Raw genomic sequence first — 144,179 nt, 5'->3', positions numbered from 1 at the left:
ATTCAAAACAACAACAACATCATTACTTTTACGTTGCATGTTTACGTTCGACAGTTCTTCATGATTAATTTTCTAATGTTGAGAAGACATGCCTAAATGAGTCAAAATATTCTCCTTTCTCATCTTGACTAAAGTAAATACAGATCCAGTGGCTATCAGATTTATAAGTGATATCCTCATTGGCGATATACAGTTGTTTTTCTGTAAACACTCCTCCAAACTTATCTTGTGTGGGTATCAAATACATTTCTAGAGTGTTCATAACTTCTTGGATATCAATTATTATGTTTCTAGATTGATTAATTTCTAAAATTGACTGGGAATCTGCATAGGAAGAACATTTATAATGTTGAGTAAGACACCACTTAAATGAGTTTTAATTCGTAAATTTCCCTGTTTCGCAAACTTAAACTGGGAATCTCTAGCAGGAAGGTCGGGTGTCGGATCATTGACAAAATATGTATGTTCTCTGGAGTATTTATCGTACTCTAACTTCCTTGATCTTAAAACTGCCTTCCCATTGCACTAAATAATGTTTCAAAGTTTCGTATATACATTTCAGCATAAAATTCTGGTGGTAAAAGTCGAGTAAGAATTTGTTTTCCATCCAAAATGATTGCCACAAAATTGATACTGTAATATTTGAAATGCTCTGGGTTTTATGCTTTGGCATATTTAAGGTTGTGTGGGCCAAGGGGATAATCATTTTTGTAGACCGTACATCCCATGTAACCTTACATAGAATAAAATTACTAATGGGCTACCATAACGACCATGGGCCCTGGATCTGAACCCCCTTCTGGACACTTAATACAGTACTGTTTTGTTTTTCAAAATTTGTTAAATGCATGTTATCAATATAGCATAGATAATAAGACGCTCAGGTAGTTGACTTAAAACGCTTTATCAATAGATGCTTGTAGGTTTCCATGAGAAATTGGAAAGGATTTGCACACTATATTTCAGAGAATATTTAGCTTTTCCTTTTTAAAACGCTTTAACACGTAACAGAACAGCTGATGGTCTGATATTAGCTTTTCTAACGAAAATAGAAAGATTTTGTAGTACGAATGTAAATTCTGATTCATTATTTGAAATAATACAAAATTAATCTTTATTTTGTACATTCCATAGTTTTCAAATTACACCATTAGACAAGAATCTGTTTTGCAAAACGATATCTGAATGTAGACGACTGGTTATATCGACTGTTTGACTATCACTTGTATCTATGTATCTGTCTAATACCATCATTTTCATCATCATTAAAACTGAAATAATCAAACTATCATCCATGTCTTTTGATAACATTAGCAATGTAAAATGGCTTTTCTTAGCTTCTCCATTATAGTTCGGTAAAGTTGTTACCTAGGTCCTACGCAGATAAATATTTTGAAACGAAAAAAGTGAGTTTGTCATTCAAATGTAGATCCGCTTGAGAAAATAGAGGATGAAGAATGAAACGGAGAGTAACAGAATTAGCTTTGTCATTTTTATTTATGCTAGTGTCATCTGATTTGATTATCCGTGCCTTTACATGAAGATATGATTCCACAGAATCGAAATATTTTTCTCCTGAACCTGATATAGAAAAATACTTCGATTCATCCTCTGTCAAGCACTAAAACAAAGGTCAATATTTGGTCCACTTACCCTAATTAATCATATTTCTCATGAGAGGGAGAAAAAATTAGTCAAGCTCAAACTTTGTACAGTAACAGGACTTTCCGAGTGGTAGAGGGTCATGGTTATTTGCCAAAAAAAGTTTGAAATCGATTATCCTCATCTATCGGTGTTAGCGAGTTTGTACAAGATATCTTTCTTCTTTTTATTATATATTGTTATCTGTTTAACATATCGAGGCTGGTTCTGAGCTTCTTCTTTGTTTAGAAACGGGTCCAAAAATTAAGTATTATAAAAGGTAAAAAATAAATCAAACTAAAATAATGTCCAAAATTCAGATAAAAGATCTAAATGGAACTACCAAGGACAGTGACCCATAAAAAGTTAAAACACAAGGAAGTTGGACAGAGCCAATGACACTCCAACGTCAGAGATAAACTTTCAGAAAAGACATGTCGAAAATGATATCAACACTTACGGTCATAACGATGGCACAACAGTAAAACGTGGGCTATTGTGATTTGAGTGTCACAAAGGCCAAACATTGGTGGATCAGTCCCAAATAAAAGAAATTAATGAGTTAAAAACTCTGACCAATGCATAGCCTAGTTATGACAACTTTTTCCTTCTTATCCTTACGGAAACAAGACAGTCAAAGAACAACATAAGGTTTGATCTGAAAACGTTTGTTATGATGTTGCTCATTTCAAATTGACCGTCAACTGACGCGAAGCCGAGCCTTCAGTAGAGAACAGAAGTCCATATGTGGGATATATATAGCTGTGATAGTATTAGAGCCGCATTATCAGAAAGCTTATTCTCGCAGATACTGACGTGACCAGGTATCCAGAAAAACTGGATAGAAATAGAATATAAAGAAAAATGAGCCAGTCGTTTTAGGATATCGACGATGACAGGGTAATAACTAATACTAAGTGATTCCAGAGCCAGTAGAGAGCCAAGAGAGTCAGTGTATATACTACAACTGGCATACTGCATAGCTTGTATGTGATCCAGGGCAAGAGGAATGACACACAACTGGGCAGTATACACAAAAACTGTAGAGGGGATCCTCTAAGCAACCACCAAGTCACACTAAACCGTGACAGATCCCAGAGTCACTTTATTTTAAATCATTTGTATAAATTGGAATGGAAGAATGGTTTGAAAAATGTTTGGCAAAGAGAAGATGGTTCTTTCAATCAGGAGTATCTCAATTCCTCAGATGACTCACGAAAACGTTACAGGTAGGAATAGTAATAAGCCATGGTGGAATGGGGTGATCAGTGGAGAGAGCAACATCATCTTATGACAACCCAACTCAGCCAGTAGCACCTGGATACGAAGGCCAAAGGGGAAAATGACGAATCGTCTATTCTGAAAGATCTTAGCTCGATGAGGAAGGAAGACACAACACCAGGTGGAATACTGTAGAAAGGATCGAAGTTGAATGGCATATTGCAAAAAAGTTGCAAATGGAGAACGTGAAAAGGGGTTTGTGGGACTCAGTGTACATACTCTGGACTGGAGAAGTGCAGAAAGCCAAAAACCCCAGGAGGTGATGAGATCCATCATCCTCAAGGTTGAGGTCTTGGCAAAACCATAGACCAGATACTCGTAGTCCAGTTTAGAGTGAGTGAGGGGACAATAGATCATGAGCAGAGAACATTGATCAATTCTCAAAGAGGTGGAAGAGAGGACATGGAAGATGTTCAGTGCCCTCACACACTTGACGGATGACTGCTTGATATGAAGAATGAAGGTCAGCTTACGGCTAAAAATAAGTCCAAAGAACTTTATCTCAGGGACCATGAGAAGAACAACATTACGGAGACAGAGCAAGAGATCAGGGAGCAAATGTGCATGTAAGTAGTTTTAGAAAAAGAAAAGACAATATTCTTTATTGTGGTTCACTTGAACAAGCAACTGAGAGTAGTCTGAAGCTGCCACTAAATAGACATAATGTTTGACGACCGACATAAGATATGGCAGTTGTCGCCATAGAGCCAATTTGCAACAGCAGGAGGACATTGAGTAGTAATGGCAGTAACCTTGATACTGAAAAGTGTGACATTCAAGACTCCAAGTGCTTGTGTAAAAGAATGGGAAAGTGTCTAGCTCACACAAACTTGAAATTGTTCGTCCAGTAAGCATTTCTGAATGAAAATACATAAATGGCCATGTAACGTGTAGAAGTGGAGGTCCTGCAAACTTTTATACCTTCATGTACAGTCATAAACTTTCTCAAATTCAAAGAACACGGAAACAATATTTGTGGTGTTAATGGAACCCACAATGGGTGAACATGAGGAGGTTGTTTGATTCCAGGAATCAAATAAGACGAGCATTGGCCACTCTCTCTAAAATCTTACAGAGATAGCTAGTCTAAGCTATTTGATGATAGTTAGAAAGAATCTAAGAAAGAGAGGATAATGGTCCAGTGCCATGTATCAGGAAAAACATTCTCATGCCAGATAAAATTAAAAACTATCTAGTAATATAGGCAGGAGAGAGATAGTGCAGCGCCTCATAGTGAACATCATCAGGTCTGTTCATTGTACTGTGAGACTGATGAAGAGCAAGCCTGATAAGTAAGAGGCGATTGCCAAAACGGTAGGAAAATAAACAGAAGTGCTATATGCACAAGAACTCTTGCTGATAGTATTGGTGGTGCTCTGGACGTAAGCAACCTTCAGGCCATTGGATAGCAAGATGGAAAGGGGTTGGGAAGTATACTTCCTACTGATCTTCTGAATCTTTTTCCCAGATGATTTTGGTACTGGAAGTAGAATACGAGTAGATGCTGGTTGTGAAGTTAATCCAAGCTTCCTTTTGGCTTTGCTGTCTAATCTGACATGTATAGGCACGGGTTAACTTGAAAACAATGTAGTTAGAAACAGTGGGATACCGTTACAGGTATCCTAAGCCCATTTTGAAACCCCTACTTCTTCTTGCAGGAAAGATTCCACTATAGACGAAGATGCTATTGAAAACATATTGATGCCATAGGAATAGATTGAGAAGCTGCCTGGATGACATAGTTAGTCACTGCTACCACACAGTGGCAGACAGACAACGGCAAGATCAAGTTATAAAAGAGCAGTGAAAGAGGGTCAGTTGGTGTGGTCCAACTTCCATCGAGACCTGCTGATTGGGCGATATCGACCATGGCCATTCTCCCTCAAGATGATATGAAAATTACCACTGTCCCGTGGGTTACTGTCATCCCTTCTAGAAAAGTGAGGGGTAACAGAAAGAAAAATCAATTGTAGTACTTGTTCTTATACTTATTTTCATGCAATTGGTCAGTAGGTGCACGAAAATAAGTATAAGAACCAGTATTGAAGAAAGAAATATTGTGGTCCAAAATATCATCAATATCAGCACCACCCAGAGGGAATTGTGTTCATTAAAGTATTCCAGGATTAAAAAGAGAGCCAGTATGAGTATCAAGGTCTGGGTGATTATAAGTCTCTCAAGAATTGCACAACCAAAGGAAACACGGATGTCCTCAAAGCGTGTATCGAATGGCAAGGACAAGGTAGGCACTTGCTGTTTGACAAGCATTGTTATCTCTCTATGTACTCGTCCATCACACAACCTGTCATTTGAACAAAAACGGCTGAAATGTAAATGTATCAGCAGGTTTCAGAAATGTTTCCTTTAAGGAAAGACATACAAAATGATAGGAATAAATCAAGGCCTTAATGTCATCCAGATTATAATGGAAACCTCAACAGTTCCACTTTATCAAAGTATCCATTTTTATATATGTGGAGGAGGAATGTGTGGAAAACCCTTCAATTTCCGATCACGTCGGTTTTCTTTATTAAAAAGAGGTCTATCGATCTCCATGGATTTTGCCCTTGGTCGAGTGAGCAGGTCTTTGTCAGCAGATGTAGATTCCAACGACTGAGAGTGTGAACGAATATATATAGTCATTTTACATCTCGGAGCCAAAGAAGGTATATCTGAGCAGATGCCAAAACCCAAAGCCACTGGAAGGAATGGTGGTAACAGAAAGAGGAGTAGATGTGGATTTGTGAAACCACTTATCCACAGAAGAAAAAAGGTTCCTTACATGAGTTGAGAATTACTTTGTTGGAAGCAAGGAGAGATCTGTCTTCCCTCCCACATCAGCAGTGGAATTTAGTGTAATAGCATATATCCGATATGGAGTTGTTGACAATAAGTTCCAAGTCTCAAGGTAATAAATTTTGTTAATCATTGTTAAATGCTGTATCTCTTTCTCCTTCATCCACCTAGGGCAAGGAAAAAGTAAGTAGGATGGGAGCTACTACAATTAACACAGTGAGAGTCTAGTTCACACTCGTAGGAGTCATGGTCTTTGCCACCACTACAAGCACACGTGAAAGAACCATAACATGATGCTGACACTGGAAACACCTGAAAGGATTGGGAATATATGGCCGTACCTTATAGTTCAGATAACCCGTCGTGACAGCAACATGTTCAAAATTAAAACATTGTTGAGCAAAATAATTCTGTTGTTCTAAGTGGAGATATTCTTCACTGAAGAAATTCCTTGGGTAGAGAAATCATCGAAGATCTCTTAATTTGGTATATTCTTCAAATCGCTTTCAACAATAACTCCTTGTGAGGAATTCAAAGTAGCATGGGAAGTAACTTCGATGGGTATATTCTCAATAGTCTTCGAATTGACGAGAAGTTCACTGTGTTTTGGGGTGGATGTTTCCACCAAAATATCTCCAGAATGTATCTTCTTGACTAACTTTGGAGAGCTAGCAAGCCCCTATAATCCCTTCTGAATAAAAATGGGAGACATTTGCCCTAAATATTTTTCTGATAACGGTTGCAGTATGAGGAATTGAGGAACACGTGTAGAAGAAGGCGGAGACTGTTATTCAGAGTCTTCAAGACGTGGCCGTTTACTGATGATTTGTATTTTAATATTTTATTTTTATTTAGATTTGGGGTATCAATAGTGAATGATCCCATCCACCATGAAGTCCTACGAATTTATTAGATGAATTTTTGATATCTTTATTTTGGAGAAAACATGAATGGATATTTAAAACAAATGATTTTCATCCTACGCATCTTATTTCAAAACAATGATAAAGATCTGGCAAATGTTTCTTTCTATAAATAATAACAAAACATTTTCTTAAGCTGGTAAAACTTTTCACATGAAGATATCCTTTGTTTCTCTGTCGATCCACAAATTCTGTTACAATCAGCGCAAAATATGGGTTGACCTTTTGTAGATTCGTTACCGTAACAAATATTACAATAGCCTGAATAATAATGTGTATTTAAATGTTAATTTCTTGTCGCAACCAAATCAATAAAACTACCCTAAGGAAACCCTTCATTGGTGTGATAATGTCAAAATGATTATCATGATGCTACAGAAAAATCGTTCAGGGAATGACGACCTTTATATGTTACACGGTTCAACTTGTCTGAAAAAAATATGTCTATTTGAATGTTTAGATTACGTTCAAGTTTTGTTAATTATTCTATTCCACAAAGTCCTTCTGGAACATTGGAAAAGCATTTAAGTCCTGAGTCATACATGCAAGGACGTTTAACAGATACCTGTAAAAGATAGAAAAATAATAAGTATCTGTACACGTGTATTGACAAAACATATTAGTTAATATAATCATGTAAACAATATGAAAGCAACTTGCACTGTTAGATATGCAAATATATAAATTCGTACAAGCATTAATAATTTACGCCTTCCTCGTTAGATGTACGTTTGACACCTTGGAAAGTTTGTATGTTATTAGTCCTTTCATCATTGGGTGTCTCTAAAAGAAAGAAGTAAATGTAATCATTTATTTTTTTTACAAGTATAGAAAATCATATTAATCAATTTCATTTTGTAGATGATATGAAAGCAGCTTATAGTGTTCAGAGCTTCAACAGTTAGAGACTGCGGAAGGAAGTAAATTCTGCCAAACTGCAGGAACGCATTTCTTGTACATTTATCAATATCAAAATAGTTTTTGTAGCACTACTTGTTTCATTTAGTGCGAGAATATGCGTAGAACAGATAATAGTTGCTCGCGTAATTATTGCTAGAAGAACTATAAGATACCATAACTGAATTATTATTGTGCTCAAACTGATTTGTAGACTGATATGACTGTAATTTATACAAAGACCAGTGAACCAGATTTGACTGCTTGCAGCATATTGTGAAAGATAGTTGGTCAACTAAAGATTAAGTTTCAATCATTGGTTATATGGTTTTGAATTACCTCAATTTAAGAATCAACGTGTTCTACTGTCACGTGATATTTAAATATTATGTCTATTATATTTCATCTGATATGTAGCAACACTGATTTGTAAGTGATGATTTGTATAATTTCTAAGTGAAACAATAATATAATTTACCCTTAACATTGTTTAGAAATCTATATTTATTTTCAAAATTATGAAAAAATTTCATTTTCTGACTCTGAAACATCAAAATATGATCATCAAGGAACATAACATAGGATCAGAAATAATAAAATTAGACTTTAAAAAAGTTAAGTTCTAATGTAATCAAACTAACTTTCACAAAACCGTGAGTTAAATAATGCATTTAAGGGAGTTCTGTGTATAAAACGTATGAAAGTAATGAAGAACGCGAAGTTCAAATGATAAACGATCTGTTATAACTGACTAGTGTATACGAAATGCTTTTTGTTGTAAAGTATAATTTATAAAGTTGAAATACAAGAACTGCACACTTTATGAACTAAATTCATTTATATGTGAAATTGTATATTGGTGAACTAATAAGTCTTATTGTTATCAAATGATTTTGAAAGTTGAAAAAGATAAAGAAATATATATACACATACATATATGGATGTGTGTCTTACAAAACATTCTAATTAGAAAACGTCTTGGCGTTTATTTTCAATGTTATTGACTTATATTGTACCAGTTTTAAAAAGCAACTGGTTGCTTGACCATGAAACTTCTGTAGTACATTCAGTAATCCATCTTACGATAAACATTTAGACTACCAGCGGACTTGATTCTAGATCATATAGATTGTATTAAGTCAGGTCAGACAGACAGGCGAAAAAGTGACCTCAGGCAGAAGTTTTCTTTCAATATCTATTGCAGAAGAAAGTTTATTTATATATCTGTACTGTGTTGTTTACATCTGTACGAATGTGTTTTAATAGAAATTATTCAATATTATGCCTAAAGTTTTAATCCACAAGAAACAAGATATGTAAAGAATTTTCCACAGAAAGGTAAAACTAATATTTCCACAATAGTTATATAGATATTTAAAATCTAAACTTTAGTGAAATAAATACATACATTAACTTATAAAGCTAAACATGAGATTTCATGGTGAATATATGTTATACAATACATTAATTATAGAAATGCAAACTATAAAACAAGCGAATTAGCAATAACATTAAGTGTTCTACACATAAGATGTCAGAATATGTAATAAGTATGTCATTCGAGTTAAATACAGAAACAAAACCGTATAACTAAATAATTAGTGGAATATTTTATACATAAAGTGACGGATAATTGTAAAAGTATGTAAAGTAAATTATTGGGCATAATATTTGTCTTGTTAAAATTGATAGTGTGACAAAGATTGATATATGTAACAATGTTACATAACAGTTTGTTTGTAAAAAGCAAAACAGCAGACATGTTAAAATCCTACAGGGGCCTGGCATAACCAAGTAGTAAGGCGCTCGATTCATAATCAGAGGGTCGCTGGTTTGAATCCCTGTCACACCAAATATGCTCGCCCTTCCAGCCGTGATGGCGATATAATATGACACTCTATTCCACTATTCTCTAGCAAAAAAGTAGCACAAGAGTCGACGGTGGGTGGCGATGGCTAGCTGTCTTTCCTCTAGCCATACACTGATGAATTATGGACGTCTAATGCAGATAGCCCTCGTGTAGCTTTTTGCGAAATTCAACAAACAAGTAAACAAACAATATCCTAAAGAACTACAGAAACACTGTATGCCTAAGTAACAATTTCCTAAGTAAAACCTTATAATAATAACACCATTCACTCATTGAAGCACTGTTAGTCTTCGTAAAACACATGTAACACGTACGTGAGAACTATAAAGTAGCTTTCAAAATATATAAAATGAAAATTTTGTCAAGAACTACTTTACTGTTATACACAATAGAGCGACTAAAAATCGTAGTTACATGGGTAGAGGAATAGTATAAGAGTAGACAGTCTTGAACAAATGATTTTATTATTGTTTTATTCTAATGACATTTTCTACATGCATGAAGTAGTTATTGAGTAAATACCCAGTAGTAACATGAAAAAGTAGCATATGGTCAGACAAACTTGTACAAGTTGTTATTCTGGTCTGTATAAGTTGTTTTGAGCATTTTTCTGTTAAAACATAACACCTGTTTTGTATAACAGAATGTGCTTTTGGAATAATATCTTTTCACAACAAATTAATACTTGTTCTCTACACTTGATGTAAAGTTATGCTTCATCGTGTGCCAGAAGTTATAGAGAGTCAAATTGTTGGACTGTCAGAAAAGGTATAAAGCAAATGGACATTGCCAGAACAGTAGGGTACACCTAGTTTATTCAGTAAAAATTGTTCAGGCAATTCCATTGCTAGACATAAATAAAAACCTACTGCTCGAGGTGATCATGTTTTGATTAGGTTAATGCATCAAGGTCAAAAGATATTTTGCAACATTTTACAATAGGAATGACATGATTACATTCGTTCCAGGGCATCTAGAGTAGTGAATAGGAGACTAGACAAACAAAGATATTTTACAAGAAAGATTGTCTGAAATCCAATATTAACTTTATGACTACTACGTTATATCCCCCAGTGGCTCAGCGGTATGTCTGCGGACTTATAACGCTAAAAACTGGGTTGCGATACCCGTGACGTGCAGAACACAGATAACCCATTGAGTAGCTTTGTGCTTAGTTCCAACCAACAACAACGAGATCCTTACATTTTAGTGACCTAACGTTCGCGGTTGTCATATTTCATTTCAAAAAAAAAACTAGAAAATGAAATTGTTTGAGATTTGATAAATATTTATAGTTTCAGAAAAATAAAATACTTAGTTTTGTTTTTTCTATTATTTATAATAAAAGAAAATATTTTCAATGTAATTATTTGAACTCTGAATCGTTCATCAGTAAAGAGATTTTCATGTTGTGTACAAAAATAATATTTATTATCTTACAGCTTTTGTATTTCATTTGTATAATAATATCGAGAATATTCTTAAAGAATATTGCAAGTTTTTAAGGTAAATGCTTATATTTTCAATTTCTGCACTATTTCACTAACTCTAGCTGTTATCATTAATTGCAATGCAATGAAATGTTTAAAATCAAGGAATTGAAATATGTACTTACCTTCATAAAATAGTCTTCAAATATCTTCTTTAGATCATTTCACTAATACTTTAATTTGAATGTTTAATTTTCCTTTCCTGTTTTTTTATCAATGATTATTAATGTCAACACATCAAAGAGTATCCATAGATGTTGGAAAGATATGAATGACAGAGATATTTTAGTATCTGGCAAAATTGTTTCAAAAGTGCCTGGTAATGTAAGCAGTATAGAGTAAAGCGATGCTTTGTATATTTTGTAAAAATTATTAAACCTTTTAAATATGGACTTTAAAATACAAAACGTAAACTAAAATATAAATGTGAAACCCAAAGGTAATTTGCGTGTCTATCAAACTAAAAAGTAGTCATTTGCTAGAGACACTGATCTCAAAAATGCATAAGTGCAGTTATCATTTTATTTTAAAAATAATTTATCATTTATATTTCCTTCTAGATTGAAAAGATTGAGCAAGAAGTCTATTCTTATTCGTGGATATAGCTATGCCATTCAAGTCTAGAAAACTGTTGCTTAGCAATAAATTATTTTGAAATGTAGGCGTGACGCTTATCAAAAAAAGTAATAAGTTAATTTTCAGAATGAGTCAGCCTCTATAAAATAAAACTAAAGTTTAGACTTAAACTTTGTACTCGTGGAAGCTCGTCTAGATTGTCATAAAGGTACTGGGACAAACCCTAACAGTGCCATCAGCAATTAAATCTAAGCTACCTTAACTTCACATATACCAGATGACAATAAACTCCAGTTCTATTTATTTGTTTCAGAGATTTCTTCTGCAACAGAAAAATAACTTGGATAACATAAACATTGAATTATAATATATTTGATAATGCTATGTTATTAAAATAATTGATGGTAAATTGGTTTAATTGACTGTAATTTGACTTCGTGACATGCACAGAAAGGCATTTAAAGATTGTACTAACTGCTGTCACACTATCTCTTTCAGTCAAATGAAGTAAATTTTCAAGCATTGTTGAACGTTCGAGAATCTCACCTAATTGGTATAAAAGCTAGCCGACTGTATTCTTCACACGTAAGTTTTTTCTGATGAAGCTATGCAATGGCTTCGTATAAATACTAACGTCTGAAGTTAATTTACTAAAGTTTGTAATGTTTGTAATCTATAAATGTTCCTAATTAACTTATATAGTTTCCAGATTAATAAACTTTAATCACAATTATAGTTTCCGAGGCTTATAGTGTACTAACTGTAGCTGACCAACAATATCTTATTTCTGTCTCCTGGCTTGCGTGTCTTGCAATAGCTAGCTTTTATGCTTATTAGGCGAGATTCTCAAACGTTCAACAACATTTAAAGATACACTAGTGTTTTCGTGAAACATATATTATTCATTCTTACTCTCGAGAATTTTCTACAAATTTAGACAACAAAGAGACTTGCGCAATACATATCCAACAATATACGTTACATACATCAAACTGAAACAAACATAGATATTAAAATAAATTTATAACAGTGAATCCATTACAATGTCAACTTACAGTTAGGATTCTGTCGACATGTCATTTTCCTTAGATGATTCTTTCTCTGGCTTCTTAAAGCTTATGATAAAATTACTTGCCTGAAGAACAGATAAGAAAATATTGCCTTCATCACAGGAGGCAGTGCAGTATATGTTTAGGCAGCTACCCATTATAGTGAAAAAACTGCTGTTCATATTATCTGGAAGATTTCAATGGCGCTTCCTACAGGCGTCATATGGAGATGATATTTATGCCAGATGCTAGTGCAAGGTTTGTTAATAACTTTGTGTTCCAGCATGATAATGCCACTGGCCACAGTGGACATACTGTATAGGATTACCTCGACCATGAAGATGTTACAAGATTGCTATGACCTGAAACGTTTTCAGATTGTAATCCCACCGAAAATTGTTGGGTAGAAATGAGTCAGAAAATTGTTAACCACAATATTAAACAAGTTGTGGCATCTTATAGTGACAAGCTGGGATGAAAACACAGTGTATTATATAAATAACTTCATCAACAACAGGCGACATCTTCTTGTGGAGGTTATTAGAATACAAGCAAGACCAATTAAGTATTGGATGTTTAATAGGAACTGGTAATTATCATATATAATTATTTGGTTATATTTTATCATTATATATGTTGTGGTAATAATAAGAATCTTATTTGTTAAAAATATGCATAAATATGCATTTAATCCATAAAGTGAAACTCATGGTACATATTCATAAAGTGAAAAGGTAGGATTGTATCTAAAGTATAGTGTAAAATAACATTTGATGATGTTAACTGCATAATATTTACAACTGTTATCAAGAAAAACCTGTCCTTTTCAGAACAGGTAGGTATAAAAGTTATGCAAATAGAGTAAAATGGTATTCATTAATCGACCATTCTACAAATTATGGTAACATTATCCTTAGTAGCATCATTCACCTATAGAAACATTATACTTAGTAAGACCATTCGCCTACAGAAATACCATCTGTCTTTGTAAAATATACGTAATTAAATATAAGAGAAAATAACGTAGTTGGTAATCACTAGAGATTAAAATAATTTTAATGTTTTAGCTATAAAGCAAAACGGTAATAATTGTGAAAACGATGTTTTGTAACCCCTACAAAATATTAATTTTAAGACTGATGATCATTGTAAAGTTGATAACAGATTGATCTACATCTCCTTTTGGTGGTTTGCTCTTGAATTGTCTGTGCCTTTATCATACCAAATGCACCTTCTTGTGCCACTTCGTAGACTTCATCTCTTCTAGTGCCTACTACATAACAGTTATGTTACCCACAGTTGTTGGCTTAATTTCTATATTGTGTAACAATTTTGTAATCCTCAACTATCAACATAATTTGCACATTACGTAATAACTATATAACCCTCAGATGGCATCCTTTGATCTCTGCTCATCTGGTTACCCCCACTAAGATAACATCCTTTGAATGCCGTCGTAAGTGTTTGATAACTCTTCCAATCTCTCCATAACGATCGAGGGTTCAACCAAACTGAAAATCACATCCAAATGATGATAAACATATCAACGTATATTTTCATAATCAATCACCCATGGAGCATCTTTTGATGGTAATTAACTATGCTAAGAAATTTGAACTTGTTAACTGTGACGGACACTTTTTTTATTTCAAGATGGTTCCTATGCTTTATCCTATGTGTGAGAATTTATTTCTCATTAATTTATTATGTTATAGAGATCTGCAATGAATCGGAACATTTGCATTGTGTTGGATGTTGTGTCGTTTCCCGATAGTTTTACTTAAATATTTTTCGTATGCCTGCAAGACGGAAGTTTATCATTTTTCTACTTGTGTATATATGCACCACTTGACTCAATGAGGGTCATCCACTTGTTAGGATATTAACTTTTATATTAAGTGATCTCTCATGCTATGGGATTTTAATGTTAGGTTAATTATATCATTTTACATGTTATGCATTAATTTACGGTTAGACTGTATATGTTTTCAATTATTTCGTTCATGTTTAGGCCTAGCTTTCGATTTAATGTTTTGAAAAATTGTCTGTAGTTTGTTTCTTTGTTGTTGTTGTTTTCTGGAAAGTGTTCAGATGTTGCATTTTAAATGCTTACTTATATTTATTATTTATTGGTACATGAGTTTGTAACTTGTGGTTTTCTTTCGAATAGCTCAAAGGTTTTGTTTGGAATAAAGAAGATTACAAATGATAAAACAAATTGATTACTATTATTCTTTGTTGATGATTTAGTTAATTCCCTATAGAGGGTATGAGTGAGCATCGATTGTTCAATTCAATGGTAACAGACCTTCGTCTGGATTGAGATTGGTGCTTAAGTGAAGGATAACTGCTGACATTTCTCATTTTTTTCTTAATCATTTAACGTCAGCTATTTTCATTCACTTTTTTATATTAACTTCTCATAAATTTTCTTTGGAAGTAACTTTTGATTTGTGAAGTTTTTGATCTATCAAATCCCACATCTGCTCAACTGAGTTGAGATCGTGTCTCTGGGGGAGTTATTGCATCATTTAAATGTCTTCAGCAGCTTCATTCTTATCTAAGCAATTTCTATATAGGTTGGATGAGTATCTGAGTTCACTATCTTCTTGCTAGTAGAATTCTTTACCATAAACTGGGTATACCATCATGTATCAGTATCTGATGGTACTTGTGCTGGTCCATTAGTCCATCTATTTTGTAAATGTTACCTACTGCCTCAGCAGAAAAATGTCCAAAACCATCTCATTACCTCCCCCATGCTTCATGGTAGGTGCTATGCATTGAGGTAAGTATGTTTTACCTTTCTTTTGCTTTGAACCATATATTTCTAACGTGGTCTCATCTGTCCATAACACCCTTTTCTTATCATAACTCTCCAGTTTTATACTTTATAGCAAATTTTAGTCTCTTAACAATATCTGGAGATCGTGTGTTTTGTGTGTGTTTTTCTTATAGCAAAGCCACATAGGGCTATCTGCTCAGCCCACCGAGGGGAATCGAACCCCTGATTTTAGTGTTGTAAATTTGGAGACATACCGCTGTACTAGCGGGGAGCCTGGAGATCGAAGTAAAAGGTTTTAAACTGATACACGACCAAATATTCCATTCTCGTTGAATCTTTTTGATACTGTAGATCTGGATACATTTCTGTCATTTGGTATATGGTCATTTACGTTATGTTTGAGGTCAGAGTCAGTCTTCCTTCTCCCAAAGCCTGCCTAAACGAAGATACTTAACATCAGTATAATCGAGTTTAGGTGATCTGTCTCTTATTTCCTTATTTTTACATTCACCTGTCTCGGTCTCACTTGACTAAAATGTACTTGACAATGTTTCAAGTCTACAACAATTTGTGGGAGACCCCAACCAGCATCACGTAAAGCTTTTATGCAAACTCTCAGCTTTACTGACAATTTTCTATGTTTCTGGACCGTGGCATGACAACAAAACTTGATGTATAATGTTAAAATTGTTTTTATGAAGGTTTACTTGTATTGTACTATTAAATTTACTTATTCTAGCATATACCGGTACTCATATGCTAGCTTCTTTCTATATACAGGGTGTTCGGAAAGTCACTGTGCACTTGTATATTTATTGACAGACATGTTTCAATATAGAATACAGGAGGTAAATATGAATGACAATTATAAACAATGTTGAAAGTGAAGGCATCAATACAGGCCTGGATCCTTCTTATTTTGTTTCTAAACATCGCTATCAGTTGCTGGCTTGAAGTATACTGAATAAAATATGATTACCAAAGCTGCACAGTGACTTTCCGAACACTCTGTATTATACCTAATACCATTGTATTACAAAGCTGCACAGTGACTTTCCGAACACCCTGTAATTAGGACACTTCATGAGGTACCATGACAATTATTTCAGACTTTAAATTTGATCAGTATGTTCATTCAAGCTTCTGCTTATGACATGCCCTTGGTACAAGTATATGGGAATTCTTAAGTATGATAAGTATTCTCACCCTGGCTCATTCAATTGTCAACAGGGAGCAGAGAAGTATTACTAGTACTGAAATTTACATTCTATACTGACATGGAAGAATTAGCACTATAAAATGGAAAAAATGACAAAATATTCTCTCGCCTTAACACTTTTGTACAGTGGTATATTTTTGTATACATTAGTTGCTCTTAACTATGGCATTCTTGTCGCTCGTTGATCAAGTACCGCCCAAAATTTATCGTATGACATCCCTCGAGAGTTGTTGTTTACTTAAGGCTATAAAATGGTCAAGGTTAAGATTTCCATAAGTAAAAGCTAGGCTGTAGTATCCGTATTTTATTATAACAAATTAGCTAGAAAGAGCCCAACTATCTGTTGTTCTTGTATTATACTGTGGTTCAATAATGGTAGAGAAAATAAATAGTTTAGATAGAAATAATTCAATAAAAATATGGATACATACTAAAATATGCATAACTTCACGTGAATCAATCTTTTATTCAGTAAAAGTACAAGAAAGGAAGACAAAAGTCAGAGAAATTTAATTCATGCCTTGTGGTTTGAAGTTGCCATAAAAGTAGCCCCCTGTGGCACGGCGGTATGTCTGTAGACTTACAACTTTAGAATACGGATTTTCGTGGTAGACATAGCACAAATAGCCCGTTTTGTTGCTTTGTGGTTAATTACAAACTATAAGAGTACGACAAATCATTTTTGATTCTCTCTCTTTCTCATGCTTTTGACCTTGTGCACCTAACGCAGTTCAACAGTTTTTGTTAAATTATTAGTTATGGATAAACTCGTAAACATGTTCGGCAAGCATTTGGCCTAAAACGTTCGTTACAATATAATCAAATAATGTATCAATCAGTCAAAAACAAAAGTAAATTGATTAATTTTAGCCTATTTTGGACTTGTGATGGAGTCAAGATGTTTGATTTCTTCATTAGTACCGACAAAGGCAGTATAGGAATTGTATAATATGCATAAATTGGGACCTAGAAGTGACTTTTTCGATGGAGGAAGAGGTGTGGTGGTGGTCTACATTATAGTGAACATTCTATGCTACATGGAAAAATGAAATTGATAGCTTTTACATTATACTAGTCTAATTTAAAACCCGATAAAAGTTTTATTGTTTACATATTTTATAGTATTGTTTAGGAATAAAATTGATCCAACACTACTCAGAGAACTGAAGATGTAAAAAGGTAACCAAGTAAACTGAAAATTGTTTCGAAAGTTCTCGGCATGAACCTAAAATTCACTTTACCGTCAGTAAAACTAATTACTGCTAAAATAACGGCCACATGTGATCTAAAACCTTCCAGAACCTATGGATCAAAAACCTGATGCCAACTTTACAAAACAAAAATATAACGTTGAATTATCTCAAACGGTTAGAACCATTTAAAAAAATTTCTTCTTGAACACCAGTTATTATGATACTGAGATAAGACATTTATTTACTCTGCAGTTAATAATACAGAATACTCAATAGTGAATCCATGAAAAAAGAAAGAAATGTTCATCAAAAACGCTAAACAAATTAAAAAAATAGTCTTAATCAATAAAAATATTACCAAAAACTTAAGAACTGATGATAACATCTCTCTTCACAGGTTTACAGAATACCATGACTCAGACAAGTTTAACGCAACTTTTTTTTCGAGAATATTTACAGATTGAGAAGTCGTCTAAAGTTTTAAAATAGCTTTATCCATTAGCAACTGGAGAGGCATATGTTATTAATCAAAAAAGCCTAACTCTTTTTATGTGCAGTTAACAAAATACTATCAATATTCTGTCATCTAACTTTCGCTGTGTTTATCGAGTGTGAGTGCTGTTTACACACTAATATAAAATGCACAATCAATTTTTAAATGTCACGTGAGAGCGTGAAATTGCAGTGAGTTGGCAGTGTCTGTTGGTACAGAACGAGGTTTGCTGAAATAATATTATACAGAAGCCATTCTACTTTAGCTGTTAGCAAATAAAACTGTTAGTATACGCGAAACACATAAAAAGTATAGAACAGTCGATACTTTAAAAACTCAACACTACAATTAATTCTTTTCTTTCAACTATGTCACTAGTTACACATTATCGGTTTGGTTTGTTTTGAATTTCGCGCAAAGCTACACGAGGGCTATCTGCACTAGCCGTCCATAATTTAGCAATGTAAAACTAGAGGGAAGGCAGCTGGTCATCACCACCTACCGCCAACTCTTGGGCTACTCTTTTACTAAAAACTAGTGAGATAGACTATCACATTATATCACCCCCACGGCTGAAAGAGCGAGCATGTTTGGGGTAACGGGGATTCGAATCCTCGAACCTCAGATTACAAGTTGAATGCCTTAACAACCTGGCCATGCTGGGCCTTTGTCGGACATGAACTTCAAACAATTCTTAATAAAAGCAGCACTAAAGAAGTGCTGTCTTAGTTCGATAAGAAGCTAATTTTCTGTGCTGTTTATTTGTCCCTTTAACTACACAATAGATTATTTGTATTTTTGCCCGCCATGTGTATCTAAATCCAATATTTAGTGTGATAAGCTTTCAGACTTACCACTGATCCATAGGGCGTCGTACTGCAATATTTGTTTGTTGTTAAATGCAAAGCTACGAAATAAGCTGTTTATATTGAATCTACCACGAGCATCGAAATCTGATTTTTAGTGGTGTGCTATAATGACTGGAACAGAAATACCTGTTTTACGATTATTTTAATATCATAAATATATATATAAATGTATAGGAGTAAAATACAATGCAAGTTAAAACAAGTTTAATGAATCACTTAGTATGACATAATTCTCTTTGTATCAGAACAGGTTGTTTATAATATCAATACTAGAATTATAGTGATTAAAATAAAGTATAATTAAAAAGGTTATTCTAAATACAGCCACATTTGGATTGTGTGTTCTACCCTCTGGAGATCCATGCTTGATTTTATATATATGTACGTATTTTTATCCAGTTTAAACATCCCACAGTTTATGAGCTAACAGGACTAAACATGTCACATCAATTTAGCAGAAAGTATATTTTAAAACTTAACTTTAGGTTGTGTCATTATACATTCAATATTTCCATCCTAATTTTCGAGCTTGTCGTATAGTATGTTATTATAGGTTCATGGAAATACACAATGTGTATAAAACGAACCTACTACATTAAATAAAAGGACTGTAAAGGACACAATTAAATGTTTTAAAGTTATTTCTTTTACTTCATGTTTTGAGTGTTTTAATACCTTGCCATACGGAATGATAAAACATAGTGAAGAAATAGAAACATTACATCTGTAATGGCAGCACAAGGCCTAGTGGTTAATGTTCTCGAAAATATATCTAAAAGTTCGTGCTTCATTTTGTGACCTTTGCTGGGTTGTTATGAGTGACGTTATCTCCTAATCAGGTAACAGTAACCTAAGAGTTGGGGGGTGGGCTGTTGAGTCGCTCTGGTCTACTGACAAAAGTTTGGAATGGCAATGTTCAAGTAAACCTTTTGTAGATTTGCGCAAAATTCTAAAACACGTGAAGAAACATTCAAGCTCGAACAGTTGCTCTAACATTGATGTAACAGATGTTTAAAAGTAAAGTCGCTCATTTCTCGAACTTCATATCGAATTATTTTCGAACTCACATTTATTATTAGAAGAAGTATCTATTCAATATTCATTACACTTGATATTGGAGATTATAGGAACAGAGAACAGAGCATGAAAGCCAGTTAAGTAGAAATATAGTCCTAAAATATTTTAAATTTTCGAAAAATGAGTTAATTTTTTGTACGTGTTATCAAACAGGCATGAATATTTCAGTTAATGGCCTCATTTGCTTAATTAATGTTGCACATTATTTTGTCTCTCAGATTTCTGTACACTGACTAAAATGAAAAACGTTGTATAGACTAATCTCATCACGTGCTTGAGAAGTCATAGTGATTAGACTTTCTGCTGTTTACAGTGAAAGTCAGAGTGACTGATGAGGGAATGATAGTTCTTAGCTCAACAGGTGTTATAACACAAGAAATGCGAGGATTGTTTTTATTTTACAAAATACACTTATATAAACAAACTTCGTGAAAGATAATTAAATTAAAAATATTTATAATAATTTTGTAATCGTTTCGTACTCGTTACTGACTCAGTATTAACCATTAATATATACATTTGTAGTGATATATACATGAAATATCAATAATTAATAATTCTATGAAATATTCAATAATATTTTTGTAATATTTTCATATGTTGCTGACTCAGTTTATCATCAGTAATATATGCACTTGTAGCAATATTTACAAAAAAATTACTATTAGTAGCTATACCATGATAATTTCACATAATATTTATTTGTTTTTTTGTTTGTTTTAACATTATCTAACTTTTACTTACGTGATCTTCAACATTTAACCCAACATATATATAGTCGCAATACATGCTGCATCCTGGTCAAACATGCTCGCCCTTTCAGCCGTGTAAAGTGACGGTCAATCCCACTATTCATAGCCCAAGAGTTGGCGTTGGGTGGTGATGACTAGCTGCCTTCCTCTAGACTTATACTGCTAAATTAGGGACGGCTAGCGCATATAGCTCTCGAGTAGCTTTGCGCAAAATTCAAAACAAACAAACAAGGTTGCAAAACCTTAAAACTGTGTTTAAACAATTTCAAAAAATACACTGCTGACCAAAATCTTAAGGCCAATGAACATAAAAATTAAAATATGCATTTTACGTTGTTAGACTCACCCACTTATTTGAGTTGAGCTTCGAAAGATGAAAATAAGAAAAGGGAAAATAAAAAAAAACAACTTTTTTAGCATTTAATTGGGAAAATGTGAACGTTATTAAATTAGACTAAATATTAGCTGGTTAAAAGTTTAAGACCATACTGAAACGAAGCGTTAATCGGTAAACACGTAACGAAATTTAGTCATTTGTGTTCAAGCATTAGCTGACATCTCCTGTGTTACATTAGGTAAAAACATGGCAAAGATTAAAAAATTGACAGTTTGAACGTGGCAGAACTGTCGAGCTGCAAAAGCAAGGTCTCTCTCAACGTAACATCGCTGGTGAGATTGGGCGTAGTAAAACCGCTGTTGCAAATTTTTTAAAGACCCTGAGGGATTCGGAACGAAAATTTCAAGTGGTCGGCCCAACAAACATTCGCCGGCGTTGAGCAGGAGGATTCGACGGGTTGTCCGGCAAGACAATAGCCGATCGTCGAACTATATTAAGGCCCTTACGGACGCAGAATGCAGCTCAAGAACAATAAGACGGCATCTACGAGAGAAAGGCTTTAAAAACCGTAAACGTCAACAAAGGTCACGTCTCCTTTCACACCACGAAACAACTCGGTTAAACTTTACTGAGAAGCACCAAACATGGGACGTAGAAAAGTGGACGAAGATTTTGTTCTCTGATGAGAAAAAATTTAACCTGGCTGTTCCAGGTGGCTTCCAACGTTACTGGCACAATAAGGATACCCCACCGGAGATATTTTCTACACGACACAGTGGGCCCTTGCTTGTGTGAAAATGACTGGATCTTTCAGCAGGACAATGCTGCAATCCACAATGCCTGCAGGACAAAGGACTTTTTCATGGCGAATAACGTGATTCTTTTGGACCATCCAGCATGTTCGCCCGAACTGAACCCCATTGAAAATGTTTGTGGGTGGATGGCAAGGGAAGTCTATAGAAATAAACGTCAAATCCAAACAGTGCATGATCTTCGTGAAGCCATTTTAACCACTTGGAATAACATTCCAGCAGCTTTCTGCAAACGCTCATATCTACCATGCCAAAGCGAATGTTTACAGTTATTCGCAATGACGGCCGTGCAAGTCACTACTGAGATCTCTCGTTGGGCATTTTATATACTTCTTTTTGGCATGGTTTTAAACACCATGCTGGGCAAAACCAGCTAGTATTTAGGCTAATTTCATAGTGTTCACATTTTCCCTATTAAATGCTAAAAACGTTTTTTATTTTTATTTTCATCTCTCGAAGCTCTGCTCAAATAAGTGGGTGAGTCTAACAACGCAAAATGCATATTTTTTCTTTATGTTTATTGGCCTTAAGATTTCGGCTAGCAGTATATGTCCAACAGACTACCAAATGCACTCCCATTTTCATTGTAATAAAGGGTAAATATAAAAAGAATTTCGGTTTTATTTTATTCTTCGTCTTGTAGTTGTCTATTCTAAATATTTTAATTCAACTTTAAAAGGTATGTTTTATATGTTAAACCTTCCTGTCTTAAAGACTGTTTTACATGTAAAACCCTCGGTGGACTCAGCAGATAACCCGATGTGGTTTTGCTACATGAAAATACACACACATACATGTACAAACTGATTCGTACAAACTTTTTTTCCTTTTACTGAAAGTGCAGTAAAAATATTTGTTTACTTGGAATTCCGCGTAAAACTACATGAGGGCTATCCGTCCCCACTTTAGCAGTGTAAGACTAGAGGGAAGGCAGCTAGTCATCACCATCCACCGCCAACTCTTGGGCTACTCTTTTACCAGCGAATAGTAGAATTAGCCGTTACATTAGTATGTCTCACAACTGAAAAGGCGATCATATTTGGTGTGACCGGGATTCAAATCTGCGATCCTCAGATTACGAGTTGATCATCCTAACCACCTGGATATGTAGAGCTACAACAATATTTGTACACTTTTGTTGTAGAGCCAATAAAGCATGTGAACTAAAATTGCATAGTATCGAACAGAGAAAACGACATTAAGTATTTATGGTAAAATTTAACGATTGGGTACCACTCGTTGCCTTTAGTAAAAGTTTATACGATCACTAATTATTAATTATAAACTTCATTTTTTTGAGAAACGGTATACAGATCCGAATAAACAGAAAAATAGTGGTTTACTTAAACGTGTATGCGTTTCGTGTTAAAAGTTATCGTTTCACAAAAATCGATTGAGTAGGTTGTGTATGCATTTGTTTTTATAATATTCTCTTGTGACAAAATAAAACCTAAATATACACAGATATACATATATTGTGATAATTAGTTTTCGTTCTGAGATCAGATTTCTAGAATGATAGGCGTATTAAAAACAACAACAGAGAAACACAATTTGATATATTTTGTATTATAATTTTAAATTGAATTTTCCACTTAAAGGTAATATAAGTACTATTAAGTTTATTGCGTTTAACACATAGTAGTTTTGCTTAAAAAGAGAACATCAATTTATTTGCACAAGTCTTAAAGTTATGCCTAATGTTTCTGGTAGAGCAAATCCTGCTTTAAAATACTGTAAGCACAAGGACGTCACCAAATGAGCCTATGCTTCTAAAAATAACGTAGAACGCCACTTGCGTTTGGCGCGTGGAATGTATTCTAATGTTACGTGGTTAGCTGATTGAAGTAGAGAAAAAGTTAAAAAAGAGAGCCGAGAGCATTCTGGGCTTGTTACAAAGATCGCTGAACATACAGAAAATCCAGAAGCTTCTGAGAGGTGGTTTCGTCTTAATCGAGGAGAGAGCAGGCTCCAGGACCGGTAGAAGTTCGTGTATCGGATCAGATTAGATTAATATAGAAGATTGTCTCTAGGATTTGACAAACGTGAAAAAAAGAGAAAAACTAAACGTCAGTTTCAATAATGGCTCCTAAAGGATTTTGGCGACGACCCCTCACACAGATGTACAACCGTAATTATCAATACGGGACTGGCCTGTATTCTGGTACCCTAGAAGACATAGAGAAACGCTATTCCAATTCAGTATCAAGAACTCGTCTGCCGTCTGACCGACTGGACACAGGATTCTCTTCATTTAGGTCATCAATTCTGGGAGTAGGATTGAATGCCCCCGTCGACACTTCCACCTCAGCCATTAGAGGTCGCTCTCCACGTGTGGACTTTGATGCAAGTTCGAGCAACCGTCATCATGCCTTTCACAATAGAGCGTCCGAACCTGACTCGTACGACCTACGGAGAGCTCGATCATTTGGCGACTTCGACACCTTTCGTTCCAGATCTGTAGCCGATGAGTTCCCTACTTCCTATCTTCACTCTGTTCCTCCCTCCTCGTACCATAGAGGATATGACACTGAAGAGGAAGCTGATCTGTCCAAAGCTTACAGGAGGAGGAGGAGAAAGCATCAAGAACTTGCAAGTCTAGAGCGTAATCTTGCGGACACCCTTAATACCCTCACCCTTCACGAACCGGTTTCTAACCTAACAACAAGTTCTAGCCAATGGACGGACAGGTGGTATGTAATGTTATAAGTATTTATAAACTTTCATTAAGAAAACTGTGTGATAAACTAAAAATGTATTTTATGGCCAAGTCTGTTGGCACACTATTGTAAAATATGACTTTCTGACTTGTTTAGAGACAATTTACACATAGCTTTTTTGTTTCTATAGAACCGTTCTCGTTTCCTTTCATTTTTTACAAAATCTTTCATTTCTTATCATTTAAAAAAAAAAAAACATCTGGAGATACTTTAACATGGATTCTAGGTTCATGTGAAATTTATCTTTATAATAAAAATGTCGCATTTATACCATAGAACAGGAGAGTACAGACACACTCTTACAAACACGAGAAAAATAAAGTGGCCAAAACGTGCAGTTTTCTATATCTGAAGTGTAATATTTACTAGCTAATGCTGTGATTCTTTTTAATATTTACTAACTAATGCTGTGATTCTTTTTAATATTTACTAGCTAATGCTGTGATTCTTTTTTATATATAACTATTCTCTATCAAAGAGTAAACAAATGCATTGATACGTTGCTACATTAATTAAAACACACACCAAAATCCTCTAAACAAATTTAATATCACTGTATCAAGGCTTCCTTATGATAAGAATTGCCTACAATTCTACCTTATATAAAATGGGTGGGTAGTTTCTGCACACTTGCGTAAAATTAAATAAAACTTGTTACTCACATTTTACACAAGTAAAGGATGAGAAGTGGATTATGGGTTAAACAATACTTTCTTATTTATAAGACGTACTTAGAGCACAATAAAGATGTTGTTTGTGTTAAATACTCAATAAAGTGAAAGGATAATATATGGGTAAATAAAACAATATCCACTGTTAACTTTAAATATTTTATACGAGAGAATCAGTGAGATGAACATATTTAGTTAACGAAAATAAAGGATAGTATTGATGATGTAGGTTTAGGGAATTTCTGTACGAGGTATAGGAGAAGAATAGTAATAGGCAATTGTGAAATAGCATGACAGAACAACGTATTTTTAACGAGAATAATACACTGGTACAATAGAAGCGTTATATATCGTAAAATGTTTTTGCAACTTTAGCATAATATGCTGTTTGTGATGAAGACTTATGATATAGCAACATCTAGAAGAAAAATATTAAGTATTGTGTTACTTATAATAGATTTATGAGAACTATATTTTACACAATAAAGTACGGATGAAAATAGCTTTGTTGTTGTTGATAGAGATTAATGAGAATGGAGTGTGGCGTATGCACATCAAAATTCGGGTAACAAAAATAACATTTTTTGGCCTACGGAACAACACAAGTAAGATCTTGTTATTGATCTTTTATTAAGAAGTAATGGCTAATCTTGATACTTAAAATTCTAACAGTTATTTATAATGATTATCAATGATTTTAAGTACTTATGGTAAAATTGTAACGATCGAGTGCAAATCGTTGCCGTTATTGAAAGTTTATACGATCACCTAAGCCTAATTATTGTTTAAAAACTTGATTTTATTTGGGAAATGGTATCCAAAATCCAAACAGACATAAAAATAAATGTTTTGTGTTAAAAGTTATCATTTCTCGAGAGTCGATTGAATAGCTTGTGTATGCATTTGGTTTTATAATATTCTCTTGTGACAGAAACAAATACACACACATATACATATATTATGATGAGTGTTCGTTCTGAGATCAAATTTCCGCGATGACAGTTAAATTGCAAATGAAAAACAGTTAGGTTTATTGCATTTAACAAACAATCGTTTTGCTTAAAATGGAAACACTAATTTATTTAACGTACATAGGACTCTTAACGCTAATATGCTTCTTTCTCAACCAGAACTCCTATGAAAAATGCTTTAGACATTATTTATATGCTAGACAAAAGACAGTGACGTAAGTTCACAGGATGCTATACATCATGCATGTTTATTTGTTTAAGAATATCTAAACAAGTCTGCAAAAAGGACTTTCTGCTCATAGCAGTTCCTAATTCTGAACTTATAGACTAGAGGGAAGGCAGCTGTATAACAACATCCACCACCCATTGAGGATTGACCGCTACAGTCATAGTAAACCCACAGTCCCAAAGTGTGAAGCTAGTTTTTTGGGACAAGAAAATCATAAAAGAAGAAAAGAAACAATATGTATAATTTATATGTGTTCTTGTTATTTTGTTGCTCATATTGTAATATAGAAAGCACACCTCATAAAAAAACAAAACTGAGAAAAAAAAGTATGACGTTCAACATTTGTAACAGGTGCGTCATTTCAGTGAGAACACAGTTGTACTATTTATATCATGCCATTTCCTGTTACGGCCTTGCTTGGTTCTGAACGAGTATTAATTCACTTAGCTTTAATCATTGGCTGGAATGTGAAGTGTGGGAGATACCAAGGCCGGAATAAGGGTTTTATTGGCCCTAGGCTTTTCAACTTACAGAGGCCCCCTCAAGACAGAACCTCTACGTGTAATATATTTATAGCCGTAGCTTGAGGCCTCCTAATTAGTGTGAGGCCCTGGGCTTCAGCCCGGTAAGCCAATGCCTTAATCCAGGGGTTGGGAGATACTCATTATGTTACTTTCTTCATCACTATGAAATATGCACAAGTAAATTACTTCATAGTTCTATGTTGTCTGGTGATGTTCCTTGGTTTTTACCTGAAAGACTTCTTACATAGTTTGCTCTTTTCCAGATTCGTTTCAGTATATTTTTAATATGCGGTAACCACGTTAATTTTGAATCGTACGTTAGACCAAGAAATTTAGCAGAAGCAGCAGTCAGTAAAAGTAATCCATTCATGTAGAGCTTTGGTGGATCTTTTTTTCAGCTTATTGAGTCTGCTGAATAATATCACTTGGGTTTTCGGAATATCGATTTTAATTCTGTATTTATGGCAGTATTCTTCGATGTTATTTAGAACTGGTTGTAGGTTCGTTGCTGCAATTGAAGGAGTGGGGGCACTTTTCCAGACTGCTACATCGTCAGCAAACTGTGATGCATAACCTAAATTTAGGTCCACAGAGGCATATTACTCACATACATGATAAATAATATAGGGCTAACAACCCCTCCCTGCGGGACTCTGCTTCGGGTGAAAAGGACCCTGAGTGGGCCTCATTCACATTTACTTTGCACTTTCGGTTTTCCAGAAAGTTGGACAGCCAACGAATAGTTTCCTGGGGTAAAGCCATTTCATGTAATCTATGACGCAAACTATTGTGCCACACTGTGTCAATAGCTTTATCAATATCGAGAAAGCAACCTACAGTGCATTCGTTTTTGTTAAAGCTGTCAGTAATTGATTCTGTAAGTCGAATCAGGTGGTCTGAAGTTTGGCGGTATTTTCGAAATCCGTTTTCAATTTCTGGTAATTTTGAATTTTCTTCTAAGTATACTGAGAGACGATTACTAATTATCCTCTCTAATACTTTGCCAATACAACTGGTTAAGCTAATTGGGCGGTAGTTGTTTGGTTTATTCGCTGGCTTTCCTTCTTTCTGGAAAATTAATATTATTGCTTCCTTCCAAGAAACGGGGATATATCCAGCTGATAATGATAGATTAAATAAAGCTGTTAGGTGTTCATATAATATCTGAGTGCCGTGTTTTAGGAGGATAGCTTGAATACCATCTTCTCCAGAGGCTTTGTTTTTTTGTGTTGTTAATAACAGTTACGACTTCCGTTAAAGTGATATCTTTAATCAGTTGATGAGTGCTCTAGTCTTTTGTTTTCTCTTGGTGTATAATAGTGTTGACTGGAAATATAGGTGTGTAAATGCTTTTGTTGTGATCAATAAAGTTATTAACTGTATTGTAGAAGTATCTGTTCATGATGTGTCTTGAACGTGTTTTCCAGGTGTTTTTTTAATAACTCAGCTTTTTCTATGTTAGTGTACGCTGTTTCTCCATCCAGTTCAAGTGGTGGATATACTGTGTTTGTTGTTCCTGTATCGTAAATTTTTTTAAGTGTGTCCAAAATTGTTTTGGATCAGTTTTGTGATTTAGTTCTGAACAGAAGGTGCCCCAGTTTTCTTGTTTTTGTTGTCGGATTAAATGTCGTATCTTATTCCTTATAGTGTTGATCTGTGTTTTAAGTGTGGGGTTGCGATTTTGTATGTACTGTCTGCGGAGTATACGTCTGTCTTTTATTAAGTGTATTATGTCTTTGTGTGGTTGCCATGAGTGAGTTGTTGTGAAGTGTTTTTGTTTCGGTATAGAGTTGTTGGCTGCATGTTTTAGACACTCAGAGATGATATGACAGTATGCATCTATATCTGATGCGTCCGCGGCAATATGTAGTACTTCGGGAGGTAAGATTTGATTTAAGATAGTTTGAAAAACTGGCCAATTAGCTTTGTTGTAATTCAGTTGATCTTTAACTTTAATTTTGTTTGAGTGGGGGGTGAGATTGAAGATACACCAAACTGGGAGGTGGTCACTGTCCAAATCGTGACCAACATGAAAGTTTACGAATTTGCGACTCATATTAGACGAACACAGGCATAGGTCCAGTATTTCACTGGTGCCGTGTGCGTACGAGATATGTGTCGGTGTTGCATCATTTAATAAAATCATGTTAGATTCATCCAGAAATTGAAAAAGTATATTGCCATTTGCGTTTGTACTTCGACAGTTGAATGCTATATGTTTACTATTTAGATCGCCTGTAATGATTAGATTAGGATTGCTATTATACAATGAATGCAAAAGATTTGCCTCTTAGACTGTACTAGGCGAGCAGTAGATGCTCGCCACAGTAACGTCAGTATGATTATGCGTTTTTATATTGATGACTATAGATTCGTTACGGGGAGGAATGCTAAGTTCCTGAACTATAAGTTCAGTCCTGTACCATAATAAAATACCTCTGTTTGGATCTCTATTATCCTTTCTGTCATGCCTAATAATGGAGTAACCGTTTAATTTGAACCGATGGTAGTTATAGAGGAGAGTTTCACTAATTATAATAACATCTGGTTTTATGGAGTTTGTTGTATCTTCAATCTCATGTTTCTTGGAAGCAAGAGCACCCTGGATATTGATGTGTAGTACTGTAAAATTATCCATGTTTAGTGGAGTTTATGATGGAGGTTAAAATTTGCGGCAGGAATTTATGTATGTTTTTCGATATGATTTTAACTATTATGTCTGTGAGACTGTTGGTATTCGTAGGGTTTGTATATTCTGCCATTATTTCCGAGAAGGTGGAAGTTATGGCAGATGTCAGTGTGGTTTCAATCGTTGTTGGCGTGGTTTGTTGTGCGTCTTGAGGTGGTTTGGGTGATTCGTCTTCACATGGTGATGGTTTTTCCTGTCGGAATGATGAAGTTTTGACCACTGCAGCATAAGTGTTTTTTGTGTAGTTGTGTTTTGTGGTGCTTTAATGGTAGGTATGGGTTCGTTAATTGTTCGTGGTGGTGGCGGCTTGTTCGTGTTGGGATTTTTAATTTCATACAAATGTGTTTTAATGGATTTATATTTTTGGCATCCTTTATAGTTAGCCGTATGTTCCTCCCCACAATTGCAGCGTTTGGGTTTGGGGTTTTGTTTAGTGCATTGTGAAATGTGGTGATTTTCCCCACAACCCACACAACGCGCATGTGCTTGACATGCTGCTGCTACATGTCCAAACCTTTGGCATTGGTAACACTGTGTGACAACCACTGCTGGTGTTTTTGTTTGTTCAACCGTGTACCTTTGGTACCACATAGTGATACCATTATTAATTAACTGTGTTATGTTCTGGCTATTATCTATGACTACTTTGATTAGATTATTGGGTTTTTTAGTGATGTTTCAGATTATTCTGTCCACTGAAATATGTTTTATGTTTAGTGTACTTAACGCATCCTTTATGTCTTCTGTGTCTATTGAATAATGCACACCCCGTATCACAAATAATTTAGGTGTTGGTTTAGCTCCAGGTAAGTGGATTGTAATATGTCCTGTTTTAAATGCGTCTGAAGGCCAAGCTTTCAATAAACTGTTCAAGTCAACGGGTTCCTTTCCTTGAACCAGAACACCGCCTCTAGGCAGACGCTTAATGTTAATAATCGTTGTCGTTGGTTTGCACCTGTATATTTCTTTTGCTAGTTGTGGTTGTTTGAAGCTACCAGGGACTCCTTGGATTACAATGGCGTGCTTCAGTAATTTCGGTGCGAGTTGTGTACGTGTGTCGGGATTGTTGACTTTTGTTTAAGTTGTTTTTTCTGACTACGAGTCTGCACAAGCGTGAAGCCTTCGTCACTTCGTCTTGTTCTGAATGTGTGTGTTGTGGAATATCCATGGTGGGGTTTGAGATACTTAAACTTCTAGTTATTGGCTTATTGTTATCTATTTCCATAGGCTTAGCTACACTATCGTTGAAAGTAAAATATCCTTAACAAGTTTTTTTTTTTTTCTAGTTCTTACAGTAGTATCTTTAGTAGGAGTTAGTTTGGCTTTTAGTTCTTTTTCAGCTATAAACATCAGTGATTTTAATTTTATTGTTACTACTAGTAGTAGTAGCATTTTCTTCATGGAGAAAAGCTACATAAGAAGGAAAAGGAGAAAAAAATATATATATATATATATATATATATATAAATAAAAAAAAATCAAAATGAAAATCAAAAAAAAAAAAATACAGAAAATATATTAAAATTTAAAAAAATTGTTTAAAGGAAAAAAAAAACAACCTTTTCTTGTGCGTCCATGCATGGACTGTGCCCTGAAATGGGCCTGAGTATGGTGTTATACTTTTACTCTGGCCCAAAGCTATAATAAAACAAATCCCTAAACGACAGACGCTATCAACGTTCGGGAGGGAGGAAGAGGTCTAATGTACCTGACCCTCCTGGGTATTTAACATCACTTCCCAAATACCTACTCAGCGAGACTCGACTGGACTCATAGTTCTAACGATAATTTATACAAAGTAGTTTAATCCCGATCGTAAATATAGATGAGTATACACGGAACTTGAACAGCAAGAATTAAATTTAACCCTGCATTGTTTAAACAGAGAGATACATCACAAATTTAATTCATTGACCGTGAAGTCTACAATAATATACATCTTTATAAGTGACAAAAGTAACAACGTTCGTATGCCAAGCTCAAAAGTTAAATTTCGAAATTAGGGAGTTAAGGAACGGCAAGAAAACGCAGTCATCCATCACCTTTGTGATTTGGCTAATGTAGTGAAGCTAGTTTGTAAGTTGAAGGTTAAGTATAACAGAGGTCTGTAAACACAGGTTTAATTTTATCTCTAACTTCTGGACTCTGTTTTATATCGATTTTGTATGGTTCACGTACTCGAATGTAATGTCAAGCCACGATTACAGACTCAACCTATGACGAAAAAATGTTTCGCAGTATGTCCAATTACCTATTGTGTTTCTGTTCAGCTAAGCAGTTTTCTAAACAATATTAAATGCATTTGTCATGCTTAAACTCACACGCTAAGTGTAATATATTTTCTATAAGCTACGTACTGACGGGATAGACTAATTGAGAATACTTAAAATGTAGTATGTATTAAATATATAACACCGACAATAAGTTGTTCGATGGGTGGCTTAGCATATACACTTTTTTTTTTTAATTTTGCACAGAGCTCCACGAGCAGAGCTTAATTTAGCAGTATAAGACTAGAGGGAAGGCAGCTAGTCATCACCACCCACCAACAACTCTTGGGGCTACTCTTTTTACCAACGAATAGTGGGATTGATTGTAACATTATAACGCCCCCACGACTGAAAAGGTGAGCCTGTTTGGTGTGACGGGGATTTCAACCTGCAACCCTCCGATTACAAGTCGAGTGCCTTAACCACATGGCCATACACTTTCGTAATAGTTTATGTTTACGGGTATATTTATATTTGTTTAATGTGTTTAAATTATTTCGTTAAATTAAACTTAACAAATGTGGATGAAATGTAGGTAAGTTTATTTTTAGTTAGTTCAACTTGTCAAATATTTTAGTTTATGAAGTTTATTTTGATGATTATTATCTCGCAGAATTTTTTTTACAACTTACAACACAATACAAAGCTTGGTGAATGTTTATTCTGTTATAACTTTCAGTAATGCATATTGCGGTATAAAACGGATTACGTATATATTAGATCATTACTTAAGTAATGCACGATTTTAGGTTTTAAAAAAAGCGAAATGATTTCAAATGTTTTTAATGTTATTTAATCAACAATGTATGTTCCATTATTGTGAATTACTTCCTGCTAACAATTCACGAGCTTCTGAATGCCACTTCTATAAAATGCTTGGGGTTTGGAGGAAAAGAATGTAGAGAAGGTAGTTTTCACATCTTCATGTGTTCCAAGCTCCATTTCATCAAGGTAGTTCTGCAATCTTCGGAATAGATGACAATCAGATGGTTCAAGGTCTGGAGAATAAGGAGGATGTGGAAGTTTTTCCCAGTTTAGCTCTTTAATCTTTGCAGATGTGATCCTTACTGTATGGGATCGTGCATTATCTTGATGTAATACAACACCTTTATGACTGATCAAAGCAGGCCTCTTCTTTCAGTGCAACATTCAAGCACTCTAACTGTTGACAATAGAAGTCTGATGTAATCGTTACATTGAGTGGCAGCAACTCAAAGTGGATCACACCAACAATATCCCACCAAACGTTTAACAAGACTTTCCTAGAGTGGAGGTCCATTTTGGGCTGTGCTTTAACTAGTTTATCTGCGCGGAGCCATTGTATGGAGCACTTAACATTTTTATAATATATCCATTTTTCATCTCCAGTGACTAACCTGTCCAAAAAGCTAAGATACGTTCACAAGAGCGCAGAGAAGTACAAATGACTACTCTTGCTTTAAGATTGGCTTCTGTCAAATCATGGGGGACCCATTTTCCAAGTTTTGACACTTTTCCAAGCTGTTGCAGATGACGGTGAACTGTTGAATGAATTGAATTAAGCTTCTGTGTTAGTTCTTCAACTGTTACAGCACAATCTTCATAAAGTGCATTCAGCAGCAAGTCATCATTAAACTCAACAGAACGACCTGAACGTGGCGCATCACTTAAGGTGTAGTCACCTTATCTAAGCTTCTGAAGCCACCTTCGACATATTCTTTCATTGAGAGACTCCTCATCATAAACACATTGAGTGTTTCGTGTAATTTGTTCCCCTTTTAAACTCGTAAAGCATTATATGCCTAATGTGCTCCTCAGACACATCCATCTTCATAAGGGTTTATTTGATTAATCATCTGAAAAAGTGGAGTTAGGTTATTTTATTTTATTTGTCTGAACATTTTATACACGTTCTACTACATATTTCAGTCATTAAAGCTTTCTAGAAAGACAGAAATGATGATGAACTTCCTGTATTAAATTTTCGGACATTACTTATGGGATGACCTGATATATGTATATGTACAGAGAGAGAGAGACATTTCTGTATGTAAATTTCTTTCCTTGATACATATGTTTAGTTAAACTTCGTAGATATATTTATATTACACGTTATGTTTGCATGTAAATAAACGGCATTTCAGTTGAATGTTTGAATTCAAAAACTGGTGAGTTGTTATGCAGCTTGCGTTATTGTTATTCGTTGATTAGTTTGTTTTTAGGGCTGTCTTCGCATACTCGTTCCTAATTTTGAACTGAGAGACAAAAACAAACAAACAACAAAAACTACCAGTCATCATTACCTGCAATAACCCTTTGGCTACTCAAATAGTTGGGTTTGACCGTCACACTTATAGCGACTCACGGTCTTAAAGTATGAAACGTGTATGTGGTACAGCAGAATGTAAAACACGAACCCTAGCATTCATATTCAGAGCACAATAAACGCTAGATCGTACCCACCCCTGTGTAGTTAAATCAGTATCCTAACAGTGAGAGATAGTAAACCTCTACTTTGTCACAAGAATGTTGTTATATTCCTATAATCCAAATGTGGACTCTCTTCTTAACCATTAATTATCTCCTCGCGTTACAATTACGACTAGCTGACCTAATTAATGGTTTTGATATTTTATCTTTGTTGCATAATAATCAAATTTAATCTTTATGTAAAAATTTAAGTGAAATAATTAATTTCAATTGGTTAATGCCTTTCTTGCAGTTTTGATATGGTAGGGTGTTTAGTTTCTTGCAACAATGAACACTTATTGAATATTGCATTTTGTTATTTTACGAAGTTTTACAGCACAGACATGATGAATTTGGAAGTGCGTTATTTACTTTTGCTAATTTTGTCATTGTAACATGTGAATATTGAACAGGTTCTCCTGAGAAAGATTATATAAAGAACTTATGTCACTTTACTTTGCTCATACAGTGGTTCCAGTCTTATTACGATATCTGATATTGATTTTTAGCTACAGTGCAATTATCTGTTTGTTCATTAGCTTAGTGTATCTTTGGGTTTTGTTAAGCTTAAAACGTAAATCGGTATTTACACGTGAGCTTCGTTATTAGCGTATTAATAATATGCAACGATTTATTCATTTATATGGCAAACGCTAACACACTTGGCTCATAATAAGCACCATTAAAGAAAAAAAAGACACCTAAAACACCTAACAGTGACTAGCGATATTTCTTTATTTTGTTTACGGTAACTCAGTTTTCATCTAAACTAAGAATAGCAACATACATATGGATACAAATTTAGGAATAACTATTACTGTATGATCTTAATTAATTTTTTAGATAAAATGTAAATTCAATTCTTACTTTCTCATGAAAGGCTGTTACATATGATTTATTTCGGATGCGTTTCCGATTTATCATGTTACGTGTGTTGACGTACGTATTACTATTTCATATAACCATAAATTTGAATTTGATACTACAGATTGATAAAATGTTAATCTGTATTAAATTTTTGTTATTTGCCAACAAGATTGATATACACAATTTTCTTTTTGACACAAATATATTTTAATATACAAACATAAAAACAATAGAGTTTATAATAACGGTTATTACTAATAGTTATTACAAATGCTGGTTTATATAGAACAGATTTACATATTTACAGACAACAGTGAATGTTATATTCAATCTAGAACTGAATATTTTACTGACGATCCAAGTGGACAACAAGCAAATTAATTTTGAATTGATATTTTTTGCACCTCACTTAAACTAACGACATCTTTCTTGGCTAGTCTCACACCGGTTAGAAGTTTACGTCTTACCGAAGAAAATATTTAATTTCCTTATATAAACAACAATGCCCGAAGTAATTTAATGAAGTTGAACATTACATACTGTAGCTGTCCAATAATATTCTTCTCCGTCTCTTGGCTATCTGCATTTTATAAGAGTCACACGATTTCCTCGACGCTTCAACAATATTCTGGTGCGTTTTCGTAAACAAATATTGTTGATTCTTACTTTCAAGAACGTTCTTCAAATTTAGAGAACAAGCGGGACTTGCGCAATATACATCCAAGAATATACGTCACATGCAGAAAATAAAACTATACAGAAACAATCGTAGGCACTAAAATAAATGTACAACGGAAATTCCGTTTCAAGACAATGAACGAAATGTCTCAGAGTACGTAAAACTAATTATACGTGATGAAATAAATTAGAGATCAACAACTGAATAACTGTATGCGTTTCGTAAATAACTATAGTTTCACCTATACAGTGAAACTATAACTTCTTGAGACTCGTATTCAATATTTCCGTAGATGATAGATAACCTAAAATACGTAAGGTCACACAGCTACTTACATTTTATCAATACATCATCGTGCACTGTAGGCATCTAAATTTCTATTACTCATGTATTGATCAACTTTTATCACCTTTTAGCATTTTTTAGAAATTTATAAGTTTTTGGAAGCTGAACGTCCCGTTTACATAATAAAGATGGTTCAGCCAAGAAGGACCTCCACAAAGCCAGACAATTTGTTTGTACCGTTTCTTCTGTTTCCTACAGCTAATGTTTTGCTTCCTATTTCCTCTTGCATAGAATAAGCATGTAGCTCTGCTTGTTTTACATTTTAAGAACCAATTTCAAGATTCTGGTACTAGCAGTGTCAACAGCAGTACACATTCTCGAACTGACATGTACAAATCAAAGTAGACATTCAATGTGAAATGATCACAATCAAAGTTCTCTAACATTTGGCACTAATTATTATTTGGAATTTACAAAAACTCAGAAGGTCAAGTTTCAATAAAAGTTCCACAAACAATAATAATAGCTATTACCTAATAAAAGCTCATTACAATGTTACAATTTTAAAACAGTGTTACCAACAACGTTAGAAAACCTTTTGAACGTTATTGAAGTGAAAGAATTAAACCTTAAGGTGAATTATATCTCTTCACACGCTAGCTATAAAAAAGCCACTTGGGTTATAAATATGAGGGATATAGTCATTTTCTCCTGCAGCTGCAAGACCTTTCTCATGTTTATATAGTGTCAACTCATCTCTGACATATTGGTGAGCAATAGTATTTGTGCATCTACTTACATATTTATCTTTATATTCTTCTGGACACAGAAAAAATAAAAGCAATAAAGCCAAAACTACAATTATTATCATATTACCACTTACCAATTGGTGACAAGGTACACTGATAACTGTAACCTCCTGACTTCTGTGGTTATGTATGAATGACCAGAGCTATTTTTATCTATGTTAAAATTAGCTAGATAGAAATTAATATGAGAAATTAACAAATTATTATTTTTATTATGTTATGTTCACGCATGGCTAAAATGAGACTAATGATAAACAACTCAAACAACTGATTAACAATTTATATCACACAACCAATGAATTAGACTGGAAATGTTATGAAGTGAGTTTTCCTTCACTACATATAGTGCACAACAATTAAAATTCACTCATTAATTTATTTAAGTCTCATTTGCACCAAAGTGAGATATCTACTGTTTAGTGAATTTATTAGCCATAGATTATACTGAAGTGTCGGTGAGAGAGCAAGCAACAACCAATTTCGCAAATTAATTAATCATGACTAGCACGTGTTGATTGCCCTACACTATTTCAAGAAGGGGTCTGGCAATATCATGAATTATTCTCTGCTTTATAAAGCCTAAAACTCTCCAAGACGTCTTTAATTAACACAGATTTCGTTTCGGACAGTACATACAGTACAGTGTCTACACCATCTTTCAGTATCGATACTGAAATACATGAACAATCTCTGACCCAACGGTAGTACTTTTAAATTACGGTGATGTTACTTTTTGAACAGTTTATAGCAATGATAAAAAACTCGCTCTCATATTTTTCACTGGAGGTTATGAGCTTCTGGATTACCACTCTAAAGGTTTGGCTTTAAACTGTTCTGCAAAAGAAGTTCAGAAGAGGTTTTTTATCAGTTATGTATGACAATCACAAGTTCTTGTTGTTTTCATTGCCATTTTACTTATTCATTATTTTGTCAAATCTAACTTTTACAGAAGCGTAATGTTCGTGGATTAAGGCCTTCTACGAATCGACACAACCTAAATGCCTATCCAGAAAGTCTCTGTGGATTTCTATGCTGTTGTCTTGAGTGGTTCTGTACAGTTGAGTTGCTTCTTTCAAAACTTTCGTGTTTCCTTATTCTATAAAGTTTCACCATCCTTGTTCCGAATTTTTATCCATGTACTTTTGGCAGTGCTCAGCAAATACTACAACTTGTTTTGTGAGTAACAATTATACACATGCTCAACACGTAATTACTGGAAACATTGACATTATATAAAATGAAGATTTAATGCTTTTGATTTCGCTAATATCTCAAAATTATCTGCAAACGTACCAGAATTATCTTGATGCAATAATTTAAATGACTAATATAAAATCTGCATTAAAAATTATAATAAATTATAAGAATGGTTTGAACGGGTAAAATCGTAACCAGTGATGGAATAATTGTTTTCTTTTTTTCAAAAATACACCTAGTACTTTCACAGAGATTCTTCAACCGTATACTAAAGAATTTTTAAAGTATTTACATGATAAAACATGACACAACACCAGCAGATGAAGAAGCCAATATTTCTGCTCCTATTTCTAAAAAGTTATATATTATTAAATTTTGTAAAGAACTCAGTTACAAACGTTATTCAGGCAATTCTGTTTATGCGTATGTTGAAATCGATGCGAAGAACATTATACAACACCATAATAAAATTTCAACACAATATACAATTAATACAAATATTTAAAAAATGTAATTAACAAGTTATTATATAGCTGAAGCCAAAAAAGCCATAAAAATATCAATACTAATAAATAAATGTTTAAGTACATCAAAGAAATATTGTAGTATTATAGAAAAAGAGCAGGTATTAATCCACTCATAACTATAAAACAATCCACGGAATGCAAACAAAAGTCAAATTATTTCACAGCTAAAAACATTTAATTTCAGCAACCTTTATACCAAGATTATTTTACATGAAATTAGTGAAAATTTACTTTTGCCATCAATAGACTTTTAACAACGTAGGTAGATATTTATGTAGAGAGTCTGAATGATTATTTCATAACATTAATTATAAAACTATCACTACTTTTCACAAAACGATTTCATACAACTAATAATTTCTTTGTAGTTGTACTATTTGGTTTGCATACATCTTTAACCAAATAGGGGGCAAATCAATGGCTGGTAACTTCAGTACGCAAGCAACTTTTTCTCTTTTCTTTTTTGAACTTGAATATCGATACGTTATATAACTTCTAGAGAAACACTACAATGACGTTTTACAAAACAGTAGAGTATGCAGATAATTTGGCGAGATAACATTACTAAAACTAACAAACTGTCTTTGCACAGTCAATAAAATAACGTTAGGTAAACTACCGTGATTTAAGAATTAGTATTATCAACCAAACATTTCCCTCCAAGGTTTATAATAAAACAAAGTTATAAGTTTCCTATTTTCAGCACAAACATTCCAAATAGAATATGCTATAACTTATACTTCTCACAACTCGTCAGATCTGTTGGAATTTCTTGCAATTTAAACGATTTTATAAAGAGTCAGAACACTTAACACATGAGCATATAAGTATAGGGTTTTCTTTCAACAAATTGCATACAGCAGTTTTTAAAGTTTGTGGTTACTACAATTTATTTTTAACTACATGTATATACCATGTAAATTTTGCGACTTTTATACAATCTTTAATAACTATGTTATGAAAATTGATTTTATAAATTAAAATGACAGTTACAGATTATGCATAACTTTTTTATCCGTGCTTCACATAATCTAACACAAACTGAGTATTCCATCTCTCAGAGTTATCATTTTATTTACCTGTAACATAATAATATCAGTTAATATTGAGTCAGTGGTCTCCATAGTGTAGTTGTTGACTCAACATACATCACATAATTAACATGTTCAATATACAATATAAATAATATTTCTTCATTCTAGACGTATATAATAAGGCCTAAGAATTAACCTGTCACACTCAACTTTATATTATATTGAACAGCACGAAAGTCATACTGAGCCAGTCGTTTACCACGATATGGTAGTTCCCTTAGTACAAATTATATACATTTAATACAGTCATCGTAAAATATAAATAACTTTCTTTATCCTAACATTACACACTCTGACACAAATTAAAGTGTTTATCACACCAGCATGGTTTAAAACTGTACATGTTATTTCTGAATTTCCTCAAGTTGTATATTAAATTCTCTTAACTCATCTCGATTGGAGGATGTGACATTGTATAGCGATTGTATGATATGATATATACAGATACAAATACCACAAAAGAAGTGAAGTTAAAATGATTGACATAGCATAATTTTTGGTGAAGTTGAATATAATAATAAATGTAAGAAGCTAAATGCTTAGGCTTGTTTTGAAGTACGTAAGTCTACGGTGAATAAAATTATTTGTTTTCTGGATTGACCATGTTAATTATGTGATTTGTACATTGATTACGACCACACCGACTCAGCATAAGTTATTCTCCAATTGAGTAAAACAGTAACTTTAAGATGCGGAATGGTTAGGTACCTGTTAATTTATGTAAGAAAAGGATAACGAAAGTTATACATAATCCGTAGGAAATTTGTCAATTCAAAAATTCATTTTTTATAAAATTCTTATTGGAGACTGTATGAAAGTAACGAAATTGCCAAAATGCTCTCTGTAACCTTCTTCAGTCCACTATAGTGCAAGTATACGACCTTACTCTGGCAAGTCTACTTAATGGCCAGTCATGAAAGGGTTAATTTACTTAAGAGTGATGTGATAGCTTCGCATAATTACAAGGGATTTGTGGTATAACATCAAATCTTTGAATAACAGAATGAGGCTGGAGACAATTCCTAAATGGAAATGGCTGTGGCAGCAGAACCGGAGCAGTGATCTTATAAAGTACAAAATAGTGTTGTATGTTTTATCACGTGTACGAGCTATAACTCACGCCCTATAAGAATTTTTATTGTACAATAGAGAAATAACTATCTGCAATAGTGTTATTTGTTAAGCACTTTTGCCACTATGTGTATGGTCGTGAGTTTATTAATAAGGAAGGTTACGTATTAGTAAAATGGATAATGATTTTTTTTTTTTGAGAACAAAAGGGTACAATCGCATTTTGGATCACAACACTGCAATAGTACAATTTTATCTTACACCACCATTCAGGCTGATTGGAATTTTTCTGCATTAGTAAAGTCATTTCATTGCTGAATAATGGTCACTAACATGAACCTTTAAAGATAAATGACACAAAACTGTTGTTACCAGCTGTGTATGATCAAGCAAATGGTTATGAAGAATCAAAAGAGGTTGATATTTCATCCATCTCAAAACATTTCTTTTCTACTCTCAGTGTTTGATATAAAATACTGTAAAAGGAGCTACTAGCATGTATACTTTCTTGCCAATTGGATATTAAACACAAAGCATTTTTTGTTTTGGAATTTCGCACAAAGCTACACAAAGGCTATCTGTGCTAGCCGTCCCTAATTTAGCAGTGTAAGACTAGAGGGAAGGCAGCTAGTCATCACCACCCACCGCCAACTCTTGGGCTACTCTTTTACCAACGGAAAGTGGGATTGACCGTCACATAATACGCCCCCACGGCTGGGAGGGTGAGCATGTTTAGCGCGACGCGGGCGCGAACCCGCGACCCTAGGGTTACGAGTCGCACGCCTTACGCGCTTGGCCATGCCAGGCCTAAACACAAAGCAACACAAATGGCTATCTGTGCTCTGTTCACTACAAGTATCGAAACCCGGTTTCTAGTGGTATAAGTCTGCAGACATACAACCGTGCCAGCAGGTGAGAATTAGTCAAATGTGTAAAATATCAGAATTCTGAATACAATCATAAAGACCAAATTTTCAACCATAATGTAGTGAAAATTTCATTGTTGAATGGGCATTAAATATAAAGGAAAAACAACTGAGAGAAGAAACACGACATGGTTTACTTGTTACACAACTACGTGAAACTTAAAACTATCACACATGAATAAAGATGGTATGGAAACAAGTAACCTCTTTCAATTGTTTGAGGTATGGGAGGGAGTGTTATGCCATCACTAAAACCCACACAAGTGAGATGCTTGATCTATTGTGCAGCTTGCAGTTCCAAAAGTTCTGACATCGTAAGGAATCGAAACACCACATAACACGTGTAACAGGGGTAGAGCTGGCCATTTTAATTGATTATGTATGAGTAGTTCCCCGCTGTTACAGCGGTAAGTCTACAGATTTACAACGCTAAAATCAGGGGTTCGATTCCCCTCGGTGGACTCAGCAGATAGCCCGATGTGGCTTTGCTATAAGAAAGCACACACACACATGTATAAGGAGCAATTACATCGATTAATATCTTATAAATTAATCAATAAATGTCACATAAAATCAACTAATCGAAATTAATTTCCGATTATTAACATTATTCCAACAACCCGTTAATCGAAATTACAAATAACTTTATTTTTAATGAAATAATCAAGGTCTTGAAATTAGTTGTTTCGTACATTTATTACTACTTTATGTTATTCAAACAACAGATTAATCGATATCATGGTTAAATTAATTGTCACGAATATAATCAACTAATCAAAATTAGGGTTTTCGAGTATTCCGAATATTCAAGTAATCGAAATATTACTGTCATATTTGTTTGTTGTTAAACACAAAGTTATATAACAGCCAGGTGGAGAGATAGTTATTGCAAAACTACTAACACTATCTGCCATTGCCACCAGTTATGAACTGTGGTCTAGGGACAAGGCAACCAACTGGTAACACCCTCCATAAATTCTCTGTTTACGTATTAAATAAAATATTTTACTATATCGTTTTTTTTTCACCTTTCACTGTGTTACATTTCTAATTCATAATTACATAACTGTTTTCTTTAATGTATTATAAACAGGCGCGAATCTAACAGAGAAATCCAAGGGGGCGAATTCCATACACTTTTTTTTTTTTCAGAAATTGTTCACTATTAGTTAACGTTGCAGAAACAGGCACATATTTATGAGTGTGGTTCAAGGGGTTAAACCCCAACCTTTCCATCTAGTTTATTACTGTTATTTTTAGAAATCAATATATATATGATAATGATGAGTAAGTAAGCGTGGATTTAGGGGCGTGTTCCAATAGAATTGAAACCCCTTTCGATCCACTTTCAGAGGTTAATAACGGTTATTGAATGTTGTATAATTAAACACAGATCAAGGGTCGTATTCCAAGGAAATCGAAACCTCCTTCTATCGATTTGAGAAATTAATAACGTATTTAATGCTGTATAAATAAGTACAGATCTAGGGTTTCCATACCCTGTTTATTTTCTTCAGAAATAAAAAAACCAAAAAACCCAACAGTATATAAAAAATATTAGTTGCCAGTGCTTTTGCTTGATTGGTCTATTTTTAAAAGTTTTTTTCTAAAGTCAACACAGTTATGGTCTCAATCAGTACCTGAATATTTCTAAACGAATACTGTGATATGAAAGTGAGTTAAACGTCGCTGTAGTAAATTTTCGCGTCTTATGTTTTTCCAGCTACACTAACAATGCGTATGTGTGCGTGTGCTCTCAAACTTTAGTAAATTGAAGGTCTCCAAACTATGCGAAAATTAAGTGCTATGGATGTGTAAGTGATGACATAGAAAAAAGAAAACATACTTTACGTTTACGTTTACTAAAGTATATTAAATGTACTTTCGCAAGATCCCCAAAGTGTTTCAAGAATAAATAAAACCAAACTTAGAGTAGTAATTTTTTCTTAATTCTAGCTTTTCAAGTTCGTGAAGTTGTAGCCTACAGAGTCCATAATTATTGTCGTGAATCGTGGAACGTGCACGTTTTACTTACGTCACGATAGTACAAATTGAAACGTTAAGCATCCCTTATGTGATTGACGTCATTTTAGTGTATAGGCACTTTAGTGACTGACAGTCAATACGCTACTGTATAACGGTGAGATAGTTAAAACAAGTGACCCTGCAAGGCAGCTTTCGGTCCTCTTGCGGAGAAAAATTTATGAAATATAATTATTACTAGTTAACTGCAACTAAAAAAATTTGAAATGTTTGTCTTAAACTATTTTTGTATCAAAACATTAATAGAAATAAAAATATATAAGTTTTGAAATTATTGGATCATAACACATTTGAGTTGCTCATAATAAACTTGTAGATCCCTTCCTTAAAATATCCTTGATCTTATTTGTTTTCAGTAACTGTTTCTAACATAGGTGCTTTATCTAGCAAACTTTCTTATTTCTTTATTACGAACGTCAGTATTGTTTCTCGAATACCATATACTGATGCACGCTTTGAAAAATAATTGTAATTTCAACAAGGAAAGAAGTATTCTACTAACTTACACATGATGTAATACTATAACTGAACTTATTCCTTTTTTAAATATGTTATTGTTAATGTTTTTAGGGTGACAAAGTTTATTATTATATAACTATTTGTTCTTTGAAAATGTCAGAATGTAATATATTTATCTTCATCAAAAGAAGTTCAGTACCCTTAGTAGTAGCAATCTTCTGAAAATTTGAAGGAGGAAGTCTGCGAAATGCTATTAATCATAGTGTTTTCAGATTCTTGCAGGTTTTGTACTACATTTCGTGTATGATACATACATTTTTATGCACATCAGAAGAGAATGAAAAAAACTTACTCCAAAATTGTTATACCTGAATACAAGATTTCATTTACCTTTTTATATATTTTCACCACAGAGTTTTAAGGTATTTTATATGTTAATTATAAGTGTTTAAACAATTTTAAAAAGGATATTTTGTCATGCACTGAAATTTATTTAGTGTAATTCGTAAAAAACTTAATATTTTTTATTTCTGCACAGATACAAAGGGTTTTGCCTATAAACAAAACAGCCTATTTGTAGATTTTTTTATAATTTTTTCTGCACATTCTAAAAGAATAGCTTTCGTTTTCACTGAGAATATATTATATATTTCTAGATTTTTAAAGAGTTTCCACTAGTTTTTCTACCATCCTTCTTGAAACTTTGCTATGGTGCTATATCAAGTGTTTTAATCATTTAGTAACAAAACACAACTTTGAAAACAGGTATAAAGAAAGTTTAAGTAGGATTGGACAGAGTAAAAATTAGACTATTATTTGTTGACAAAGTAAATATTTAGATATAAGACGGTTTCTTTTACAATTTCTATAAACTATCAATTTCTTTCGTTGTGTATTATGAAATCATTTGTCTGTTAAATTATATCGGAGAGCTGCAGAAATTTTCTTCAATGAGTAGATATCAGTTAACTTGATATGAGATGGATAAACTTATACAGTTTAGATATGGGCTGAATGGATAAAAACGAAAATTGTTAATAAGTGAACATGCACACTATAACAAGTAAAGCATGTTTGAAAAAGATTTTTTAAATCATAAAATATAATTTACGATGCAGAAAGATATGTATTAATATATAGTTGGAAGTAAAGAAGTCTCGTGATTGGTAACCGATTGCTTAAAGCTTGATAAAGTTATATTGTTGATGTTTGTTTCTTTGTTTAAATTTACGGTATTTTTACTTTTAAATATATAAATTATATTTTATTTAGGTACAATGTTGTTAAGCATTAGTGTTTCTTTATTATGTTCGCCAAAGAAATAAAACTGTGATCAAATCAGATAAATTTACTATTTATTGAATATGGTAGACGATTACAAAATACTGGAACAAGTAATAATAAAAAAATTGCCAAAATTAAGTATGATTAACATATCTTAAAGTGTACACAAATGGAGAACTTCATTTTTCACAATAGGAATATTTATAAGTAGTGAATGACAAGGCTGTATTATGATGTTTAGTCTTATCAATGCAATGAATAGCGCTTAACACTGCCGCTGTTTAACTGTTATATTGAACCTTCTAAGCAGAATCTGTGTGTATATATCGGACATATACAAAGCTATGTATAGTTTCATATGGTCCAAATTCACATTAATTGAAAAACATTCACATCAGGAGACATGCTTATTTCCGAAGAAAATTACTGAATTACTATTACTGAAAGAAATTTCAGTACTATTGTTTAGTTTTTGAATTTCGCGTAAAGCTACACGAGAGCTATCTGCACTGGCTAGTCATCATAACCCACCGCCAACTCTTGAGCTACTCTTTTACCAACGAAGAGTGGGATTGACCGTCACATTATACGCTCCCACGGCTGAAAAGGCGAGCATGTTTGGTGCGACGGGGATGCGAACTCGCGACCCTCGGATTACGAGTCGCACGCCTTAACCCACCTGGCCATCCCGGGCCCCATACAAACATATAGTTTTAGAAATAGTAAGAAACTTTACTATTTGTAGGTCTGTTATCTTACTTGTATAGTTTAAAATCAACTCGGAAAAACAGACTTCGTCTATTGCAGTCTATTACATAAGAAAGCAGGCAAAATTATCTGGTTTTCTTTTTTTTTAGTTAGATTCCCAGTAGCACAGCAGCATGTCTGCGGACTTACATCACTAGCAACCGAGTTTCGACACCCGTCATGGGCAGAGCACAGATATCCCGTTGTGTAGGTTTGTGCTTAACTACAAACAAACAAATTTTAATAAGAGTTTAAAAACATATTTTCTCTCAAGGTTGTGTAACAAAATGAGTAGAGTTTACCCTAATTCAAAGCTCTGACTTTTCATTTATATTACACATGTACAGATGTCCAAGCAATGTAGTAATATTGAGCACTGGTCACTGCCGCGTCCTAATGGTTAAGACAATGGTCAGGAGCTTTTGTAGTCGCCTACAGGCAAGGCATCAGTGTAAATGATTCTTTATTCCCCATATACTTTATGCAATTGAACTTTTGCTGCAGTGATGCAACTGTGGTCTCTTTGTAATGGCTCTATAATCATCGTTTGTTTTGTTACCGATTTCTTATGTCATTCTGTTGAGTGCTATCTTCATGATATATGAAAACTAGGTAATTCACCTGCAGGAAAAATAGCGCTTAACTGTCTGCATACATCCAAGTAGTGTAGTTTTATTTTAAGAACAGTATGGAATGTCACTGCAATAGCTACTGGAAAATGTACTTTACTGTAATATAATTAAAATCTGGAAACTTGCATTGATAACCTGAAAAATGTCAAGGTGTAATTGGTACTTGGATTTCACCAGTTATCACCTCAAATTGATACTTGCATTGTTGATTTCTCTCAAGATACGTTGACCAGTGATTACATCATTATTTTGCAAATACTGAATTTAGCAAAGATTACCTGTCAAAAAATTCATTCTCATTCTGACTTTTGTGCAGCTTAGACGTCTGAAACTTTTAGTTGACTCATTTTGAAACTTCAGGCTTAAATGTGCTCTTGTCTGTTATTGTGGAAAATATGTTAGACCCTAGTGTGAACTCTAGGATTTGAAGACTACGCTTACAATTAAGTTTTTGGACACAGATTCGTTTGCAATTCCCATATCAATATACACGAGTATTCTCTCTTGGTCACTATCTCCAAAATCATTACATCTCTTGTAGGATAAGGTTAAGAACAAGAAGTTCAAGGAGACGAATGGTAGATCGAATACTGACCTTCCTGATCAATCTAAAGCTGTTACAAAGAAGTCTGTGTCTTCACAATAACCTTTAGCACCTGAATAACGTGACGTTACATTAACTATTCCAGATAGTTCCACCAAAGAGCAGCCATTGAAAGACACAAGACCTTGAAGTATTCTGCTTTCGTGTCTGAAGAATGCCAGGAAAAGCAACACTTTAAAAGTAAAATTTAGGCACATATTTGGAATAATCACGACTTTAAAGCACCAAAAAAGCAGTTCAATAAGATATCAAACAAAGAGACTACCTCAGAACCGTTGAAAATCTTTCAAGAAGGACAATTTGGCAAGATACGTTTAGTCTGTGAACCCCAATAGAGTACTGTTGTTGTCGTGTTCCACACACGTTTTGAGCCTCCACTGATAACCACTACCACTTTAACACTATCGAAATAACTGATTTTAGAAGTTACCAGCAGAGCCCCAACTATCATTATTAAGGAGTAAAATCCGAAAGCAGAGAGACACTGGCGCAACTACTGACAGCTACACACAGTGAAGGTGCGACAGCGTCGAAATTTGCTCTATGGATAGAAAATCGCCGATTGGAAAGGGAGTGACGTTAGTAGAAGACCGTCACCAGACCTGAAGTGCATTCCCTGATTTATAAAAGGTAGTCCACACTTCAAAAGTAATCCAAGAAAAGAAATGGTGTCTTCGATGGCGATTTTTTCAGTCTCAAGCTAAATTTGTTTGTTTGTACTTAAAAGTAAAGATACACAATGGGCTATCTGTGCTATGCCCACCTCGCGTATCAAAACCTTGTTTCTAGTGTTGTTAGTCCGCAATAATACCGCTGTGCTACTGAGGGCATAGCTGTGGGAGGTCTTAGCTGTAAATCTCTCTCTCATTTCTTGTTTTTGTGCTGTGCATGTGTATATAATGTCTCACTAGTTTCATTTTATCTTTATTTTTCTTTGATTTCTCTAAAAATGTATATACATGTATGTATATGTGTGAACGCGCGCGGGTAACACTGATAGTATATATATTTTAAAGTTATTTTTGATTCTGTTTGTGCACTTAATATTTTTTCTACATGTGCATTGTGCATAGTAACCTGAATTTCATGTTTAAAGCTTTTATTTGTAATTAAGTTGGCTAAAGAGTGTTATCCAGTTCCACAGTAGTTTTATAAAAGAGTTTTATTTTAAAGATCTGTAATTTGTATTTTACATTATAAAGGGTTTGCTCTTTTGTTACATATTTAAAAATTACTTAAACTGTGTTTTAAAGAATGTTATATCTATCGTTTATATGTTTAAAAGGCCGTGTTTCACTTGCCCCCCAGTAGCACAGCAATATGTCTGCGGACTTACATCGCTAGAAACCAAGATTTGATACCCATGGGCAGAACACAGATAGCCCACTGTATAACTTTGTGCTTAATGCCAAATAATCAGTCAATCAACCATCTTTACTTCGAATGTAACTTTAATATATGATCTTGCTCTTACAGCGATTGTAGTTTAAGTTAATAATTGTGTGTTGTTTTTATTCCATAATTTTTATATTATTCTTTTTGTTTTCGTGATCAATATTTTACTTTATTAAAAGTTTCACCGCATTGTACGTATTTTAACAATTTTTCTGAACCTTTTCATTTCATCTTTATTTTTGTGTACTTGTTTCGCTTTATTCATCATTTAGAATCTGAGTTATGAGCTTCTTTTAATTTGTAAAAAGTTGCTTTATTTGATTTTCATTTTAAAGTGTGTTAAATGATTTGTGTTGTAGATTTTGTAAATGTTCCAAGTTCTCACTTTATATTATTTTGTATTTCACTGTAAAGGTTTTCATTTACTGATGTATTTTGTATTTTATTCCACTTACATTATAGCTTTTCATTTTAGTCCACTTTTGACTTTAAACGCGTTTTAGTTTATTTGGTTAAATGTTATTTGTTTAGCTAGCTGTATGTGTTATTTAAGGAGTTTCATCATGTATCTTGTGGTTTGTTTAGGGGTCGTTTTGGTTAACTCGTTACCATGTAATGCTGTTGTGCTAAAAATAAAATTAATATTTAAAACAAAATTTAAATGACATTTCAGCAACGTAATGTAGTTAATATCATTACAGCGTGCAAAAAATCCATTGGAACTGGCAACGTAAAGTATAGTGTAATTTTCTTACGATCTGTTCAAATCGCAACTTAATCGGTATTAATTACAAACTAACGTTGGCTTCAGAATCAAGTTCACGACAAGGGGGGCCTGTATTTTAGTAGTTAAATACCACGTGATACATTCTATAGTATTTACTTCCTAGTTACAAAATTCTTAACGTTTTCTAAATTGCAAAATTTTAAATCCGAGCTCCTCGGTGAGTCAGCAGTCGGGTTTCGAAATTCAACCCAGGGTGAAAAATGTTGTTAAAACTTTTCTCGGAACAGTTGCATTGTCTCCCAACTGATCTTGTGTTTGGAGGGATGCCACCTTACAATAGTCAGATGGAACAGAGCTAAATCCACATTTCGGTTCCTTTCTTTTATTGATCGGTTGCAAAGAGAACATGTATTGTGACTTGTGAGTGTAGTTTTGACACTATCAGATTAGCTTCGACTTTTGAGAGATTTACTTCTGCTATGGAAGTTCCGTTCTCGTTTCACTTTATGTCTGTGCCTGCTGCTCTTATACATCTTTTTTTAAATTCAATTTACAAAAAATATTAAGCTTGTTTTACCTTATCTTTCCATTAAAATACAGCTTGTTTTACCTTATCTTTCCATTAAAATACAGTTTGTTTTACCTTATCTTTCCATTAAAATACAGCTTGTTTTATCTTTCCCAGTTTGTTTTACCTTATCTTTCCATTAAAATACAGTTTGTTTTACCTTATCTTTCCATTAAAATACAGCTTGTTTTACCTTATCTTTCCATTAAAATACAGTTTGTTTTACCTTATCTTTCCATTAAAATACAGTTTGTTTTACCTTATCTTTCCATTAAAATACAGCTTGTTTTACCTTATCTTTCCATTAAAATACAGCTTGTTTTACCTTATCTTTCCATTAAAATACAGTTTGTTTTACCTTATCTTTCCATTAAAATACACTTTGTTTTACCTTATCTTTCCATTTACAGCTTGTTTTACCTTATCTTTCCATTAAAATACAGCTTGTTTTACCTTATCTTTCCATTAAAATACAGCTTGTTTTATCTTTCCATTAAATTTTTATCTTTCCATTAAAATACAGCTTGTTTTACCTTATCTTTCCATTAAAATACAGTTTGTTTTACCTTATCTTTCCATTAAAATACAGCTTGTTTTACCTTATCTTTCCATTAAAATACAGTTTGTTTTACCTTATCTTTTCATTAAAATACAGTTTGTTTTACCTTATCTTTCCATTAAAATACAGCTTGTTTTTATCTTTCCATTATCTACCTTATCATTCATTAAAATACAGTTTGTTTTACCTTATCTTTCCATTAAAATACAGCTTGTTTTACCTTATCTTTCCATTAAAATACAGTTTCTTTTTAAAATAGCCTTATCTTTCCATTAAAATACAGTTTGTTTTACCTTTTCATTTATCTTTCCATTAAAATACAGTTTGTTTTATCTTTCCTTATTCCATTAAAAAATTTTACATTATCTTTCCATTAAAATACAGCTTGTTTTACCTTATCTTTCCATTAAAATACAGCTTGTTTTACCTTATCTTTCCATTAAAATACAGTTTGTTTTACCTTATCTTTCCATTAAAATACAGTTTGTTTTACCTTATCTTTCCATTAAAATACAGCTTGTTTTTTATCTTTCCATTAAAATACAGTTTGTTTTACCTTATCTTTCCATTAAAATACAGTTTGTTTTACCTTATCTTTCCATTAAAATACAGCTTGTTTTACCTTATCTTTCCATTAAAATACAGCTTGTTTTACCTTATCTTTCCATTAAAATACAGCTTGTTTTACCTTATCTTTCCATTAAAATACAGTTTGTTTTACCTTATCTTTCCATTAAAATACAGTTTGTTTTACCTTATCTTTCCATTAAAATACAGCTTGTTTTACCTTATCTTTCCATTAAATTTTACCTTATCTTTCCATTAAATTTTACCTTATCTTTCCATTAAAATACAGCTTGTGTTACCTTATCTTTCCATTAAAATACAGCTTGTTTTACTTTATCTTTCCATTAAATTTTACCTTATCTTTCCATTAAAATACAGCTTGTTTTACCTTATCTTTCCATTAAATTTAAAATTTATCTTTCCATTAAATTTTACCTTATCTTTCCATTAAAATACAGCTTGTTTTACCTTATCTTTCCATTAAAATACAGTTTGTTTTACCTTATCTTTCCATTAAAATACAGCTTGTTTTACCTTATCTTTCCATTAAAATACAGTTTGTTTTACCTTATCTTTCCATTAAAATACAGCTTGTTTTATTTTTTATCTTTCCATTAAAATACATCTTTCCATTGTTTTACCTTATCTTTCCATTAAAATACAGTTTGTTTTACCTTATCTTTCCATTAAAATACAGCTTGTTTTACCTTATCTTTCCATTAAAATACAGTTTGTTTTACCTTATCTTTCCATTAAAATACAGTTTGTTTTACCTTATCTTTCCATTAAAATACAGTTTGTTTTACCTTATCTTTCCATTAAAATACAGTTTGTTTTACCTTATCTTTCCATTAAAATACAGTTTGTTTTACCTTATCTTTCCATTAAAATACAGTTTGTTTTACCTTATCTTTCCATTAAAATACAGCTTGTTTTACCTTATCTTTCCATTAAAATACAGCTTGTTTTACCTTATCTTTCCATTAAAATACAGTTTGTTTTACCTTATCTTTCCATTAAAATACAGTTTGTTTTACCTTATCTTTCCATTAAAATACAGTTTGTTTTACCTTATCTTTCCATTAAAATACAGCTTGTTTTACCTTATCTTTCCATTAAAATACAGCTTGTTTTACTTTATCTTTCCATTAAATTTTACCTTATCTTTCCATTAAAATACAGCTTGTTTTACCTTATCTTTCCATTAAAATACAGCTTGTTTTACTTTATCTTTCCATTAAATTTTACCTTATCTTTCCATTAAAATACAGCTTGTTTTACCTTATCTTTCCATTAAATTTTACCTTATCTTTCCATTAAAATACAGCTTGTGTTACCTTATCTTTCCATTAAAATACAGCTTGTTTTACTTTATCTTTTACCTTATCTTTCCATTAAAATACAGCTTGTTTTACCTTATCTTTCCATTAAAATACAGCTTGTTTTACTTTATCTTTCCATTAAAATACAGCTTGTTTTTTACCTTATCTTTCCATTAAAATACAGTTTGTTTTTTTATCTTTCCATTAAAATACAGCTTGTTTTACTTTTATCTTTCCATTAAAATACAGTTTGTTTTACCTTATCTTTCCATTAAAATACAGCTTGTTTTACTTTATCTTTCCATTAAAATACAGTTTGTTTTACCTTATCTTTCCATTAAAATACAGTTTGTTTTACCTTATCTTTCCATTAAAATACAGTTTGTTTTATTTTATCTTTCCATTAAAATACAGTTTGTTTTACCTTATCTTTCCATTAAAATACAGCTTGTTTTACCTTTATCTTTCCATTAAAATACAGCTTGTTTTAAAATACAGCTTGTTTTTTTATCTTTCCATTAAAATACAGCTTGTTTTACCTTATCTTTCCATTAAAATACAGCTTGTTTTACCTTATCTTTCCATTAAAATACAGTTTGTTTTACCTTATCTTTCCATTAAAATACAGTTTGTTTTACCTTATCTTTCCATTAAAATACAGCTTGTTTTACCTTATCTTTCCATTAAAATACAGCTTGTTTTACCTTATCTTTCCATTAAATTTTACCTTATCATTCCATTAAATTTTACCTTATCTTTCCATTAAATTTTACCTTATCTTTCCATTAAAATACAGCTTGTTTTACCTTATCTTTCCATTAAAATACAGCTTGTTTTACCTTATCTTTCCATTAAAATACAGCTTGTTTTACCTTATCTTTCCATTAAAATACAGTTTTTTGTTTTACCTTATCTTTCCATTAAAATACAGTTTTACCTTATCTTTCCATTTTGTTTTACCTTATCTTTCCATTAAAATACAGCTTGTTTTACCTTATCTTTCCATTAAAATACAGTTTGTTTTACCTTATTTTTTAAAATACAGCTTGTTTTACCTTATCTTTCCATTAAAATACAGCTTGTTTTACCTTATCTTTCCATTAAAATACAGCTTGTTTTACCTTATCTTTCCATTAAAATACAGCTTGTTTTACCTTATCTTTCCATTAAAATACAGTTTGTTTTACCTTATCTTTCCATTAAAATACAGCTTGTTTTACCTTATCTTTTTACAGCTTGTTTTACCTTATCTTTCCATTTATCTTATCTTTCCATTAAAATACAGCTTGTTTTACCTTATCTTTCCATTAAAATACAGTTTGTTTTACCTTATCTTTCCATTAAAATACAGCTTGTTTTACCTTATCTTTCCATTAAAATACAGCTTGTTTTACCTTATCTTTCCATTAAAATACAGTTTGTTTTACCTTATCATTTCCATTCCAAAATACAGCTTGTTTTACCTTATCTTTCCATTAAAATACAGTTTGTTTTACCTTATCTTTCCATTAAAATACAGTTTGTTTTACCTTATCTTTCCATTAAAATACAGCTTGTGTTTTATCTTTCCTTATCTTTCCATTAAAATACAGCTTGTTTTACCTTATCTTTCCATTAAAATACAGCTTGTTTTACCTTATCTTTCCATTAAAATACAGCTTGTTTTACCTTATCTTTCCATTAAAATACAGCTTGTTTTACCTTATCTTTCCATTAAAAAAGTTTGTTTTATCTTTCCATTATCTTGTTTTCCATCTTTTAAAATTTTTTTTTTATCTTTCCATTAAAATACAGCTTGTTTTACCTTTCCATTAAAATACAACCTTATCTTTCCATTAAAATACAGCTTGTTTTACCTTATCTTTCCATTAAAATACAGTTTGTTTTACCTTATCTTTCCATTAAAATACAGCTTGTTTTACCTTATCTTTCCATTAAAATACAGCTTGTTTTATCTTATCTTTCCATTAAAATACAGTTTGTTTTACCTTATCTTTCCATTAAAATACAGCTTGTTTTACCTTATCTTTTACAGCTTGTTTTACCTTATCTTTCCATTATCTTTCCATTAAAATACAGCTTGTTTTACCTTATCTTTCCATTAAAATACAGCTTGTTTTAGCTTATCTTTCCATTAAAATACAGCTTGTTTTACCTTATCTTTCCATTAAAATACAGCTTGTTTTACTCCTTATCTTTCCATTAAATTTTACCTTTTCTTATCATTAAAATACAGCTTGTTTTCCATTATCTTTCCATTAAAATACAGCTTGTTTTACCTTATCTTTCCATTAAAATACAGCTTGTTTTACCTTATCTTTCCATTAAAATACAGCTTGTTTTACCTTATCTTTCCATTAAAATACAGCTTGTTTTAACCTTTATCTTTCCATTAAAATACAGTTTGTTTTACCTTATCTTTCCATTTATCTTTCCATTAAAATACAGCTTGTTTTACCTTTTTACAGCTTATCTTTCCATTAAAATACAGTTTGTTTTACCTTATCTTTCCATTAAAATACAGTTTGTTTTTTTATCTTTCCATTAAAATACAGCTTGTTTTACCTTATCTTTCCATTAAAATACAGCTTGTTTTATACCTTATCTCTTTCCATTAAAATACAGTTTGTTTTACAGCTTATCTTTCCATTAAGCTTGTTTTACTTATCTTTGTTAAAATACAGCTTGTTTTACCTTATCTTTTCTTTGTTTTACCTTATCTTTCCATTAAAATACAGCTTGTTTTACCTTTTTATCTTTCCATTAAAATACAGTTTGTTTTACCTTATCTTTCCATTAAAATACAGCTTGTTTTACTTTATCTTTCCATTAAAATACAGCTTGTTTTACCTTATCTTTCCATTAAAATCAGTTTGTTTTCCATTAAAATACAGCTTGTTTTACCTTATCTTTCCATTAAAATACAGTTTGTTTCCCTTATCTTTCCATTAAAATACAGCTTGTTTTATCTTATCTTGTTTATCTTTCCATTAAAATACAGCTTGTTTTACCTTATCTTTCCATTAAAATACTTGTTTTAGTTTCCATTTTACAGCTTACCTTTATCTTTCCATTAAAATACAGCTTGTTTTACCTTATCTTTCCATTAAAATACAGTTTGTTTTACCTTATCTTTCCATTAAAATACAGCTTGTTTTACCTTATCTTTCCATTAAAATACAGCTTGTTTTACCTTATCTTTCCATTAAAATACAGTTTGTTTTACCTTATCTTTCCATTAAAATACAGTTTGTTTTACCTTATCTTTCCATTAAAATACAGTTTGTTTTACCTTATCTTTCCATTATACAGTTTGTTTTCCATTAAAATACAGCTTGTTTTATCTTTCCATTATCTTTCCATTAAAATACAGCTTGTTTTAACCTTATCTTTCCATTAAAATACAGCTTGTTTTGTTTTACCTTGTTTTACCTTATCTTTCCATTAAAATACAGTTTGTTTTACCTTATCTTTCCTTATCTTTCCATTAAAATACAGCTTGTTTTACCTTTATCTTTCCATTAAATTTTACCTTATCTTTCCATTAAAATACAGCTTGTTTTACCTTATCTTTCCATTAAAATACAGCTTGTTTTACTTTATCTTTCCATTAAAATACAGCTTGTTTTACTTTTATCTTTCCATTAAAATACAGCTTGTTTTACTTTTTTATCTTTCCATTAAAATACAGTTTGTTTTAATTTATCTTTCCATTAAAATACAGTTTGTTTTACCTTATCTTTCCATTAAAATACAGTTTGTTTTACCTTATCTTTCCATTAAAATACAGCTTGTTTTACCTTATCTTTCCATTAAAATACAGCTTGTTTTACCTTATCTTTCCATTAAAATACAGCTTGTTTTACCTTATCTTTCCATTAAAATACAGCTTGTTTTTTACCTTATCTTTCCATTAAAATACAGCTTGTTTTACCTTATGTTTCCATTAAAATACAGCTTGTTTTACCTTATCTTTCCATTAAAATACAGCTTGTTTTACCTTATCTTTCCATTAAAATACAGTTTGTTATCTTTCCATTTATCTTTCCATTAAAATACAGTTTGTTTTACCTTATCTTTCCATTAAAATACAGCTTGTTTTACCTTATCTTTCCTTTATCTTTCCATTAAAATACAGTTTGTTTTACCTTATCTTTCCATTAAAATACAGCTTGTTTTAAAATCTTGTTTTATCTTTCCATTAAAATACAGCTTGTTTTATCTTATCTTTCCATTAAAATACAGTTTGTTTTACCTTTATCTTTCCATTAAAATACAGCTTGTTTTACCTTTATCTTTCCATTAAAATACAGTTTGTTTTACCTTTATCTTTCCATTAAAATACAGTTTGTTTTTACCTTATCTTTCCATTAAAATACAGTTTGTTTTACCTTATCTTTCCATTAAAATACAGCTTGTTTTTTATCTTTCCATTAAAATACAGCTTGTTTTACCTTTATCTTTCCATTAAAATACAGCTTGTTTTACTTTATCTTTCCATTAAAATACAGCTTGTTTTTTTTATCTTTCCATTAAAATACAGCTTGTTTTACCTTATCTTTCCATTAAAATACAGTTTGTTTTATCTTTATCTTTCCATTAAAATACAGCTTGTTTTACCTTATCTTTCCATTAAAATACAGCTTGTTTTACCTTATCTTTCCATTAAAATACAGCTTGTTTTACCTTATCTTTCCATTAAAATAACTTTATCTTTCTTATCATTCCAAAATACAGCTTGTTTTACCTTATCTTTCCATTAAAATACAGCTTGTTTTTTATCTTTCCATTATCTTTCCATTAAAATACAGCTTGTTTTACCTTATCTTTCCATTAAAATACATCTTTGTTTTACCTTTATCTTTCCATTAAAATACAGCTTGTTTTTACCTTATCTTTTTACAGCTTGTTTTACCTTATCTTTCCATTAAAATACAGTTTGTTTTTTATCCATTAAAATACAGTTTGTTTTTATCTTTCCATTAAAATACAGCTTGTTTTACCTTATCTTTCCATTAAAATACAGCTTGTTTTACCTTATCTTTCCATTAAAATACAGTTTGTTTTACCTTATCTTTCCATTAAAATACAGCTTGTTTTACCTTATCTTTCCATTTACCTTATCTTTCCATTAAAATACAGCTTGTTTTTATCTTTCCATTATCATTAAAATACCATTATCTTTCCATTAAAATACAGTTTGTTTTACCTTATCTTTCCATTAAAATACAGCTTGTGTTACCTTATCTTTCCATTAAAATACAGCTTGTTTTACTTTATCTTTCCATTAAATTATACCTTATCTTTCCATTAAAATACAGTTTGTTTTACCTTATCTTTCCATTAAAATACAGTTTGTTTTACCTTATCTTTCCATTAAAATACAGCTTGTTTTACCTTATCTTTCCATTAAAATACAGCTTGTTTTACCTTATCTTTCCATTAAAATACAGCTTGTTTTACCTTATCTTTCCATTAAAATACAGCTTGTTTTAATCTTATCTTTCCATTAAAATACAGTTTGTTTTACCTTATCTTTCCATTAAAATACAGTTTGTTTTATCTTTCCATTAAAATACAGCTTGTTTTACCTTTATCTTTCCATTAAATTTATCTTATCTTTCCATTAAAATACAGCTTGTTTTACAGCTTGTTTTATCTTTCCATTAAAATACAGCTTGTTTTACCTTATCTTTCCATTAAAATACAGTTTGTTTTATCTTATCTTTCCATTAAAAACAGTTTGTTTTATCTTATCTTTCCATTAAAATACAGCTTGTTTTATCTTATCTTTCCATTAAAATACAGCTTGTTTTACCTTTATCTTTCCATTAAAATACAGCTTGTTTTATCTTATCTTTCCATTAAAATACAGTTTGTTTTATCTTATCTTTCCATTAAAATACTTTCCATTAAAATACAGTTTGTTTTACCTTATCTTTCCATTAAAATACAGTTTGTTTTAACTTATCTTTCCATTAAAATACAGCTTGTTTTACCTTATCTTTCCATTAAAATACAGTTTGTTTTCTTTCCATTAAAATACAGTTTGTTTTACCTTATCTTTCCATTAAAATACAGTTTGTTTTACCTTATCTTTCCATTAAAATACAGTTTGTTTTACCTTATCTTTCCATTAAAATACAGCTTGTTGTTTTATCTTTCCATTAAAATACAGTTTGTTTTATCTTTCCATTAAAATACAGCTTGTTTTACCTTATCTTTCCATTAAAATACAGCTTGTTTTACCTTATCTTTCCATTAAAAGTTTGTTTTACCTTATCTTTCCATTAAAATACAGCTTGTTTTACCTTATCTTTCCACAGTTTGTTTTACTTTATCTTTCCATTGTTTTACCTTTATCTTTCCATTAAAATACAGCTTGTTTTATCTTTATCTTTCCATTAAAATACATCTTATCTTTCCATTAAAATACAGCTTGTTTTGTTTTATCTTTCCATTAAAATACAGCTTGTTTTACCTTATTTCCATTAAAATACAGCTTGTTTTACCTTATCTTTCCATTAAAATACAGTTTGTTTTATCTTATCTTTCCATTAAAATACAGTTTGTTTTACCTTATCTTTCCATTTTGTTTTATCCTTATCTTTCCATTAAAATACAGTTTGTTTTACTTATCTTTCCATTAAAATACAGTTTGTTTTATTTTATCTTTCCATTAAAATACAGCTTGTTTTACTTTATCTTTCCATTAAAATACAGTTTGTTTTACCTTATCTTTCCATTAAAATACAGTTTGTTTTACCTTATCTTTCCATTAAAATACAGCTTGTTTTACCTTATCTTTCCATTAAAATACAGCTTGTTTTATCTTTATCTTTTTCCATTAAAATACAGCTTGTTTTATTTATCTTTCCATTAAAATACAGCTTGTTTTACCTTATCTTTCCATTAAAATACAGCTTGTTTTATCTTTCCATTAAAATACAGCTTGTTTTACCTTATCTTTCCATTAAAATACAGCTTGTTTACCTTATCTTTCCATTAAAATACAGCTTGTTTTACCTTATCTTTCCATTAAAATACAGCTTGTTTTACTTTATCTTTCCATTAAAATACAGCTTGTTTTACCTTATCTTTCCATTAAAATACAGCTTGTTTTACCTTATCTTTCCATTAAAATGTTTTATCTTTCCATTAAAATACAGCTTGTTTTATCTTATCTTTCCATTAAAATACAGCTTGTTTTACCTTATCTTTCCATTAAAATACAGCTTGTTTTACCTTATCTTTCCATTAAAATACAGTTTGTTTTACATTATCTTTCCATTAAAATACAGCTTGTTTTATCTTATCTTTCCATTAAAATACAGCTTGTTTTACCTTATCTTTCCATTAAAATACAGCTTGTTTTACCTTATCTTTCCATTAAAATACAGCTTGTTTTTTATCTTTCCATTAAAATACAGTTTGTTTTACCCTATCTTTCCATTAAAATACAGCTTGTTTTACCTTATCTTTCCATTAAAATACAGCTTGTTTTAATTTTTATCTTTCCATTAAAATACAGTTTGTTTTACCTTATCTTTCCATTAAAATACAGCTTGTTTTACCTTATCTTTCCATTAAAATACAGTTTGTTTTACCTTATCTTTCCATTAAAATACAGCTTGTTTTACCTTATCTTTCCATTAAAATACAGTTTGTTTTTTATCTTTCCATTATCTTTCCATTAAAATACAGTTTGTTTTACCTTATCTTTCCATTAAAGCTTGTTTTACCTTATCTTTCCATTAAAATACAGCTTGTTTTTTATCTTTCCATTAAAATACAGTTTGTTTTATCTTATCTTTCCATTAAAATACAGTTTGTTTTACCTTATCTTTCCATTAAAATACAGCTTGTTTTACCTTATCTTTCCATTAAAATACAGTTTGTTTTATCTTTATCTTTCCATTAAAATACAGCTTGTTTTACCTTATCTTTCCATTAAAATACAGCTTGTTTTATCTTATCTTTCCATTAAAATACAGTTTGTTTTACCTTTCTTTCCATTAAAATACAGCTTGTTTTACCTTATCTTTCCATTAAAATACAGTTTGTTTTACCTTATCTTTCCATTAAAATACAGCTTGTTTTACCTTATCTTTCCATTAAAATACAGCTTGTTTTATCTTTCCATTAAAATACAGCTTGTTTTATCTTTCCATTAAAATACAGCTTGTTTTACCTTATCTTTCCATTAAAATACAGCTTGTTTTATTTTATCTTTCCATTAAAATACAGCTTGTTTTACCTTATCTTTCCATTAAAATACAGCTTGTTTTACCTTATCTTTCCATTAAAATACCTTGTTTTATCTTATCTTTCCATTAAAATACAGCTTGTTTTACCTTTATCTTTCCATTAAAATACAGCTTGTTTTACCTTATCTTTCCATTAAAATACAGCTTGTTTTACCTTATCTTTCCATTAAAATACAGCTTGTTTTACCTTATCTTTCCATTAAAATACAGCTTGTTTTACCTTATCTTTCCATTAAAATACAGCTTGTTTTACCTTATCTTTCCATTAAAATACAGCTTGTTTTTTATCTTTCCATTAAAATACAGCTTGTTTTACCTTATCTTTCCATTAAAATACAGCTTGTTTTACCTTATCTTTCCATTAAAATACAGCTTGTTTTACCTTATCTTTCCATTAAAATACAGTTTGTTTTATACAGCTTGTTTTACTTTATCTTTCCATTAAAATACAGCTTGTTTTACCTTATCTTTCCATTAAAATACAGCTTGTTTTACCTTATCTTTCCATTAAAATACAGCTTGTTTTACCTTATCTTTCCATTAAAATACAGTTTGTTTTACCTTATCTTTCCATTAAAATACAGTTTGTTTTACCTTATCTTTCCATTAAAATACAGCTTGTTTTACAGTTTGTTTTTATCTTTCCATTAAAATACAGCTTGTTTTAACAGCTTGTTTTATCTTTCCATTAAAATACAGCTTGTTTTACCTTATCTTTCCATTAAAATACAGCTTGTTTTACCTTATCTTTCCATTAAAATACAGCTTGTTTTATCTTTATCTTTCCATTAAAATACAGCTTGTTTTATCTTATCTTTCCATTAAAATACAGCTTGTTTTACCTTATCTTTCCATTAAAATACAGCTTGTTTTTTATCTTTCCATTAAAATACAGCTTGTTTTACCTTATCTTTCCATTAAAATACAGCTTGTTTTAATTTTATCTTTCCATTAAAATACAGCTTGTTTTACCTTATCTTTCCATTAAAATACAGCTTGTTTTATTTTATCTTTCCATTAAAATACAGCTTGTTTTACTTTATCTTTCCATTAAAATACAGCTTGTTTTACCTTATCTTTCCATTAAAATACAGCTTGTTTTACCTTATCTTTCCATTAAAATACAGCTTGTTTTACCAGTTTGTTTTTATCTTTCCATTAAAATACAGCTTGTTTTACCTTATCTTTCCATTAAAATACAGTTTGTTTTACTTATCTTTCCATTAAAATACAGCTTGTTTTATCTTTCCATTAAAATACAGCTTGTTTTACCTTATCTTTCCATTAAAATACAGCTTGTTTTACCTTATCTTTCCATTAAAATACAGTTTGTTTTACCTTATCTTTCCATTAAAATACAGCTTGTTTTACCTTATCTTTCCATTAAAATACAGCTTGTTTTACCTTATCTTTCCATTAAAATACAGTTTGTTTTACCTTATCTTTCCATTAAAATACAGCTTGTTTTACCTTATCTTTCCATTAAAATACAGTTTGTTTTACCTTATCTTTCCATTAAAATACAGCTTGTTTTACCTTATCTTCCATTAAAATACAGCTTGTTTTAACCTTATCTTTCCATTAAAATACAGCTTGTTTTACCTTATCCATTAAAATACAGTTTGTTTTACCTTATCTTTCCATTAAAATACAGCTTGTTTTAACTTATCTTTCCATTAAATTTTACATTATCTTTCCATTAAAATACAGCTTGTTTTACCTTATCTTTCCATTAAAATACAGCTTTTTTTTATCTTTCTATTAAAATATCTTATCCATTAAAATACAGTTTGTTTTACCTTATCTTTCCATTAAAATACAGCTTGTTTTACCTTATCTTTCCATTAAAATTAAAATACAGTTTGTTTTACCTTATCTTTCCATTAAAATACAGTTTGTTTTATTTTATCTTTCCATTATCTTTCCATTAAAATACAGCTTGTTTTACCTTATCTTTCCATTAAAATACAGTTTTACCTTATCTTTCTATTTGTTTGTTTTACCTTATCTTTCCATTAAAATACAGTTTTACCTTTCTTTCCATTTACAGCTTGTTTTACCTTATCTTTCCATTAAAATACAGCTTGTTTTACCTTATCTTTCCATTAAAATACAGCTTGTTTTACCTTATCTTTCCATTAAAATACAGTTTGTTTTACCTTATCTTTCCATTAAAATACAGTTTGTTTTACCTTATCTTTCCATTAAAATACAGCTTGTTTTACCTTATCTTTCCATTAAAATACAGCTTGTTTTACCTTATCTTTCCATTAAAATACAGCTTGTTTTACCTTATCTTTCCATTAAAATACAGCTTGTTTTACCTTATCTTTCCATTAAAATACAGCTTGTTTTACCTTATCTTTCCATTAAAATACAGTTTGTTTTACCTTATCTTTCCATTAAAATACAGCTTGTTTTACCTTATCTTTCCATTAAAATACTTATCTTTCCATTAAAATACAGCTTGTTTTAACCTTATCTTTCCATTAAAATACAGTTTGTTTTACCTTATCTTTCCATTAAAATACAGTTTGTTTTTTATCTTTCTTTTATCTTTCCATTCCATTGAAATACAGCTTGTTTTACCTTATCTTTCCATTAAAATACAGTTTGTTTTACCCTATCTTTCCATTAAAATACAGCTTGTTTTACCTTATCTTTCCATTAAAATACAGCTTGTTTTACCTTATCTTTCCATTAAAATACAGCTTGTTTTACCTTATATTTCCATTAAAATACAGTTTGTTTTACCCCTTCATCGTCTCTATAACGTGATAGTCACAAGTATCACAGTCAACTACTTTTACATTTTATTTCGACACAAAGTATTTTCCTTATTTTAGACTTAACATGCAGTTTAACTCAGGAGACTGAGTAACTGTGAGCTAGATGTACTATTGAATTACCAAAGCAGCACGTACAGCAATTATCCTAGAAAGTTCCAACGACTAACTCTTATAAAAATATTGATAGTTAGATGAGAATTAAATAGTATAACATTCGTCTCTAATGTAACTAGCACCTCACAACGTAAACCAGAAATACTAAAACATGATAGACCTATTAATTGATCTAGGAAAGGTTAAAACTGGTTTATTTGAAAATAATTAGAGAAATGGATAAAAAGAAAAGTAATAACTGTTATTTGTTTGAACAGCACGTAATTAAGAAACTTAACACCTCTTGGTGTTGACTAAACTAGTAATTATATATTTTTAATTACCTGTAAATTACTTTAAGAATTCTAACAATTACACTTTACTCAAATAATACTCTGAATAATTAAAACTCAGAAAATCACAAGATGTATTGCTTGTGTAAACACTATCCTGGTATTTTAACCTAGAAAATTGAAGTATGTAATGTTTTTAACAGTAACCTAGTATTTAAACTGAAACTCAACATGCGCTATGTATCTGTACTAAATAAATTAAACTATAAAACCAAACTCTATCACATTTAAAAAGACACCTTCAAGAAGGAACTAAATAACTGAAGTTCATTTATTAGGAATAAAATTACCTCAGAAGTTCTAAAATACAAAGTAATTAAATTACCAATCCTAAGGATTTTTACCACGGTAATCTAATCAAGACATCTAAAATATCTCCTCTGTACACATAATTTTATTGATTTAAAGAGGGATACTCGTCCATGTTTGTTATATTTACAGTATCCTGTATTTTAGTAGACAAAAAGTTGGGAATTTTATAATGCACTTTTGTTATTAACTAATTTGTTAACACCACTCGTGATAGAATACATTAGTATACGATCTGCAAAGATAGTAGAATGACATTTTATAGAACAATGTAAAAAATTTAAATTGTATTAATGGAATGTATTGATCTTTGTTACTGCTGGACATTTGTGTGTGTAGTTTGATGAAACAAACAATGTAGCAGAAGGATGAACTATCTAAAAGAACACATGTACGTGTCAGCATGAATATTTATTTGTTTAAAAAAAATCCAACAAAATACTTAACTCTAGTTTCTCAGTGAAAGAAAATCAGTGATATAATTTAAGAATATAAACCAGTAGTTGCCAATTTTCTAAACTAAGCTAACACTAAGAATGTTTCTGCTGTTTTGTTTTCTAAGAACACTTAGACGCTCCAGTATATTTATAGAGTGAGGGTTTTCGCATCCCGTGTTTACTTTCATTTGATGTTTTCATACACCAAAGTTAATTATGTACTGAATGAATTTTCTTGAATAGGATCTGGATTGAAAATATTATTTCTCTACTACTGTATAGAACAAATTAGAGATCGCCCTATTTTTATCAAGTATATAAGCTGGCTACGTCCCAAATAAAGCAGACAGTTTGCTGACATTGCATCTTTCTAAGCTTTTCTATATCGGGATTGAAAAATTAGGGTGTTTAGAAACAACGTACGAAGTATGCTTAGTTTGCTTTAGAGATTATTTTACAAAATAAACAGTTAATTTTAAAAATATCATCAGATGAGTTTCGGTTAAAACAGAATAGCTTAAAATACACTTGTTTTTGTGATAAGTTATTGATGTTACTAACTTGTTTATTGCAAAGAACAATAAACATAACGATAGAGTAATAGCTTAAATTCCTACCTTATAATTAATAACAATTAGCAACTTTTCTATCGACAAAAATTTAAACATTTCTGATTTTCAGACTTGTATGAATTTAAGAAGGCAGCGAAACACATGATAAGTTGAGTGATACAATTTTTGAGAGACATGCTTATCAAATTTGACTTACTGGTCTTTAATTTAAATCATTTTAACTATCTATATTTAGTCTTGGCTTGGTGTTTAAAGATTTGATTTACCATTTTGTACACAGACTTGCCTAATTATTCGAGTTTCCTTCGCATACATTCATTTTAAACACATCTAACTCACATTTACGATGATTTAAGCATTAAATAAAACATTTTATTTTCAGCCGCGAATTAGAAACACAAGTGGAGCAATTGACTCAACGTGTTAAAGATGCTGAAACGCGTGTACACACTGATGTCAAAGAGATGAAAAACAAGATGCAAAGCGAGATTACCGAGGTTGGAATGCTGCTAGACGAAGCGATGAAACATAACGAGGAGCAGCAGAAAGTAATCAAGAAACAAGCCAAACGATTAGCAGTAAGAAATGCAGTTATCTTTTTTATAGATTTATCTATCTATCTATCTATATTACTAATAACTAATTCTTCTATTTGTATATTAATTTTTCAACTAGGAGCTTGAATCGCATTACGATGAAGTTAATCGGCATCTACAGGAAGCTAACGAACTTTTAGCTTCTTCTCAGCGCAAATGTCAGACCCTGCAAGTAGAAGTTAACAACTTGAAGCGTGGCATGGATTACGTAAGTCTTTATTCAATGTTCTCTTATACTTCCTCGCGATGAAAAAACTGGTACTTTCATGAGAAATTAATTTTTCTAAGAGTCTTTTTTTGTTTTGAATTTCGCACAAAGCTACTCCATGGCTTTCTGTGCTAGCCGTCCCTAATTTAGCAGTGTAAGACTAGAGGGAAGGCAACTAGTCATCACCACCCACCGCCAACTCTTGGGCTACTCTTTTACCAACGAATAGTGAGATTAACCGTCACATTATAACGCCCCCACGGCTGGAAGGGCGAGCATATTTGGCGCGATGGGGATGCGAACCCGCGACCCTCAGATTACGAGTCGCACGCCTTAACACGCTTGGCTATGCCGGGCCACAATTTTCTAAGAGTGCACTACTTGACAGAACAATAGGTAGTATAGGCAACCCTAATTTAACTATTTTGGCTAACATATTATGTGGAATTTTGTTTTCTTCTAGCAAAACTTTATCGCGTTAATTGCTGTGTCCACCGAGGGGAATAGAACCACTGCTTTTAGTGTTGCAAATTCGAAGATTTACTGCTGTTCTTGAGTAAGACATTCTAGGGAAATTGCAAAAATCTGCAAATATAAGAACTTTTAATCCTACATTAATAACAGGAAGTAGAAAAACGTGATACTCTTATATCCTAGAATAATTCTGATTTACTAAATATATAACCTAATTTTAACCAAAAGTAAAAGTACTGAAGTTTAGAAACACAAAAATGGCATGGTTAAAATACTTCTCAAAAATGTTATTTATTAATGGGATAAGTGATACTTTATTAAAAACACTAATTTTGCTTTGTTTATCACTGTAGCATGCCACTGTTAAGTCCTCTAGCAAATTCCCGTAAATATCAGTTACTCTGCCATGTCATCTGGAGTTTATGAGCTGTTTGCGTGAGTTTCAGCTTACATAGTAAGTTTCTTTGTTTATCTAGAAGAAAGAAAATAAATAATATTTAATATGTTTCAGTATGTACCGATAGTGAAATAAATTATAAATTATGTTTAACCTAAAATGTACAGCCAAGTCTTCCCTCCCAGTTCACTATTACAACATGGACATTACTTTTTCTTGGCAGGTTACAGTAATGTTTCTTGTCTAAATTATCTTGCCAGTGTAGCAATATTTTAAATGCATTTGTTTTTCGTCCAACTAACCATTCTACTTATTTGATTGCTGCAGTCATAATAAAGTAAAAACTCGAAACTAAGAAGTATCTCACTGGGAGATAAAGTTGTATTGCAAAAAAAGTGTAACTTAAAATTTAGCATATTTTGATCATGTTATTATTAATACTCTTTAAGGTAATATGTTCAAAATATTATAGTTTACACTTCTACATTAGGATAGGATTTTTATGAAAAGGAAAGAACAAACCTTCAGAGTGAAGTGGTACTTTCATGTTTCCTGCATATATATACTTTTTAACCATTGCAGAATAATAGAGCTGGCACAAAACAAATTGTATATAAATATAGGTAGTGGAAAAACTATAGAACCTACCGTTTTGCTACTTAGTACACCTGAAAAACCAACAGAACACTGTTACGAAAAAAGGATCATAGGTAGCGCTAGATCGCAGCCTTAATACCTCATTTGATTATCAATTGACATCGTTGGTAATTAGAATTAAATGCAATTTATCAGGCCTAAACTAATCGATCGTTAATACTATTCAATTCTAACACATGACCAAAGAATCGCTCAATATTAGGCAATGCCCGTCGGTGAAGGTATGTTTTATACTGCTATTATCATGTCTTATTTCGCCTGAAGTCTGGTTTTGAAATGAACGAGGGGTACATAGAACGCTTGATGTGACTTACATTCGTACTGATGTGTTATTAAGATGAAATAATGACAAATATTGCATTTCACGGTCATTTTGCAGTGCTATCTGTTGTTTGTATTCCGCACGTTTCTATACTCCAGTTCAACTAGAAAATGTGTGGGTTGTGTATGTCTCTCGCTACCTATATGTCATAACCCTTACTTGTTTTGTATTAACTTTATATTTCATGGTTACTGCTAAAGTGATAACTCTCAATAGAGCACGAGTTTTTGTTAATTAAGAATGTGGTTTTGATATGTAGAATTGCTTCCACTCCTCATACTTTTTTTGTTTAAAATGTATACAAAATATTATTTAAGTATCAAATTACTTTTCTAGAACAAAGTGCCAAAATTTCATTATTGAGACCCGAATGATATTAACTGAGCATATATAATTTTTCTTTTCAGATTTCCAATCAAAGTGAAACTCAGGTTATTCAGTCATGCTTCCAGTGATATTTATAACCATGCAACCTAACACTATTGACGTCACTTATCTCACATGAAGAGTCGACATAAATTAGTTTTTAGAATTTCGTCTGACTTTTCCTTTGTGGAGATGAATTTTCTGCTTCCGCTAAAATTTCATGCATTTTCTGCGATTTCCACTGATTCTGACAGTTTGAAAAATGCCTGTTGTAGTGCTGCGCCAAAGACAAATAAAAGATCCAAACGATATAGGAGTGGTGTCTATAATTTGAGTAATAAATTAATTTTTTTAAACAAACGGTATAGAGTCAACAAAAATATAAGCATACATAAATACGAAAACTAGGAAAAATGGGAACGCAAGGATTTCATATTGCTTGTTTCACTATTTAACTAAAAAACTAATAATTACATCAAATGGCTAAAAAGCCAAGTTAAAATGGAAGAAAATCACTTTTACCTTTGATTGAAGATAATATCAATGAAGAAATCTTAAAAACTAACAAAAATATTGAATATTTTTAAAAGGGAAAAGGCTATCTTATTACTTACAGTAGGTAAAAGTCTATTTATAAAAAGAAGTAAACATTTCCTAATAACAAAGAATTTCAAAAGTACACCTATTTTTACACACGCTAAGGTTTCGTACGAAGAAGCCATAAACACCATCGTTTCTCATAAAAAAAGGAAAAGTACCTTTTTTTTTACAGGAACTACAAATCTTTCATGATTTTTGAAGTAATGAGCTATTTACAACATTTTAAAATAAGCAAAAACATAGCGAGACATAAAATGTAAAAATAACCTAAAATTGTTACCACATAATGTCTTTTGGAATATTTTTGTTTGTTTGTTAAGTTCAATGAGGTACCTGTTATGTTTTTGCGGTACGAGCTCTCAGACTTACCTCTAAGCCATTGAGGGACATTCTTGGAAAAAATTGAAGCTGTTTAACTATTTTGCGAAGTTAAGAACTATCAAAGTTTCTACGAGAAATAATGACTATTTTTATGAAAGTTAAGAAAAAAACGGCCTTTATACTCGAGATAAATATAAAAGAACACTTTATACATGCTATTATAATAAACAAAAAATACCGTCACTCGGGCTTCTTTGAACAGTTTTTGTCATTTCTATTGTGCAACAGTTGAAGCTAAAAGATGTTAGAAACAGTCCTCAATTTTAACATGGGCACTGTTTAGGTCTTTCAAAATAATCCTTTAATGAGAATTTTAACATGTACAAATAGTTATTATTATTTATTTTCTGAATGTTCAAGGTTACTCCCAATCTGTGACACTACAATTTTTGTTCTAAGAAATACTGCGACAATTTTACTGATGTGAGTAGACCAATAGGAAAATATCCTGAAAAGGAAGTTGCTAATTGATTTACTGAACTTGCAGAAGGTAACAGTCCTGTGTTCTACACAAATATGCATTACTTTTATTGCATAGTTTTTCCGCTTCCAACACAAATAAAGATTGTTCTTTATACACTACGCCTGGTTTGTTGGTTTTCCAGCCAGTTTAGCTAAATTCAGATGCATTTTGTAGTTATCCTGATTAACCTCCCTCATCATTACGAACTAGACCTACATGATAATCTTAATTTAACAAAGGTTTACTCCTCAAAAATCGCATCAAAGCCTTTACATGAATATAGAAATGTCCTTCAAATTCCATTCTATTCTTAGAGATACACAGCAAATCCAAAGTGAAATTACAGTTATTAAGCAAATTCAATCCTGTCTCATCTCACAAGATAAATATTCCTTGCAAGTTAAAAAAATACTAAGGTACAACAGACCAAGAAAAGTAGCAGTGACACATACACAATCATATATGTCTAGTAAATTCGCTTTTCCTCAATCATTTTTATACTTTGACAATTATTTATCCACACATTATTTTAATGTAGTAGAAAAGCTAATATTCTCAAATAGCTAGTCTTAAACCTAAAAATAGATAGGAATATACCATATTTCTTCTCTTAGTGATTCACGTAATTTTAAAGCAGAGGAAAAGCATAATGTGTAAATATCGAAAAACAAGTAGCAGTAAAATGTAAGAAATGAAAGGGAAGGAAACATAAGAATATCACATTAGGAAAATTACCAAAGACAAACGTGCTGCGTTGTTTTAACAGAAAATGTTGAACAAACAAAAGAAACTTATGCCGGTATTTTTTTGTTGTCAGCGATCTCACGTTAAGACGAAAATATTGCGATTTTTGTTGAACATTCCAGTAAGCAGCACTTTTCATGATTGTTGAAGCGGTAATCAACCTTTCATTCATGGCATGTGATCTTTCAGCTAAAAAAAAAACTCACACTTGATAGACACGCAATATGATAAACAAATTTAATCTAACACATACACTTGAACAATAACTTCTAGAGTAGAATGAATAGAGAAATATTACTAAAATTACTTATCTTTGCTCTTAGAAGTCTTCAGACCTCTGGTTAGGTTTCCTCATCAGTTATTTGATTATATGATGTTTTAATTAATAGTCCTCTTACTTAATAAACAGGCTAATAGGTAACGTTACAACATTAACTAAGATCACTCATGAGCCAATAATTGACTGTAGCATATACGATGACACATACATCATTCTTATGCATTACCTTTGCGTCTTTTTTAAATGAATAACATCTTAAAAGCCTATATACTCCTACAACTGTACATACAAGTTTATCTTAACATCCCATTAATTGCTTCAGAAGTGTTTTACATGAAGCTGTTTAGTAGTTCCATGTTTACAAGTTGGTCCCGATAAGAAGTCGTTATTGTAAATTATTGTCAATTCCACGAGGTATCTTTTGTGACCTGTCCAATAATTCTATGTTATCAGTTAGTTGCTGTATGTGTTTTATTATAGCAAAGCCATATTGGGCTATCTGCTGAGTCCACTAAGGGGAATCAAACCCCTGATTTTAGCGTTGTAAATCCTAAGACTTGCCACTGTACCAGTGGGGGACAAGTTGCTGTGACACTTCCATCTACTTTGCATTTTCAATTGTTCCATAAGGAGTTTTATGCAGAGCAGCCATGTAGTTTTGTATTTATTACTTTGTCGAATTCCAGATCTTTAAACTGTTCCAAATGGTATTTTATGCGATGCTATCCAACACTTCTGTGGCAATCAGTTGATCTCCATAAAACTACCAGTAATTTAAAATTTTGAACTGCACCACAAGGTTAACCTGAAGGTGCCCCAAGAAGATTGAAATGTTGTTCTTTACTTTAATTAGTTTTAATATCTATACCAGCAATCTTTAGAATCCATTGTTCTACAAGGTCCTTCACCTGAATGCCCCCCGCTAGTACAGCGGTATGTCTCCGGATTTATAACGCTAAAATCAGGGGTTCGATTCCCCTCGGTGGGCTGAGCAGATAGCCTTTGTGACTTTGCTAAAAGAAAACACACACTTCACCTGAAAGTTACCAATAATCTGCACTTATCAAACGATCTTTTGAGAATATCACTTATACTATTCTTTACATATTCCACAAGGTGTTTTATGTGAAGTTGCCCAGTAGTTACGTATTTATCAGTTGGGCCTATGTAAATTCAAGTTTTTCACTCTTCATTCTTCCACAATGGATTTTAAGAAGAGATGTTCAATAATTAGGTACGTTAATCAGTTCATAGTCATTACCATTATTTGCTTAATATTTTCAATGAAGCTGTCTAGTAATACTGTTCATTAATTGGTTCCCTTGCAAATTCTACGTAAAGTTTTAATTTTTAAATATAGGAGCTTTTTGCTTTAAGGCTTCTATCAATTTCATTATTAGTTGATCTTCCTTAGATTTCCTGTTATTTCATATTTTTGACAGATCCACAAAGAGTTTTATCTGAAACTTTTCAGTTTTCCTGCACTTAATGTGTTATCGATGAGAACTCTAGCTATTCCACAGATTTAACTGCTCCATGAGGTGTTTTATGTAAAACTGTACAATAAGTTACAGTAACTCTACATTAATTTCTGTCTTATATGATTTCATTTAATTAAATATTTTCAGCTGTTTCACAAGGTTTTTTATATGAAGCTGTTTAGTAGTTTTATGTTCATCAGTTAATCTCTGCATGAATTTTAGTAACTTCATGTTATCAACTTTCTAAAAGAGCTTTTATATGAACTTGTTCAATGATTCCCCACTTATAAGTTCAATTTAGATAATTTTTGTCATCCCACAATATGATTCATATGAACTTATCAGACAAAAGATGTGCCTGATATTTTAAATGTTATTTTAAATGTTAAGGCATTCCAGAGAGTATATTATACAAAAATTACAGTAAATCCAAGTTGATCGGTTTATATCAATAAAAATTACATTCATTTCATATTTTACCTTATTTCTTAAGATGTTTGATATGAAGCTGCCCAATATTTCTGTGTTTTGAGTTAATCCCCATAAAATAAAAAAAAAGGATATTAACTTTTCAAAAAGGTTTTATGTGTGCTATCTACTAGTTATGTGTTTATCACCATGAGATTTAGTTATATACTTTCTACTGATGCACAAAATATTTTTATGAAACAGTGCAGCAATTTTGTGTTTTGTAGTCTTGTATTTTCAACAGTTCCACAAAGTGTTTTGATGAATCAGTTCACAATTTTCATTTACAAATTGGTTTCTTGAAGCTTCTAGTATAACTTGCATGTTCTGGTAGTTATTTGGTGTTAAGTTGTTCAGTAATTCTGGGTTTATCAATTTAGTCCTGTGTGAACTTATTTTTTACAATCCAGTGTTCCACAATTCTGCATTTATCACTTGGAATCCATGATTCCTCATTATCCCATATTTTCAGCTGCTCCACAGTACATTGGGATAAGATTGTATGTATTTCTAGTTAATAGGATACTCTGAAATCCATACAAAGGTAGAAAGAAAATCTAAAATGGGGAATTCAAAGCACAGACACATCACATGACTCAGAGAAGTGAATAATAAGAATTTAAATATTTCTTTTTTCAAATTAGAAATTTTAGATCATTTATATTTCAAATTTTCTATTATGTTTTGATGACAAGTTTATTGATAAATATTTATAATAAAGGTTGTTTAGTTAAAATTTGAACAAAATTCATTTAAAGGTAGTGGCATGCAAACTATGACCCAGCTGTTTTCACAGAGTTAATTAAGATGCTTGTATTATTGCTGGCAAGAGGAAACATTGACAATACTGATAATTACCCTGGAGACTTTGCATTATCCAAGAATGTAAACATTGTAAAAAGAGGATAATACAAAACTAATAAAAGACAACTAACTTAAAGTCCAGCACAGCAGACCCATGATAAGAAATACACAAATGGTGATAATGAAATTTGTTCAACATTCAACTGCATGATGCTCAGGCAAATTATAAGTCTTAAAATGATTATTCAATCAATCAGAAATAATGTAAAATGTCCTCTATAGCAGGGACAGAATCAATATAGACCAAACACAGATATTCTGGGCATAGAGGAAAAATACAAGAGGACAGGATTCACAGCCTCAGTTGATACTTTCGTATTTAAAGTAATCAGAAGCACCCCCCACCATCTCCACAACTTTCCTACAACTGGGCATTCATGTTAAGAAGACATTAGGGAGGATGAGAAAACTGTTCTACTAGATTGGGTGCTGTAATTCTGTAGAGCATTGATGCAACAGTGTAAACTGTTATAAATGAAATTATCCATGCTAATTACATCAATATTATATTGGAACAACCTCTTGGGATGGTTGATGTTCATGTAATTGATTATATACAACAGAGCAGCATTGTGAATAAACAACATGTTTGTGATAAGGAACTATTTTATCAAATGACCAGAAATACAAGATCTTTTAAACCAGGAAGCAGAAACTTATCAATGTTTGGGGTACCCTGTGGAATTTAATTAAGTTCAGAGGCAGAGCTTTAAATCAACTTCCTTTGCACAGATGTGATTAATCTTTGAAATCGGAGGTCATGACAGCAGTCATTTTTCACTCTCCTAGTGAGACAGGTACATTATTTTTAGTCACTTTTTGTTGTTGTAATAATATTGTGCATGGTGACACTTTTTTATGATTGGGGAGAGAGAGCTTGAGAAATGAGGTTCATTTAGTGTGATTCCATCATTTAGTGAGTCAACTTTTTTTTATCTGTCTTCAGCATTCTTCCTCTTATATTACATTTGTTAATTTTTACTTTCTTTATTGCAGTTTGTTTCATCTGTTGTGACTAATGGATTAAAAAGAGAAACCAAGGTTAATTGCATCACAATTTTTATATCAAAACATACTGGATGAAAGCTTAAGTTATGTATTATAACAGCATATTAATATTTATGTACTTCTTAATTTGATGACACATCAATAAAGTTCATGTAAGGCATACGAAATTACATACAGTTAAGTTAGTTACAAAGTATATCTCTCTTCACTGTTTATTTTGATGTTCTGATTTTAAAAAAAATTTTTAACTTATTGTTGTTCACTGTTAAGCAAAAAGATATAAAATGGATGAGTCATTCTGTGGCAACCATGGTTATCAAAAACCAGTTTGTTTCTGTCTTGGTTATAAAACTACATGTTTAAACAATTAGTTGAGACATTAGTTAGGGTAAGTTGGTAAAGCTAAAGGATCTGACACTATAATTACACCTATATAAATTTTATATTAACAAATGTTTGTGTTGGTAAATAATGAAACAAATTTTATTGTACAAATCCAAAGTTACAAACATTGCAAAACTTCTATATGCTACAATAACAAACTATTATTCATCGTTGTATATAATATCCAATAGGTAAAATGGTGTCTCAGGATCTTTCCTTTGAAAAACAAAAATAAAAAGGTGTTTATATTCCACTGTATTTGAAGATACATGTTTAATTTACATTTACAGTATAGTAGTAAATTAAAGTTATAATTTTTCCTAAACTGAAAATTTATTTCCTTTACATACCTCCTCTCACATAAATAGCTATCCTCATTCAGTGCTGCGTTCTATATATAACAACTTTTTTGGCATGCCACAAGCATTGAGCTCCCACATTCTTTACAATCATCTGATTCAAATGTGTCTCTCATATAAATCATCATGCAATAACCATCCACCAATAAGAGGTTGACACACTCTTGATGGATGTGACTCCCACTATTCAATTCTATCAAACTATAATTTCGAGTTTTGACAGAGAATGGAAGAACTGGCTTTCAGTGGAGAGGAAGGATGGGAAGTGTGTGAAGAGGTAGGTAATTATCACAAATATATTTTCAGTATAGAAAAATCACATCTTCCATTCTGGTACATTACCTCTTCTCACATAAATATCTAGATTCCCACATTGAATAAGTGGAGGGAAAAACAAAGAAGCATTTCTCAAAAGTATCCAAAAAAACCACCTAAAATAATAGATCTTCACAGTATAGAATTATATGTGGGTGACTTGCATCAACATCGGTACCAGGTATATTTTTCGCCAGGTGTGGAATGAGGCAATGCAGACATGGGTGGAAAAAATGAAGGAGCACACAGTTACAGGGAAAATAATGGTGGAATAGGCAACTAAACCACCATATAACATATCTCAATCCCATATAGTACTGGAATATGGGTGAAAGTAAAAGGATATACCCCTACGCATACAGTGGCTAAAACACAACAGACCATACACGAGTCAACTGCATGCAAAACCCAGGCCACTTGAAACTGACTTCCATGTGGGGGTAGGATGAGAATCATACTGTTTAAAAGTCAACTACAATACAGTAACCACAAAGTGACATCCACATAGGAAACAGGGTCATACTGTCTTCACCTCACGTTCAGCAAACAGGAGGGAATCTTGTCACAGAGTGTGATCTAGACAGAAATGAAAAAAAAAGTAAAAACCTATGAAAGAGAAGTGATAAAAGATAACTTACTCAGTCACAGTCTCACTAATACCTGAAGAACGGTAACAAGTGAAATATGATTATTACAAGTTGAAGACAAAGTAATCTGATGCAGACAGTGTGAAATGAATATATGTGGGGTGGTCCACATGTCCAATTGAAGAATATCATCCAGGAGACAACAGACATGAGAAACTAGAGAAAATATAATGTGCCTGATAGGACAAAGCAAAAAAATTAAAATCCAAACTGAAATGGTCAGGGTTGAAGGAGAAAGGTCACACACACCTGATGTCTGCAGAGAAATAAATATGTGAAAATGGGTAACACAGAAGGAAGTCATACAAACAATATAACAACAAAGCACAGTAAGGACATAGTAACCTATACAGATCCAACTTGGGATGCAGGTGAGAAACGAAAGAGTGGAAAATTGGTGAAAAGTAGTTGGTTTGGTGTTTTATGGAGCAATGCAACTAGGCTATCTGCACCAAATGACAGATACACAAATTTAAAAGTAGAATTATTAATATTCATAAAAAGGAATCAAGATAAAATTTAATTTTTGAATTAAAAACTTAAATAGCATTAAATCAAAATTTTAAACCTAGTTTACAGCAGTAAGAAAGAAAGTAAAATAATACAAAGTTTTAAAATGCTTTCTATAGCATAATTTTAATTATTATAACTTGCCAGGATGATTAACAAGTAAGTTCAAACATCAGTGTTAATCACCTGAAGTTAGCCTATCCAGTCCTGGTTTTGAGTTATTTGATGTCATGGCCATTTTCTAATTTTGTATTGAACTAATTTTATTTTAATTCATAAAAAGGAATCATGTTAAAAAACAAGGTCTAACTTATAAATTAAAAACTTAAATACTGTTAAAAAGGCCAATGGTCTGTAAAAAAACTAAAAACATGCAAGGTGGATAGTATCACCATTACCAGTGATACTGTCTAAAGGTAGGAATAAACCTTGGGTAAAAACATGTCTAAAATAGACAATGACAATGTCTATTTTAGACATGTCATTGAGAGTCGTAATGATGGAATGAAAGTAACATGTGAGCTATTGTGATCTGAATGTTACACAGACACATTGGTACATCATTCCCAGATGAGAAAACGATGAGTTAAACTGTGACCAAAGCATTGTCTAGTAAGAACAAATTCCTCTTTCTGATCCTTATGGAAATAAGAAGGCCAAAGTACAATAGAGGGTTTTATCTGGATAAGCTTGTTTTGATGTTACTCACTCTGAGTCAGCTGCCAAATGGCATAGAGCCAAGCCTTGAATACAGGACGACAGTCCATGTATGGAAGAGGCACAGCAGTGATTGCACAGGAGCAGACAAACTCAGTTGCAGGTTTGGGGAGCTTGTTCCTGCAAATACCAATGTGGCCTGGTATCCAGAAGAGCTGGATAGAAGTAGATGTTAAAGAAAAATGGGCCAGTCAGTTTGGAACATCAGCAAGAACATGGTAAGAAGTAATGTGAAGCAAATTCCAGGCCCAGTAGTGAACTAAGTGAGTCAGTATAAACAGTACAGTTTGAGTACTGCTTACTTGCTATGTGATCTAGAGCAAAGAAATGGCATACAGTTCGGCAGTGAATACAGAAACTGTAGAGGGGATTCTGTGCACAACCACCGAACCAGAACAAACCATGAGAGAGCCCACTGAGTCATCTGATTTCAAACCATCCATATAAATGAAAATGAAGGGATGGTTCAAAAGATGTTCAGCAAATAACAGACAGTATTTCCAATCAGGAGTGTCTACTTTTCTCAGATTACATAAAGAAAGGTCACATTTAGAGATGGTAATAAGCCATGGTAGGTTGAGCTGACCAGTAGATACAGCAATGTTATCCAAGGACAAACCCAATTCATCCAACTGCACCTGGATATGAAGGCTAAAAGAAACAACAGTAGATCGTCTGTTCTGAAAAAGCATGGCCCACTGAGGAAGGAAAAGTAACCCCAGATAGGATGCTGTGGCAAGAATTGAAGTTTGGAACCATACAGTAAAGAAAGTTACAAACAGCAGAGGTGTAGAGGAGGTTCATGAGACTGCATACAAGCTCTTGACTGGGGAAGTGCAGAGCTGAGGTCTCTGATGATGAATGGGGTCAATCATCTTCAAGTCTGAGGTCATGACAGAGCCATAGACCAGAGACCCATAGTCTAGTTTTGACTGAATAAGAGCACGATATATTTTTAGCATAGAACATTGATCTGTTTCCCAAGTGGTGGAAGAGAAGACATGGAGGATGTTCAGCGCTCTTATACATTTGACTTGTAGCTGCTTGATATGTGGTATAAAGGTCAGCTTACCATCAAAAATAAGCAAAAGTGCATGGAAATGGTTTTAGAGAATGAAAAGTTAAAACAGCTTGCTGTGGTCCACTTCAGTAAACAATTGAGGACAGTCTGTAGCTGCCACTCAAAACATACCTCATGAGATGTGAAAGTCGTCAATATAGAACCCATTTGCAACAGTAAGAGGGAGTTGTTAAGTGATGGCATTAATCTTTATACTGAAAAGAGTGGCATTCAAAACACAGCCCAAAAGGACTCCAAGTTCCTGTAGGAAAGAACAGGAAAGTGTCAAACCCACACAAACTTGGAATTACCTACCCACTAAAATATTTTAAACAAAAATGGGTAAATTGCCATGTGACCCACATAAGTGGAGGTCTCACAATATGCCATCCCTCCATGTAGTATAAGCTTTCTCAAGGTCAAAGAATAATGATGCAGGATGTTGTCGTTTTAGATAGGCTTCTTTGATTGATGTTTCATGTCAAATCAGGTAGCCTGTGTTGAAGCGCTGCTGTCATCAGGACCTACACACTGTGTCTACAAACAAGACAAGCATTAGCAATCTTCTCCTAGGTCTCACAGAGACAGCTTGTCAAAGCAACTGGATGTTAGTTTGAAGGAAATATGGGATCCTTCCCAGGCTTAGAAATAGGTAGGGCACCATGCATCAGGAAAAACATTTTCCTGCCAGATCCAATTATAAGCTACTAGAAGAATAGCAAGAAAAGCAGAAGAAAGATAGTGCAGCATCTCGTAGTGTATATCATCAGGTCTAACTGACGTACTGCCAGACCAATGAAGGTCTGGCAGTTTAAGTTCCACCAGTGCAAAAGGGGCAATTATAGGCATAGAGACAATCAGCCTGAAAGAAGATGGAGGATAAAACAGAAGTGCTATATACCCGGCAAAGGCTTTCACGGAAAGTACTGGTGATGCTCCGGGCATCAGCTAGTGACTCAGGAGAGCCAGTAAGTCCCTCTAGTCCCTTCTGAATAAAAGAAAACAAAAACATTTCCCCTAAAGGTTTGTCTGTAAGAAAATGTAGTATAAGAAAATGAGGTACAGGTGTTACAGAGGTTGAAGATTGCTGCTCAGAATCTTTAAGACATGGTCGTTTTCCTATGGACAGTTTTTCACTATTTTATTTAATATTTTTATCTGGGGGATTCAAAATAAAGAAAGAATATTTTGATACCCGCTAACCCCATCCACTATGTAGCCTTACAAGAACACTGTAGCAATGGCAGGGTTTCATGAGCAATATACCAAAACACCAGCATCAGATAGTGTCCACAATACCTGTTGAGAAAACATCCAACAATGGCACTCGGTTGATCCTAGCCCAAGTGGATCAGCCGACTGACCCAAGAGGGGCCACCCTAAGGCTGTCCGTCTACAGGAATTCAAGGCCAAAGTGGTGTGTGTTAGGGTTGGACCCCTCAACCACCAGGATCCTTTCCTCACTTTCGTGGATCACCACGCATGGCAAACTCATGGGTGGATGTTTAGATCCCAGAGGAGGTAAATTGAAAGTACAGAACCTTCTCTCTGGGAGGTCCCCTCACCACATACCAGAATCCATACCACAGGGTGAGAAGTAGTAATTATCCTTCTAAGCTGCTAAAGTTTTTGGAAGAAATGATCAATCCAGATAAAGGAAAATATTAGTGGAATGGTATAGATGTAAAACATCAATAGTAAATAAATATAACTAACAAAGTCCACAAGCTAATAGAAGAAGAAAATAAGTCTTAAGAAGGTGAGTAAAAATCAAGTGTGAGGTTCAAACATGGGTCATTGAAAAACACATTACCATCTTGATCCAGAAAGAACCAACAAGATGGAAAGAGTTGGAGATGTAAAAACTTTATAGTACTTGGATGAATAAAGAGTGTAAAATAAGGCAGCCTGAGAACCAATGATCAAGGAGTTAGAAGAAAACATCTGATCAAGCAGCCAAGTGAGGAAGTTCATAAGTGGAACAGTGGATAGAGTGGAAAAACTCCAGATGCAACGATCAACAGTTGAAAACATTTATGTTAATAAACATCCCTAGGGAAAGAGTGAATGGAACAAAGTTGGTGGGACAAACTGGATTTTCTCAAGAGGAATTGGATAAAAAAAAAAAACTTGCTGTAGATATGGAGGATATGAAGGGCTAGATGAAAAGCCAGTGACTGAGGCTGATTTAGAAGGAGTGGAGTAAGAGGAAGATGTAACAGAGAGGAAATCTGATGTAACAGGTGCAGAAACCATTATTGTCAGCTAATATGGATCAATCAAACAAAGTGGTGTGGATGATTGAGATCACCCTGTGAATAAGAAGAATTGGAGGGTAAACATACAGATATTTTTAATCCAATTCTGATTAAACACACTGACAGCTAGACCAAATGAATAAGTAACCAGAGACAAAAATAGATGTAATTGGTACTGAGGGATGTAGCAAGTGCATCTAAGTTAGGAGTACCTCATTGAAGACATAACTGCTAGAAAAATAATGGTTTGGGTATGAAATTTATAAATTACCCTGTGATGAAGAAACCAAAGATAGTGTCTTGACTGATGAGACATTGGGATGTACAGGAAAGCATTTACAAATTCCATCTTTGTCATTCACAAACAAAGAGAAAAATGCCACATGAGAGTGAGAAAAGATTCCATAGTAAATTAAGGTAGAACCAAAAATTAATTGAGGTGGGACAAATCAATAACAGGCCAGCAGTCTCAAGCATCACAGACAGCCTGAAATAAGAACTTGGAGAAAGATGATTAATGTGTATGATGGTCTGCTGAAAGAGACGATCTTGTACTGGCTCATACAGATGTTGACTGGTGGTATGATAATGAGGCACTGGAAAGAAAACAGGTATCAAGAATAATGGAGGAGGGGAAAGAAAAATGGATGACAAGTCCCTTGGATAATAATGAAATAACCCACTAATTTGTGGCAAACATTTGCCAAAGAGGAACAAAATTGGTCAAGTCAGTCCCCACTGCACCACAAACACCAACTAGTAATGTTGATGGTGAGTCCATCTGCATCAAACTATAAAAAAACAAGATGAGGAACCTCTGGAGGTAGGAACAAATAAAGGCTGAGAATGAGTTGGACATGAAACAGTAATAATAGCATGTCTAAATTCAGTATGTGACAAACAATCCACCAAAGAAGAAAGGGTAGTTTGTTGTCACACTGACTCCATACTGGATTCCAGTTTTAGAATTATTACTAAAAATGAATTTATGTAGAAATAGGGCAATATGCAAGTCACAGAGCATAAACAGGCAGTATAAAAAATTAGAACAAGACTGTGTCTCTCCCCAAGAGACCCCAACAACAGAGAAACTAAATGTATAAGGCTAGAGCCAAAGAATAGAAACATGCCAACAAGCCCATCCGAGGAAAACCTACAGAATCTTTATGAACAACTTCAGAAAGAAAATCAATGGTAGATACGTACAACAGCAGATTTCATACAGTAAGACAAAGGTAGCAAAATGGGACATGGATAAACAAACAGGATGAAAAGAGGCTATATCTTCACATGGGTAAAATCGGTTCTAACTATTAAAAATTGAGAAACAGACATGCAGACGGATAGTAGGTCAAAGCCAACTGATCCAAAGTCTGCTATTTATGTGAGAAGATGTGACAAACTGTATGAGAATAAAACTTGTTGCTCAATAATTTTCATTTGAAATAAAGAAATCTTAACAATTATGTAAAACTTATGTTGAAAACTAACACAAAATCATAGTGACTGTACAATTTTTAAAGAACAAGGAAACCCAGATCAGTATAACTAATTTATTCTGTAATAATGTGAAAAGAAATTGTACTTACATCTATTATTAAACAACGAATAAGGAATCAATCCTTTTACCATGCATCTATGTTGTGTAAACAACTCATAGTTAAATACACCTAAATTCACAACTTTCCTACAAAAACCAGTTATATAAGTAACTGTTCAAACCTGAAAAGATAGACTTCTTTTGGGATTAAATATCCTTAAATAACTTCCTTTTTGTAAAGGCAGTACGTCAGCTGAAATAATAGACTTTGGTGTCAGTTCTGGTGGTGTGTTCTGCTGTATATAATATGCTTTCTGAATTACAGCATTCACCTGATACAAGTTTTCATTTTCAAAGAAATCCTGAAATGTTAATATTTACAAATCTGTTGATAACTATGTTAACTTTTTATTATATTTAAAACATTATTGGAGCTGATATATTTCTTATATGAAGCATTTTTTATTAAATATTTCCTAAGTTGGTGTTGCATCATAATAGTTGATTTAAACATCTTTTTTCAAACATTTGTTTAGCTTATTCATTATAAGTGTAGCATCCAAAGCTATCAAATGGAAACAGCATCTTTATTCAACTGTCCTTATAAAATATTATTATAAATTCATTTCATAAATTTTTCTCTAAAATGTTACATCCATTATAATGACCTCTTTTTATCCAATTACTACCATATTTGGAGATAGTACCTGAAACAAACTAGCTTGTAACTATTTGAAAAGTAACAAAACTCAAAAGCTACAAAGATGCCTATTTAATTGGTGATAAATAAATAAAATTACCCTATTTATTGCATACATTCTTAAAAGCTAGAAAAACTTAGAATGATGATAACATTACTTTAACCATGACAGGATAGATACACAAAATCCTTGTGTTTGTGGCCCAGCATGACCAGGTGGGTAATTCACTCAACTTGTAATCCAAGGGTCAACGGTTCAAATCCCCGTCACACCAAACTTACTCGCCCTTTCACCCGTGGGGGCATTATAATGTTACGGTGAATCCCACTATTCGTTGGTAAAAGAGCAGCCCAAGAGTTGGTGGTGGATGATGATGACTAGCTGCCTTTCTTTTAAAACTTTAAGACTAGAGGGAAGACAGCTAGACCTTGTATAACTTTGTGTGAAATTCAAACAAAAAGAAACCTACTGTTTGTTTTAAAATGTCAATGTACAGATAAACAGAGGGCTATCTGTGAATAGTCAGTCTTCATTTGTGACTGATTGGCTAGAAAAAAGGTATCTACTCAACAGCACTAACCACCAACTTCAGGTTTACTTTTATTTGACAGAATAGTAGGATTTAACTGACATTCTTATTGCACCAAAAGTACAAAGCATATTTTTACAGCAATGGTATCCCTCAATTGAAGTTACATTCCAGGCATGTTAACCACATTAAAAACCCTGTTGAAGTCTACAAATATTTATATAATGAATTAATTTCCTTTATATTAAGTAAAAAACCTAAGAAACCCTCATAACTTACACTGACATAGTCCAGATGGATATGAGGATTTAACATTTTACTGAAAATATTGATGAAAAATGATGACAAATACAGAACAGTGCTGCCCTTTTTTGAATATACAATAGAGTAGCTCATTTCCAAGATCAGTTGGTCTCTATGACATCATGAAGATGAAGTATAATAATATAATGATAGTGTGATCATGTGCTAATTATACAAAATCAGTCTTCTATTATAAACTGTAATGAAGCCAAGTACAGTTTTACATAAACTATACTTTACAAAAATTCAATATGAAAATTACATAACTGATTTTAATGTTTTCAGGATAAATAAAGATATTTCCACCTCAGAAACAATGTTGAGGTTAGAAAGTTACATGATACAAATGTTAATATTTTCCTGAATGGAAAATGTATTTCCAATAATACTTACCACTGTTGACACTATAGCTATTTCTTGATCTCCAGGGTTTCCACTCTGCCCATACAAGCATTGAAAATGCTTGTTCTAGTTTTATATACCCCATTTAAATGCCTTAGGTAAACTCTAATTTGCAAATTTCTCCACCAACTTCAAATCACCCTTTATCCAGGTACTGTATATAAGCATCTCATCCTGATATTGCAATCACTTTTATGAGATGCAAAATGAATTTTAGTGGGGAGTTTTGAAAAGATCTTTGTCAGCAGAAGTAAGTATCATTCAGTTTAAGAAAATGTTCACTTTCAGAACATATTTAACATCTGATTAGAATCCCACAATGAGAAGGTGGAGGAGCTCATGTAGGCATGATCCATACAGAAAGCATCTATATAGAAAAGGACTGTAACATGAGAAAAATTGGTACATGAGTGGGAAAACTGTATTACATCCAAATGAGGTACATTCTTCATCTGGATGAATTCCCATATAAAAGGTAGAACAAAATATGAGTAATCATCAGTGTATGTCACCCCCAACCAGATAGCTGAGGTTTCAAAACTTGGAGTTGAAATAAATAGTTATGATACCTATGTACCACTGTGGTGCTTAAGGCTATTGGAATACAATATATCTATCTATCTATATATATTTTGATTGAATCCCAACCTGTAGCTACAGAGTGATACATTTCACACTACCAGAATCACAATAAGAAAGTAAGTATCACCTATTTTAACAAACACTCTTGAAATTACAAAATCATGTATGTTGTACTTAACCAAAGGAACAGAACTCACCTGGTCTGGAATTATGATAATTCATCCTCACTCTCCAACTTTGTGAAGAAGGAGATTTCCCACTTGCTCCTTGAATTACAGAGAGAACATGGAACTTGTGCTCACCCAAGGACCTAAGAAGGACCTGAGGATTATGAGATAGTGAACCACCTTCAATGACAATATACCAAACTGACATTGATTAATGACAAGGGTCATGCACTTCCCAACTGGATAGCTTCAGGTCAAATCTGGACTGGAATTACAAGTAAGCTCTCACAGAAGCTGGTGCCACTCATACTGACATTTGGAAAAAACATCCAGGAACCCTAGTTGGAGGGCCCCCAACTTCACCCTCTCTCCAAGAGTGGAGGAACACAAATGAACACTGTGGAGAAAAATCCTCTATCTGTCACTCCAGCAACTAAAAATAAAGGGTGGTAAAGACTCCCAAGCTCTATTAGTAATAGGGAAACAGTACTTAGGAACAGTACTGTAGAATTTCTACAGGAGGTGTACCAAGTTTCCTACATTTTTAAAAGCAAATCAATCCTGATTTATTTAACCTGAAGATCAACCAGAATGGGCAGGATCCCCCTTTAGCTTTACTTGTGATCATCTGTGAGTGACAGTCTATAATAAAGTAATACCATCCAGTAGGCACATAGATTGCTTTTTTTTGAACACCTCATTTCAACCAAGCCTGTTGTAACCTGTAGTAGTTATAGTAAAAGTAGTTGCTAGTTGAAATAGAGTGGGATCTAGTGAAAAATTAAAGAAACCTTGAAATAAAAGTGTATATGGCTAAGGAAAATACTCACCTCTGGCTTAAGTCTAACAGATATGATTACAATAGCTATAGGGGGTAGTCAGAAACCTTCTGAGAAGTAAATTGCCAGATCATGTAAGTAAGGAAATAGGAAAGTATTAAAAGTAGTCCACATACCAACCCATGCAATGTCTTCCAGACAGCAAGTTAATTGGGTGGCTAATGACAGAGATATGACAAATCTGGCAAGATGTGATACACCAAACATTCTTCTCCTGTAACAATAATCCGTTGTAGATCAAGTGAATAAATTTGTAAAGCTACTTTGGGAGGAAAATAGGAGATAAGTCAAAGGAAATAGAAGGATTGCAATGGATGAACAATCAGTTCCTAGCACCTCAAATTAAGTTAGTAAAAGATACATAACACTTGAGGGCCCTAAGGGAACATAATAAGCAATTAAGACTGAAGCAACCATAAAGGTGAGAAATGGATAGCAATTGGATTGGTGAGAAGGATCTTTCCCCTTCCCTGGTTGCTAGAGTCCTGGGATGAAAAGACTTAGGTTAAAACAAGGCAAATGTAGAATGATAATGAGTTCTATGCACGTAAATTGCAAACAACTCTAATAGATGACATCCATAGGCTAATTAGAACAAAAACTAAAATTTACTATTCTTGTAAGTTATAGTTGTCACAGTAGGAAAAGCTAAAAGTTCAAAAAGATGATGAGACAACACATGTAGAACTGTTAAACCCCAATTCGATAATTGAAAAGGTTGTTTGGGCCAAAGAATGCAAAATGATTTTAGTAGACCTAATAGAACTGGGGATTCAAAAACCATCCAATATTTAGAATACCTAACAATAGTGGATAAGGATGTCTTACATAAAGCCACTGTAGATGAAGCAAGACCCTCCTCAAATACCCAAGATAGAAAATGGGATAAATATTTTTGGATGAAGAGATTTTAAATTCCTTTTAATACACAACTGATAAATATAACATTTCTGTTGATAAATGCTTGTAGTTGGCTGACACAGAGATCTAGTTAAGTATAAAGATTCCTCAGAACTTAAACCCTTATGACAGGAAAAGGATTGCATAATTTCCAAACATGAAAATTGAGTTTCCAGACATCTGAATGGAGAATGTCTGATCAAGATTTTCTCAGCAGCAAATTTCAATATGGAAGAGGTAGAGATGAACACTTCTGTACGTAACTGAAGAAGCAGAAACCACACCTAAGTTATCCAATAAGGTGCAACCACAAGAACTCAATAGGGAGTAGAATGAACCAGTCAGAACCTGGGGCAATAACTAAATTTGGGGAAGGGCAAAAAATCTTAACCTGTCCAGAACTGACTGAATGCATCTACTGCCAGTACTTGAAGATAAGATATGGAGATCAAAACAACTGCAGTTGGAAATTTCAGTAAGTTGCACAGACATCAATCCTTGGAGACCGAAGTGAAAGCAAATCCAATGAAAAACCTTGTGATGTAGCAATTAAATCCATTACTCCTGGAATATGACATGTTAAAGGACTGATATGCTAGGAATGAGCCCAGTAGAAAAGATTAAGGTATGAAACAAAGGTCTTGAAAATGTCTGCCTTCTTAACAAGAATTCTGAGATACAACTGTAGAACTGTCAGAATGTATCATGACATTTTTCCCCCCCTTAAGAGAGACAAACCTCAAATCATTGTCTGATGTGCTGCAAGAAGTTCAAGAATGTATTCTATCCAAGTACCCTGGAACTCTTTACCTTAAAGATAAACCCCCCATTCCTGAAGAGATGCATCTACATACAAATGGATCTCAGGATGAGATGATGGAATGAGTACCCCAATAGTAGTGTTGCTCTGATCCAGCCACCATTCACGATCAATGATGTTGGCTCCTGAGTAATTAGACAGGCTCAAAATGCATGATCCATAGGTTATGCAGTAACCACTGAAAGAACCTTACATGTGCTTGTCCCAAAGAAATGAAAGGCTTAAGAGATGTTCATATCCCCCAAAGAGAGAGAACTGTTGTCACAGTAGGAAAAGGAGACAGAAGTAAAAGCCTGATAGTTCTTTCTATGACTTGAAGCCTGAGAGGGGTTGGTTGGGAATAACTTAAATGAGTATTGAAAAACATTCAAATGGATGAGATATTTCATCAGTAACAAAATAGATTACTCCAATCTGATAAGAAAGTTCACTTTTGTAACTTATGAAAGGAGGATCTGGCAATGTTGTTCTTCTTCTAGTTGATGGGAAGGAGCCAGTTATCCAAATAGTGATGTGCACAGAGGCCCACAGAATGCAGGTGATGAGAAAAACCTTGAACAATTCTGCAGAGAACATAAGGTACAAATGAAAGAGACAAAAACTGTAGCACCTGACTCTTGTGCATGAATTTATTAAACCTTCAGGAAGATTCTGCTATGGGGGTATGGAGATAAGTGTCAGTAACAATGAACTCTGCCATCCAGAATCCTGGTGCAAAATGCCACCATTGTTGGGTGAGAAAAGATTCCACTGTGAAACAAGGAGGATCTAAAATTTGGTTAAGTCAAGAGAAATTGATGATTGGACACCAATTTCCTGTTTTGTTGGATACCACAAATTGACAAGAATAAAGTCCTAAAAGAGTGGGATCAACTCTCTCTACTACCTTTTCACTAACAACTCTCTTATGGCCTGGGAATGAAGTTCTACTCACCAGGAATCTGTTAGAGGTGAAAACACAACAGATTGAGCAGACAATAGTGGATGTCATGTAAATTGAATGACCAGCCCTGAAGCCAAAACATGGAGTGACCATGAATCCCTGGTGAAAGCCATATAATCATGCTCCTACTGTTATTCTGCCCAAGGGATAGTCACCAATGTCACTGTAATTGATTTATCTGAGACAAAGATCATAAAGAATATGGATGAACTCTATTATGGGAAAAACAGATCTGGGAATTGAAGGAGGGAGTCAGGAAATACTACAGGTTAATACTTTCAAATCAGAGCCAGAAAGATGAGATGCCAAAGATAATAAAAACATAAATAAGCAGTAACAATTTGGGATTCTAATGTCTCAGGAACTCCAGCAAATAACACAGGGTGAAGAAAAAAAAGATTCCCATAACTCCATAAGGGCACAAAAAGGTAAACAAGCTTTTTCTAACAAAGTATCTGTACCCAATGAATCCCAACAAGAAACCAGCCAGTAAAGCAAAGAAAGAACAGAAGAAGACAATCTGACTGTGGTATCTGTGAGCAAAATCCCAAACTTATCCTCAACTTGCTAATGGGAATGTTGATAGGTTTCAGATGAAACTCAAGACAGTCACAAGTGTACAATTAACCCAATAAAACTGATATGTTTAAAGTGATCATATACTAGGTACACTAGACAAAAAATTCACTGATGTTGGTGGAGAAACTTGCAAATTAGAATGTGCCCAAGGCATTCAAATGGAGTATGAGACTGGAGCAAGCATTCTCAATGTCTTGATAGGCAAAGAGTGGAAACTTTGGAGATCAAGAAATAGCTATAGTATCAGCAGATAGCATGCTTTGTTAATTGTCAAACTTAGGCTTAACAGTGTTAACAACAGGCTACTGGTACTTAATAGTATCGAGTGTTTAACAAATAATACAATAGTCAACTCTACTTGAGAGGTAAAGCATTCCCAATTTGTTAGATGTGATAGGTGCAACAAATTGGATTTATTTGGGAACTCTGAAAATGTACTTTTAAGGAAGTTAATAGTGAGGATGTTCAATTTATATGTAGTTTGCAAGTTGGAGAACAAATTGGAAGCTATTCTGATTAAAGTTGATGAAATAGATAAAGAGAAGTATTAACTGTTAGAAATGACAGCAGAACTTCAGGAGGAGCTTTAGCTGTTAAGACCAAAGGAAGTATCAACTAAGATTAACAATGATATTCAAGAAGTTAGAAAGAGTAATATTAGAGATAAAAGTAAAGAACTTAATTGTAAAGACACTATTCTACTGAGTAACAGATTTCAGCCCTTGACTTATGTAGATGAGGAACTACTGGAAGAAGGGAAAGCAAAAGGAACAGAGAAGAATAAGTATTATGAATATAAAAATGTTATAGTTAAAGTTGATTCCTTGACACAGCATGTAGAAAGAATAACCTGTGTAATGTATAGGGAGAAAAGATTTAAGGTTATGATACTTTGGGGTACAGGTGGAACACATAATTGACAGACCATGAGATATAATAATGGAGACTGGCAATGATGCACTCTTTGTAAGGCATATAGGGGCTAATGATATATGAAAGAGCAAGTCAGAGGAGCTAATAAGAAGTGGAAGAGGTTGATAAAAACCATAAATTAATTGTGTTAGAGATACTGCCAAGAAATAATTATGAGGAAGAAAGTTTAAGTAGGTCATATAAGCTAAATGCTAAGTTGAAATTAATACATAAGGATGAGCAGATTAGCTGGTTGGACTTATGGGATTAGTTCAGAGGAGAAAACTACCTGGAAATGATGGTTTAAACTTTTGTAGAACACAGTCTGGCATGTTCACAAGAACTATTAATGCAGTTGTACAGGAAGTTTTAAACTAGGACTAGATAGTAGTGAAGGCAAATAAACTACATAAAACAAAGCTGAGATGTAGAGAAAATCAGTATAAAGTAGTTATAAGAACAGGCATAATTGGTACTATTGTAATGTTAAAACCACAAGAAATAAAATGGATGACTTTATGGCAATGTAAAAATAGAAGATTTTGATACGATGGGAATCACTGTAACATAGTTAAATAGAGGTGTTAATGAGTTGATAATGAAGGAGAAAGGTTTCTAGAAACCTTTTAACATGGATTTGTTCATCAATTAACAAAGGAACCTACAAGAAATAATGCTATTTTAGATATATTGTTAACTTCTAATACAGAAATAGTTGAGAGGATGGAAACTGGGGAGCACCTTGGAACATTGATCATTGCTGTACTAGGTTTGATGTTTTGCTGCATATGGAAATCAGAAAAAATGTTGTGATTTCAAACAAGAACTTTCTGTTGTGAATTGTGCAGCTGAGTTACTTGGAGACAATGAGCACATGTATAAAATTAAAAAAAAAATTGTCTTCAAGAAATATATTCCTTACAAAAATAAAAGGATAGCTGCAATTAAAAAAACATCAAAAAACAAGTTGGGTCACAAAGGGTATGGGAAATAAAACTATAAAAACACATCACAAATGTAAGATATTTAAATTTACTAGTATTATAGAAGATTACAGAAGATCAAGAAAGTTGGTCAAACATGAAGTTAGAATATCCAGAAGGATGTATGAAACAATTTGACTGAAAACACAAATATTAACAGGAAGCATTTTTTAAGTACATTAGGGGTAAACAAAATGTTAGAATGGAGATAGGATCCTTGAGAGATGACAAAGGAAAGCTTGTATCTGATACTTAAGAAATGGTTAGGTTATTAAGTTCTGCTCGTTGAGCCTTTATTAATGAAGATTTAGGCAGTATTTCTTATCTTGAAAAACTGATAGTTGAAAACAAGATTAAACAAGACAACTGCATAGCTTCTGAGCTTAGTAAAATAAAACTTAGAAGTTTAAAAAACAAGAAAGTTCCTGGGCCAAATAATATTTTCTTGAGCATTTTAAAAGAGGTCAAGGATTGGATATGTGAGCCACTTGCCACAACTTCTTGCAAATCCTTTAATAGTGGACAAAATCCAACAGATTGGAAGTTAGCTTATGTCACTCCTATCTTCAAGAGAGGTAACAGAGGTTGTACCATGTACCAGTAGTTAGAAACCTATTAGTCTTATATCAGTTGTGAGAAAGTTTTGGAAAGTCTGGTAAAAGATACTTTTTGCAAAATTATTCAAAAAATTGAGAATTTTATTAGATAGTTAACATGGATTTACTAAGGAAGAATCCTGCCTTATATTACTTATGTTACTTGATATGTAGATTTGGTGACTTGAATTTTCAGAAAGCTTTTGACAAAGTGCCACATAAAAGGCTTGTAAAACATTTTTCTATAGGAGTGGTATTAAGTTAACTAACAGGATAGAAGAGTGACTTAATGGAAGAAACCAGAGGGTTGTTAGAAATGAAGATTAGTCAAACTGGATTAATGTTGCAAGTGGTGTACCTAAGGGCTCAGTCATGAGACCACTGCTTTTTTCATTTACATTAATAACAGAGATGAAGGAAAAGTCAATAAATTACTTAAATTTGCTGACGATAAAGATTTTAAGTGTTGACTGCTGAGAAGTGAATGTTGCTCCTTTGTATAATGATTAAGGTCATTTAATGAGTTGGGCAAATAAATGGTAAATGGGTTTAAATTAAGATAAATGTAAGATATTGCATGTGGATTATCATAATTGGAATTATAAGTATAATTTGGATGAGAATAACCTGTGTTATGAATGAAAAAGGATTTTGGTGTAATGGTTAATGAGTATCTTAAGCCATCCAAGCAGTGTGCTGTTGGTAGTGGTAGAACAAACAGAATTTTAGGTTGTATCTCTGGAAATATTAAATACATCTCTAAAGAGGTTACAGTTTCATTGTATATGTCACTAATTAGGCCACATTTGGAGTATTGTGTTCAGTCTTGGACTCCCTACCTTACTTGGCAAAGGCACTGGATTATTGGAATTGATTCAGGAAAAGATTACTAAAATGGTAACTTGGATGGAGGTTTTGTCATATCAGGAGAGATTAAGACCCTTAAAACTGTTTTGTTTTCAGGAGATCTGATCAAAGTGTTTATGATTGTAAAAGGAATTGATAATATTGATACATCCACATTTTTCGTACTTGACAGTGAGAATTACAGGACTAGGGGATGCAAATATACATTTAGGCAAGGTAGAAACAATCTTCAGTTAAGAAAATTTTATTTTTTAAATAGGATAGTAGTTTACCTATGAAATGGGTTGCACTCAGATGCTGTGGAGGCAGTAAATTTGAGTGAGTTTAAAAGAAAGCTTGATAGATATATAAATGGTGAGGGCTGACTAATTTTTTTAATAGTAGTTTTTGAGGATGGGACAACTGAGATGAATCAATAGGTCCTTTTTTGTTCTTAAACATATTATATTATATTGCCACTTATATCATATTATAGATAGAGGATGCATTGAAGTTGGTGAAGTTGAAATTAAAATTTGCCTGAGACATTCAAGTGGGGTAAAAAAGACTGGGGTAAGCATTCTCAATACTTATATGAGCAAACAGTAGAAAACCTGGAGATTGAGAAATAGCTATAGTGTCCGTAGATGGAAAGTATGTTTTAGAAAACATTAATCTGGTAAAAACTAGTGGAAAGTTGCATTTTCAAAGAAAATTTCAACATTTACTAAGAATGAATAAGTAGAATTAATCTATTCCTGGACAAATATTGAAAGCTATAGACCAATGTAAAAGAACTTACTTTGATCTGGTCAGAATGAGTAAGGACACTTAGCCTCTTCCTCTCTACAATATTCAAAGCTACAGACAAATATAACAGGAAACATGGTGGATTGGAAAAAATGTGATCCCATAATTGCAACCACTGATCCTTTTCCATAATCTCAGAAAACATTGTGTAAAGCAGAGGCCAGATGTAAACCTGATTCACATACAGAAAAACAAAATTAATTTCTCACCATTAATCTTCTTGACAGGTGTTATTTCAGCAAAGATATTATCCCATTCTTTTATTGACATAAATAAATATTGATTAAATATCTGTAAGAGGAACATGCTAAATTCTGAATATATATATTATATATATATATATATAATATTAAAATACAAATTATACACATCTCCTAACCTGCTTTTAATCAAATTCCAGTTAGTATAAAAGAAACATTCGAATTAGACTAATAATTTTATACTGTAAACACACCCAAAACTGTGATTATGAGCAATGCCCCAGATGAGTGAACAGGAAAGCAGTCTCTCCTCTATCATTAAAATCCACAATAACTGGCTCATATGACCAAAGAACAGGTCCTCCTCAAGACTTCTTTTAAGATAGAAGCAGATTAATATTTAAAATGTGTGATAAAAATTAGTTAGTAATTATAACCATCTAATAATGAAAAAAAAGTATCTAATGAATAATTAAACATGGGTAATTGTATAGGCTACTAACCATAAAAATGAGTAATATCTGATTGCCACAATCTTGTTGTAAGTACTTAAACTCAGAATAAATATTATACTAAGGAAATTAACTAGTTTATAGTAATTTAAAACTAACAGCCATTCTTTCTTATTTCATAAAAATATCTTTCTGTACAATACCTCTCCAGTAATTCCATGCCTGACATAATGGAGTAGGAGATCTTTGTCATGGTAAGCTAAAACATTCTCAGCTACATTTAGTATATTGATAGGAGGATAAGGAAGAAAGAGACACCAATCTTCACACCAGTTACCTGCATTATAGTATAATATTACACTTATGGAAGAATAACAACAATACTTGTTTCAGGAAATACAACAAAACACTGCAATTTGGGTCAGTAATACTAACACACATTACATGCAGTATAGTACAGTATTACAACTTTTAGGTAAAAAACATTAACTTTCAATAATAACAGCTCTGGATCAGAAGTAAATTACCCGTGAAATCACCATCAATGACACCAATGATGAAACGTTTATCAGAACATGCTTATGTCTTGAGAAAATATTTTATAAATGTATATTTCTTGAAGAAATTTATTTTTAGGATTAAAAACAGGTACTCATCTCCAAGATACTGAAACACTTTTCTAGCTGAGTTTGAATTCAAGCAGCCAGCAAAAATTTCCAGCTGTCCTTTACCAAATGAACAACATGCATCACTCAGAGGAAATATTTCACTCTTCTACACAACTTATTGCACAAGCATCAGGGGATATATTACACAAGTTCTGTTTTCCTGCTATAAATTAGATTTCATTACAAGTTGTAGTCATAATAAAATTTTGTTTGCAGTGAGGTGGAAAGGATGGTTGTACCTAACTGAAATTCATTTTAATTCTAGAAGTGTAAAAACAAAATCAAAGATTTATCTCTAAAATACTGAAAGCCAGAATATTCACATTGCAAAAGAAGTGAGAACCAATTCACATGAAAAGAAACCAAAAATATAAAAGTTGAAGCTCCAGGTCAGAAAGACAATTTTTCAAAATTTGAGTGCATACTGTAATGACCTCTACTCCATATATTACTCACACATATACACACACAAAATACTTTTTTTATTTTAACTAATGTTTCACTTTTGTGGCTTCATCAGGATTAATATATGCAACTGTTTGATACAGTATTCATTAAATTATAAAATTATTTTTACTGTTCTATTTCTAAAGTCAGCTGCAACACGAATCTAACAACATATAGGTTCTTCTATTAATATACTTCTAATGCTAACTATAATGCTATACTTGTATATGATATAACAGTTATAAAAATAAAGAGAACTACTATATGTTTTATAAGTAGCTAAAAAGAACACACAAATGGAAAATAGAAGCTGCTAAGAAACAATAATAAATGCAAAAGATAAAGTTTACTAGCAATGTTAAAAACAAATTGCAAGACTTTATGATACTCCAGAATACACAAGGATTAAACTGTAAGTAATAGTGTCAAGTATATTACTATGATGTTTTGTTTTTGGAATGGAATTATGGTAGTTTAGTTAAATGTACCATCCATTGTCTTTGTTCATTTTTGTATTTCTTTTTGTTAATGAATATAGCTTTTATATATTCCCTCTCTCTTTAAAATATTTTTATTGTAAGATAAAAACTTTAAATGGGTTTTAGTTTTCTGATTTTGAGGTTCCATGTTTGTATAGAAAGTGTTCTACTGGAGCACTTTTGTGTTGGTCATACATATAAAACACACATGCATTCAGAGATGCATGTACAAAGATCTTCATTTAAATGTATCTCAGGTCAGCTGGTATGGGTATTAACACTTTTACCAAATTAAAGCAGAGAACAACATTTGAACCTTCTAAGGTCATATTTGGGTTAATCTTTGATAAAGCATAAGATGCATACTTTGTGAAAAATTAAAATTACAAGACTGGAATATGGTAATCAAATGAAGTTGACCATCAAAATTTTTTCTAATTTTTACAAATATTCAAGAAGTTTTTTGAACAATGTTTCAATTGTGGGCAACTGCCCTAATCTTTTCTTCATATGAATTGAATCATTATATTTTTTGTTTTGTGTTGACACAAAATTGCTTTTTCATATACACTTGTCTTTTAAATTTTCCAATCATTTTTAAAACATTTTAGTCTTTTGTATTTGACTAAAATATGTGTTTGACAATTGTTTCATTGAAATAGAACCATTTCTCTCTAATCAGATGTCAATTTTGTGCAATAAAGTGCCAAACTTTTTCAACAACATGTAATTTCTCATCTTGGAAAATACAAGCTATAATTAACAAATTACCTAATTAGATTTGGAAACAAACATTCTTTTGAAATAATTTTTCTGACATAATTAAATTATCACTTTAAAAGAAACAAACCTAAAATTGCAAACAAAAAACTTTCAAGATGTCTTAAAAAAAATAAAAAAAAAAAAAAAAAAAAGGTAGATTATATCAAAAATATTTGGGTGAGATATTGTCTTTTTTTCCAAAGCCTGTTAAGACATTGTCCATATCCTGTAGCTGAAGGCTGCACCAACAGCTGAAAGCCAAAAGCTTGCAGGAATAAAATAAAGTTAAATTTATTAAGAAACATTCTAGAGTTTCTTAACATATAATTACATCAGTTAGGGAAACAGTACACTCACAGCACATCTCCAAAAACTAATGTAGCTTTGAAACCAGTTCTCTGCAACTACATTTATAAAACAAATCAAAATTTTCAATACAGCTATTTACTGCTGGAGATAAAATGTAGTACTACAAATGGTGTAATTAGTATTACTCTGCAGAAACAAAGTATCCCACAACTGTACTGTATATGAAACCTAATTTTATTTAATAAACAAAAAAATGTAAATAAATGTAGCATAATGGATTTTCAATTAAAAATGCATAAACTTACAGAGGAAAGTGGCCACCATCTCAAAACAAACAAGTAGGTCTGAATGAAAGAGTTTCACAAAAGGAAAAACCAGATAGGGCAGAAAGGTCACTTCAGCTAGAAGAGGGCTCCAATTGACAAGTAGGGAGAGAGTTCTAAATCGATTCAAAACTGAAGTTATAATTTTTTTCAAAACACTGAGAAATGTTGCAGTACAAATAACTAAAAAATTTGCAAATAATGATTTATAAGCATGATGATGCAACTTTTTTTTTTTGGTGGTGGTGGGGGGGGGGCTTGACCAGATTTCTTGATGTATGTGAAACTATTCCCAAATAGTTGTAGTACATACTTACAAAAAGTTACTAAGTAGAGGGGGAAGGGTGGATCCAATTTCTAACCATTATTTTGTTTATAAAACTGGTCTTCATACTTAAAATGAGTCTTTATCATGCAGTATTTATATTGAAAGACACAAGATCTCTTCTTCATTTAATTGGAAGTCTGTGGTTTTATGTACAAAGTTTAGATATTTTAAGAGAATAATGGTTAGCTTCAAGCAGAGAATTTAATTTATTGATTAAGAATTTAGAAATGTTTTGTACTAGTGACCATATGCTGGACATTATAGGCCTGATAGGAATATTACCTTTCTGAATTTTGGGAAAAGCATAAAAAAAAAGGGGAATTAATGCTGTCAGAAAAACATGTAGGTTCAAGAAGTCTTAACATAAAATAAAAATCCTAGAGCCAAAGTGATTTTGAAAGATGGATTTTTCTTCTTCACGGGGTAAACTGGGAATGATATTGTAACTAAATGAGTGATGTCGCGAGCATCACTTGAGCTTCCCAAAATACTTTTATACATTTTTTAATGTACTGTTGTTAAGTATGTCTCATTTCCAATACAATATGGTTGGAAATAAGAATGTTATTTTAAAAGTTGTTAGAGATATTTTGCTTTACAAATGAACAATAAAAACTATACTTAAGTGTTAAAATAAAATAAAGGTTATACAGGGAAATTAACCATAAAAAGAAATGTTAAGCAGACCAATTTCTAAAGACAGGCATGGAATATTGTCACAAATAAACAGTAAATATATGTGAAAAGACTATGGATAAAAATAGAGTTTACAAAAAATTTCTGACAAGAACAAACCAATGACCAAAGATCACTAATTGAAGGATCTACATTTATTCCACAAGATTGAACAGTATTCAAATTGGAAATCCAAGAAGCTTCTTTTTTCTATTGATCAACTTTACTTCTAAAGTTGGTTTCAATGTTGACGAGAGTAATGTTATCAATAGAATGATTGGGTTTGTTATGTTGAGCAACAGAAACACCTTTTTTCTTGGTGTTAACAGAAGACTTATAATTGTTGAACTTTTCTGTGAGAGTCATTTGGATATGTCCTACATGCTGGCAATTGCATTTTTACACTGTATAATGTAAATGGTATTTTGTGATATGCAAATAATTGCTTCAAAAATTTTAAAGTTTCACTGGTTATGTTTGTAAGAAAAAGAGCCAGTGGTTTTTTATAAATTTAAAGGTTTGACAACAAGCTTTATTACATAGATGGCAACCATTATTTGATGGGGTGTAAATCACTTCTGTAATTCACTAAGTCCTGAAGTTACTGTTGCCTGCTTTTGGAAAACAGACCCTCGTTCAAACAAAGTGCAATTCACTATTTCCTAAAGTCTCCTTTTGGAAAAAGTCCTAAAATAATTTTTCTGATATAGAAAAAAAATCAGTTATTTGGTGCAATATAACTCACTTTTGAGTGAACAAGGGTATCTTTATTTATTTTGCATATTATAATATCTATTTTTACCTCTAACTTTTTTACATATTCTTACTATTTATTTATGCTAATTTTCCATGCCTGTCTTTAGAAATTTATCTACTTAACATTTCTTTTTCAGTCAGTTTGTTTCACTTCAACAACACTTAAGTATAATATTTCTTGACCATTTGTAATGCGAAATGTCTCACACACATTTTTAAATAACTCTCTCATTTTCAGCTGTGTTGTACCATAAATGAGGCACACTTGATAATAGTACACTGAAAAATATACAAAAAACAGATCTTGGAAGTCCAGGTGACCTTAATGATGTCACTGATGTTAGTGCAATTTCCATACTTCTAACTGATAACTACAGACAGGCCTCCTAAGAAAACTGTGCCATGTAGTTTAGTGTTAAAAACGCCTGTAGCATAAACCAAGTACAACATATTTTTCACTTATCCTGGAGAAAGTTGCACTAGTTATGGCTTAGTTGCTTTTCTGTTATCATGAATAAACTGGCACTAGCTATAACTTACTTGCTTTTAATTATCTTGAAGAAACCTGCAGTAATTACAGTCAACTTTTTTTCTATTTATTTTGAAGAAACTCTCATCATCTACAAGTAACGTATTTTAATCATGAAAATGATCAAGATGTATCTCAGGACAGCTTGTGTGGGTATTAACACATTTACTAATAATACCCATTCAGTTACACCATCTCCAGTTAATCCCCAAAGAAAAAAGGTCCACCTTTGGAAAGTGCTTATGAGTATAGGGGTTTTATAGGGGAGATAAAATAAATTATTTTTGTTAGTAGTTAAAACAGGGCAACCTTTAACTATTTTATTAATGTTCATAGAAATTTTGCTGGTATGGTCACCTTTGAGCAAGAAATAAAATCAGTCTTTAGTAAGGTGCAGACCCTTAAATGTATTTTATCTACAACTGATTCTGTTGCATCTCCTTTTACACATCTTCTAATTATATCTTAATTCTTTCAATGTGGTGACTTCACTGCTGTTAATCTTGAGTTTTAGGTTTATGTCCTAATATGTTGAAAGTTTAAAGTGTGTTAATTCAATTTTTTCTATTTCATTGAGATTCAAAGTTAAATGATTAATGTTTGATTCTGTGGTAGCAAAACTTGGTTCCACAGGTATAGTTCTAGGTTTAAGTTGAAACCTGAATTTAACACAGAAACCTGATTATCAGTTCATGGCTCACTCAAGAAACTTCAGATAGAAAAATGAAGGTCAGCAGGTTGGAAGATTTTCACCTATTCTTTCTGGTGTTTTATACAAGAAACTTGTTTGAATTGGTTCTTTTTTCTTCTGCACTGCTGACTGATCTAAGTTGATGCCAGTTGATGCAGTCTAGGCTATTTCAATCTTCAGGGGTTCACTTCTTAGCAAGTTATAGATATTTTAGGTATAACTGGACTTCTAACTTCAAAATGTTTATGCAGATGTCCATTGTGGTGGCTCTTAAAACTGTAACTTTTTTTTAATCACAGTTTCAACTTGTTAACACGTTGTGCAACACTTTATATGAATAAAATTGGGGATTATTTTTGAACACTTACAGTTTAGCAGAAGCTAAAAATGTTCTAGGTTCTATCACTATATTATTCTGAGTATAGTAAATGCTTATAAATCATTGTTTGTCAATTAATTATTACATCATCACAACATACTATAAGCTTCCATACCTTAGTAAAAACTGACACTGTTACATGTTTCATATATCAAAGGTCTCACTCTAATGAATAATAAACATAATATAATATTTTATTTTATATTTCAGTACTTCTATAGCTTTTGAAAGGAAATAAAACCGAAAAGTAAATGTACATGAAATAGGGTAAGTTTCCTAGCAAATATATAAACATAGCCATATTCTTGTAAGTAATTATTAGAACTTTTTCATACAATACTAACATTTCTTTCCAACAAAATATTAAAACTGACTGTTGTATATTTGCAGAGAACATGTATGGTAGTTGGTAAAAAGATGACTGTTCAAACAAGCCAACTACCCAATTAAATGTTATTCTACAAAATCATTTAAAAAATATTGTAAAAACAGCAAAAACTGTGCTTTAGCCTAAGTTATAATTATATGTAGCATAAAGATCACAACATTGCTAAGAAAACGTGCATTACACTAATATATTATAAGTTAGGTAACAGATATGCTCTAATTTGAACTCCTATTATGTATAGATACTGCATAGTAAAGGTAAGAGTTTGTGGTAATTACAGCAAATACAAATTAAGAGAAACTCACTGTACATAACATCAAAATCTTACAATAAATTTACACTACTATCCAGGAAAAGTAATCTAGTAAAACATGATAACAAACATACTTATAAGATAAACTTTCAACTATGCATAACAAAAAAATCATACACTTCACTTTTCTTTAAAGATTCATTTATATTGTAAGTCACAATATTTAAAATAAATATATTCCATTGTAACAAAATAATATGAATTTAAGATTTATCTCATAAGCTGTATTATTTAAAACAAAGGTGCCCAAACTGTGATTCAAAGCATTATAATCTTTATAAGATAATTATTTTTCTTGTTCATTAACTTACAACATTAAGTACTTATACTCATTTATTATACAAGATAGACTTCATTAATTTATAACTTATATGTTTATTTCAGATCTATTATGTATTTTGCTTTTGACTAAAGTTAATTATTAATATGTTTTAAGCTTAACTTGTACTGCACACAACTTCTAAAGTTTTTCTAATCCCATTTAAGAAATGCATACTAGGAATTTTATGATATCAGTAAATATGCATTATGCTCAACTATTAAGACTTACTATGCATACCATCAGAAATTTATAAAATGTTTTTCTTCCTCTGCTGTTCAAAAATTCAGATAAAATAATATTATATTCTGATACACCAAATTTTATCATACGAAAAAAATGTTTCAACTGCTCAACAAAAACCACCTCTGATAACATCCAGTATATCAATGTAGCACATGCAATGGCTCTATATAGTATACACAGAATAGTATTCAGATGCATTGCACAAACTATGAATACCTGTGGAAAGCTCTACGAAGGACACCACTTGGTACTGGATACTGTTGATCTAGTGATAAAAATGCTTTATGATGACCTTGAATTGACAACATTTTAAAGACATCTCGATTTCTTGGTATTTGCAATAACAACTGCCAAATCTTCAACCTACAAAAAACAATGAGGTTGTCTGATACAGGTCTATAAAATGTAAAACTTATTTATATGAAAAACAGCTAAAACTCTCAACTGATCCTACTAATAATTAACTTGCTTATAACAAAAACAATTCATACTTCTAACTGATACTATAACCAACCAATGTTTAAAATTATACAAAACATGTTTAAAGACATAATAACATATCAAAAATAGCTCAAACTTCCAATTCTATTAAAACTAAGATTTACATTGTATAAAACATATTCAAACAACTGATATTTAATTGATTCTGTTACAACTTAAATGTTCAAAATTTATAAAATACTAAGAGCTCAAATTTCTAATTCTATTATTAGTTAATGTGTAAATTGTATAATGCAGTGTTAAAACAGCTGATCAAATGTAAAAATAATCACATTTCAAGAATACCTTTGAATAAACTAGAGTACAAATTGTAATAAGATGTTCAAACAGCTAATTAAATCTCAAAAACAGCTCACACTTCTAATCCTGTTCCTAACTAATAGTTAAATGTTATGAAACATGTTCAAAGAGATCAATCTAGATGAGCAGAAGGGATGAAAAGCAGCAGAGAGACAAAAAAACAGGAAGAGATATAGATGGAAGGTTCACAAGGTCAAGGAACAGAAATGGATCCATAAAGTTGGGATAGACAAGAGGCCAATAAACAAACAAAGAACCCCTTGAGCAGCCTCAGCCATAGTTTGTGGGGGAAGGGAGGTCAGACGAAGTTGCCAAGATATCATTAGGTAAGACAAATGATAGAGAAAAAAAAAAGTGCCACATCTCAAAATGCCCCAACAATATAGAAACCAAGGAAGTAGGAATAAGGCAAAAGACAAAACCCTGGTCAAGGTAACAGAAGAGAAATGACTTAGTTCCCAGTCATGGTGTAGAATTTCATATCGAAGATGAAGAGAAGATAAGTAATGAAAGAAATGGTAAGACAGGAAAAATGAACACTAGTGTATTACAGGAAACAGGGGTTCAGTTACTCAAGTGGTTAAAAGAAATTCCTGAAATTAAGAATCCAAGAAGGGAAATGGGGAAATAGCCACAAGCAATGACAGAAGACTCCTTGAATCAAAGAAAAAAAAGGCATTTTAGAAGGAGAACGAAAATAATACAAAAATATATTGACATGGGCTCATTTGTCTTGAGGAGGAAAAAATCTTCAAGTGCTAATCACATTACAAACAGATAAAATTTCTATATGGTTCCATGTATATAACATGCTCAAAAGAGTTAAAAAGATGTTGAAAACAGCCCACACTTCTGATTCTGTTACTAATTAATGTTTAGTTACACCCTTCCATGACAAAAATGATAATGGAAAGCAGTATAGGGAGGAGTTAAAAAGTTAAGATGCTTGGTTAGACATGCAGATTTGATAGTGAAAGCACAGATTTGTTAAAAGCAGTTCCTATACTCTGTTTGTCAGCACAATTTAGAGAGTCTGAGGTGTGCTCTCCAGAAAATTAATATAATTTCCAGGTGTTATACAAGTCAAATATATAAAAGTGCCAAATCCTCTGATGGATTCCCATAGTTATACTATTGGACATATTTTCAATTTGACATACTGTGTTATCTTTTTGCCACCAAACTTTAGAGATACAGGTAAGTTTAATTTTGTGCAACCCAGCCTTCACTTTGAAATTAGGCAGGAAAAATGACAATGAAAGTGCAAAGGATTGGTGAAAAGTATGAAAAAAAAGGTATCTATAAAGTATATAATTCCAGTGTAGGAAAATATTAACTTGCAATATGATTATTTACCTTCAAGAAGTGGAAGGATTGGTGTAAAATTAGCTAATGAAGCACCCTTCAATAGTGTCCAAAGAGCATCCATGGAGAAAGCACTTGTGGGAGGACTGCATCACATCTGAACCAAATATATTCTTTGCTTAGGTGGATTCAACATATTTGGTGTTACAATCAAAGGGCAGAACAAGGTAACAATTTCAAATCTCTAAGGAAGACGTATATTTGTAGGCACATCAGACATCAGGTAGAAGGCTAAACCAAGTCGAGACTAGTGGCACCTAGAGGAACTCAAGCACTCCCTGACAGGAGGAGGGTCTCCTGTAATTCACCTCAGAATGAAGAAACAGTAGAGAAGAGGAGCCTCTATTTCTAGAACCTAAACCATCAGGTGTACAAATCCAGCACAATCTGCAACAACAAACCTAAATAATATACATCCAGATAAAGTCAGGAAGTTCTAACTGCAATGTAAAGGGTCAATTCAAATCCAAAACCAATTGCCATTGGAATATAATGATATAACATCCAGCCCACAGTAAGAAAGCCCCCAGCCCACTTGTATGTGAAGGATTATGTCAGCTGGTCCAACTCAAACCAGTAACCCAGGGAGGGCTCAAGACAAGAGACAAATTGCAAAATAGATGGAAAATTCCAGTCCAGATCAGCAGCATCCAGAAAAACAGACTGGTGGCAAGAAATAAGTGAAATTATGTACATTCAGGAGGACTGACTCCATGATTAAGCACCTTAATGGCTAGGAGCTGGTAAGTGGTAAAGACTCCTATACTTCACTGGAAAAGTGAAAAGAGGTATTGGAAGGTCTGGGAGAGCATATTACTGGAATCGAATCCACTGATGGTGAACTAGGCCTAACACTAAGTGTCGAAGGTCTGGCTGACCCATAAACCAGAGACCTATAATTCAGTTTTGATCTAACAAAGGCACAACAGATCTGTAGCATAGAAGATTGACTGACTGGAGAGAGGTGGAAGAGAAAATATGAAAAATGTTTATTGCCTCAAAAAGAAGTCCCAACAACTTCACTTCTTGAACCACAGAAGCCTAGGATCAGGATGCAACCCCTGCTGGCAGCAAAAAAAAAAGCATGTAACTGGTTTTAAAAGAAAAATAAAACTGTGTACAATTGTCCATTATACAAGACAATTGAGGGCAGTCTTAGGCTGCCACTTCATAAACCTCATGGTCAACAACCAACATGAAATATGGAAGCCATTGACCTTTAGACAATTTGCAACTGTCGAAGGAAGCTGATGAGTGATGGCATCAATCTTAATATTAAAGTAAAAATATTCTGAATGAAAACAGACAAATGGACATGCAATTTCTAGGAGTGGAAGTCACATAAAATTTTGTACCTCCACATTGTGTCATAAGCCCTCTCAAGACCAAAGAAGACAGAAGCTAGATGTTCTCTCTTGAGAAAGGCTTCCCTGATCAATGTTTTAAGTTGAATCAGGTAATGCATGGTAGAGTGCTGTTGTCATAACCCACACTGAGTGGATGAGAGAAGGTTGTTTGATTCTTAGAACTAACTAAGATGAGCATTGACCATCCTCTCCAAAGCTTCACACAAACAGCTTGTCAAAACAATAGGTCAAGAGTTTCTTGAAATCTTGGGATCTTTTCCAGGCTTAGAAAAGGGTAGTATAATAGTCTGGTGCCAAGCATCAGGAAAGATGTCCACCTGCCAAGTCCACTTATACACAACCGGAAAAACAGAAAGAGAGGTATGAGATAAATGGCACAGCATCTCATGATGAATACTGTTGGGTTCAAGTGATGTACTGCCAGACCATGAAAAGCAATTGTAGTCAGAGATACCCACCTTCTGAAACAAAAGTGGCAATCTCTCAACCCAAGTCTTGATGACCTAGAAGCCTGGGGAGGAAGCAAATGAATTGGAAAGATGAGAAAACTCACCCCATGGATGTTATCAATATCAAGTACATGGTCAACTTTCCAGCCATCTGAGTGCAAGAGTGAAAAGGGTTCCACACAACAGCAGAGCTGATGGAAATAGACATGCTGGAGATGAACTTAATCCAAGATTCCTTCTGGCTTTGATGCCTGATCTGCCAAGCATGGGCACAGTCCTACTAATATATGATGCTGTTAGAAAAAGAGGGTTACTATAAGAATATCTCCAAGTCTCATTGTTTTAACCTTCTGTGCCTCCTGGCAGGCTGGACTCCACCAAGGACAAGGATACCATGGAAATCTTGTGAAGGTCACAAGAACAGAACAATAAACTGCCTGCACCATACAGTCAGTCACTGTTTCCACACAGTCAGCTGTCAATACATAGCAGAAAGACGATGGCAGAAACAAGTTCTGGTGAATGGTGAAAGAGAGGCAGTTGGCCTGGTCCAACTTCCACTATGGCACATACACCCTTGGGCAAATTAATTGAAACAAGATGAAAAATTATGATTTTTTTCAATTTTTTGCATTTTATTTCTGAGAATCCAAAAATTACTCTCAAATTTATACATGATATGACCGCCTTTATTTTTCAGAAGATCATTAATCCACTTTGGCATCGAGTCCATGAGTTGACTGCAATCTTTATTAATTTTTGGATCGAGGTACCACACTCAATTATGGCCTCAATTAGCTTATCTTTTGTAGTACAGTCTTTTCCCCGAAGTCTTTCTTTACAAATTGCCCAAAGATTTTCAATAGGTTTTAAATCCGGAGAGTTTCCAGGTCAGTCCAGCACCTTTATTCGCATTGTAGTCATAAAATTCTTCACGAGTTTCGACGTTTGGCACGGAGCCAGATCTTGCTGAAAAATGCCAGATCCATCTGGAAATCTCTTTTTCAATTCTGGAACAACTCTTCTCTGCAAAACTTTGATGTACTGTGGTCCTTGCATTATACCTTCAATGATACATCCGATGCCATAGTAGCTGAAAAAGCCCCAAAACAGCTTCTTCAAGGGATGTTTTATGAACTGACTGATGTGAGATTCTCAAAGTTTCTCACCTGGAGATCTGCAAACATACAGACTTCTTTGACCCTGTATGAATAAATGACTCATCACTAAATAACACCATCCTCCATTGTTCTTCTGTCCAGTTCTTGTATTTCAGACCCCACTGATACCGTTTTTTCTTCATTTAGCTGGTAAGAAGTTGTTTTTTGACTGGTCTCCTTGCCCTTCTAACACAATTTCGAATGACTGTAATGTTCCTCAAAATTTCATCATATATCCCAAATATAGATTGACTGTACTGCAAAACACAGCTAATGATACAGTCTGTGTGAAAAAATGACTATTAAAAGAAATCAGCGGGCCCAGCGAGCCTACACCAGCCACCATGCTGAAAATATTATAAAATGACCATTTGTTTCAATTAATTTGCACGAGGGTGCAAGTCAGATGGCACCAACTATGGCCAGTTTCTTGTTATATAATGAAAAGGTTATCACTGCCATATGGGTCACTCTCCACACTCCAAAAAAAATGATAATGGAGTGAGGGTAAGTAGAGAGAGATACACTGCTGGCCAAAATCTTAAGGCCAATGAACATATAGAAAAAAATACACATTTTGCATTGTTAGACTCAACCACTTATTTGAGTAGAGCTTTGAAAGATGACAATAAGAAAATAGAAAATAAAAATAAACTTTTTTAGCATTTAATAGGGAAAATGTGAACACAATGAAATTAACCTAAATACTAGCTGGTCAAAAGTTTAAGACCACACTGAAACAAATCATTAATCGGTAAACACGTAATGAAATTTAGTCATTTGTGTTCAAGCATTAGCATTTGCAACATCTCCCACTAACATCTCCTATGTTACATTGGGTAAAAACGTAACAAAAGGCTAAAAAGTTGACAGAGTTTGAACATGTCAAAATTATCGAACTGCAAAAGTAAGGTCTCTCTCAACATGTCATTGCTGGCAAGATTAAGCTTAGTAGTAAAACTGTTGTTGCAAATTTCTTAAAAGACACTGAGGGATACAGAACAAGAATTCAAGTGGTTAGCCCAACAAAATTTTGCCAGCATTGAGCAGGAGGATTTGAGGAGTTGTCCAGCAAGACTCCAGCCAATCGTAGAACTAGATTAAGGTCCTCACGAACACAGAATGCAGCTCAAGAAAAATACAACGGCATCTACGAGAGAAAGGCTTTAAAAACTGTAAATGTCTTCAAAGGCTACTCCTCCTTCCACATCACGAAACAGCTAGGTTAAACTTTGCTGAGAAGCACCAAACATGGGATGTAGAAAATGAACAAAAGTTTTGTTCTCTGATAATAAAAAAATTTAACCTGGACGGTCCAGATGGCTTCCAACGTTACTGACACAATAAGGATATCCCACTGGAGACATTTCCTACATGACACAGTGCAGGATGTTCCATCATGACCTGGGGTGCTTTCTCCTTCCATGGAACAATGGAGCTTCAGGTTATACAGAAGCGTCAAACAACTGCTGGATACACTGGCATGTTGGAGAGAGCATCCTTATTGACTGAAGGCCCTTGCTTGTATGAAAATGACTGGATTTTTCAGCAGGACAATGCTGCAATCCACAATACTCACAGGACAAAAGACTTTTTCATGGCAAATAATATGATTCTTTTGGACCATCCAGCATGCTTGCCTGAACTGAACCCCATTGAAAATGTTGGGGGTGGATGGCAAGGAAAGTCTATAGAAATGGACATCAATTCTAAACAGTGCATGATCTTTGTGAAGCTATCTTCACCACTTGAAATAACATTCCAGCCAGCCTTCTGCAAATGCAGAAAGGGACCCAAGCAGCCATCAGAAACAGAGGCAGAGACACAGATAGGAGTTAATGTGAACCTATCAATTCCCTTTTTCACAGAGGGCAACAAACTCTGAAGATAAGAGGAAAAGACTCTTCAGGAGGCACAAAAGTGTCGATCTATACACCCACTGGTGTGATAGAGAGGAGGGTGACAATGTATGTCTTTGTCTTCTTGAAAAACAAAAGTTACCATGCCTCAGGATAGGATATATTGTTAACAGTCCTTGAGCACTGAATTTCTTTCTCCTTGGTCCACTTGGGACAAGAAAGGGAACAAGAAAGATAGGAGATATCTAAGTTGATTCAGTGAAGCTCTTGTTCACACAGATCTGCCACCACAATGGATGCAGCACAAAGAGCAATGGCAAGAGGCCTTAGTGTGACCAAACCTACTAGTATTGGAAACATTGGTGAAGGTTAGGAATATAGAGCCAAACCTTACAATGTAAGTCACCAACCTTCACAGATGTAGGGCAATATGGAGATGTGAACATCAAAATGACAAATTAGGTAGGCCAAAGTACCTCATCTTTGTGAGAAGAGATATGATGCATAGCTGAAACTCCTTCATTGGAGAGACCTGCGAAAATCTCCGACTTTGGGATGTAAGGAGATCCCTTTCAGCAATAACTCTGAGATGTGTTCAGTGTGGTATGAATACATACCTGAATGGACATATCTCCAAAAGTCTTAAGCTTCAAGAGTAGTTTGGTGTGTTTTGGCTTTGAGGTTTCAACTAAAATGTCTTCAGACCTTAATTTTGATAAAAATTTAGGATAGCCAGCAAGCCATACCAATTCCTTATGAATAAAAAACGACAACACCTGCTTAGAGGACTTTCCAGATAGGCAACATGAAATGAGGAATCAAAGTACATCATCAACTGCAGCTTGTGAATGAGTATTAGAGCCATCCAAGCATGACCCCTTATCAATCACGAGTTGTTTATTCTAAAGAGAAAGCGAGTGAGACGTGTTAGAAACCATGAGAAAGAGAAAAGTTTGATGTCCTCCGACACAACCTACCAAGAAGTCCTACAATGGTACGTGCTACAGAGCTGAAAGCAAAAGTCTTGGCAGCAATGGCAAGGTTTCATGGACACTATAGCAAAACACAAGTGCCAAAACACCCATTTAGAACATTCAATAATGGTACTCAGTTGACTGTAGCCTTGGGAAAACAGCTGAAAGACCCTGGGAAGAGCCACCCCAAAGCCACCTATCTACAGCAATTCAAGACCAAACTGGTATGTTGGAATTGGACCCCTCAACCACCAGAATCCTCTCCTCCCATTCATAGGTCACCATGCATGGAATCTTATTATCCAAGGCCATGAGGAAGAAAGACCCAACTAAGAGACAGAGTTGCATGGTGAATCAAAGTATGCTGAAGAAGTGATACAGAAGGGAGAGATCAAAATCAGGATGCCAATACCTGGTATTCTTTATGGATGGTAAAAAGTTAGGAATTTTAGAAAGATGGAATACAGTACATATTAAGGCTTTAGATCTTAAATCTTTATTACTGTTTAAGGACCAGCATACAGATAGCACCATTTTTATATTGATGTATTTGTTACAGCTTACTAGACCTTTAAGAGAGGCTACCAATGATTGATGCAATATTGAAGAATTATTATTATTTTAGCTGGTGCAATACTAAGTTTATATTATGTTTATTGTTTGCTTTTAAGAGAAAAGTCACAATGGACTATTTACTGTGTCCATCTCAGAGAATCAAACAATATTTTAGCACTGTACATTCTTAGATTTACTACTGTCACACTGGTTTAGATTTTTACTTTATATATGTTATGCATTAAATTAAAAATCCATTGAAACATTTTCTCTTCCTATACACACTGTGATATATTCAATTATAGAGTATTATTAAATTTCTAATAACTGAATCAATATAAAATGTCACTATTTATAGTCTATTTTAAAATTAAATACACGACTCACTGTTGAGAAAGAAATCAAGTAAAAAACAATAATAGTTACCGATACTTGTCTGGAAATTTCCCATAGAACTGAACAATGGATCGAAGATTAACCAAATTTAAACTCTTCTGAAAAAACAACAATGTGATCTGTCATGAATTAGTCTCCATGGTGATTCAGTAATAAAACAGAGCATTTAACATTACATAAAATCTAATAACTAGTTTTGAAAGTAATTTTCATGTTATTACAAAAGCATAGTATTAGAAGAAAATAAAAAAACAATCCCCACAAAACTAAAGTTGTTCTACAGAAACATTCTAAAGTCCAACGTATTGAAGTACAGTAAATATTCAATTAAGCATACTACAACTAATATGTAAGGTAACTTTTTTATGAAATTCTGTTAATTAATGTTCTCAATAAAAGATGTTTTGATTTTTATTATCATGCCTTTCATTGTATTCCACATAAAAATTCTAGGATTTAATTGCAGCATGAAATAAAACATTTGGCTGCAAACTGTTTCCTTTACAAATTGAGTAAGTGTTGCAAAGCTAGCAAATAATCAGTTGTTAGTGATACTTAGTTCTTAGTTTTACCCTTTTGAAAGTAAGGCTGTCAATGGAAAGTGTTACCTTAAACGACAATGAATAAAAATACACTAATATTGAGGTTCTTTTAAATCATTTTCAGAATGAAAATGCTCCAACTATAGGGCACAGATACTGTTTATTTGTGTTAGTAAATCAAGTATCACATATGTGCTAACAAGTGATCAGTATGGTTGAAGGCTTTTTTGTAAAGAGTTCATACAAAATCACTTACAATAAGAGCATATTGACACAAGGGAAAGCTGCCACTCAACAATTCTTTTTATTTGAAACACTAAATTTTATGTTTTGCAGCAATACATGATGGACCAACTATTCTAAAAGAAATGGGCAAAGTTGTTTTTCTGTTAGTATAATAACAAAAAAATAACAGAAGTACAAACATATAATCAAAATGATAAAGAAAAGGTACAAATTATAATGTATTTTTATCAATGTTTTGAAATGCATACGAAGAAATTATTAAAGGTTTAGTGGAACAATAGCAATATATATTATTATAGGTTATTGTGAATTTTTAGGAAATTTGCTAATGAATAAAATATTTTTAATTTTATTTTAAATATATTAGTATAAGTTGTTAAAGCTCGCAAAGTGCAACATTATATACACTTATTGTAAGTAAAAATAATAAACTACAGATGATTTTACTCAATATATGTTCTTATGGATCTTATATTAAAAGATCAATAATAAAGTATAGCATATCAAATTTACTCATTAACTCTGAGGACCAAAGTACATAAGCAACAATTTTTTAAAAGCAGTACTATTAAGCATGATATTATGTATCTTATGTCAGAATTATGAATTATTCATTTTACTGTTCATTTAGCAACAGTTCACAGTAAAGGACAGTAAAAACAGATGCTGAAAAAACTGTAGATATGCATTTTGTAGGTCAAAGTTATTCAAACCAATGTGCAAACTGTTTGATGGGTAAAAATATTTTTATTCTTCACATAAAACACCACCTTCCACTCCTATTTGTCAGTCTTAGGTAAGACTTATTAATTCACAGATATATTTGAAGTACAATTAAATTTGTAATACATGTGTTTTTTGTGTAGAATAGACTTATACATTTTAGTAGAAGTTTGTAATATTTTGTGTAGATATATATAGTAAATATGGAATTATAGCAAGCATTCCTTCTCCAATACGAGTCTGGTCAAAAAGACAATGTTCGCAAATTTCACATTTGGTTAAGGCTGTTGCACACTACTACCACAAGTCTAAGCATGCACAGCTTTTCACATGTAGCCACATATCTACTTATATCAAAAATAATATCATCCTAGTCATAGTTAGCAGGAGTCATTTTATTTTCTCTTCCAAAGATAAAATTACTGTTGAGTATATAATAACATAATAAACTTCACATCCAAGGGGCCTATGAGATTTCTTGTTTTTTACTGAATTTTACATAAAATTCTTAAGTGTACAGCTCTAAAATTAATCTAAATATTCAAATAGCATGACTCAACATTGCTTTCAAAGCAAATTCTTTTCATTTCAAACATTTATTAACCTTTTATTAAATATTTACCTTTATATTTATAAAATTTACCAATAAGTTTAACATAAAGCCACATAATCCAAGACTTTTGGAATGTATAATGTATAAACTGCATAAATGTTATAACAACTGTTCTCCAGGGGTAACAAGTTACAACTACTGAGCATTATCAACATTTAAAACTAGTTGTAATTTATTACTATAAATTAAGAAAGAACATATTAAAATAGTTAAAAACATTCAAAAAGTTATTTTGATTGTGTTATCAACCATACCTTGGGTAAATGATTAAGGGCATCCTGGCACTCTAAATAAAGAGTTTTTATCAAACATTTCTACTTAGAAATAAGTATAAATATCTCTATGGAACTAACAGAAAAATTAAAACTACTACACATAGAAGCTAACAAAAGCAAAGAAAAAAAAGTGTGTAAAGGTTCAAGAGACTTTAAATCCTGCAAAATGAAAGCAACTTCCTAATCAAGAAAACAAAAGGTGTGAATGACACAAAAGGGATAAAGCTATTTCATCACAGCAGATGGAAGGTAGGGGGGAGAATGAATTTCGTGGAACCTAAAATAAAAGCTCAATACAGCCTAATAACCCTGTAGTAAAGAAACCAATAAACACCTGTCAACAAAATGTGAAGCAAAGAAAAAACGAAACACAAAACTTCTCAGATCACTGTGGAGCCAATGACAGCAAGTGATCCATTCGACATTGTCTATATTACTTGAACTAACATTTACACTCTGATTGGTAAACTATCATGATTGATTGATTGATTTAGTGTTTTATGGCACAAAGCAGCAAGGCTATCTGCACCAGACATTCGGTAAAAATGTAAAAAATAAAAAAAATAAAAATAAATGTAGTAATAGACATAAATGGAAATGAAGGTAAAACAAAAAAGTATAAAACCAATGTTGACACCTAGTCCACAATGTTAAGATAGAAAGCAGAGTATAAGAAGTTGTAAGGTATTTACTCTAGCAAAAGGTAATGATCATAACCAGACTAACAGGTAAGTTCAAAACCACCGTCAGTCACCTGAAGTTGGCCTTTCCAGTCCTGGTTCTGAGTTATGTGTCATAGCAGCTATTACAGGTAAGTATAAAAAACATAAAATCGTAATAATGAGTAGCCAAATGTCCAGTAAATGGAGTAAAATTTGTAAAAGTAATTGAAGACAAAAGCAAACGGCAATTAAAACAGAAAATGGCGTAAAACCAGTCACCTAAAGTTGGTCTTTCCAGTCCTGGTTAACCTGCCAGGAAGACTAACAGGTAAGTATAAAACCACCGGTTATAAGTCAATATGGCCAGTACTAAAAGTTAAGTAGTAAAAGTGTGAAATGATATGGAGCAAAGTATAATAACAACTCGCCAGGACGACTAACGAGTAGTTCAAACGAATAGTTCAAACAGTAGCGTTAGTCACCTGAAGTTGGCCTTTCCAGTCCTGGTGTCGAGTTATTTAATGTTCTGGCCATTGTCCAATGTCAAATTGAAGGAGAGAGATTAAAACTGTAAAAAAGGAACCACAATTTAAAAGGTGTAATGAATAAATATGCAACACTTAAATGAGATTAAAAAGATTAATGGCCATTAAAAAATTAAAATCATTATCAAGGTGGACAGAGTCACCATCACCAATAACTCTGTCCAATGTTACAGACTGACCCTGGGAAAAAATGTGTTTAAAATGTTGCCGTCGTTGAGAATTGTAACGATGGCAAGAAAGTAAAACGTGGCTGAAAGTGATTTGAGTGTTACACAAACTAGACATTGGTGCATCAGTTCCTGATAAAAGAAAATGATGAGTTAAAAAACTGTGACCAATGCGTAGCTTAGCGAGAACAACTTCCTCCTTCCGAACTTTACGGAAGCTAGATGGCCAAAGTCCAATTTTGGGTTTGATTTGAAAAAGTTTGTTGTCACGTTGCTCACTCCAAGTGGACTGCCAGCTGGCACGGAGCCGAGCCTTGAAGACAACACCATAGTCCATGTCGGAATAGGCATAGGAGTGATGGTGCTGAAGCAGACATATTTAGCTGCCATGTCTGCAAGCTCGTTCCCGTGAATACCAACATGGCCTGGTATCCAAAAAAACTGGATTGAAGTAGCTGCTAATGAGAAATGGGCCAGTCAGTTTCGAATATCAGCGAGAATAGGATGCGAGCTAACGTGTAGCGATTCCAAGGCAAGTATAGAACTAAGCAAATCAGTATAAATAGTGCAGTTGGAGTACTGCTCAGCTGCAATATGATCCAGGGCAAGAGATATGGCATACAGTTCAGCAGTGAACACAGAAGCTGTAGAAGGGATTCTGCACACAACTACTGACCCATAGCAAACCATAGCAAACTATAGCAGAGCCCACTGAATTACCTGATTTAGAACCATCTGTATAAATGGGAACTGAATGATTGTTTGAAAGATATTCATTGAATAAAAGACGGTACTTCCAATCTGGAGTATCTGCCTTTTTTAGGTGACTGAAAGAAAGGTCACATTTGGGGGCTGTAATAAGCCATGGTGGGATGGGCCAACCTGTGGAATCTGCAATGTTATCCAAGGACAGACCCAATTCATTCAATTGCGCCCGGATGCGAAGGCCAAACGGAGCAATGACAGATCATCTGTTCTGAAAAAGTACTGCCCACCGAGGAAGGAAAACACATTCCCAGGTGGGATGCTTTGGTAAGGAATGAAGTTTCGAAGTATACTGTAAAGATAGTTGCAAACAGCAAAGGTGTAGAGAAGGTTCATGAGATTCAATGTGTATACTTTGAACTGGAGAGGTAAGGAAAGCCCCAGTGCAGAGTCGAAGTCCTTGGTGATGAATGGGGTCCAGCATCTTTAAGGCCGAGGGTCTGGCAGAGCCATAGACCATTGATCCATAATCAAGTTTCGATCTAATAAGAGCACGATATACCTTTAACATTGAACAGCGATCTGCCCCCCCCAACTGGTAGAAGAGAAAACACGGAGGATGTTCAGTGCTCTTCTGCATTTGACCCGTAGCTGCTTTAAGTGTGGTATAAAGGTCAGTTTACGATCAAAGATAAGCCCCAAGAACTTGGTCTCTGGGACCACTGGCAGCAAAACTTCACCGATATGAAGTTCAGGATCAGGGTGAATACCCCGTTGATGGCAAAAGTGCATGCATACAGTTTTGGAGAGAGAGAAATTAAAGCCGTCAGCCAGAGTCCACTTCCATTACACAATTGAGGGCGGTTTGTAGTTGCCGCTCAATATATCTAATGTTTGACGACTGACATGAGATGTGAAAGTCGTCGACATACAGCCCATTCGCAACAGTGAGAGGGAGTTATTCAGTGATGGCATTTATCTTTACACTGAAAAGTGTGACACTCAATACACAGCCTTGAGGGACTCCAAGTTCCTGTACAAAAGAACGGGAAAGTGTCGAACCCACACGAACTTGGAATCTCCTGTCCATTAAAATTTTTAATAAACATGGGTAGATGGCCACGTAACCCATATGTATGGAGGTCTCAAAAACGCCATACCTCCATGTTGTGTCGTAAGCCTTCTCTATGTCAAAGAATATTGATACAAGATGTTGGCGGTTGAGAAAGGCTTCTCTGATAGATGTTTCAAGAAGAATTAGGTGGTCTGTGGTGGAGTGCTGTCGACGGAACCCACACTGGGTGGGCGAGAGGAGGTTGTTTGATTCAAGGAACCAAACAAGACGAGCATTAACCATCCTTTCTAATGTCTTACAGAGACAGCTCGTCAAAGCAATGGGACGGTAGTTTGAAGGAATCTTGGGATCTTTCCCTGGCTTAGAGAAAGGTAAAATAATAGCCTAGCACCAGGCATCAGAAAAACATTCTCCTGCCAGATCTGGTTGAAAACAATCAGAAGGACATCAAGAGAAGCAGGAGATAGATGGTGCAGCATGTCATAATGAATATCATCAGGTCCAACAGATGTACTGGTAGACCGATGAAGGGCTATTTTAGTTCCACCAGGGTAAAGGGACAATTATTGTCAAAGAAACAGTCAGTTCGAAAAGAAAGAGGTGATCGCTCTGCCCGAGTCTTGATGGCCAGGAAAGTGGATGAACAAGCAGAAGTGCTAGATACCCGGCAAAAGCTTTCACCTAGAGTGTTAGCGCTGTTCCGAACATCAGTCACCTTCTGACCATCAGAGAGTAAGATCGAGAGGGGGACAGAATTGTAGTGCCCATTAACCTTTCAAATCCTGTCCCATATGATCTTGGAACTGGTGGTAGAAGATATGCTGGTTGTGAACTTAATCCAAGATTCCTTCTGGCTTTGACGTCTTACCCACCTAGCATGTGCACGGGCCCGTTGGAAAGCAACCCGGTTTGAAAGTGTGGGATATCTACGAAAAGTATCCCAGGCCCACTTTTGAGCCTTCCGTGCTAAGTGGCAAGCAGGATTCCACCACGGACGGGGATATCGTGGAAAACGTGTCGAGGATTTAGGAATACACTGAGCAGCTACATGTGTAATACAGTCAGTTACCGCTGCTACACAGTTGTCTATTGATGGCTGATTTATGATGGCAGGATCAAGTTCTGCGAGAGCAGTGAAAGTGGACCAGTCTGCCTGATCCAGCTTCCACCGGGGCACGCGAGTAGGGTGGCATTGACCACGGCCAGTCTCTCTCAAAAGGATCAGAAAATGATCACTGCCTAGTGGATTACTGTCAACCCTCCATGAAATATGGGAGAATAATGAAGGGGAGCAAACTGAGAGATCAATAGTGGTAAAGGACTGACTAGGTGCATGAAAGTAAGTGGAAGAACCAGTATTGAAAAGAGAAAGATTGTGATCAGAGAACATCCGCTCTACAGATCGGCCCCTCCCATCAATAATAGCACTTCCCCAGAGGGGATGATGTCCATTAAAATCCCCTAGGATTAGAAATGGAGATGGCAATTGTTCAACGAGAGCATCAAGATCTGATTGATCATATGTCTCTCCAGGGGAGAGGTACAGAGAACAAACAGTGATGGTATGACCCAAGGAAACACGGATGGCTACAGCCTCCAAGGGTGTGTTGAGTGACAAAGACAGGGTGGGCACGTGTTGATCAACCAACAGTGCCACCCCTCCATGTACTCAACCATCACACAACCTGTCATTTCTGTACAGAGAAAACTGCCGAATGGAGACAGTATCAGCAGTTTTGATAAAATGTTTCTTGTAAAGAAAGACAAACAGGATGGTAGGAAGCAATCAGTGTTTTGATATCATCCAGATTAGAACGTAAACCTCGACAGTTCCATTGTATCAAGGTGGCCATTTTTAAGAACGGGTAGGTGAAGTGGCTGGAGAACCCTTCGGTTTACAACCACGTCTTTTTTCTTTACTGTCTTTAGTCGGAGGAGGTCTATCAACCTCCATGGATCCTGCTCTGGGTCGGGTGGGCAGGTTTTTGTTATTGGAAGGGGAATCCAGTGACTGAGGACGCGAATGAATAATTGTTTTGTCTCTTGTGGTGGGAGAAAAAGATGTATCAGAAGAAATGCCTGTATTTGAAACTGAAGCATGTGGATCTTGAGGTTTGTTGGAAGGTATGGGAGGAACAGAGATGGGTGTGGAAGTCGATTCATCAACCTTTTTTAACCACGGAGGTCAAAAGGCTTTTCATTTGTTTTGAAAACGATTCTCTTGGAGGCACAGAGAGATCTGTCTGCACTCCCACTGTAGTTGTGGAATGAAGTGCAGCAGCATATGTCCGAGATGGAGTTGTGGACAGCAATTTCCGAGCCTCAGGATAACTAATGTTATGTGTCGTTTTCAAACGCTGCACCTCTTTTTCCTCCAACCATTTTGGGCAAGAATGAAAGTAAGAGGGGTGAGAACCATTGCAGTTTATGCAATGTGGGTTCATGTCACAGTCATAGGCATCGTGGTCCTTGCCTCCACAACGAGCACATGTCAGGGAACCACGACAAGATGTCTTTGAGTGGCCGAATCTCTGACATTGGAAACATCGAAGAGGGTTTGGTATGTATGGCGAACCCTGCAATGAGATAACCTGCCTTGATGGTGGCAGGTGCACGTGGTGAAGTAAATGTTAAAACGAGGGTATTTGTTGGCAGTGTAACTCCATCTTTGCGAGTGGAGATGCGCCTCACTGCAGAAACTCCTTGAGTGGAGAGACCAGTGAGAATCTCTGACTCAGGAACGTTCTTTAAATCCCTTTCAACAATAACTCCTCGTGAAGAATTCAAGGTAGCATGGGGTGTAACCTCAATAGGTATATCCCCAATTGCCTTTGAATTCAAGAGGAGTTCACTGTGTTGGGATGTGGATCAACCAATATGACACCAGATCGAAGTTTCTTTACTGACTTTGGAGAGCCAGCAAGTCCCTTTTGAATAAAAAAAGGGGACATTTGCCCTAAAGGTTTTTCCAAAAGAGAATGTAATATAAGAAAATGAGGTACGTGTGTTACTGATGTTGAAGATTGCTGTTCTGAGTATTCAAGACGTGGTCGTTTACCCATTGACTGTTTTTTTACAATTTTATTTAAATTTTTTATTGGAGGATCCATAGGAAAAAGAAAAAATTTCGGTACCCACTGACCCCACCCACCATGGAGCCGTACAAGGGGACGCACTACAAAATCACGCAAGGACAATGCAGCAACGCCAGGGTTTCGTGAGCACTATACCAAAACACCAGCATCAGGCACAATGTCCACAACACCCATTGAGAACTTTCAACACTGGTACTTGGTTGACTCTAGCCCAAGTGGACCAGCCGATTGACCCAAGAGGGGCCACCCAAAGGCTGCCCGTCTACAGGAATTCGAGGCCAAAGTGGTGCGTTGGGGTTGGACCCCTCAACCACCAGGATCCTCTCCTCCCCTTCACGGGTCGCTACGCACGGCAAACACGTGGGTGGATGTTTAGATCCCAGAGAAGGTAACCAGATAGAACAGAACCTTCCCTAGAGGTCCCCTCACCACGTACAGGAATCCACACCGAGGAAGGTAAACTATCATGAGCTTAGCAACTTTCTATAGATGGGAGGGGGACATGAGAGGTGATTTGAGACCAGAATTTTATATCCAAACAAGACATCTATATCTATGTATTAAATTGCTATATTGATGCTTTCTGTTGTGTACTATGCATTTAGTTTTTTTATTCAAGAATATTTAATATTACTGCAAGTACTCCCAAAACTCTGTTACCTTACATCTGTAATTCAGTTGAAAAACTTGTCATTAAATCTCATATACCTATTATTTAAAACACAATAATTAGTCAACATAATTGTTATGCTGTCTCTAGCATATCTCATTATGTTCATGACACAACTTATAACATCTTTAATGAACATAGGGGGATATAATTGAACTAAGCTCATTACTATGATCAAAGGATGAATAATTTAGGAAATCTGCATCTTCATTCAATGTTTGAAAGAAAATGAACAAAATCAAGCAAATGGTGAAGGTGAGTTTATTAAAGCTTTAATATGACAGAACCATATAAAGATTTAAGACTTAATTTTAAGACTAATTTTAAAAAAAAATTATGCACCTTCCACATATGCATTTTAAGACATAAATACAATGCTAACACAGAATGCCTGAAGTTATAATTTTCCTCTACTGAAAATATATTTCTGATAGGTACTTACATCCGCTCACATATTTATTCCAATTTAATGCTGCCCACTATATGCAAACATTTTTTTTTTTTTGCATGCCATATGCCTTAAACTTCCATGTACCTAAACAATCAACTGATTCAAATGTCTCAGATTATCATGCAACACATGTGACTCCTATTTGATTCACCCAAACTATCACTGAGTTTGGGCAGAAAATGGAAGCACAGAGTTTTCAGTGGGAAGAAAGTGTGAAACGGAGTAAGTATTGAAAATATATTTTCAGTATTGGAAAATTGTAACTTCTGATACAGTACATTAACTTTTCTCTCATAAATAGCTAGAATCCCACATCAAACAGGTGAATGGATAAGTGCAAGAGAAAGAAAGAAGCATCTGCTGGAAGCATCCAAAGGACACTCTAAAAGAGCAGTTCCCCAAAATAGACCATTATACTGGGAAACTGTAACACTCCTTTACCAGGTATACTTTTTTACCCAGTGTAGAAAGAGATGTCACAAACATGGGTAGAAAATGGGAGCAGCATGTCCAAATTAAGAGAACAATGGTTGTATAGGGCACTAAATCACATATATTAGAATTGAAATCCCTTAGAATAAATAAATGTGGGTAAGAGTTAAAGGATGTGCCTCCAGGTTTAAAGTGGCTTGGGTATGATAAACCGTATACAGCAAGCAAAAAACATCCAAAACCAAAGCTGCTAGAAACTGATATACACACATGGAGAAAGGATGAAGATTATACCATCAATAAGTCAACTACTATCTAAAACCAGGTTACTGGTAACCAATGTCCAGGTGGAGTTAGGAAAGAAGAACATACTTTCTTCATCTCAAGTTCATCAGACAGTAGGGAATCTCATACCTCTATCTATAAATGGGAAACATTATAGAAATGTGATAACCCGACTTCTGGTGTCATAAATGTTTTGTAATATAAACCATCTTACTCAAAACCAAAGTGAAACGAATTGTGCCAAGTGTAATTACTTCCTTGGTATAATATAGTTCAGGGATAGCATCAGAGGAAAGACCATAGTAATATTCAAGTACTTCCATCATAACTCACAACATGGGTAGAGAAAGAAATGAGTATAATTGAGTGAGGAAACAGAGAAACCTGAAATACATGTGTGATGACTTATATTGATAGGTTTAGCTCTAAATTCAAAACCCAACACCTGGGAACCAGCATCCAAGTGGGAGTAGAATGAGGAATCCCAATTGAAGTGTGAACTGTAATTTTGAGGGCTCACTTCAGTCATACATGGTGGAGAACATCTCATCTACACCAGCATACCAACATCCTACTCCCAACTGAATGATTTTATCATTATACAAGTATTTTATTATTATCACATTCAGAAGATGTCTTTATGGTCTACCACCTCTGCAGCCTAAAACCTGAAAGTGGTAAGGACTCTCACACTCCAATGGAAGGAAAATGGGAGAAAATTTGCAGTAGAAAGTGTGAAGGAAAGTCAAAATCTGAGACAGTGTAACAGGTAAACACAAAACTCTATTTTGAAAAAGATACTACACCTGATTTATTCAGTGGAAAGGATGGGTACCTATTAACTTATGTATTACCCATGAAGTACAATCTGGGATGAGCATGTTAATGGACCAAATATATAACAAGGAAAAACCTACAAACAAGTCTTGTGGAACATATTATCTCAGTTATGTGCATTTATTGGCCATGGAAATTATAAATGTTAAGTAATCATGGCTAAATAGTGCAGATCTAACTACTTAAGTATAGCTGGTCAAACATCACTCACCACAGAGTAAGGCCCAGACAAAGCAGAAAAGAAAACGAGAAACACACCTGATAAAAAAGAATATATATAGATATTAAAAACAAACAAACTTGCCCAGTCACTGTTTCATCAAAGTCTGAAGAATTCTTACAGGCAGAAGACAACCACAAGATGTAGAAAAAGATCCAATGCAAATGATGAGATATGAACAAACAAGGGGAAATCCACATGCCTGATTGAAAAGTTTCTTCTTAGGGATGACAGAAATAACATGCCAAGAAAAAGATGCCTGATTTGACGAGAAGACACCTGAAACAAAGTACAGGGACAAGATGACAGAGAATGTCTGTGAGGGAATAAAATGAAGGGAATGAGCATTACACAAGAAAGCCATGCAGGTACCATAAGAACATAGAGTCTGGATAGAACACAATAGCATATCTACATCCAGCCAAGGATAAAGGTGAGAAATGGAAGGAAGGAAAATTGGTTAGGGGGAGGAATTAGCCTCCTGAGCTATTGAAGCTTTTGGAAGGAAAGACCAATATGAAAAAAGAATATATGCAGAATGATAGAGTGCATAAATAGTTGATTGCAGAATAATCCAGCCTACGATGCCCATAAAAAAGGAAATAAGTCTTAACAGATAAGAGGAAAATTAAGTACAAGGACAGCAGTTAGAAAGAAAAGAACTACATTATCATTCCAATCCAGAAGAACAGCATACTGAGGTGGATGAACAATCCAGAAGAACACCATACTGAGGTGAATGAACAATCCAGAAGAACACCATACTGAGGTGAATGAACAATCCAGAAGGAATACAAGATGAAAAAGGCAGGAGAGATACATATTTAACAGTGCTTAGAAAAATGAAAAGTGTGGGATAGGGCAGCCTGAAATCCCATGATCAAGAAAAGAGAAAACCCTGAATCAAAAAGCCAAGTTTAAAAATCTATGATAAGTATTAAAGATTAAACACAGAATACTGCATGTAATCAATTATCCATTCTTCACCATTGCCTCGAGGACTGACATAAATATCACTTCAAAACACTTCAACATCTTGAGAAATACATACAGCACAGAGATATTATGTATGGCTTGGAGATTTATAGAATATGTCTTGAATTAAATGTCTGGTGAGTGAATATTCTTAATGCAAACAACAATGACAAAAAAAAATTCCACTTACATTGATAAACATCACTACAGTAAAGACAAATGAAACATGCTAAGTAAGAAGCTATCCTTTGGTATAAACTGGATCTCTTCTCTAGGGACTGGATAAAAACTAGGTGTGTAGCTGAAGGAGGTGAAGGGCTGACTGAAACACTGATGATTTATGTTAACACAGAAGGGATGGAGTAAGAGGTATTGAATAGACAGATTGGAGTTGGAGCAGCCATGAACACATGGTTGTGGCACCACTGTAGAATTGTTGGAATGGATCAAGACTAGATGATACCTGAATATATGAAGGAAATGATCCAAGGCTTGATATATAGCCAAATGTTCCAGGATTTTGATATTGTAAATATTCATGAAGGTATGTAAATCCAGAATACCTGTAAATATGCAAGCCTTTTACAACCACTAATGCATATCATCTACAAGAAAAGGGAAGTTGGAGCTTCCAATGGATTCTGTGCAAGATTCCACTGATCATGCCAAGTCCACTAAAAAGATTGCCTATGTGCTCAACCCAAGAGGATTAGGGCTTCTGTAGAACATCACATCCCCAAACTCAACACAACCACATGAGATGTAAGAGAGAGCAAGAGAGCAGTAAGAGCACAGAGAATAAAAATCTGCAAAAAAACAAAGTCGAAAGGAACAAGGTTGGGACCGATTTGGTTGAGGGTTGAGAAAAACAATGATCAAATGATATTGTGTTAGCTTCAGGAATAATTTCCCTAATTTGATTATCTAGCCTACACAGGTTGCCTTCAGGAGAAGCCAATGAGTGTTATGCACAACACTTGAACATGTAAATGGTAGGCAAATGCCTTGATCACCTAATGAAAGACATACGAGGCCAGAACAAACTTGAAAGACAGGACATGAAATTGATAAGATACCCAGTGATGATCACCAACTGACAAGATATCAGGATATGCAGGTAACAATTTATGATGTCTACCCTAATTATCCACAAATCTGAAGAAAAGCCCATGATGGTGAAAAAAAAAAAGACTAATAAAAAGGAGTAGAATAAAAAGTTGACTGAGGCAAAGACAAATCAATCAGAAGCTGCCAGTCTCTGGTTATCTTAAGTACTACTAGCAGTATGACATGAAAACCTAAAGAAGTATGATTATCAAGTTTGATGGCCTGCTGGGAAAGAACTTTTACCACATCTGGCAGATGTGGACTGGTGGTAGAATCCTGAGGCAATGGAAAGAAAAATTTGTAACTGAGGTAAGAGAAGAAGGGAAAAAATTGTTGACAAATCCCTAAGATAAAACCCAAATAATTCACAGATCTGTGGTGAAAGGTCACCAAAGGAAAATAAAATCAAACAATCAAGCCTCCACTGGACTGGAACCACAAGGTGGTCAAGAGCACTGTTGATGACCTGTATCTGCATTGTGTAAGATGACAAGATGAGGAACTCCTGCAAAAAGGAACAGGTAAAGGCAGTAATTAGGGACATGTATAAACTCAAAATACAACAAATGATCCATCAAAAAAGAAATGGTAGTGTGCTGTTGCACCAACTCCACGCAGGATTCCAGTCTCAGGAATAATATTATAAACATACTACTGAAGAAAAGGAGCCACATGTAAGTTCCAGAGATAAGGAGGCAGTGAATGAACCTGGAACAAGACTTTGTTCCTCCCCCAGAAATCCCAACAATAGATAAACCATGTGTGTAAGACTAGGAGCTGAAGAAGACAAACATGCCAACACAGAGGCAATTAAATTGAATAAATCCATTTAAAAAACCTACAGGATCTCTGTGGATTACCTCAGAAAGGAATTGGATAGTAGCATAGGAGAATCAATAGGATAAAACATAGGGACGAAAACTTGGCATTGGATAAAGAAGCAGGATGACCAAAGTACATCTCCAAACTGACAAATTCAATTCTAACTATTGAGAAACAGACATTCAGCCTGATAGTAGGTAAATGCAAAATGATCTGAAATTCACAGAGTGCAAGGCATGCTAGCACTATCAACCATCTGAAAAATAAAATGCTCAGCATCAGCCCTTATATCTGTGAGTGGATGGGGACCAAATACTGATAAGAGGATATATCATGTAACAAAAAAGGGCAGAGAAATGGATAAAACAGAACATATCCAAAAATCATGCTTAAGAACGGCTGTATTAGGTCAAGCTGATTCTGCAGTTGGGGAAAGGAAGGCATGGCAAAATCAGGTAGTGGAAAAAGCCTGTCAAAATCCTCATCAATCCAAACAGATTTGCCATGTTGAAGGAGAATGCAAGCAAGATCAAGAGAAGGAGGTTTACACATATAAAGATCAATCTCACAACAGATAACAGCCAATAAATCTAAAAATGGGTAACCCCCACTTGTAGCCTGTCATCAAGTCAGCAGCAAAATAGAAAAAGAAAGCAAAAGTACTTATTGTTTTTCAAGTATATACTTTATTATTATAAAAGTAACTAAAATGTAAAAAGGGGGAACTCTTTAGTTACTTAAGGTTAGAATAGGTAAAATAAATAACAACAATATACATTTTTCATGAACCATGCATATGAGCAACGTGCCACATGAGCTACACGTTCCCCAAATGACTTAAATTTACATTAGAATGGTGTGAACAGTACTAGTATTTAGTATTAATAAATCTATACTATTACATGTAAAAGCTACTTAGGATAAACAAATGTTACAATTTGACCAACCTGGTGTGAGTTAGTGTATAAAAAATAACAAAGAAAATATAAAGTTTTGCTGAAAAAAAATGTTTGAAATGTATATACGAGGTTTTAAAGAAATCAAAGGACATTTGATATTTTGGGGATGAAGTATTTTTAATCTCTTCATGAAAATCACTTAATACTTGATATGTTCATGGACAAATTTATAGTAAAAAACTTCCTTAATAAAATATTTTTTTATACAAGGAACTTGTAATTTTTTTAAAAAGTCTGCCAAATTTTGTGAAGCTACACATACTGTATAAAACATCATAGTATTAAAACTACGTACAAGTAAAAATGGTCACACACTGAGAAAATGTCTGTAACTGGCTCGATACCAATTGTGCATTATGTAGTTTAGCTGACTAAGCTTTGAGTGCTAATTGAGTGCAAAGCACATTCCAAACATCATAAACAGACTATTGTAAAATGTATATGTATGCAATATGCACAAAACAACAATAAAATACTGTGCATGTCATTTGGTAGGAATTTCCAAGAAATGTACATCAGCTTTAATATCTCAAACTGAGATGTTACGACATTTTCACTGTGCTGGAGATCTCAAATACAACATACAATAGAAAAGAATGATTTGCACATTATGTTAAGCAAATTGGAAATTTATTCACAAATAGGGCTGTTTTAATTCACAAAGTGCAATACAAAACCAGATTTATTGTTCTCTGCATATGGAAGTGTGAAGAATTATTAGCCAAGGCATGTCCACTTTTAGTGGACATCATACTCTCAAACAACCCTAGCACAGATTATGGAATAATGGCTAAAACTAGGGTAAAAGGAAACATAGAATTCTGACTGAATGAACCAACGTAAACAGTCTCCTGTTACAAGAGACACACACAAGGTATCTTTTATTTAATAATATTACCATAATTATACTTGATACGAATTCTACCTGGCATGCGCTATCACCAGAAGAGGAAAAGGACATCTCAAACCTGAAGAAGTAATAATGTGACATAAGTAAAAGTTTAAAAATGTATTCAGATTTGTCCATATACTAGCTTGAAGAATGTCCTCCAATTGGTACAGTGAACAGGAGACCAAAGACATTGCTAAAATGTCACATTTGATAAGACAAAACCCAAAATTTATCCATAAAGTGATCAAGTACACCACAATAAACAAGATGGACTAACTACAATCACTTGTTAATGTTATCAGAATAAGATATAAAGGAGCATAATACTTCATAAGGTATAGAAAAAACAAACCTAAATGGTTTAATACATGCACAATAAAATAAAACAGTCCTGATTGGACATGAAAAGCAACGTTTTCAATGAGAACTTTTATCAGTCAGAACAAATAACACAACAGGTAAAAAAACCAGTGGTTACCCTTCTTCATAGCACATGTTCTAGGTAGGAAAACCTAGGATGAAATTATAGATTCTTCTGAGCAAATAACTCACATGATGCATTGTCTTGCCAGATAAAAGCAAAAAATGGGTCTTAAGAGAATAATGATAAAGCAAACAAGTCACTGAGGATTAAAATGAAAAAGTCAATTAATGTAAGACTACATCAAGTTCCACTTTTGAAAATGTCTAGGAAATCAAGAAAATGGTAGATGAAAAGCTCAGAACAAATCAGTATACAACGGGACAAAAGAGGTTGAAGGTTCCCATGTCAATAAAAAGTGACAAATAATGTAATTCTATAATCTTTTACAGAGAAAGCTGATAAATCAAAATCATGTACCAAATACATGGAAACAAAAAGTGATCTATTGAGAAACTGGAGAAAAACAAGATATGGAATGGTGAATGCACTAGCCCTGAGACTGATATACAACAGAGTATGAATGTCAGAAAGAATGAGCTAACATTCAAAAACACCCACAAAGAAAATCCAGTTTCCCTAAAAAGGATATGTAACCAGCTATGAAACAGACATCTGAGGCTTAAATATGAGATGTTCTGATGAAGATAATGAGATCAGTTCAGCAAGAGACAGATGGCATAACAGGGGAGACTGCAGTTGGATCAATCAAAATGGAACAATGAGAAGAAACCTGACACTTCACAGAATTGACTTAATTTGACTCAAGGCATCCATTAGCACTGAAGCTTGATCCACTATTATAGACCAGTAAAGTAGAAAAAAGATGATTCCACTATTATAAAGGTACTGATTAATGGGTGACCCAACCATTTGCCTAATCATTTAATAGCAAAAGGATGGGGGAAGTCCATCTATAGGAAGAAGTCAACAATATGTAAATTGTTCACCACACTGTAACATAACATGCTCAAAGGTAAACATACTGACCATAAAGCCACACAAAACTTTAAACAACAGCACTATGGAATTGTCTGTGTAAATCAATACAATATGATTGTGTAGAAGTAGTAGAAATTATACATACATACATACATACACTGAACCACTGACACTTTCAATAAGATTATGTAAGATAATGTTTCCCCTGGTGTCAGAGAGATACGAGGGCTGTTCAAAAAATATGCGGACTGTTTGAATTGCGCGGCTCCAGTTGGTTCCAGGGGAATCCGCTTGGTGTCGCTAGGTTCGCACAGATCAGCTGATTACGACGCCATTTCCTGATTGCAGATATCTTCATTTGTGTATTAGCTACGCGGTTTTAAGTGAAGTGCGATATTTTCGTTTGGCAGATTTCAGAATGAATGACCTGAAGGAGCAACGACTTGCTGTGAAATTGTGTGTTAAACTTGGAAAATCTGCGACTGAAACTTTTGCTATGCTTAACACGGTTTACGGTGATGTTGCTATGAAGCGTACGGCATTTTTCAAGTGGCATGAACGTTTTAAGGATGGTCAACAGTCCATTGAAGATGATGAGCGTCCTGGACGTCCTTCCACGTCAACTGACGACCCACACGTCGACAAAATCAACACCCTGGTGCGGGCAAATCGACGTCTGACTGTCAGGGAGCTTGCTGAAGAGTGTGGGATATCAGTTGGATCTTTTTACGAGATTTTGACCGAAACATTGAAGATGCACCTCGTTGTTGCGACATTTGTGCCTCAGAACTTGCGAGTTTTTGGCCAAACACTCGATCACTGTTCTTCCCCACCCCCCCTACTCACCTGACCTTGCTCCTTGCGATTTTTTCTTGTTCCCCAAACTCAAAAGACTCTTTAAAGGAAGAAGATTTGAGACAATTCCCGAGATTAAGGCAAATGCGACGAAGGAGCTGGAGGACATTACAAAAGAAGCGTACCAGGACTGTTTCAACAAGTGGAAACACCGTTGGGATAAGTGTGTGCATTGGGGAGGGGAGTACTTTGAAGGGGTCCAAGACCTGTAACTTCTAAATAAAGTACATTTTGTTTTATGATGTCAGTCCGCATATTTTTTGAACAGACCTCGTACTTGTCTCCTAAAATCATGCTCTAGCCTGTAAAACAAATATTTGTTGAAAGATGAAGGTCAAAATGAAGAGGAAGAAAAGGAAAGTCCACAGTAATAAATTCTCAATTCAATGAAAACTACTAAAAGGATTCGGAGCAATTTGGCAAAACAATTTTTTGTAAGCTATCATAGCTGTACTAAAATGTATCTAGGAAGTGAAATCACAAATGGAAGTGGTCTATACTAGTTTAACCCAAGAAAAAAACTTCAAGCAAAACCATGATCTCCAAAGAATAAAGGATATTTTTTACTAAGTGTAAAGACAGATGTTTGAACTCGTGAACCTCCAAAGCTTGAAACACCATAGGAGATGAATCAAAAATCTTCCTGAACTGTTTTGATCCAAATTCCATAAGAACTGAATTCTGTAAAATGTTTCTCCTTAGTATCTTCATTTGTATTTAGTTGTTTTTTCTTCCAATTTTACCCCATTCTTCCAGAAAAATGTTTTTCTTCAACCTGTCTGATGCAGGCTGTGATTTGAAGCAGTTGGTTTTTTATATAGCATAACAATAAGAAATTGTAACAGTGAATAAACTTGCTGAACACATTTGTTTAAACATTTCTTTTGTGACTAGAACAATTTCTTTCTCTATACACTTTTCATAATACACAGAACTGCAAATGTAGCCTCCAAGAAACAAACAGAAAGGCATTTGACTGCATTATTAACAGTAAGACGTTTTGTCAGACATTAGGGATAAACAAATTGTTAGTATGTGGATACAGCTCTTGAAAGATGACAAAGGAAGGCTAGTATCTGATTATTAATGAAATGGCTAGGTTATTAAATTCTGCTTCTTCTTCAGTTTTTACTAATGAAGACTTGAGCAGTATTCCTTATCCTGAACAACTAATAGATGAAAACAAAGTTGAACAAGACAACTGTATAAAATTTGAGCTTGTTAAAATAAAGTTGGGAAATTTAAAGAATGATAAGGTTTCTGGGCTAAATAATATTTCTCTGAGGGCTTTAAAGGGGGTTGAGTGAATATATGACCTACTTGCCATAATTTTTTGTAAATAAATAGTGGTCAACTACCAAGAGATCAGAAATCAGCTGACTTCTCTCCTATATTCAAGGGAGGAATATACAATTTGTCCTGGTACTTATAAGCCTATTAGTTTTACATCAGTTGTGGGAAAAGTTTTGGAAAATCTGAAAAAAGATACTTTGTAAAGTCATTAAAACAAAGTTTAAAATTCTATTGAAGAGTCAGTATGGTTTCACTAAAAAAAAATCTTGCCTTGCAAATCTTTTGATGTTCTTTGAAAATGTTACTGCATATGAAGATGAAGGTAAGGGTGTAGATGTGATGTATCTAGATTTTCAGAATGAATTTGAAAAGGTGTCACATAGAAGACTCATAAAAAAACTTCTCTATAGGTGTAGGTGATAACTTAACTAATTGGATAAAAGAGTAACTTGATGGAAGGAAGCAGAGAGCTGTTATAAATGAAGTTCAGTCAACCTGGATTATTATTGCAAGTGGTGTACCTCAGGCTTTAGTTTTAAGACTATTGCTCCTTTTGACTTGCATTAATGAGAAAGGAATGGTAAAGAAATATGTTTTCTGGAGATAAAGGTTTTGGATGCTGCTGGTTGTGAAGAGGATGTTATTGCTTTATAAAAGGATTTATATCATTTACTGTGTTGGGCAAAAAAAGGACAAATGGGTTTTAATTAATATTGCACGTGGGTTACCATAATCTGATTTATAACTTAGATGGAAATAATTTTAAGTGACATGAAATAAAAGAATACTAGTGTAATGGTTGATCAGCAACTTAAGCCATTCAAGCAGTGTGCTGTTGCTAGTAGTAGGGCAAATATGATTTTAGGTTGTGTCTACAGAAATATTGAATACAAGTCTAAAAATGTTACAATTTCATTGTATAAGTCACTAGTTAGGCCAGTGCAACTGATACACACCAGTTAATTTGGAAATGTAGATGGAAGTTTCATTCAAAGGATTGGCGCACAAAAAACATTTCAGCAGTAAGACAAGGTATAAGCTATCTATTCTGTGGAGAAGTGAGTAGTGTTTATGAATTTATGTGCTTCATTAATCTTATTTACTTTATCTGAACACTACGTATAATTATCAATAATCCATTGCCTTGCTGTAAAATATTACAGTTTATAACAGTAAGAACTGTTTAAGAGCGATGAAACAGATGGTAATGAGTGAATCCACATTTCAAGAAGAGTGAGCATTGATCAAAACTTTACTTTAAATTCTTTGCTGATAGGTTTTTCAGCACTTCTGCTAAATGATGTTATTTACTGATGCGTTTTAGATCATACACAGAAAAAGAAAAGAAAAACTTGATACAAACATATTTGTGTTCAAAAACTGTACAAGAAAAACAAGCTTAATTCAAAATCATACGGCACACCAACTGTACTTCTAATTTAAAAAACTATATATAAACATACCTGTAATACTGCCATGTGATTTTCAATGTTGTTTGACATTACAATTATCTGCTGCTATCCACACTTAAAAGAAATACCCTAAGTACTTGATATAACTTTTCTGTTTTAACCTATGAAACAAGTGAATGATGAAAGATAATTAATCATAAATATTACCCTTCAAATATCCTACAAAGAAAAGGCTAATATTCTTTTCTACCTATATAAACAATTAATAAATACAAAGAAAATCATACATACAAATACATCATCTCCAATACAATATTCCAAAAATAAAAATGAAAGTTATCTATATCTAGGTTTATACATACAATCCATGCATTTATAAGTAGAATGCATTCTGGCAGTCCTTTTCCTTTATTGTGTCAAGCATGTTAAACTTTTTGCTATATAACAATTTAAATAGAGAAACAATTTAAGGCTTTAAAAAACAACATTTTTTTTTACACTGAAACTGTATTTTAGATAGCTTTATTTGAGAGAAATTGGTTCCTATCTCATTCTTTTCCTGTCCTCTAAACATTAACAAGAAAATTTGTAATCAGCACACCAATCTATATACCCCATAAATTTTGTTCCATTTCTCAACATGTACATATCACGAAACTACTCTGCAACACTAATATAGCACACTTATATTGGTGCAGCTGGCTACCTCTGCTATTCCAGCTCAATCCTCACTTTTAAGAGTTTGCAAGTTCTAAAGAAAAATACCAACTGCAGACAGGCAGGGTTGGTTGGTTGTTTAGCATTTATTGGTGCAAAGCAACAGTTATCTGTGCCAAACAACTGGTAAAAAAGTAAAAATAAAAGTAAAATTATTAAAATACATAAAAAGGAATCATCTTAAAACAAAACAAAGTCCAATTTTCAAATTAAAAACTTAAATGGAGTTAAAAAGGCTAATGGTCCTTAAAAATCTAAAGACACAACTGAGGTGGACAGTGTTACCATTGTCAATGACACTATCCAATGTCAAGGGTGAACTGTGGTAAATATATGTCTAAAATGGTGACATCTCTCATGGTCATAGACAGCATGACAGGAAAAAGTGGGCTGTTGTAACTTGAATGTCACACAGACCACACATAGATACATCAATCCCAGATAAAACTAGGACCAACATGTAGCCTTGTCAGGACAGCTTCCTCCTTCCAATCCTTATAAAAGCATGACAGTCAAAGAGCAATAGAAGATTTAACCTGGAAAAGCTTCTTATCACATTGCTCACTCCAAGTCAATTGCCAAATGGCATGGAACCGAGCTTTGAATACAGGGTCGTTGTCAATGTATGGGACAGGCATGGACACAATAGTACCAGAGCAGACAGACTAAGCTTCAATGTCAGTGAGCTCATTTTTACAAATACTGACATGGCCTGCTATGCAGAAAAACTGGATAGAAATATATGAGAGAGGAAAATTATCCAGTTGGTTTTGAATATCAATGAGAACAGGGTGATAACTAATGTGAAGCAATTTCATGCCCAGTAGAGAGCTAAGTGAGTTAGTATAAATCGTACAGTTCATGTACTGTTTAGTTTCTATGTGATTTAGAGCAAGAGAAATGGCATACAATTCAGTAGTGAGCACAAAAATTGTAAAGGGGATTCTGTGTGCAACCACAGAACCACAGCAAACCATAACAGAGCATACAGAATCACCTGATTTCAAACCATACATGTAAATAGAAATGGAAGGATGGTTCAAAAGACATTCAGCAAATAGAAGGTGGTACTTCCAATTGGAAGTATTTGCTTTCTTTAAGTGGCTCAAAAAAAGGTCACATTTGGAGATGGTAATAAGCCATAGTGGGATGGGCTGACCAGTGGAGACAACAATGTTGTCAAAGGACAAATCCAATTCACCCAACTGCACCTGAATACCAAGACCAAAAGGAACAATAGCAGACAATCTATTTTCAAAAAGCATGGTCCACTAAGGAAGGAAAACACAACCCCAGGTGGAATGCTGTGGTAAGAACTGAAGTTTTGAAGCATACAGTAAAGACAGTTACAAATGGCAGAGATATACAAACTCTGGACTTGAGAAATGCAGAAGGCACCTGTGCAGAACCAAAGCCCCTGATGGTGAACAGGGTCCAACATCTTTAAGGCCAAGGACCTGGCAGAGCCATATTCCAAAGACCCATACTCCAGTTTTGATTGAATGAGGGTACAATATATTTTTAGCATAGAATATCAATCTGTTCCCAAAAAAGGGTGAAGAGAAGTGCCCTTGTACACTTGACATGGAAGCACCATGGGAAGAACAACTTCTCTGAGATGGAACTTGAGATTGTGGTGAATACTCCATTAGCAACACAAGTGCATGCAACTGGTTTCAGAGCAAGAAAAGGTAAAACCATTTGCTGTGGTCCACTTTAATAAATAATTGAGGGCAGTCTCTAACTGCCATTCAATAAACCTCATGCTCAATGACTGACATGAAATGTGGAAGTCACTGATGCAGAAACTGTTTGCAACTGTAGAGGAGAGTTGTCCATTTGGCATGAAAAGTGTGACACTCAAGACACAGGAACTCCAAGTTCCTGTGGGAAAGAATGAGAAAGTGTCAAACCCAAGCAGACTGCACTGCTCTATTAGAAATGTTTAATAAAAATAGACAAATGGCCACACAACCCAAATAAGTTGAGGCCTTGCAGGATGCCATACCTCCATATAGCATCACAAGCTTTCTCAAGGTTAAAGAGTACAGAAACAAGATGTTGCTTAAAAAAGACTTTCCTGCTTGACATTTCAAGTTAAATCAGGTGGTCAGACACTGTTCAAAGTTCAATAAAATAAAAATTAATAGATATAAATAGATGTTTACCTTTATGAGATTTAATCCATTTAGAATAACCATTTGTTGTTCCTTGTAACAATATGCAGTATTCTAAAACAAAAACAATGTAATTCAGATTTATTTTTTGATAGTTACAAGGTCAGTCAAATTGACCAACATCATTTAGAGTTAGCATTAATAAAGTAATTGATTAAATATAAAATTGTATTCAAAAGTGTTTAATAATTACATAGAATGATATAGAAATGAAACTCGACAGTTTTTAAATAAAGAAGTGTTTTGCATCTTAATATCAAAACTACCTCACATATTGGATAAGCAACATTTTAAGAGAAAAAAATTCCAGGAGCAAATCTTTCTTAAAAATACCTTAATACTTAATTCTGTGTATAAAGGCCTTGTAATGTTTATTAATAATCTGCAAAATGTTGTAAAGATACACATACATTATAAAAAAAATTATAATATAATTGTTCTCATGGATATTTTTGAGGTTACTAGCGAGGTGGATTCTACCTAGCGCATACTGGTAGGAGTAATAGGAGAACTATTGCAGTGTTTTACTTTTTCATTACTGGAATTTTAACTTAGTCTGATGTTAACTACATGATGTTACCACCTCTGAATATGTTCAACCAACTGTAAAATAAAAGTAAATAATTCAACAAAAATATTTGAGGATAAAATGACAATAATGTTGTTGCTCTCTGCTTTTTTAGCAGAAATCACACTTAATTAGTACATTGGATGAAAATGAGAAATTTAAACATTATTTATTGATGTTTATTCCATCACAACCTTCAGATCAAAGATTTTTCATAGGCAGAATAATTTGTCATTAACCCCCACACTTAATCTTCTTTACACACACACGACAATTCTGGTGTATACAGCCATAATACACACCTGCATTTGTGATATTCTTAGCAAGTGTATGACTACTGTACCTGCCTCAGAGTAAAAATTAGAACAAAGAGTTTTCTGTGAAAATGTGTGTATGTGTTGAAAGCATGTTTATTCAAACTGTGTCAGTGAAGTCCTGGGTATCCTACTTCTAAGCAAAAGCACACTGGCCATCAAGATATATTTTCAGATCTAGAAGCTAGCCAACTATCAGGAGCTGGATGAACATAACCTAACTTCACTATTATTTTTACAAGTGCCTCCATGATCCTTGATCCTCAATTATCCCCAAATTTTCTCGAAATAACTGTCTCATTACTATTCCAAACATTAATTTTCATCTTTTTGAGAAATTGTCATTCAGAAATTAATTTTGATTGCAAAAGTTCAGGTACTACACAATATCTGGAGTTTTTGCATGCAGGAACTGGTGTGAATTCAAATTGTAAGTTGACCAGTTTAAACCAAGCCTTGCCTCTTATTTTTAGCTGTTAAGACAGAAATACAAAATATTTGTAACTTGGTTAACTTTATTCAATTAGTGATTAACAATACAGTATACAAAAATAAATATTATGATCTCTTAAAAATTCCACTCAACTTTAACTGTTCTGTTTTTCTATGCTACACAGCATGCACCCTTTAACCACATATGTATGTTCAGGTTGTGTTGGGATGTCACAGTTACACACTGTCCTTACAGATAATTCAATCTTCAGTCTGTTTTAACAAAGGCATTTTTCTAATACTTCCCAAGCATAGAATTGCACCAATTTTTTTACTTATTTTTCATGTATGTCAACATAGTACAAATGCATTTCCATGTCTATAATAAACAAAGTGCTGAAATGTAGGAGCTATATGTGCCTATGTTACTAATTAAATTTAGCTAAAATGAGAAATCAAAAAAGGAAGTAGTAATAGAGAAAAAGCACAATTGGACTTATGTAGCTCATGAAATTCTGAGAAATAGAGCATAACCGATTGACACTTGGCAATTATGATTATGACGACTTTTATAATTTTTCATTACAATGTGATTAAATGACAATAAAATGATCATTTATGACAAGGAACTTAAATATATTGAAGACGTTGATTTAGATTAAACATTGGGATTACTAGATAAATACACTAATATCCTGATTATCATCAGTTTCTGTTATTCACAATTTTTTCCCTTCCCAGGCTAGCATAAGTAATTGAAGCACCAGTGTATATTTATTTATATTTTCATTTCTTTCAATATGAATGAATGCTAACAACCACATGATATCAACATTTATTGATAGTATTACCTACACTAACTGTCTTTGGTCCCATCTGAGTGATTCACAAGTTCTAAATGCTGACTTAGGCAACATATTGCACAGAATTCCCACTGAATTGCAACATAACCATGGTCAGTTACTTCTTTATGCCAGTCCTCAATCTCAGATAATGTTCACAAAAGCAACTAACATTATTATCAGTTATGAATGGACCAAACCAGAATTCAGTTATCTTGATGGATGGAAAGAGTATAATTCTCTGGAATGCAACTGAAGTGCTGGAGAACATTCAGCAGCTTTGTCCTCAAAGTCAGTTGTGAAATATCTGATTTCACCTTCAAGTTAGTAGTTTGGCTCTCCTTCTTTCTGCCAAAATGCAGAAGTACAAGATAAAAAGGAGGATATAATACAGCTATAGAACTAAACAGTTTATTTTCATTATCAGATCCTGTTATGGAAATTAACACCTTAGCTGAATTCAACATATATTCACAACCAGATTTTTTATATTCTAAATCTTAGCTTTACAGGAATAAAAATTGTATATAGGAAAACAAAAAAAAACTTTCAACAAAAGTAAGATATGCAGCATTTGCATATTATAATGCCTACAATATTAATGAAATAAAAAGAACCACAGTTTTTTGCATTACCCTATGGTGGTATACCTCTCAGACTTGAAAGATAAATAACATATTTCCCAGCATTGAAGATGCACCTCCATTTTGACTAGCTAAGTTTTGGAAAAAGGATAAACATAAGAATAAGGTCCCAGCACTTCCACCACTCTTACCAGAATGTTTTGTGGATTGTTTAATTACTTACGGTACATAAATCCTCTTGCCAACTTCTCATTTTTTTGTGAGCTATATGCTTATCCTATCTACCTTTGAAAGTGTTTACCTTATATTACCACTGGAATATCTGTATTATTACCAGTAATAACATTATTCTAAGCCTATTCTAGGAGTACCTTTTGTGTTTTTTTTCAGAAGTCATTATACAGTCTACGTTAAAAACTGTTACAGAGAACTACTACTGAGAACAGGTCTGTGTTTGAAATCATTACACAACAAATGAAAAGAATAGTCTCATCGGAACCAAATAAACTTATGATATTTTGCAAATGGCTGCCGTTACCTAGTAGCATTTCTCCAATTTTACTTTTCATATGTTCTTATAATGTTACCTTAATATCAAGATCATTTCAGGTGGGTAAAAATGTCATTATTTGATGGAAAACAGGGAAATTAGACCATTGACTGGTTTACCTCAGCCTACTGCAGAAGCGCCAATGAATTTTGTGATCATTTATGATTATCTTGTTTATTTATTTTTTATTTAATACTAAGTAGCTTATATAATTCATTCTGAGTCGTATAGAGAAGCTTGGATTACTGTCTAGCATCAAAACACTTCCTCTAGGCTTAGATTTAGGCCAATGAACAATCTAACCTTCAGCCTGGAAAATGCAGAGTAAATTTGTGAGACTTAATTTGGGGAGAAAATAGCGTCTACCAAGCCGGGAAATACAGTACTTGTTTCTAGTAGTTTAATAATTGACTACAGGAATTTAATACAGTAACATTGCTACACCATGCAATGACATGTAAACAAATGAGGTAATTTAAAGTTGATGAAAAACTTGTAGAAAAATTATCATTACTGATATTGCATACACTTGGTATAATCCTTGTATTAAAAATTAAGTACATAGTAAATAACTACAAACAGACATAGTATAATTATTATTAAATTGAATAACAGTTCTATTCTTAGCTAGAAGTTCACATTACGTAACAGAAGTTATAATTTTTCCTACACTGAAAATGTATTTCCAATAGATACTTACACCCACTTACAAGTATTTTTAGTGCTGCCATCTATATACAAACTTTTTGTTTACACATGCCACAAGCCTTCTCTGCTCTCCTTATTGGAATTAAATGATTCCAACATGTCACTCATGTATATCATTATGCATCATTTCTCCACCAATATGAGCAGAACATACTTCACACACGCAACTCCCTTTACACACCTCTACCAAGATATCATATCAAGGTTTGGCAGAAGATGAAGCACAGGAGTAAAATGGGGAGTAAGAGTGAGAAATGCAAGTGGAGGGAAGTACCTATTAAACATATTTTCAGTGTAGAAAAATTATAACATCTGATATGGTACTTCCTTCCACTCATAAGATTAAGTAGAATCCCACACTGAATAGAAGGTGGAACCAGTGCAAGGGAATAACAGAAATAACCCCCAAAAGGTTCCAAAGGATACCTCTAGAAATGAGAGTCAGATCTAAAGATCCAATGCCTGAACAACACCTGAATCAGGCATGCTCTTCACCCATCCATTACAATAAATCTAGAATAGCATCCTCTCTGGTTATCTCTCTGACCATCTGCAATTGATTAAAAAACAAGGATTTTCCATCATTTCAAGAATTCTCTATCCTATACTATAGGACTCAATACAATCCCAGTTAATGTGTCAAGTTAATTTACCTCCATAATTAATGCATTACTATTCTTATTTTAATCATTACCAACCCTATCACATTATACAATTTTTCAATTACCTCTTCTGCCTGATTATGCAATCTATAATAACTGCCAATTAAAAATTTCATTCCCTTGAAACAGTGATTAAATCCATACAGGTTCAACCTCTCGAGTATCATTTCTTGTGTTTCAATTTTAACAGGCAGCAGTTCATCCATTATATCAAGTCTATCAATACGAACTAACATTCGTATTGTTTCTTGTGTTTCAATTTTAACAGGCAGCAGTTCATCCATTATATTATGTCTATCAATATGAACTAACATGTAAACCTTGAATTCAAAATAATTCCTACATCAATATTCTTCTAGTTTAAACAATTTGCTGTAAAATTCCCATTCCGTCATAGTCTTCCATCTCAACGAGAGCCCTCATCTCATACATTTTATTCCTAATATTACAATAGTAAAAACTAAATTTATTCTTGATTCTCATACATTCATTTATAAACTATTACTTAAGTTGATACACTCTGCATGTCATTTTTTCAAACTCTTAGCTATGTTATTCATTTGTTTATTCCCAATTTCCCAACTTCTTCATCACAAAATAAGTTTAGTTAAAAGTATCTTTAATGAATATACTTAAAAGCTTCTAAAATTCATCCTACTACCTAACCCATTTAGGTTTAAATAAAAAAGTGGTTTTGTCAAATATTGATATTCTGCCAAGTATTCCCCAGGGAATACATTTTTTAACCACTATAGAGTAGTGTTTTATCTGTTAGTAGATGCTAAAATGACATCACATGAAGGATGCTTCACTTTGCAATTTGTACTACTATGATGTCAGTAAAACATGATCATGCCATAAATCACAAGCATTATGTAATATGTAGACCACAATACAGCATAATATGTGAACTTCAAAAGTGTGTGTGTGTGTGTGTGTGTTTACTTACAGCAAAGCCACACTGGGCTATCTGCTCAGTCCACAGAGGGGAATCAAACCCCTGATTTTAGCATTGTAAACCCAGATTTATGACTGTACCAGCAGAGGTCAACATCAAAAGGAAGAAATAAAAATATCTGTTACTTTTAATTTTGCTTACATTTACTCTTGAAAGAGAACACTTTCAGAGACCCCAAGGAAATCCTTTAAGAATTAACTTTTGAGTTGAGCAAGTTATGTATTTCTAATGAAACTAAAATCCAACAGAAAATCAGGTAATTACATATACTTTTCTAGTATTTCTATTATAAAGATTAGAATGCACTGTTTCATCAGCTGAGTACCCTCACTATTAACAATAGTTTTGGTTCTAATTAACAAGTGGTATTCATTTCATAAAGTTAAACTTTAAACTGTTATACACTAAAAATTAAGGTAAAAGTAAAAAATTAAACAGGTAGTTTTGGATAGAGTCAATTAGGTTTATAAAATCAAAAATCATATCCGAGTCAAAAATACAACAGCTAATATATTACTTATACCATATAGTTTACATATAGCACTTTCACACCATAAAAATATATACACAGATACCTCCGTACATTCATAGATTATTTTATGATCTTAAAATTTTCAGCATTTTAATTAATCAAGTTTAATACTATATTATATCAACAATTTAAATTTATTTTGTCATTATATGCACTTATTTTAATCACATAAAAAATACAGAAATGGCACTCTGGTCTTCTCTGGCCTAACTACACCATTGGTATGAACTGGCACAAAAAAGTTATTTTAAATTCTGGTATAAATTGTATATTAGCATTTGTAACTCAAAACAAGTTGTCTTAAAATTGAAATTTCATACAATTATAATTCCTTACAAATGTACAAGTTTATATAAAAGGTTGACCTATTAGCTATTGCTTCTGGTAGTAGTTCATAATTTTCCCATCATAAACTAATGCACTGTAACTTCTTTCAAAAAAGGATATAAATTTATAATAAATCATGAGAAAATTACAGAAAATCATATATTGAATAGAAATTCTCAAGTGATAATCTCATTTTTTGTACCTTCTGGGCTCAAGACTAAACCTAACACCTCTTGCATGCTAGAGAAATTATGGAAGTCAGCTACATGTATTAATGCAGTAAAAATAATTTGAAGCATAAAGTTACAACCATTGTTACTACTACTAACTCTAAGTTAGTAGTAAAATGGTAAAGACAAAAGTAAAACTAAGGTAGTTCTTCAAATTACAAGAACAACACAATATTTTTACGAATGATTCTTAAAATGCACTAAAATCTAAATAACTTTTACGCAAAAAAGCTACAACTTTCAAATTAGTTTTAAGATATAATATAATAGTAAGTCATACCTTGACAATATTCTACAAGTACATCGCTCTGAGACAGGTACAAACTAACATAGTACATTATCCTTATATTATTATTTATACTCATAGTTTATACCGAGTTAACTTATATGTAACATAATTATTGATACAATATGCTATCAGTGTAAACACAAGTACAATCAAACACTAATACCTTAATCGTATAAACCCAAAGAAAACCTTTGATTCAAATGACCGCACATTAATCGAAACAAAATTTTTACTTTAGTATTAGCAACATTTTCTTTCATTCTACAATCTACAGTGTATTTAAACTATAAGTGTAAATGGTGGCGTCATCTTCAAATAAAATAATTTTATTTATACTAAACAGAAGAATATTTTATTAATTAGTAAATAATACGAGTTTTACAGACAAAATTTTTCACCACAGAACGCTGTATAAATATTAATAATTTTAGAATATCAGTCTTTTTATTTTCATTAAAACACTTTTGATTTATCACTTTCTTTGAACTTCCCAGTGTTTCAGCAAAAAGTCTGCTCGCCTACAAAACTAAAAACCTGTTTTCGATACCTGTGATTGGTACAGCTCAGATAATCCATTGTATGGTTTTGCATTTAACTATAAACAAGCAAGGCTCTCCATTGAGGAAGCCAGAGGTTTATAAATAAGTGTTAAAAATCATAGATCATATTAACTCACTGTAATTTTTTTAATTATAGTATCAAACACTATTGGTGTAGGAAGGAGTTCCAATATGAAGATGTGAAAATATACAGATTTTACAATAAGGGATTGAAAGTATAAGGAGCTACTAAAATCCGCTCCTGTGCTGTCCCAAGGCAGCTAAATCTGTGAGTACTAGGAGCATGCTCACCAGAAAATTAGTATAATAATATAATTTACAGTTGCTATATAAGCCAAATATGTAAAAGTAGAGGTGCTACAGTGTCCACCGATTCCGAAGTTTCTGAACAACTTTGATTTGTAAAATTTTTTATAACGTTAATGATTTTTATTTTGTGCAAAGTTGTTTAATTTAAAAGAAGTTGAGTTATGTATTTTCTCTTGATACTATATGCGTGTTGAATTTGTCATTAATGTTAATAGTCTGAAAAGTAATGTTGAATATATTTTATTTACTTAAAATTAGACTTTTAAGTTACACACACCTGACAAATATTGGCAGGGCTCATGTTGTATAGAGTTAACAGAGTAATAGTTTAACCATTATTCACTTTCTATAGCTCAGACTGCGGTAATCCAAACGATTACACATTTTCAGTGAATACGTTTTACTGGACCAATACATCACACACCAAATTTCAAGGCAAATCATTGAGAAAGGCACGACACACATTGTCCACTTTGTTTGAAGTCCTTCGTTTTTGTTTCCTTTGCAGGGAAAGTACTCACATTTTATTTGATAGTTAAACATACTAAACTTTTATGGATTTTTTTCTTCAAATTTGATACATTGGTATATCATTATAACCCATAATTCAGTGTCAAATTTGATCTAAGTATAAGAAACATATGCAAGGTTAGTCAGCAAAACCCCTCAATTTTGAAAAAGATAAAGTTTTTATATGAGTACGCAAAACGTCACGTGCAAAGCCACATCGGGCTATCTGCTGAGCCCACCGATAGAAATCGAACCCCTGATTTTAGCGTTGTGAATCCGTAGACTTACCGCTGTACTAGCGGTGGGCTAACTCTATCAATACAGATTCATTCATTTTTACTCACATTGTAATCGACACAAAAATAAAAAAAACCACTAAATTACCCAGTTTTCTTTCTATAACCGCTGCATATGCTGGCGGATTTACCATTTTATTGTTACTTTAATATTGATGTTATTTTCAGTTAAATATATATATAGAAATGCATGCAACTTTTTACTGTTAAATCTGAATTCCGAAATTCCAGCCTATTCGCTGAACTTGAAAAAGAATCTCGAGTGTAAGAATCAACAATGTATATGTGTAAGTAAATGTATTGTTGTTTCAGCTGAAATTTCTAGAATGTTACCAAACGGCCCAGCATGGCCAGATGGTTAAGGCACTCAACTCGTAATCCGAGGGTAGCGGGTTCGAATCTCCGTCACACCAAACATGATCGTCCTT

At 33.3% G+C, this 144,179-nt stretch overlaps 2 protein-coding genes across 9 annotated transcripts; one reads left to right on the top strand and one right to left on the bottom strand.

The window, feature by feature from the left end:
- Positions 1-23,929: 23,929 nt before the first annotated feature.
- Positions 23,930-69,093, top strand: LOC143256964 (uncharacterized). Of its 2 annotated transcripts, XR_013031639.1 has the most exons (5): positions 23,930-24,753; positions 66,147-66,342; positions 66,440-66,568; positions 67,396-67,496; positions 68,826-69,093. XR_013031639.1 is itself a non-coding variant. In XM_076514907.1 (4 exons), the coding sequence occupies exons 1-4, from the start codon at positions 24,143-24,145 to the stop codon at positions 68,871-68,873; spliced, it is 984 nt and encodes a 327-aa protein (XP_076371022.1). In that variant the 5' UTR covers positions 23,936-24,142; the 3' UTR covers positions 68,874-69,093. The 2 variants fall into 2 exon arrangements, 1 of the variants encoding a protein (XP_076371022.1); XM_076514907.1 differs by lacking the exon at positions 67,396-67,496 and having other exon boundaries at positions 23,936-24,753.
- A 6,435-nt stretch (positions 69,094-75,528) lies between these two features.
- On the bottom strand, positions 75,529-142,381 carry LOC143256962 (TBC1 domain family member 31). Of its 7 annotated transcripts, XM_076514899.1 has the most exons (10): positions 142,240-142,381; positions 135,072-135,134; positions 132,238-132,347; positions 110,996-111,063; positions 102,256-102,402; positions 97,398-97,531; positions 94,631-94,764; positions 93,768-93,947; positions 83,046-83,225; positions 75,529-75,673 (listed from the first exon to the last, which is right to left on the bottom strand). In XM_076514899.1, exons 3-10 carry the CDS (start codon positions 132,274-132,276, stop codon positions 75,662-75,664), a joined length of 894 nt encoding a protein of 297 aa, XP_076371014.1. In that variant the 5' UTR covers positions 132,277-132,347; positions 135,072-135,134; positions 142,240-142,381; the 3' UTR covers positions 75,529-75,661. The 7 variants fall into 7 exon arrangements, with proteins under 7 accessions (XP_076371014.1, XP_076371021.1, XP_076371016.1 ...); XM_076514906.1 differs by lacking the exon at positions 93,768-93,947; XM_076514901.1 differs by lacking the exon at positions 132,238-132,347.
- Between the last annotated feature and the right edge of the window lie 1,798 nt (positions 142,382-144,179).

Source organism: Tachypleus tridentatus, chromosome 7 (assembly GCF_004210375.1).
Source record: "Tachypleus tridentatus isolate NWPU-2018 chromosome 7, ASM421037v1, whole genome shotgun sequence".
Taxonomy (NCBI): Eukaryota; Metazoa; Arthropoda; class Merostomata; order Xiphosura; family Limulidae; genus Tachypleus; species Tachypleus tridentatus.
Note: the sequence above shows the minus strand (reverse complement) of the source record. Positions and strands in the feature narration are given on the sequence as shown.

Bases quoted from the DNA above. Each gene is read 5' to 3' on its own strand.
- LOC143256962 (XM_076514899.1), bottom strand. From the start codon at position 132,276: ATGTCAAACAACATTGAAAATCACATGGCAGTATTACAG. The intron at 111,064-132,237 runs GTATGTTTATAT...TTGTTTTTTCAG, and splicing joins ATCACATGGCAGTATTACAG to AAGAGTTTAAATTTGGTTAA. The intron at 97,532-102,255 runs GTATTCATAGTT...GAATCGATTTAG, and splicing joins CTTCGTAGAGCTTTCCACAG to AACTCTCTCCCTACTTGTCA.
- LOC143256964 (XM_076514907.1), top strand. From the start codon at position 24,143: ATGGCTCCTAAAGGATTTTGGCGACGACCCCTCACACAGATGTACAAC. The intron at 24,754-66,146 runs GTATGTAATGTT...TTTTATTTTCAG, and splicing joins AGCCAATGGACGGACAGGTG to CCGCGAATTAGAAACACAAG. The intron at 66,569-68,825 runs GTAAGTCTTTAT...TTTTCTTTTCAG, and splicing joins TGAAGCGTGGCATGGATTAC to ATTTCCAATCAAAGTGAAAC.